This window comes from Sciurus carolinensis, chromosome 11 (assembly GCF_902686445.1).
Source record: "Sciurus carolinensis chromosome 11, mSciCar1.2, whole genome shotgun sequence".
NCBI lineage: Eukaryota > Metazoa > Chordata > Mammalia > Rodentia > Sciuridae > Sciurus > Sciurus carolinensis.
In genome coordinates, this window is record NC_062223.1 from 38831193 (window position 1) to 38975371 (window position 144179).

Below are 144179 nucleotides of genomic sequence, written 5' to 3' on the forward strand. Positions count from 1 at the left end.
ATACCACCTTAAGTAATTAACCCACCACAGACAATTCTTTTCTTTATTACATTTTTTTTTATTTTTACAGACTGCATTTTGATTCATTGCAGACAATTCTTACAAAAAGATTTGTCCAGTTGGTTTCACATGAAGAATTGTGGTGAAAACAGCTATTTGGCATTAGTGTATGTTGAATTAAAGAACTATTTTCAGTGATAATCCAAGGCTGAGAAAGATCTATAGTTAAGGATAAGCTAAAGCATTGAGAAGACATAATCTCCAATGATGCCTAAAAGTATGTATTTCCTTATGTTTTTGATCTGTATCAGATATGCAAAGAATATTTATGTCTCATAAGATTAGCTTTGCACTAACAACAGTCTTCCAAAGTTGTTGTTGTTTCACATACATAATGCTACTAAATATAATGCATAGAAAATTACTAAAGTAGCTACAAGGAATAAATTTTTATTAAATGAAAATGAAAGAAACAAATGGCTTCACTTAGCATACCTGTCCTGTAGCCCCTGGTTTCATTCTCCAGACCACAAAAATAAAGAAGGTAAGATGCTGCTGGGCTCCTATGGGGAGGAAGTGGTTGACTCCTGGTGTATTTCTAATACTTGTCTGTGTTGATACTTCTTATTTATCATTAACTTCCATTATGTTACATATATATCATATTACTTTTTGAGCTTGAGTATTTTTGTTAGTGAGTAAAATGAAGAAATAATTTAGAAAATAATATAGCTAAAAAAAGGAAAACAGTGAATCATAAGTAGGTGAAAGTTTTGGCACAAAGAAAGATCAAGTTTGCAATATTAAAATACTTTAGTCAATGAAAGGAAGAATTTGGGGTTCATTTATGACTGAGCTCTTGTTATAAATACTGCTCCTTAAAAAAATATATCAAACTGTACCCTTATAATTGTGTACTTTTCAGAACGTATTGCATGTTCTAAAAGTTCACTTAGAAGTATAAACAAGAAAATGTCTACATTTAGTGCAGAAAAGTGAAAATCAATTTACAAATGTGGTAGTCAGCATTATGAAACAATGCAATCCTATTTTTTTCATATTTGGAAGAATATTAAAGAAAACATTTCATTTCTTACTTAACCAAATATATATTCTCTCTTTTTTTGCACTTATACTTGGGTGCATGATAATACATGCATCATCCTACAAATGAGTTTATGTATCACTTCATTTTTATTTTTATATTCTGAGCAAATTTTTAAGTTTAATGGTCTGAAGTGTCAAGAGTTCACTTCAACATCATCTTGCAATTAAGTAGGGAATAGAACAAACTTTTTTTATTTATTATTTTTATTTTTGATGTACATAATTGTACCAATTTATTAGGTACAATGTTTTACTTTGATAATGTGTATGTTGGATAATAGTCAAATAAAAGTAATCAGCATATGTAGCACCTTAAATTTATCATTTCTTTATGGTGAGTACATTGGAAATCCTCTCTTAGAGCAAACATGATATATAATGCATTCTTGCTAACTCTAGTCACTTTATTGTGCCAAAACAAAAACATCAGAATTTCCTCTTCCTAATTGTATGATTGTGCCCTTTAACCAACTTCTCTCACACTTACTATCCCTACTGTCCCGAATTTCTGGTACCTCCTACTCTTCTCACAACTTCTGTGAGATCACCTTTTTCAGATTCCACATGAGTGAGGTCATGTTATGTTTGTCTTCCTATACCTGACTCATCTCACTTAATGTGATGTCTTCCAGATCCATCCACATTTTTGCACATGACAGGATTTCTTCCCTTTTATGACTGTGTAGTATTCAAATGTGTGTGTGCTATGGTAGGGTGTGTTTGGGTGTGTATGTAATCTTTTCTGTCTCCATTCACCATTAATGGACATTTGGGTTGATTCCATATGCTGGCTATTTGGAATGCTGCTACAGTTAACATGGAAAGACAGATATCTCTTTATCATGGGGACTTGCTTTCTTTTGTGAATAACGGGGTTGCTAGGTTTCCTTTTGTTTTTTTAGGAAGCTGCATATTTTTTTCCATAATATCTATGCTAATTTACATTTCCCACAAACAGTTCTTCTTTGCAAGTTCTTCTTTCTTCACATCTGTAACAGCATTGTTTTTTGTCTTTTTGGTAATAGCCACTCTAACTGGGGTGAGGAGGCACCCTGTTGTTGTTGTGATATTCATTTCTTGATTATTATTGATGGTGAGCATTTTTTCATGTTTGTAACCTGTGTCTTCTTTTGGGTTGTGTCTATTAATGTCTTTAGCACATTTTAAAATCAGATTGTTTTCTTAATACTGAGTTGTTTGAGTTTCTTATTAATTTTGATTATCAATTCCTTGTCAGACTTAGAGTTTGTAAATATTTACTCCCATTTTCTAGATTGTCTCTTAGCTCTCCTGATTATTTTGCTGTGAAGAGTATTTTTTTTTAGTTTGATATCATCCTATTTGTCAGTTTTTGCTTTTGTTTCCTGTGTTTCTGGAATATATCAAAAATTATTCATTCAGGTCAATATCTTGAATTATTTAACCTGTTTTCTTCTAGTAGTTTCAAATTTCCAGGCCTTTCACTTGTATCTGTAACCCATTTTGACATAGTATTTATAACTATTGAATGATAGGAGTCTAGTTTTATTCTCCACATATGGACATTCCATTTTCTCAACACCACTTATTAAAAACACTAGTCTTTCTACATTTTGGGTTTTTGGTTTCTTTGTCGAAAATTAGTTGACTGGGCAGGTAAGGTGGAACACACCTGTAATTCCAGCAACGTGGAAGACTGTCAGGAGGATTGCAAGTTCAAAGTGAGGATCAAAATTTCAAGGCAAGTCTCAGCAACTCAGCAAGGCCCTAAGAAACTTAGGGAGACCCTGTCACAAATTAAAAAATACAAGTGACTGAGAATGTGACTCAGAGGTTTAATTCCCAGTACCAAATAAATAAATAAATAAGCTGGCTGTGGATGTGTGAAATTATCAGTTCTTTGTTCTGTTCCTTGGGTTTATGTATCTATTTTATGCCAATACCATGCCATTTAAATGCCAATAGATTTGCGGTATACTTTAAAGTCATATAGTGTGATAGTTCCAGCTTACTCCTTTTTTACAAGATTGTGTTGGCCATTCAGGATCATTAGTGGTACCATATGAATTTCAAGGGTCCTTTTTTTTTTTCATTTCTGTGAAGACTGACATTGGTATTTACTCTTCCTACATAGAAACTTTGGGAAAACAAGGAGTTCCATGTTTTTATTCCTGATGTTAATAACTTTAAGCAAAATCAGGGTCTTTAATTTAAAAAATGAATTGAAAGCCTAGTGTAGAATTTGGTTTACATAGAAAAGGCTAAGAAATTTTATTAGTGTTGGTTTAAACTTGTGTTTACATTTTCCACTTGCTTTTGTCTATGAAAACAATTCAGTCATGTCTCTAAATATAGAGTTTGAATGTTTTGAATATATATTCATGTATATTCTATATGCACACACCTTGAGAAAATAAATTTCATATGGAAATTTATGTGGTAGAAGTTCCTAATCCTGCAGGGAATCAAGACACATGCATTCAAAGTGTAGTGCATTCTTCAAATTCCTTTTTTTTAGAACGAAAATTCAGGATCACAACAGAAATGTTGGTGTTTGTTGTCAGACACTTCTACGAGGTGAAAAATATAAATGTCCAGTGTGGGAAATGATGAGGGTAGTGAGGATTGATTACTTATCTTGGTCCAAAACAGAATGGATTAAATGTAAGAGTGAGTGCAAATTTCTATTAAGACTAATGGATAAATGTATTTCCATGAACAAGTTAATAGGGTAATAATCACTGAAGGAAGAAGTGGCAGGTTGTAAATGAGAAGAATACATAAAATAAGGACATCTGCCTTCATGCAGAAGTTGTTGGCCATTTAATTAAAGGAACTATAGACTTGAGATCATCCCTCAGGGAAAATTTGTGTTGATACTCAACTGTGTATTCTCATAGGAGATTATAACAAAGCACTAAGACATTTATCAGAAGCTTCAGAACTCTGTAGACATACTCAGATTTCCTCATGTTTAAGAGTTGTAGAATTTATGTGAGAATATGATGGAAATTATCTTAACAACTCTCAAACTTACTTATCATTTGGTCCTTTATTCAATAAGAAAATATATTATGTGTCAAGATTATTTCAGATTCTAAGACAGTGAATAAATGGTCTCAAGGCACATAATGAAAAACTTCAACAGGATGAGACCGTGTATGGAGGTATCACTCTTGAGCACAGTCTTGTAGAATAATATGTTCACAAGGAAAACTATGAGTGAGTCTTGGAGGAAGGTGAAAAACATTGTATGAAGAAAAGGAACACATGGAAAGATAAGCCTAAGTGCTTTAGCATGGCACCTTTGAGAAATTGAAAAAAAAAAATCTACTGGTTTTGGAAGGAAAAATCAAGCAGCCACACTCTAGGACGTTAAGCAAGAATCAGAAAGTTGTGTCTTTTAAAAAAATTCCTTAATCTAAATACAATAAAAAGTCATTGGGCTATTTGAAAGGGAGATGACATAATATTTTTGTTTTGAAATTTCACTTTCTGCAATCAAGAAACATAGATTGGAATGTGACTCATACAAAGCTATTAAAGTAACCCAGATGAAATATGATGGCACTTTGTTCTGCAGTGAGGACAATTGGATGGATAAAAATAAGCAAATTGTGGAGGAACTTACTAAAGTTTTCCCATTGTATTATATACATTGAGTGAGAATGAGACTGAAAAATTCCTAATTTTCTGGTTTTTTTTTTTTTTTTTTAATATCTGCCTGACCCATTCAAGAGATGGCAACACTGACATAGTGACAGATTAGATGAACAAGTTCATGAGTTAAGTCTGGGAATGATGATGTCAATGTGCCTTGACACATTCAAGAAGAAATGAGAAATGAATAGAAGAGAGGCTAGTATGTTCACCATATAACAGCACATGAACGCAATTTAAAGCCAACAATGAATGATTGATTAAAGAAAGAGTAGGGTGTGAGAACAGAAGAGAATCTAGGCTTGAAACATGAGAAATTTTAACCAGAAAAGTAATAGAGGAGCAGTATTGCTATGGAATGCAAAACATGAATCTTTGTAAAAGCAAAGGGTTAGCAGCAATACCAAATGCTGTTAAAAACTCAACAAGTTGAGGATTAAATAAAAATGCTAAATGAATTTAGAAAGAAATCTTTCTAAAGAAAACGTGAGTTCAGGGAGTGTGATCTGCTACCTGAGAAGAAGATGAGATAATAAATACATTGCAGATAGTGTCATGAGCTTTAGCTGTGAATGAAGAAAGAAGTAAGGCAATGATTGAGGCGAATGTGGGGTGAAAGGGATAAAACTGAGAGAGGTGGCATATATAAGAAAGCCTGAACAACCAGTCCTGTAAAGGTCATGAGTACAGAGAGAATGGAATTCAAGATACTTACATAGCTACTTACAAGATACTTACATCTACTGGCATAAACCAGGCAATTGCAGAAGTCAGGAGTTTTTTAAAAGTTGTAAAAGTCTGAAATGGTTGTGAATTGTGATATAGCAAATAGACCTGAGAAATACAGAAGAATTGCTTGGCCTCTTTGAGATTGCATTTGTGCTTGGCAATCACAAACTTGAAGTGGAACCAATCTGCACTTTTGTATGACTTCTTCTGATGGAGCAGAGTTATTTTGGTTCTGAATGCAATAGATGGGGAATAAAATAGATAGACTTATCTGGTTTGAGAGTCTTGCTACATATGAAAACCAAAAGGAGAAACAGATGTGGTAAGCTATGCTACTGACAAGTGTAAAATTGAAATGATGGACTGTGGATTTTCTTATGAATAAGGAAGAAAATGATGTTGTTTCAAATAAGTGCAATGGTTTCTACCTGCATGCATGAAAAGTTTGTGAAGATTTGGAGATTTTGTTCAAATAAGTACAAAACTCCAGAATAAAAGAGAGTAAAGTAAATTGAAGCAGTGTCCACTATTTGGTGCACCTGTCGACTCTCTAGGAAGCTATTCCAAGGTTGCAATGGTTAAGTGTGCTTACTTTTTCTTTTATCCTACTAATCTACTCTGTATTCATGTTTTGAAGTGGCTATTTGTCAGAGTGCACAGAGTCCTCTGGTTGTCTGGGCTATTTCTGTGAGATACTTGTAGCATCATCTTACAAGCATTAAACTTAAATATGGAAAACTATGGAAATGATTTGTTTCAATGCTCTCATTTTGCAGATGATGTACTGAAATCCAAAGCAGTGGAATAATAAATGAGACCATAGCATAGTTAAGAGAACTGTAAATGAGCTTATGTGTTTGGAACCTCAGTCTGGGGTACAGGCCACAGAATAAATTGTCAATAGCAAAAGTTTTGCATATTAGTACATGGGTAACACAGAAGATAATCCAGTCAAAGCACCTTCAAAGAAATTAGTTTGTAATATTACTTCAGGTACTGACATGCCTCTTGACATAGGGACATACGTATTTGGTGAAATTACAGTTTCCTAAATATCCTTCAGGTTATCCTATCAGAAAATTTCTAAATGATAAAATGCTTTATGCAAATTTAGGAAACATTTGTGAAGTATTTAAAAATCTTATAAAAGCATTTACTAAGAGTGATATCTAATCATAGGGCAAATGCAACAGATAAAAAAAATGTGACCTCAGGTATAATTCAAACTTAGGAGAAAGTTGTCCTTGTACATTTAGATCACACACTTGGTATCATTTGAAGAAGCAGAACTAGGAAAGGAAATAAACCCTCAAATATTATAAACATTACATGTAATGTTGAATTGTGCTTGAGAGGTAATTGGATAAATCATAGTATTTCTAGTAAATTAATAAGAAATCAAATAGAAAAAATAAATAAATTTTGAGGTGAGAATTTGTGGATAGCTGATCAGGATTTTGTTCAAACACATGACTTTTATAAAGTACACAATAGTAATGTATCTACACTATATAAATATAACAAGTAAGGAAAATGGACTCAGATTTAGGGAAGGGAAACACTTGATTGCAAAATGCTTAAATTCATAACAACAGAATTTACACTTTTCTTACATTTCTGTAAGTACAATAAAAGATCATGGAAAAGGGAAATTGGTAGGTATAAAGATAAACCTGAGAGCTGCTACTTTCCACCAGCAAGTTGTAAGTGTTAATTCATGAGACAGATAAGCACTTGTTGACCACACTGATAGAAATAGCAAGTGAGACAATAACAAGGTTTAAAGACCAAACAAAACACAGAATATCAAGTTTATAGATGAGAAGAAAATACACATGCCGCACTTATACAGAGCATTTTGGAACTTTATGCACATAATTTTCTGCTTTCTTATTTTCCATAATTTATAATTTTGTTTAATTTTGATCTGACTTCTACCCAAACTTAAGGGTTCTTCTCATTATAAAGAAAATATTTCTAAAAGAATTATGCATGTTATTAATGAGAGTTTACCAAATAGTGGAAGAAATGTGTAAAGAAGTTTATTTTATTTAAAAGAAGATTTACTTTAGATTGCAGAAAATTTCTGGTCTAATTAATATTTATTTTACTCAGACCAATTTGGTATAATATTAAAATAAAAGGAAGAATTTATTTAATATTATCATGACTGACAATCTCAGATGACTTTTAGTTAAAGTTTGAAATTAATTATCTCATCAGAAAAGTCAGCTGCTGTATGGATTAAGGGAATGCGTGAGGTCCACAAGATTACCTACATAAAATGTGAATCCTGATAGAATTAGGAATACTCATATACCAATGATCTTGTGTAATATTCTCATATAAATAAAATCACTCATGAATCTACAGTCCTTCAGAATAGTATAGTCTCTCTCACAAAACTTTCCATTTTAGGAACTGAGGGCCTTGTTCATAAAGTTAATTTCATTGACACCAAAAGCTCATCATTTACAAGTGTTTTATTGTCAACATTGAAAAGGCTTGAATGTTGGCATCCAAATATTTGTGTCATTCAGGATGAATTCCTCTTGACTTGACTCTAGTCATGATTAATGTCATTTTAATAGTTGACTGAGATAATGTGCAATGCTGAAATAGCAAAGATACATCAACAATCCTCCTTAAAACAGCATAACTCTAATTATAGAGTTACACAGTTCAGACACCGCCTACTAATCTCTACATATGGGTAGAGAATTTTCTTATAGTTACAAAGATTCATCTTATCATTTTCCTGAAAGAGGAAGTTTTGCTCTTCTGGTTTCTGATATGAGGGAAGCAACATCCCTGAACTTAACATTTTGGACTAAGATGTTCACTGAGCTTGTGTGACTCACTATTAATTTTGTTAATTATAGTTTCTCTAGTGTCTGGGCCTTATACTAGTGTCTCTAGTGCCTTATACTTTGTAGATGTTCAATAAATTTTAGTTGAATAAATAAGTGAGATACAAGCCAGTGTTGAGCTATCGCCATAGTGGAGACTGACTCACAATGATGGAAAGTTTGAACATTGAACATCACTCAGAAAAGGAAAACACAAAACATAAAGTAATTCTACGTTGTCTCAATTTCTTCTTCCTTGTTATCAGCATTACAGTCACTGGAGAATCTCTTCATTATGTTTTTAAGGTATTTGAACATATAAATAAATGTTTTGCCAAAAAATATTGCATTTATGTGCATTAACTCAAAGATAAATGTTTGAAGCAAAGACATATGACAACTCTACTTATTGGAAGTAGATTTCACTGCAGTTTGCTAGTTTGTTCACCTATTTCCTACAGGGACATGCTTTCTATGTCATTATGGACTCACTTCAATAGACTTGAGATTACAATTGTCCCCAGAATTTAAAGGCAAACAAAATCATGATAAACAAATGAAATGCCTCAACCAATAAGCTGCTTAAAGTGGTCATTTGTTGTTATTCAAATTTACAAAATTCCAAACTACACAGAGCTATACTTGTTAGAACAACATTGAAGCAGAAACATCTCCTAGAGATTGGTAGCAACTTGAGAATAGTAAATTGTGATGCCAGAGGCAAACATCAATTTTAGATATTAAAATTCTATAACACATTTTTAGCAAGAGATGCATAGTAATAGAGAACTGAGTTCTCTAAAAATCTAGCAAAGAAAATGAAAATACATATAGCACAGATTCAAGCTTTGATGGGATATTCAAATAGTCAGGTCATATGATCACAATATATTAAAGGTGGGTACCCTATCAAGAATAGCAACCAGAGGAGGATTATAAGTTAGTGCTCTGACACAGTACAATAAACTTAGAACTTGGCATAAATATCAGCATTGAGAGCTGTTTCACAATAATCTGGTTACACCATCAAACTGAATTCATGAGTGCTTAACTTTTGGTTTTATATTCAAATCTGCTTGAAGATATTCCAAAGTCAGTACCACTCTCTTTTGCATTATATTTCTGTTCCAAAGAAAAACTTTAAAAAGATGCAGATCCTCTAGTCATTCGGAATTTCTGTACAGTTCACTGCCTACCTTATTTTTCACTGATGAAACAAGTGATCATTTCTGTTTGGTTGATTATTGCTGCAATGACAACTTATTCTCATTCTTGTCTTGGTTTTCTAGCTATACCATAGAAATCGTCATTGCCCTCAACAGTACACTTCCACTTTATTGGTCAAATGTGTCACATATGAGTCCACAGATATTTTTAAATATTACTATAAACCTTCCATTGTAGTAGGTCTGAGGATAAATACCCATCTTTAAGGGGCTGTTAGCTTAGAAGGCAAACAAAAATAAACAATGAATAAAATAAAAAACATATTTAAAAATATGTAAGAAAATGAACATTGCTAGGGTGAAAATACTATGATAAGGGATAAAGAAAGAAAACGAAAAAGGCATGCTGGGAAATAAGTATAAATCAAAGCGAAATCAAAACCTTAATGTCAAAAGATGAATTATTAGACAAAAAGTAAGTAAGAAAAAGGACACTTGATGAGAATAAAGGACATAATGAATATATCAGTTGAGTACATAAATTACTTTATAAACTTTAGAATCAAAGAGAGTACATATTGCAAGATATTGAAGAAAAAAGAACATTTCATTATGCAAGAGCAAATTTTAATTTACTCATTTCAGAAGAAACTAAGTGGAGAAAATTATTTTACAACATGGATGATATAAGTAACTTAATGAATCAAGTAGGTAAAATTAGTAAGCATAAAATCATAGATCGTGAAATCATATTATCCTTTATTTTAAGGTACCTACAAAATATTAACAATAATTATAAAATCACTATGTGCCAAAGCAAAAATAACATGATAAATTACAAACAGGGGAATGTATCAGATGTCATTACCTAATCATGATTTTGGAAAAATAGATATTTATTTTAATGTAAATAATACTTTTGGAAATTAAACAAACCAATGCACCTTTTAGAGCATGGTGCCTAGAAACCAAAACAACATACAATGTTATAAAATGAACTTATAAGAAGCAAGTAAATTGTTGCTCAAATAAATGTTCAAATCTTCTTATACTTGTATTACTAAAAGAAGAAAAGATAAAATAAATAAGATACTCATTACATATCAATGACCTAAGAAAAAAGAAGAAGTATGAGGGAAAGGATAGGTTTTTGAGCAGAATTAACTAAATTAACAGATAATTATAGAACCATAAAATATTTCAAAGTAAATTTTTTAAAGTACAAATAAATTGAATGAATTTTTGATCAGTACATATAAATTACTAATGGAAAGGAAATAACTTCAGATACAGTTAAGACTAAAAGAATTAAAGTAAGTGATTTCTCTAATGATTTGCAAAAAAATAAAAAAAGAAACACCGTTGAATATTTTTCTAGGATAACGATTACTCAAAATTATGTATAAAGATACTTCTAGTACCTCTATTGTTCAAGGTAATTATCATATAAATATGTCTCAAAAGTAATACAAACAGAAAAACAAGATATTAAAGGGAAGAAAATTCTCATTATTTATAGACAATTTGGCAATTTAAATAGGAAACCTTAGAAAATCCAAATGAATTCATGACTTAGATCCTTGAGGGTTAAGAAAGATTCCCTAAAAAAGACCTACCAAAATCACAAAATATGAAGCAAGAAAATGCTAAATATGACTCCTTAAAATTAAGTATTTTTGTCATGTGAAGACTCTGAAACTAAAATGAATTTTTACAGGATTTTGTTTACCTTCAACATAGCTAAGTAAAAACATCTAGACTACTCCAAAAACTCTGATATATTAACAAGGAAGAAAGAAATCGAAACCAAAAAATAAAAACACAAATTCATAAGATTCAAAACATTTTTTTTTAATTTTAGAAACTAAATTGAAATAAAATTTGCAGTTTAAAATATTAAAAATAAAAAGAAAATTTCTAACATTATATTAGAATGATTTGCTACAAATCTTCCTTATATAAACGTGTGTCAACTGACTATAAAATGTCATCATTTTTTTAATTACAAGAAACTTCATAGCAAAATTAACACGGGGAACATAAATCAGCAATTTAAAGTAAAGGAAACTCATGTATCTAGTAAATATTTGACAAATACAATATTAAAGTTTTTATACCTATTCTTATTTAAGTGAACTAAAAAGTTATATAGTATCCAGTTGTACCCATTCTTATGCTACTGCAGAAATATTTATTGGTGAAGCCCCCTTTGAAACATAAGCAAATGACGTTTTACATTCAGTATGCATATGCTCTGTAATCTTGCAATTTTGAATACAAGGGGTATCTTTAAACAAATGTACAAAGAGATACGTAAGAAGTTCATAGAAATGTTATTTGTTGCAGCAATATTGGAAGCAATGTGGGGTGTTCATCACACAAGTAATATAAATTCAATCTAATAAAATACAATAATACATATTGGAACATAATTGTTGAAAACAAATTGGTGTTTCCCTTATCTACTCTTTTCTGAGACACAAACCTATTTCCTCCTTACTCCCTCAAATCTTTTCTTAAAATTCACATTTACAGTGAAGCATTCCTAACTACTGTATTTAAAATATCAAGTCCACAAGAGTCACAGAACCTTCTATCTTCTTCCGTAGTTCACACTTTGTTTCTCTCTAGAGCTAATATGTTCAAATTTTTATTTTCCATCTTTCTATATTGATAGCATAATGTTTTGCTCATTGTAAATTTTCAATAAGTGTTTGCTATTTAATTTCTTCCATAAACTACATTTGAATTGATATTAATATTGCTGTCACATTTCTCTTTTTTTTAAAAAAACTGATTCCTTGCCTAGTATAATTCAAAATTATTAATTTTTTAATCTGCAGTGTTATTTTTATGTATTTTCTATCTCAGGTATAAGATATCTTAGACTACATCTCAGATATTTTTTTCCTCAATCCAGTCAGATTTATGACATTTTAATCTAACATTTCTCTTTCCCACTATATGATGAGAAATCTAGATGTGTGAGGTAATCTGTAATATGTTCACTTGTGTCTAGGGTCAAGTATCATTTCTGCAAAATAACTGGAGCTTATTAATGTGTTTGATGAAAGAAGTTGATAAATGAAGACCTTTTACAAAATGTAGAACTTGGAATTAACTTGTATGAAGATAGTGTATGCTGTAAATTTAAAATAATATGAGCAGGATCTTTTCAAAGCAAAATTAAACAAAAACTTTAAAATTATCTCATGTGAATAAATATTTATAATTATGAAATATACTATATAGAGAGGGACTTGTCAATTAGAATGAAGATAATAATGAAACCATTATACTATCTTCAGGACTGAGGACATTATTATCTCTACTTTATTATTGCACAATTATTAATATGATATTACTCTAGCAGTGAATAATTGATTTTTACTAATTTGGAGGTTATAAAGGTGAAATTACTCATTTTTTATTTTATTTAACTTTTTGGTCTAATATAAATCTATCTCAATATATACATTAGCATATCACTTGTCATATAAGTAATTTTTCTTCAGAAACTGGTAGTTATTATGTAAAAGGATATTAGATGTTAGACAATAGATATTAGACATTCACTAAATCTTATGTTGAAAAATAGCATGCTCCTTTCCTTTTAAAATTAGATTTTTCTAACTTAAAAGCACAAATGGTTAAAGTCCTACTGAATAATTTTTTCACTTTTACCTGTTCTAGTTTAAATGATCTTTTTACCTGGGAAAAGGTTGCATGCATGGATCACGATTCACATTTTGACAAACAGAATTAGAGAGAGAAAGGACACTGGGAAATGTATTAGGGTTATTATAATACAAATCACCAAAAAGGCTGATAAAATATAAGCAGCTAAAATCATGAAAAAAAATCTCTGTCCTCATGAATCCTGTGGCTTTGCTTCTGCATTAGATAATCACCATGGTAAAAGCTTTGGAGACAGAATAAGGATAGAGTAAGTCTGGATAAAATCCCATTATTATGGATAATGCTATTCAGATTACCATGTCGAAGGGCTGAATAAATTAAAGAAGTTTCATCTTGCTGAGACTTAAAATAATGATTTACAAAACACTGGATGATACTGTTGAATTGTTGAATTTTTTTCAAAGAAAATTCCCATTTTAAAATCTGTACATGGTGCTATAGGGGTGACAACTATGATAACCATGCCCACGTAGTTGATTTTCTTTATAAAACTCTGTTCCTTGTGTCAGTAGCTTTAGTCTTAATTTTTTAGAAACCAAAATCACAAAGACTTAAGTAAGGTAGCTGAGTACTTTTCCAGAAATGGGAAAATCTTATTTAATTTATTTTTATTTTTATTTTTATTTTTTTTATTTTTTATTTTTTGGTCTCTCTTCATTTCTAGAATTCATAGCAGTTTTGATTTAGGTTAGGTGAACCTGAAATTAATTTCCAACTAAATGAGATAATGGACTGTGGTATGGTGGATAGTGGGTTCCTTTCCAGCTGAAGATCTACCTAGGATTACCATACCTTCTTCAATCAAGAAACGCATCGACTCTGCTAAGCACAATGTGCCTTCTGTTCAAGGAAAAGCTCAACTGTCACCAACTCTAGTCTTGGACAATATCATAAGGAATAGATTCCAGAAGGAAGTACTTTAAGGTACGAGTGGGGAGTCTTAAATTATTGACTTCTGTCCTGAGAATTGGACATTTCTGTGCTCCTGGAACATAAAGAATAGTATGCATGATTATTTCTGGAGAGAAGAAGACTTTAGGCCACAGTGTTGCTATACATTACACAGGTATATAAATACATAGGCAAGTGAGTGTATTTGCAATTTTTTCTTTCTCTTTTGTTTCTTCATCTTGACCTTCATTCTCTCTTCTATCCAATCACCTGCCTACCTCATCTTTACATGGCAAACAATGAAATTGCAGGAATTAAATGGTAGGAGATTTCCCCGGTGTCTTTCCAACTGATTTTCAAAACCCCACATACCCTCACCTTGGCATATAATACAGCCTCCTTCAGATATACCTCCTCTATACCTTTCTGGTTTAGGTATGAGGGGGAGACTCTGTTACCTGTAATTTATTTGATATTTTAGGAAGACAAACATGCTAATACTGTGAAATATGATGCAGCAGACAAAAACTTAAGGAGGAAATTAGAGCAAAATATAAACAGCATGAAATAATATATTAACATTCCCTCCCCCACATACCATATAAACATATTATACCCTTCCCCACACCACAGACACATTTTTCTTACTGGTACTGTTATTGTTAGATAATAGGTGTTCCCCAAGAGCACATGTGTGAGACAATGCAAGAACACTCAGAGGTGAAATGACTGGATTATGAGAGCCATAACCTGGTCAGTGAATGAATCCCTTGAAGGGATGAACTGAGTGGTAGCTGAAGGCAGGTAGGGTGCAACTGGAGGAGGTGGGTCATTGGGGATGTGCTTTTGGGGTGTACATTTTGTATCTGACCAGTGGAGTTTCTCTCTGCTTTCTGATCATCATGTGAGCTGTTTCCCTCCACCAAATTCTTCTGCCCAGATGTCTGGCCTCACCGCCAGCCCCAGGGAATGTAGCCTGCTGTCTATGAATTGAGGTCTCTGAAACCATGAGCTCCAAATAAACTTTTTCTCCTATCATATTGTTCTTGTCAGGTCTTTCGGTCACATCAGCAAAAAAGTTGATTGAAACAGGTGCATACATACACCAATGTAGATACTAGAAGAAGAACACTGATGAGATTCTGATACAAAAAGTCCAATGGGGGACAATAAGCATACCAAAAGAGAACTGTGATTCTTTCTGTAAAGCTTATTATTGATTTTCTTTTTAATGCAGAACATACTGGCTTTATATAATATTCAAAATAAATAGTAGAAAATGAGAAAGAGATGGTGGAAAGGAAGAAGAAAACAGAGACTGAGTCATGATAGGATGATTCAAATATTCAAAATAATATGTGACTATTTGATACTTAATAGATATTCAACAATTTTTTGCTGAATTAGTAAATATATTAACTTTAAAAGACATATGCCTTTAAATCTTATTGCAGTGTGGTTATTAGCAATTTAATGAAGCAGAATAACCTTAATAAGAAATTAGCTGCTTCACTTCTTTCCTATAGGCTTCTCATAAATAATAAAAATATATGTTGCTTCTATATTCAAAGAGGATATATAAAACTTCGAGTCCTTGAAGCCACCTTGGGACAAAACCTTTTGATTCCCAATACTCTCAGAGTTATGATACCCTTAAGAATATTTTTATGTATCTTCTGTTACTCTGAACAGAAATTCACAGACAATATAAAGCACCTAACATGTAATTAAAAGTCAATTCAAAATAATTAAAATAAATTGAGAAAATTAAATTTATTTATTATAAAGTTATATGCACTTTAATATGCATATATTTGCATCGCTTTATTAAAAGATGGGATGAATTAATCAATGGCTAAAACCACATATACAAATGCAGACTAATACAATTTTGTGGTTATTTCCACAAAAATAGGCCAGAAAATGCTGTCCTTGATGATATGAGACTTTCTAGACAATTTCTGAACAAAACAGACTCAGTGTTCCATTAACACACAACCTAAGTGAATATCTGTCAGGTTTGGAAGTCATGAAAAATGTAAGACATCCTTCACCATGTTCAGTACATTTGTAGAGTAACTAATATGGTCATAGTCCACTAGATATTTTTTATTGTTTGTTCTACTTAGATATACATGACAGCAGAATGCATTTTGATCCATTGTACACAAATGGAGTATAACTTTTCATTTCTCTGGCTCCACACAATGTAGCGTGACACCATTCATGTAATGATGCATGTACATAGGATGATGGTGTGTGTCTCATTCCACCATCTTTCCTTCCCTGCTCCCCCTCGCTTCCCCTCATTTCCTTCTACACAATCCATTCTTCCTCCATTCTTCCCTTACCCCCCATTATTCATCATTTTACATGTATCAGAGAAATCATTCTTACTGCATTTAGCATATTATTCTCCAACTCCACCCACTTACCTGCAAATGCCATAATTTTATTCTTCTTTCTTTCTTTTTTTTATTGTAAACAAATGGGGTACAACTTGTTTCTCTGGTTGTACATTAAGTAGAGGCATACCATTTGGTTTATTCTTCTTTATGACTAATATCCCTTTGTGTATGTACACCACAGTTTCTTTATCCATTCATCTATTGAAGGACATTTAAGTTGGTTCCACAATCTAGATATTGTGAATTGAGCTGCTATAAACATTGATGTGGCTACATCACTGTAGTACACTTACTAAATTCCTTTTGCTATAAACTGAAGAGTAGGATTGCTGGGTCAAATGGTGGGTCCATTCCAAGTTTTCTAAAGAATCTCCATGCTGCTTTCCAGAGTGACTGCACCAATTTGCAACTCCACCAGCAATGTATGAGTAGGCCTTTTCCCCCACATCCTTGCCAACACCTTCAATAAATGGTAGTGGGAAAACTGGTAATTCATATACAGCAAAATGAAATTAAACCCCTGTCTCTCACCCTGCACAAATCTCAACTCACAATGAATCAAGGATCTAGGAATTAGACCAGAGACAATGCACAACATAGAAGAAAAAATAGTCCCAAATCTTCATCATGTTGGCTTAGGATCAAACTTCCTTAACAATTCTCCCAAAATTCAAGAATTAAAAGCAAGAATCAATAAATGAGATGAGGGAGGGGGGTATGAAAAGTGGTGGAATGAGACAGACATCATTACCCTATGTACATGTATGATTACACAAATAGTATGAATCTGCATTGTATACAACCATAAAAATGAAATTATGTACCACATTTGTGTACAACGAATCAAAATGCAGTCTGTAAAAAATGAAAAACTAAATAAAAATAATAATAATAAAAAAATGAGATGGATTCAGACTAAAAATCTTTTTCTCAGCAAAGGAAACAACATGTGGAGAGTCTACAGAGTGGGAGAAAATCTTTACCACACACATTTCAGATAGAGCACTAATCTCCAGAATTCATAAAGAACTGAAAAAACTTAACACCAAAAATACAAATAACCCAATCAATAATGGGCTAAGAAACTGAGCAGACACTTCACAGAAGAAGATATACAATTGATCAACATATATATGAAAAAATGTTCAACATATCTAGTAATCAGAGAAATGCAAATCAAAACTATCCTAAGACTTCATCTCACTCAAATTAGAAGGGCTGTTATCAAGAATATAAACTGCAATAGGTGTTGGTGAGGATGTGGGGAGAAAGGTACAGCCACTAGATATTAATATAGCAATAAATAATGCATTAAAATATTCCCCATGTGTATCAACTTTATTAATAAATATTGGCTTACCTGCTTTGAGGTGATAAAATTAAATTGTCCTGGATAGAAAGTTGTCTGATAAGAGTACCATCTTAGAGATAGGAAAGAGAAAGAAAACTAAGATACATGGCTTTCGAGGAAGAGGACTGGAACAATAGTGATTTCATCAGTGGTAGAAATCTAGTCCAATGCAAATGTGGTACATGTTGGTAATAAAACCTTGGACTGAAGGTATCTGTATAGAAGTTTGGGAACTCCATGATTAAGTTGGACACTCACGCAATGAATGCTTACTGTAGTTCAATTAGTTTTTGAATGGAATTTGTAAGCCTGGGCAATAGATGCTCAGAGCAGTAGATAACACTTGCTACAGGCAGGAACAGAGCCTTTTCTGTGGTTATGTAAGTCCAAATTTTGTTTATATGCTAAGACAAAGAATTCACCCTATTAATTTTACTCACAAAATAAGAAATGTTGTGTTAGAATGTTAGATTGAAGAAATGCATTTATCTCTGCTGTCTGTTCGGAAATCCTACCATCCAAGAAAAGTAATTTAGCAACCCAAGAGTTTAATAAAAAATGAGTGGGTAAAAAGATACACTTTATTTTTTTTTTTTTTAAATATAAAGAAGAGGACATGTTTTAGCTAAGAAACAGAGTTCTAAGTTAGAAGATGGGAAGGAAAAAATATAAATGAAATCTAAGAATTCTCTGAAATCTCAGCATAAGGAGTTCCATTTTTTTTTTTTTTCTGGTCAAAAATAAGGAGTTTGGTTTAAATCTGAGTCTTATTATGTTTGAGCTGCCCAAAAAATATCATGAACTATGTAGTTTAAAAGCCAAAATTTATTTTCTCACCTTTAGGAGCATGGAAGTCCAAGATCAAGGTAACTGTAGAATTGTATCTAGCGAGGGCTCTTTCCTTGGGCTACAGATGACCACCTTCTTGCTGTATCCTCACATTTATATGACAGAGTGAAAATGATCTCTCTAGTGACTCTTATTATGACACTAGTCTTAGTAGATCAGGAACCCATCCTTTTGAATGAATTTAAACACAATCACATCCTAAAGCCTCTATCTCCAAATGTAGGCACATTGGAATAAGGGATGTAATATGTAGATTTGGTAAAGGGCATAGTTCGGACGATCGAGTTCTGAAACCAACAACCCACAGTTCATCTCGTTCCTCTATGTAAATGCATTCATCTCTTCCATTTTGCCAACCCCAAAGTCTCAATATCAGCGATTCAGTCAAAAGTCCAAAGTCTTGTGTAAATTTTTCTAAATCAGATATGAGTGACATGTAGAGTATAATTTATCTTGAAGGAAAATTCATTTGCAGTTGTGAACCTGTGAAACTAGATAATTTATGGGCTTCCAAAATACAATGATGGGACAGGCAGAGTATAGACATTTCCATTCCAAAAAGGAGAAATTAGAAAGAAGGCATGACAGATCTCAAGTAAATCCAAGACCTAACAAGACAAATGTCATTAAATATTAAGGCTAAAGAATAATCTTTGATTTAATGCCCTGCACTCCAGGTGAACTGGGTGATAGTTTCACCCTCACAATCTGTTCAGTTGCTCCACATCCACATGGCACTGGACTGTGGTGTTGGCCCTGGGACACTGAGTGATAGCACCAAGGCCCTCCAAGAAGAAGAGACCCCATCCTTTGAAATTGAGAGATGGACCCTCCCTTGTCATTGACTCTGCTGTCACCTTAAACTTGATTTCCTGTCCCCAGAACTGTGAGAAAGTTTTGTTTTTATAAACTAGGCTGTATATAGAATCTTGTTACTGAGATTGGAGGTGGGTGCTGCTATAACAAGATCTAAAATGCAGATGTGGCTTTGAAACTGGGTGATGTTGCAGAGCAAGGGCCTGCCACGGAGCTGAGGCAGCCACACTGGTCCTCTTTCATTAGCTCTTACTTTCATGCCAGAAAGATGATTCCCTTTCATTTCTGAGATCTCACGAGAATGACCTTTTAAGATTGATATTTCTACCAGTGTTCTGATCACCATTATTAATGTGTTTTTTCCAAGAATATAGAGACTTTGTCTCCAGCTTTTCTCTGTCTGAGACTTTGCCAGAATTTCCTTTAATGTTTATCTTTCTTCCAACACTCTCTCCATATCAATCCAGATCATTTGTAACATGCATTCCAGACTATACCCATTATCTAGTTTGAAAGTCACTTCCACATTTATAGGTATTTATTATACCAGTTTCCCTGTCTTGGTGCCAAACTCTGCCCTTGGTTTAGATTACCACAACAAAATACCATAGACTCCATGTCTAAACAACCAAAATGCATTTTTTTTTTTTTTTAACACTGCTGAGGACATGAAGTTCAAGATCAGGTTACCTGTAGGGTCAGTGTCTGGTAAGAGCTATTTCCTTGGGTTTCAGGTGGCTCTCTTTCCTCTGTGCTCTCACATGACAGAGAGACAGTGAAAATAACACTATCTAGTGTCTCTTCTCATCACTATAACCCCATTCAGCCTTAATTACCTCCTAAATAACCTGCCCCCCTTTACAGCCTCATGGCTTAGGATTCAACATGTAAACTTTGGAGGCCACAATTCAGTTCATAAAAATTTACTTAAAAAGTAGACTCTCTAAAATACCTCACCCATTTTAAAAATTGAAGAGGATGTCCTATTCTCTGGTAGAGTGATAAAGTTTGCTCTTGAGATATTTCTGAACTGAGAGACAAGAAGTATATCTAGGTGTGCAGGAAAATTTGGGGGTGGATATTTAGACTTTAGACTTAGATTCCCACTCAGTTACAAGACTTCTAGTTAGGTATTTGAGAAAGACAATCAAGGAAAAATATTTTATTCTGATATCAGAGGATCCTAACAAACTGTCACAGTCAGATTTACTTACAGAGTAGAGCACAATTATAATGTTTTATCTATATGTTCAGAGCTTCCAGACAGAATTTGATATCTTATTTTAAAATGTGAACAAAAATCAAAGAATTCCTAGCTATTTAGGGCCCTGCAAAACCATCTATTATGAGAAATAGAAACAAAAGACAAACAAGGAAAGAAAGAAACAACTTGGAGAAAGGTAAGTTTATAAAACAAGGATAAAACATCACAAAACAGTTATTAACAAACCAAAGAAGAAAAATAATTTACATGAACATAAATGAGATAATACTTTAAATTTTCAAGAAGTGAAAGAAAAATTATGATTACTAATCTGTAATATGATAGCAATAGTGAAAAACTCAATCAGTTCAAAATTAATATTGTATAAATTACCTAGAAACTAGAGTAAAAGGAAAATAAACAGTATAAAAATATTCCAAAAGAAAAAAAGATTGAGGAAAGAATGAGAAAATTAAATATCCAGATATGAGTCCAAGAGTCATCAGAGAGAAGAGATTATCAAAGAAATAAATCAAGAAACTGTTTCAGAACAAAAAATTGTGTGATCCTAGACTGAAAGGACCACACCTCTTGTATAGGCAAATATAGAGGAACATCACTGTAAACTTCAGAACCTTTGTGAGAACAAAGAGATAAAACTAAAAATTCCTGAAGAGGAAAAAGATTCACATAAAATATGAAAATTCACAGTACTGTCATATTTTTTAAAAGCAAAACTAGAAGACAATGGCAGTAAAATAATACATTTCTGTATTTTTTCCAAGCTTAGGGTTTTCTTCTCAAATTATCCATTAACTCTACGGTTAGAGTAAATGGTTTTAGGCATCTAGATGTCAGCAAACTGACCCCTCTCCTTTTCCAGAGCAACTAAAACATGTCCTCCATCACCTACTCTCCACTCCTCCCACTTATGATGGACAAAACAAAAGAAGAAAAAGAAGTGAAATCTGTGTATATGCACACTACATAAGACAGAGTCTAAGGAAATGCCAAAAGATTATGTTGATAGAGATTGCAAGATTGGCTTCATGGAATGTTTAGATAGCAGAAAGTTCAGAATAGGCAAGCCAGACCTTTGTTGGTAAATGGATGGAACTAGAGGCTATCATGCTAAGTGAAATAAACCAATCCCCAAAATCTAAAGGCGAATGTTCTCTCTGATATGTGGATGCTGACTCACAATAGGCAGGTTGGGGGTAGACAGGAGTAGAATTCACTGGATTGGACAGCGGGGAATGGCGGAAAGGAAGGAGGGATGGGAATGGGAAGTACAATAGAATGAATTGGACATAACTTTCCTACATTCATATATGAATACACAACCGGTGTAACTCCACATCAGGTACAACCACAAGAATGGAAGTTATACTCCATGTATGTATGATATGTCAAAATACATTCTACTTTCATGTAAAACTAAAAAGAACAACAACAAAAAAAAGATAGGCAAGCTAGAAAGAGCTATAAAAGTTTTAAAAGTACTTTTAAAATATTTTTAATCTTTGTATGTATTTAGATATGTTATTAATACATATATTGGAATCAGAATCATTTTCAAAAGGTATTTAAATCTATTAAATATTCATTCAACAAATATATACTGAATGCCCACTAGACTTTAATATACTTCAAGTGAAATAATTGTCAAAAGAGTGAATTTACATTTAATTCTTACAAATAATAGGATTGAAACTCTTCTAATTACTAGCTGTCTGAAATAGATCCGTTATTTAAACTCTGAACTTCTTTTGGTAGAAATTTATGAAATAGGAATAACCTTTTTTTATTAAACTATTGCTAGGATCAAAATGAGCAGCATATTAATTGCACACAAAAATGCCCAATAAATGGCTCACTTTTTCCTTCATGTGTTCTGTACCATTTAGGATATATCATTTCTTTTGAATTTACAAAGAATCTCTTCTGAACATTTTAGTCTTCACAAAAATAGATCATTTATTTTGCAATGTATGATTGTATTTTCATTGCATTTTCTGTTAAATAAATCATATATTCTATTTAAAGTTAATCAAATATGTTGTGAATGCTTATAGCTCCAAACATTAAAATTACTAGCATGTTGAATATTAATATACAAAATAAAATATTGAAATTAAGACATGAATACATTTTTAAAAAGGTAAACAATAAAATCTTTTTTGAATTTTATTTATTTATGTATATATTTATTTATTTATAGGTAACTGGGATTGAACCAAGGGGTGCTTTACACTGAACTAAATCCCTGTTTTTTATTTTTTATTTTGAGAAGGGTCTGATAAATTTACTTAGGGTCTCACTAAGTTGCTGAGGCTGGTTGGACTTGCAATTCTCCTGCCTTAGCCTGGATTACAGGCATTACAACCAAGCCAGGTTGTTTAGTTTTTTTCACAAATAATTTTATGCGTGTTTTGTTTTACATATTTTATAAAAGAATATATTCTTGAAATTTTATATTGAAATTGGAAATTCACATTGTTAATTTTTCACGAGATCTTTTTGAATTAAATAAAAAGTAAACTTTTAATGCAGAGAAATAATAGGTAGAGTAGCTTGTAAATGTTTTGTGGAAAATTATGGTCTGACATTGAAAAATATGGCCCTGGACAGTGATTTGAGATCATATTAAAACCAAGGTTATGAACATTTGCATTAATTAAACAACTCCCAGAAGTCTTTGGAGGAGTATTGACTTTAAGCTTTGTCAATCTGATTAGATCCCAGGACACAAAATGAATGCCACCTACTTGGATTTTACAGTCATGACTTTAATTTCTCATTTCATATATCATGTTTTTCTTAGTATTTCTTTGATGCTTCTATTCAGTTGTAATTAAAATTGTAAATAAGGCTTGTGTTATTCATGAACAATGAAAGAGAGAGAGAATATTTCTGTAATTTAACTAAGTTCCTGACACGATTATCAATTTTTAAGATGCACCTAAAATTAGTTTAAATAAAATATTGAAAGACTAGAAAACATGCCCAACAAGTATCTTCTTCTTGCATCCCAAGAATTATTTAATAGCATTCAGAAAGACTAAAGACAGGCATGCTTTGTGCAGTACTGCATTTCTGACAACTTATATCCTGTTCTATTTTCTCACTGACTAAAAAATAAGTTATAAGAGGCTTTATCATCACATGTGATTTATTTTTAGAAGGTTGTAGTTCCTAAGACTTATTTTTGCATCCTTAAATATGAGGCAGAGGTCCAGGTCACAAATATCAAAACTCAATTCTAACTTAATTAAGCACAAAAAGAGTTTATTAAAAGAATATTGAGCAGTGCCAGGAAATGTGGAAGGTTGGAAAATCAGCCTTACAACTTGAGCAAGAACGAAGAAAACTAGGCAGTAGCTAGAACTATTCCACCAAGGATATCCTTCCCATGGCTTCTGATTCCTTAGAACTAGATGTTTCTGCTTTTATTGACAACTGCTCCCACTCTCTTTGTTTAATAATTTGTGATTCAGTTTTGGGTTCTTAAAGAGTAAGTCAAATGTACATTTTCCATGAACAAAAATAAATATAGGGAAAATATATCAGGTATTTAGGGGTCCTATAGTGGAAACCTGTTTTGCATCCTATCAAGATATTTATAATAGGATGGTGCCCAATGTAATTAGGAAGCTTAACTGTTGGCAACCATGGGATGGCAACTGTTCATAAGATCTTGTTACGAGTCCCTGAGTTCAGCGACAAATGAATTTTAACATTAACACATACTCTAAGAGGGCATAATAAACAGAAACCTTCAATTAATTGCTATTGAACACTTATTTCCATAATCTCATTTTCAATTCATTTTTTTCAAAATTTTTATCTCCATAATTATATGCATATTTATAACTTCTTGCATTTTAGCATCAATGCTACAAGAAAGGCATCTCTGTTTTAATCCTTTGTCAGTTGATCTGTCCAGGTAATTTACACACATATTGATTGTCCCATCTTCTACTTCTACACAGTCACGTGGTTCCAGGTTCTCCTCTGGTGTGCATGTTCTCCTCTCCACTCCCAATGATTTGATCCCAAAAACTGACCAAAGTTGGGCAAAGAGAACTAATTGTTTCATAAAATTTGTTTAGTAATGACACCGAAGAGGAAAGATACTTCATTAGAATATGCATTTCAGGTTTCATCAGTGATGACCCTGGATGCTGTCAAGGGGCCTGCAGTGAAGCAGAATACACGCCACCGTGAGACATGTTTGTCAGTGAAAGGCAGACAGACATAACAAATAAAGTCTTGGTGGTGTCCTAACCAATTTGTTCCTCTTCTTCTTGTTCTTTTGTTTTCAAACAGTTCTTCAGTTACAAGTGCTACCCCACCATTCTTCCAATAAATTACCCTTCTTGACAAAACAAGTTCTGTTGATTTTTCTCTCCCTTGCAACTCAAGTTGCTATGACTATGGCATTGTTACAATTCAAAGTACCTGCTTATCTGACAGTTTCTAGGTGGAAAATCATTTTTCTCCATATATTCCTTTTGCTATTTTGTACAGATCCTTCGGCTGTATTCCACATGTGGGGCTGGAGTAGGAATAAATTTTTTTTAGTCTCTTTCTTTTCTTTTATTTGAACTATCTAAGGAAAGGAAAAGTAATCTAGTAATGACATGAACATGACAACTTGAGCAAGAAATGTTACCTGCTATTGTGTTTATTGTTTCTAAGAGCATAAAAATGTCTCTCCTTTTCTTTTGGAACCAGTGTTTTGAATCTATAAAGAAATCAAAGTCACCCTCTATTCTTCCTGTATTGGTAGTACATAGCAGGCATAGAATGTCACAATGTCTTTCTCTAGTTTTGTTTTTCCAGGAATAAAACTTGCTAGTTTGGCCATTTTGTGGTTCATGGAATCTGCTTTGTGAACTTCATTCCTCTTACAGGTAGGTCATAGGTCAAAATTCAGTATGGTTAAAGAGAATTATCCAGTTTGTTTTACAATGCACAATTCTACCTATAAGAAAATCCTTTACTTGTGAGAACATTTAACCTCCAGTGATAAAGACTATTCTGATGCTAATTAGGCTCCCTGAATTTTATCTATAAAGGCTAGAACTTCTGACCTGGTAAATAAAGAATTGATAAGTTGGCATTTCTGGCAAAACAACAACATTAAAGGAAATCTTTATTATCAGTTTAATGTAGAACTACAAATGTTTGGCATTTCATTCTGTGTTTTTATGTACTCCTCTCTTCCATTAGGAATCACAAATTCCCCTAATTAAGAAGAGGAGAAAGAAAAACCTATTATTTTCTACATTTAAATGTAAGAGACATACATCATTATTTACTCAGGCAGTTGTCAGAGATTTAACAAATGTTTTCTGAAAATAACTGTAATGTCAGGTCCTCTGCTGTGGTACTAAGAAACATATGGGAGATAAAATAAATGTCCCTGTCAGTGTGTTTAGGGGAATAGATAGGTACCTTTGATTACAGACTTTTGTTTTTTAGCTGAGATTTTCTTTAGAATACTAGTTTTCTTCCCTAAATACCTATTAGACCATGCAAATATTACTTCCCCTTGAGTCCATTTCCCATATTGTTAAATTTATTTATGATCAAAACTTTATTATTTGCATTATAAGGTTAAAACCAAATGAGATAATGTTGCTATAAATATTTGAAGTATACAAATGACTATGAATTATCAGATGTTATTATTGACACTTTTCCCCAATTTAATCAGGAAGAAAATACAGTCTTGGAAGGTTAAAAAAAAAAAAAAATCACAGAGTCAATTCAAATTCCCTACTTATTTACAAAAGAGGTTATGATGCTAATCAGCTTGGGACTTGGTTCTTCTACTTGACAGATTCAGGTATACAACATTTTAAAAGATGTTTGCCTAATTTAAGAAAATACTGAAGGAAGTAATTTTCTTTTCCCACAACAACAGGCTTCTTTCTTCCCAGATCCTTTGCTCCATCCTCTGGTCCCCAAATCACACTTATTCATCTTGAGTTAGAATCACCCGATTGTCTGAATCTATCCCAGTATATTTAATTTACTTTACCTTTATCCTTTACAAAAAAAAAAAAAAAAAAAAAAAAAAAAGAAAGAACTGAAAGCTAATTTTAAGCTGGGCACTGTTCCAGGTACAGGGCATACCATGAGCAGGACAGACAAAGCTTCTACAATACAGTGCTGCCAGTGTCAATTTTTCCCTTCGGTTCTCCCAGAAAACAGCAGCGGTTAAAAATTCCCCCACACTTTTGTGTTTCCAGAAAAGATTATTGCAAGAGATAATTCTTTTCCATACTACTTACCTCAAATTCGTAGACATTCCATTTGTTTACCTCTAGGAAGGCTGGATTCAGATGCTCCAACTTCCAACCCTTTGCTTCATAAATATTAGCTGAACGGTGTGTACACATTGACCAGTCTGAATGAAATCCCTACTACCTTAAGTTGATGAAAATTCAACTTCTCTCCTTCCTCAGGCCTCTCAACAAAGATTCACCACCAGCTACAGCCAGACAACAAACCTCTTGGATTTTTCTCTCTTTTAAATACTTTCCTTAGTGCATTGTAGTAATTCATGACAGTGGGATTAATTGTGTCATAATCATGCATGCACAGAGTGTAATTTGCTCTCTTTGAGTCCCCAGTACTTCCATTTCTCCTCACTTCCTCCTACCTCTATTTCTCTTCCTCTACTCTACTAGTTTTCATTCTGTTTTTTTTTTAATTAATCATTGCTTTATACATACACATATATGTGGAATTCACTGTGGTATATTAATATATGTACAAATCATAATTCGGTCATCTCATTTTGTAATTCATCCCTTTTTCCATACCTCTTCCCACCCCCTCAATCCCCTTTCTCCACCTCTCTGAATTCCCTTCTATTTTCATGGGATTCCCCCTTTTTCTACTCAGTTTGCTCTAGCTTCCACATTTTAGGGAAAACATTCAATGCTCAACTTTCTGAGTCTGGCATATTTCGCTTAGCATGATTTTCTCATTCCACTGATTTAACAACAAATGCCATGATTTCATTCTTTTTTATAACTGAGTAAAATTCCATTGTGTATATATACCACAAACTCTTTATCCATTAATTCATTTATGGACACCTGGGCTGGTTCCACAACTGGGTAGTATAAATTGCAGTGCTATATACATTGATGTTCCTGTATCATTATGATATGATGATTTTAGTTTTTTGGACAAACAACCAGGAGTGGGATAGCTGAGTACATTCCTAGATCTTTGAAGAATGTCCATGCTGTTTTTACGAGTGGTTGTACTGATATGCAGTGTTATGGTTTAGATATTGGTTGTTTCCCAAAGCTCATATGTGAGAAAATACAAGAAGGTTCAGAGGGGAAATGATGGGGCTATAAGAGCCTTAACATAATTAGTGCATTAATTCACTGATAGGGATTAAATGCATCATAACCTTAGGTAGGATATGGCTGGATGTGGTGGGTCACTGGGAGCATAATTTTAGGGTTTATATTATATCCCTGATGAGGGCAGCTTTTTGTCATTGCTTCCTGGTGCCATGTTCTGTGCTGCTTTTCTCCAACATGATGTTCTGCCTCAGCTTGAGTCCAGAGGAATAAAACTGGTCATCTATAGACTGAGACCTCTGAAACCCATGCTCTCCCAAATAAAATTTTCCTCCTTTGATTGTTCTTGACAGGTCTTTTGATCGCAGTGGCATAAAAGCTTACTTAACCATTCAGTCCAATCAACAATGCATTGAGTGTACTTTTTCTCCCCACATTCTCGCCAGCAGTTATTATTATTTTCACTCATTCTATCTCTTACACACATACATACACACATGGACACACACACAATCATCCTTATTTATCTGAATGTTTAGTCTTTGTTTCTATGTTGCCTTTATTTTCCTATTGTTCACATATATAATAGATAAATTTGATTTCTTTCTCTTGGATCAGATAAATTCATGACTGTAAAAAAAAAAATCCTTTACCTTGTTGTTGTACAAAACATAACTTTCACTTCTAAGCAACTCATGCAGGAGATCACTTTCATTCTAATGAACCATTAGCAATTTGGTTTTCTTTTGACCTGAAATTTACAATTCCTCAAAAACCTTAAAGTGAAATCACATAATGAAAACAAGTGCCAATTTTAAATTTGAATATTATAAATTGGTAATTTGCATGTAAAATTCATGTTTGTGCTGGAACTCATAGGAGGGAAGAGAGGAAATTGGGATGAAAAATGTATACAAGGTTGACTTCAATATTTTTTCCTAATCAGAAAAAGTGCTAAAGTTGAGTCTGCCTCTTAGTTTTTTCTTTTACAGTTTCCCCCTGTCCCAATACTGGCAATTGAGTGCAGGACCATGCATGCTAGAAATGCTGTACCACTGAATTACATCTTCAGCCCCTCCTTTCAGAGTTTCTTTGAAGTTTTATTTTGTCCCCAAAGAAAATGAACTGTTCAAATATAAACAAGCATTTGCAAAGGAGACAATGTTTAATGTGCTTTCATCTCTATGTATACTAAAATAACCAAGATGCAACAAACTAATAAATACAGCCTGGACAAATGATCTGCGAAAACTACCTGGTGCACCATTCCTTATTCTTTAATGAAGATAAGGATTGATGCTTTAGTACTTTTCACTGAGTTCACATGTGTATCCTTGGACCTCTCTCTCACTCTGGATCTCACCTTCCTTCAACATGAAAAATGGAACGACAGCGATAAAACTTTTTTTTTTTTTTTTTTTTTTTGAGATTTACAAAACATCTGAGAATAGGAAACCATCTGCTACTATCATGTAAACAGGCCAAAAGGACTGGGCAGAGGAGAAATGTCTGGCATCATAGCCACATCAGCTGGCCCAGCTCTCTGCCAGGCTCCTGCCCCAGAGGTGTGGAGGACCGGGGGGACACCAATTCTGGCAAGTGTTCTGTGGGTATGTTGGTGTTCCACAGAACAACAAGGAACAGCTGCAGGGAGTAAGGGTGGTACAGCAGGTTGTGAAATGAGATATGGGCTTATGTCAGAGTCATTAAGCTTTTCTGATAAATGGGCTGCAAATTAATTGCCGGTTCCACTAATTAATTTATTTGAGTTGCTGAACTCCTCAGGCCTGGCTGCGTCTGTTTAGCAGAGCATAGTGATACTTCAATACAGAGTATTATTTTTTTTTCCCTCTAAATAAAGAATTAAGTTTCAGGCTTACTCACTGATGCAGCTTTTTGAAACACATCAGTAACAAATATTTTAAATGATTCAAAAATACCTTGATGCCAAGAAATATTTTTGTAATTTTTGGAATCAGAAGACTACTCAGACTGAAAATCCTCATAGATTGCTATTGGATAGCTTGGAGGATGTCTAACAGGCCATCAACAGACCCACTTGGAAATGTCATCACTGTTGTAAGTGGTTAAGTATTTATCTCCAGCCTAACGGGGAAACTGAGCCATACAAATATTAGAATTAGGAGAAAATACAGATAACTATGTGCATCTGCTTCATAAATAAATTCAGATGTGTACATACATACATGTAGATATGTACACACATGCACATACGCATAAATGTGTGTATATTTACATATACAGAAGATTTTTCTTATTAAAGAACTATTTTTCTCTTTTTATTGCATATGTAAATATTTTTATCCAATATGTGTCAGTATGTCTCATAGCATTGTTACTATATCAAGGAGAATAAAAACATATATAAGCATAAAAGTAGAATCCCCTATACATGTTTAAAATAAATGTTAACTTTAAGAATATAACTCAGAACATCTATTCTACATCATTTTTCCTGAATTTATAATTTGACTTGAAAAATACATTAAAAAATAATCAAGTGAAGAAATACAGTTAAATTTGAAAGTCCCTGACAACCAATATTTTTACAGAGAAAACCAAAAACTAACATGTTGTTTAAGCAAATATGAAATTGTAATTTACATGCTCTTTTTAAACAGATAATTATATTTGTGGAATATGTGCATTACATATGTATGTCTACATGTATTATATACTGTGTTTTTCTTTTTTGCTCCTTTTTCCATATTAGTTCATTTAGGTATCTTTTCCTTTATTAACTTTATAATGCTCCATTTTATAGATGACAATAATAATAAGTAGGCACTAGATAGTGTCCATCTTTTACTGGTATAGACAATTCTTCATTGATACCTGGAGGACCTAACAACTATCTATGTACACTGTTTCTGCTGAACATATTGCTAGAACTATAATGTTCTGCCAAAAGTACACAGATATTTAATTTGAAGATTGAATAGTGAACTGTGTTTAATTAAAAGAAAACAGCAGAAGTGGTAAAGCAAAAGCAGCTAAAAGAGGAGAAGATTATGATTTATAATGAGATCAATAGATCTCATCCAGCTTTTTATTAGATACTCTTAATTTATTAATTATGATTAGCTTCGATGAATGCTTTCTTCCCTGAAGGACATATGTTATGTCATTATCTGCTGAATACTCTGGAATGAATTAGGCACCATCATCTGAATGTGCTTGTGTATCATAGAATTCAAATGACTGAGTTCTAAATAAATATCTTCAATAATTACTAGATTAAAAATGGTGGAATTTGGGAAGCTACAGTATATTTCCAAAACCTGAATTATTGACAATATCTATATTAAGATTTAACTAGCAAGATATACATTATTTTCAACAAAAATGAATCTTGTTAATCACAACTCTAAAACATAGTGAAAAAAATATTTTATATTCACAAATTATTACAGATGCTTCCAAACTTATAAAGGGGTTACATCCTGGTAATCCTGTCATATTGTTGAAAATACTGTGTTAAAATATAACTTTATGACATCATAGTTGAGCAGCACAGTATCCTGTGGAGTATCAGTTGTGTAGCTTTTTGGTTACAGGGCTCCTGGGAGTTGTAGTTGACTGCTCCTTCCCTGAATCACAAGAGTATTGTACTATATATGGCTAGTTCAGGAAAAGATCAAAATTCAAAGTACCATGTATACTTAATGTGTATTGTTTTCCCACCATAATAAAACTAAAAATTTGTACTATTTATAATCAGATGCTAGCCTTGCAGGAGAACTAATAACTACATTGGAAGAAATAAATGGAAACAGAAGTATTCCTACTTCATGTCTTAACCATAATTTTCCATTCTATCATGCTCTTAATTTTGCATAAATGTGTACCACGCTGGCAACTTCGGACTATGTAAAAATGTTAAAAGTATTCAAAAATCATATCAATATAATGTAGGTTAGTGGAACTTGTAATTATGATCAAGATTGGTAGTACCAGAGACTTGTTCAAGGCTATATGTTTGACAAAAAGTCCATCTTTCTTTCTGGTTTATTTATGGTCATTGTCCTTCTTTTGTTCTCCATTACTCATTATTGGATATCAACCATCAAAACCCAAATTGACTAATTATTCACAAGTCAGGAAGCATGAATGCATTTTGGATGGTTTGCAAGTTGACTGCTCTATTCTCTAATCAAAGGCAGCTGGATGAAATTTTCCCAGGGGATTTTAACTCCTAAATTTTCCAAGGTAGCACCTGGAGACTTAACCAATTAGCCTCCATATTTTTTAAGCAGTGAATTGTTTTGAATCTCATCTGTAATTTAAATGAGCTAAAATATTATGACCTTGTGGTGAAAGTTGATAAATGTGAAAGAGCCTCATAAAGAATATTTTGATCACTAGTCTCTGGCTCCAAGCAAAGGACCTTCTCCTCTTCCTAGTAACTCTGGTTATACCACTGAAAGATTTAGTTACCTGTTTTTACATTATATGCTCAAATATCACTTCATATCATAAAATGTAGTTCCATGTAGTAACTTTGAAATCTTACATTTTCTAGTTGAAGCTCTGTAAATTATTGGTTATGGATATTTGGACAAGTTATTCTACCCTCTTTGTGCTTTCATTTTAACATATGAAGCACTGTGCTCAAGTCTTTCAGATAAACTGAAGAAAATGTCATTTTTTCATTTTCTTATATGAGTACTAACCTTAGTTTGTAAATTGAACTTAAAGAAGAAATTTGAAGTAATTTATACATTTCTATCAAGAAGAAATATTGTTTCATCTGAAACTTCATTTATTTAAAGAGTATATAATATGTTTTCAGAAAAATGATTTGGATTAAACATCACATCAAATTCTTCAGTTTTAGTACATTAGAAGTATCCAAATGTGACAACTAGCTTATTTAACACATCATCTTTCTGTATTAAACTTTTACATTTGTACAGTTAGTATTCACAATGTATAGAGCTTAATGAAATACCATTGTGTATAATAATAAAATCTGTAACATTAGTTATTCAATTTTATAAGCAGACATTTTGTATGTTTCATGTTTATCGACAGTGCAAAGTTAACTACCATTACATCTTGTTTCCCAAATATGAAAACTGAGGACAAAAAGATTTTGAAACTGACCCAAGTTTAAAGGTAGTATATGTTCAAGTCAGAATTTGTTTGCAGGTATATTTCTATCTCCCTAACATATACCTTTAATCATGTGTGCTATTGTCCACTATTTTTCACTGAATTTTAGGAAATCATATTTTTAGCAACTTGAAATATACATCATATGCTATTGGAATCACATTTTCACCTGCTCTTTAGGTTAAGAGTGGATTTCTGTGTGATCTATTTAACTGAAAAGTTAAACAACCATTTCCAATTGAGTTATCATAAGAAATTTTTTGTATGTATGTGTATAAATTATTTCTTCAAAGTTTATAGAGATAACTTTATAACTCATTTTTTATGGAGACAGGGTTTCTCGAAAATATATTCCATGAAACACTAACTCCACTAAAGTACCTAATTAGGGTTTCCAGGTCAAACAACTCTATTTCTGTCCCTTGATTGAAGATCATAATGCAAATGAAGGAATTCTCAAATTAAAAGCTTTAAGAAGTCGGCAGCAGAGAAATTTAATTCCACATTTTAAAAACTTGCTTTACCTAAAGAACTTTCATGAATTAGTATCCTGGTTCTCAGTGTTCTGCAGAAAAAAATTATGGAAAATATTAATCTAAGCAATTAATCTTGAGAGGGGGATTTGTATTCACCAACACATGGTTTGAGTTCTATTTAGATATTTTACATACTATAAACCTCTGAAGCATGTTCCATTCCCATTTTCTAGTTATTTCAGTAAATACATCCAAAAATAATCAGAAGTCCTTAAAATATTTATCCATAAGCTATTATTTGCTAACAATCGTGTCCTGTCAAAAATGCAAACAAACATGGTCCAATACAAGCAAAATAAGGGTCATCCAGATGACATTGGGGTATAGATCTAGGAAGTTTCACTAAATAAGATGACTAGGATTAAAAAAATAATTAAAACACAACTTTGATATTCAACATCTTTCAATAATGAATATAGTCATAGGCAAAATCGAACAGAAACTACCCACATCTATTGCCCTCAAAAAGTAAAAAAAAAAAAAAAAAAAAAGTCATTCAGTGTGGAGACAATGTTTCATAAAGACAGTAATCAGCCTATGACTTGTGCATATAAGAAATTCTACAAATGCTTAGTGAATGAAAGGAAGAATGAAGCCGTGAAGTTCAAATATAATGCTGCTTGAGCAGCTTCTAAGTATATAAGCAACAGAGCTATCTTTATATTTACTCAGTATGGAACAGCCCGTTAATTGTTTCAGTGCTACCTACCTGTGGAGTTTCAATCATTAGCGTTCATCATCACAGTACAGGAAACCCATTGGTGTATAAAGCCTTATAGACACACCTATACCTGGTATTGTTTTGTAAAATATTTGTATAAAAATCCTATATTTCTCAAGATATTTATCTCATTCAAAATGATTGTCCTGCTGTTTCACAGTGCTGATATTCTGCTTCTTGAAACCATCTCCTTGATTTCAGGGGTACTATTTTTTTCTACTTATTTTTTTTTTTTTTTTTTTTTTGTTTCTCTAGATCTTTTACTAGAGGAGAACAAATTTCCCTTCTTCCCAGTTTCCATTTCCTTCTACTCTTCCTATCACTCTATGTTGCTCTTTTTCATTGTCATAATTCCCAATTTTTCATTCAAAAAAGATGCCTTGCAAATGTGTGTCATATGCTCAGCGCGACTTTTATAAACTGTTGAGAGTATGACATGCTTTAACTTTTGCAGATATTTTTCAATATCCCACTGATAATGTGACTCACACTCAAAAGAGTTCATTTCCCATTCTACAACCCCCTACATTTTCACCTCTTCCTGGAGCTCTGCTGTCTCCTTCCAAAGAAGCATCTTCTCTTCCTCTAGAAGCTGTTACTGTTTTAAACAGTCAGTAACAGGAATTGGAATGTTTCAGTTTGCTCACCTGAGCTGTCATGTGCAAAAGTAAAGCCAACATAAGCTCCAGCTGACCTATTTTGAGAGGTTTGAGCATTATCTCTTGCCTACTTCTCTGAATTAGGAGGCTACTATTATTAACTCTTTAGAAATGTGTTTAGTCAAAGCGATAATGCCTCACAGTCCTGCTCTGCTTGATCACTAACTACAAGATTAGTGCCTGTAATCAGTAATACTTTAAAAATATGTGAATTGAAATTCTTTCTATTTAACTCAACCTTCCCTCCATCCTTTCTCCTACCTTTGCCTCTTGGAATTTCTGGAATCTTCTATATTACTTGAATCTACCTGGACTCAATAGAACATGAGGCTCCCTGATGAATGCACTTTTATTACATTCTCTTGAGAACTTTCTGATCATTCTCATACTCAGGGGCTTCAAGTGAGATCATAGAGCTCTCATGTGTACTTCACGTTCTCTTACTACTCCCATTATGTGACTAAAAAATGAAGAAAGGAATCCCCTTCTAAGGGTATATTTTTATACTTTGAGAAAATCTCAGAAGTTCTCTTCCCTGTCATCTACTGTTAAGTTGATAACCATTCCTTAATTTAGGAAGAGTTTGTGACCTATCTCCCTGTTCTTGTCCTATTTTGAGTCCTACCATCATATTTGGTGACATAAATGTTATAGTGAATGACCCATTCCAAAACTCAGTCTTTTATTTCTTTTTTGTTCTTGTTCTCCCCACCCCACCCCTGTCTCTTTGGTGCTGAGTATTGAACCCATGGACACGTTCCACTGAGCACCAACCCCTGTCCTTTTCATTCTGAAACAGGGTCTTCCTAAGTTGTTGCTGATACTGGCTTCAAACTCGTGATCCTCCTGCCTCAGCCTACAGAGTCTCTGGGATTTCAGGAGTGTGCCACAATTCCCAGCTCGTCTTTCATTGCTTAATGACTAAAATTCCAATAATTAAGTCATGCTTATTTTAATGGGGACAGTTTTTACAGTGAAAGGGTAAGCAATTCATGAGAAAGAAAACAGTAAACAATAATTATATGGAAATTTTGAAACCCACCCACAACACTATACATGGTTACTGTCTCAATAATGATTACTTTCTATCTGCTTCAGTCACATATTAGAAGGACAAGCACCTCGGACTTACTATCATTCAATATAAAATAAGTAAACCAATAAATAAAGAAGTTGAATATCTGACCACACCCTATTATCTTCTCATTCACCAAAACTTAGACTTACTTTAACCCAGATTACTGGTGTATTTCCAGGTTGGAAAGTCCAGACCTAAATATCATTTGCTTGATAATCAATTGTCATCATAACTTTGCAACATCTTTAATCTTCCATTTTCATTCATATGTCAACCTTATTTTGTTATTTCCCTCATTCTTTGAGTGAAAATTCACTCTTCTCTTCTAACGAATTCCCTATTGTTATTCTTACTTTCTTTTTGTATAGACAAGTCTTTCTGACACACCCACTTCAAAAAAAAAAAAAAATGTCAGTCTTCGATCAGTCTGCCTCTCTGTGGTTCCCCTCCATCCCATTCTTCTCCAATGGCATCATATTTGAGAACATTGAGATTCTTAAATATTAAAGTATTATTTTTTATCTCTCTCATGCCTCCATGCTTATTTGTCATAGGCATGCTTTTTATCTTAAAGTATTATAAGTATTATCAGATATAATGCAGAGGCGGTAGGGATATGCCTATAATGTTGAAGTTGCTTTATGATTGATTATTTACTCTTTGTTACTATTTGAAGACTGTGAGATTTCTCAAGGCAACAACTGTGTATTTATTCATGTTTATTCTCCTAATATCTGGAGGAGTTCTTGGAACACAGAAAGTACCTGATGAGCATTGCTGAGTGAATTAATATCCAATTTAATAAAAATGTCTTGGCAATAAAATCGACTTTTAAACATTGTTTCTCATCACAGTATTATATTGTTTTAATTCTCTTTTCTTGTTGATTATTTCCTTTTGAACTTCATCTTGAAGTACTCTAAAATATGTAAAATGTCTCTTTTGAGTCTGCAGTTCGACACAGTTTGGCTGATAGTCTATTGTTCTCTTCTTTTTGAATGAACTCCATGGGAGACTTGTCAAAACCATCATGTTCAAGTTTAATTGTAGTATTACTGCCTTTACTTGTACAGATTATCAGTAGGCTTTGTAACAAACAGTACAATGAAAAGCATAAGAAAAATATGTTAAGGTCCATGTGTCCTTAAGTGAAACCAGGTCTTCTTCATTTCAAATGCTCTACCTCTAGGACTAAAGAATAAAATTCAGACTTTGTTCTTTTCAATAATTATGGATATTATTCAGTTTTTCCTACAATTCTATCTCTTTACTTATATAGAAAGCCAAAACACTAACATTATATTCACAGTTCTTCAATGATTCGACTTTCTTCCCTATTTGAATAAAGCATACAATCCAAGCAAAAATGAATCTCTGAGTTCCTGGGGCTTTTCCATGACTTTGTTTGCACCTGCTCTTTCTTGTCCCTAGAATAGTACCTGCCATTATTCCTGGACCTTCTCAGTTACTTCTACTTGTCCTTCAAATATCAGCTGAGAAATTAATTTCGGAAAAATCTTTGTTCTTATTTCTTATTTATTTGTTTCTTATTTCTTAGTGTTTTTTAAATTTATTGTTAATTTTGTAACTAAGTTATTGTTTATAACTATTAGTAGATGAGTGCTTTATTCCTTGAACCTTCATGAATCTGCAAGATGCTAAAAGTTAGATGCTATGCTATTTAAGGTGGTATTCCACATAGGGGCACACAATTAGGAATATGTAGAGAAAGATGTCTTCAGTCTAAACACTCAGCCTCGTCATTGAACACTGAAACCTTATCAACCTGATTTTGCTATTATTTTCTTGGAGTCTTACATCTGGGTAAACGACTTAATTGTTCATTACAGAAACTTGCTAGAAAACTTGACTCTTCAATGGAAAGTTGATATAATCCTTTGCTTCAAAATTTTGCCCTTCTTGTTACCCTCCCCACAAAATGTTTCATGATACTTTTCCAAACATAAATGAGTTCTTAATAGAAAAACTCTCCTTTAGCCAAAATATTAATTCTCAATAAACTCTATCTTTTTTTCCTCCTCAGGAACACTGCCAAATTTCTGCTGAAGTGATGGTCTCACTTACTGGTGGTAATTAATAAGCTAAATTTGTCTTATCAAAATTATTGATTAATTGAATTGAAATAACCTGAGTATTGTATTTGTTGCATTAAAATGTGGATTAAGATTCCAGTGTCTTTATAGGACAGCATGTTAAAAAGTTAAATGATACAACTTTTGATGATCCTTCAAGACCATGCATTTGGATCATTTGCAAGCAAATTTCAGTCCTGGATTTTGCATACATGACTATTATTAGACAGCAGAATATTCAATCTGGTCAAGAATTAATAAGAGGAAAATGAGATTTATTAGACACCTATTGTTCTTCAGTTGGCTTTGTATTTTGCAGAAGCTACCTTCTCTGACTTAAATTTTAAAGATTTTAATTTATTTAAATCACATTGAAAATTATTTTAGACTCTTTCTCAATAGTACTTCCAATCGAGGTTAAATGGTTAATATGCATTTAAAATGTAATCAGGCTCAACACTGATTCATTATCTGGCTCAATGGTTCATTGGTTCACTCACACATTATACAGCCAAAAGCATCATTAGAGATCCAAGCTGCTTTTATCATCAGGAGCTAACTACTAAACAAAGGTTAAGTCCTTATCAGCCTTCTATCTCTAACCCCGATCATTCACTGACATATCAATCACCTGATATTAGGAATGAACCATGAAAATGTACCGTATGTATCTGCCACATGAACTCTCACCTGCCTCCTCTCTTTGTCACTATGTATCCTAATCTGGATATATGTTTTAATTATGAGTAGAAAACAAAATATAAGAGAAGGTTTGTGAAGGAGCTATTTCTTCTGAAAGAGAAAAATTCATGGATGTGGTGAGGATTGAATGGATCTGTGAAGAAATATGAAAATGTCCCAGTGACTTTCATGTGCTTCTGTTTGTATCTTCCTACTTTTGACTTTGCACTTGTCAGTTAAAGCTTGAAATTGAAGTCTCAGCTTTTTCTCTACAGAATGTGTTGTCCACTTTCATCAAAACCCAGAGACTCAAATTCTAGGTCTAGTATACCTGCTCATTTTAAATTTCCATTTTAGCCAGAAAAAGGAATAGCAAATCACACACTCGTGTAAACAATGAAATTGAGCAAATATAACAATGCTAAGAGGAGAGTATGGTGGCATTTTCTTCTAATTTTCCATTTCTAGTACTTATAGCAGACATCTTTTTATTCAAGACTTTGCCTTGTAGGATGGGAAAGATTAATGCAGGATTGGAAAGGACTTGACCTGAATCATGCTTCAGCTATATTGGTTTCCCACCAATACCTTTGACCTGGTACTGCCAAGAAACCCAAACACAATTGGGTCTAAGAATATGACACCTACAGAATATATCATACCAACAATGTAGCCCCATGGCTTGATGAGGGCTTTTCTCCCTCAAACTCTTCCTTATTTTATTCTTCTGCAAAAATGCACGGACGGTTTCTCACTGATTCCTTGTCGCAAGATTTTTATACCAGAGGCATCAGCTTCTATTACATGGGCACAGTCCTATTAAGTAATCAATGAAGGTAGATGGAGTCTTCACTCTTATAGTACCAAATATTGTATCTTGCTTAAGAAGAATATACACAATAAGAAGAAATATTAGCATAGTGTCAGTCATAACAAGCACTATAAAATTATCTTTAACTCACCTGTCCAGAGCAGTGCATGTAATATGCATTCAATATGCTTTCAGTTTTGTCTTTTCCATATATTATTTACTGAAATCACCATATTTCTCTTTCATTTTAGTCACATTTTACAAATAGAAATACAAATTCTAGGATAATGTATGACTTTTAAAAGTTCAAACAGAAAAACATAACAGGAATTTGATTCAGGTTTATAGACCCCCAGGTACTTTAGAGCCCTGGAGGCATTATTAAAATATGGAATATTTTAACTCAAATATCAACATCTGTATTCATGTCCTGTATTTCATTCAATATGCTTAAAAATGTAATGCCCAAAGTTCTCAAATAAAAGCACTTATGAATGCATTTGAAATTGCTAAGCATCTCACAAAACAAAATCTGAAAAGCATTAATATGCTGACTATATTCATTCTTTGCCTTTAAGGAATCTAGTCTATATTTATAGGCTGAATTATTTATTGCAGCTTTGCTGTTTGCAACCAGGAATTTTTCAAAATCAGTCTTATAAGCTGTTCTTAGTTAGTTGTGGAAATACTCAGGGATAAAAGAAACCTTTCACTATCATCCACTCCCTCATTGACAGATCAATGGACTTAGATAGCCTTGAACTCACAATAATTTTATTTAGCTAAACTTCAGCTGTTCAGTAAATGGTTTAAAAAAATGCACATGGATTTCTTGAGTAGCTTCCTGTAAGATAAATCAGGTAAATGACAAGTCTCTTTCCTGTGGGAACATAAAATGACTTATTTTTCTGAATTAAATGATGGTAAACAGCCTGAGACCAAACAAAATCTAAGTGGTTTTACCTAAATATGCCCCTGCCCTGCATTCCCCAAAATGAGTCACTGAATTTATATGCCCAATCTCAATACAATTTAAAGACTGCAACTATACTTTTTGAAGTGAGAAAGTATAGGAAAATAGTTACAAATATGCCCTCTAGGTGTCCTGAATATATCCAAGTTTATTTCTTGCTAACTCAAGTTCACTTGAGTGTAACTTCCTAGAGCACTGTCCATGTAGAAATGCATTGTTCCAGTCTAATAGAGTGACCACATAGTTTTCTAGCTGTGCCATGTGGAATTTGCTGTCTATAAGTGAACATGGAAAGGAGAGTGAACATTGGAAAGTTCTCATGTCTAGATTGAAATTCATAGATAGGGAAGTGTCCCTCTTCAATCACCTCAACTTATAACACAGGAAGACTAAGTAACATGACCTCACTACCGCCAAAAAGGGTGATACATTTTAATTATTTTGAGTCCTTGTAAGGAGAGAAGCTGATAATATCCTCCCAGCACCACGTGACCAAGGACTGTTTACACAACTGCAGAGTTTCAGTTTTCTCATCAAAAAAATGGGCACTATAGAAGTTACTCCATAATTTTTCTTGTCAGTTTGAAATGAATTAACATATACAAATACACAAGCAGTGGCCAAGCACATAACACAAATACAAAAAAATGATAATTTTATTCTTACTTTTCTAACCTTTAACAATCTATAGCAAATTTTAATGTACACACACACACACACACACACACACACACAATTTAAAAGATACTTCAACTCTGCTATCTCCATTATTTTTCTCTCACTTTTAAAATCATCTTCATTGCATTTTTCAAACGTGCTCTCAACTAAAACAATCGACTATTTTCCAAGGAAAACAAAACTAAAATTACTAAATAATTTAATGAGACATTGTAAATGATCGTTTTGGTGAGCCGTAGATTTTATTTCTGGATGACGAATATAAATAGTTTATCATCATAAAATTAAAGATCCACTTGGAGCTTCTGGTCATTATTTTTTGGTCTAGCTGAGTTTCTGTGTAAAATATTAAGGCAATGACATTTACTTTGTGCTCATTGTACCTTCCCGAAGCTAGTAAATCACCACCAGAAGACTTTTTCTTTTATTTCTCCCTTAATAAATAGTTATTTTTCTTCTGACACTTGGAAGATTCTACACTGTGCTTCAGGGTGGTAATGTTGCTGGGATCAAAGGCTTTGCTGCTCCTTGCTTAACCAAACCTCAGGGAGAGAGTACTGCTTTTAGAGGAAAACAGGTTTATTCAAAGTCAGCCATAAGAAAGATAGAGGAGAACTTTTCTGCCCAAAATCTCCATTTTGGGGAAACTCAAGGGTGTGAAAAATTCTTATAAGAGGAAAAGGAGGTAAAATGTGAGGAAAGACAGGACATCCAGGAAATCCAAAAGTTTGTCTTCTTCCAAAAGCATCTCCTGGTCTCTAAGTCTCTTTTTCTTTCATCACACCAAAGGAAACTTTGACTTCCTGGAACTGGCCTCAGCATTTCTTTTAAGATAGATATGTTATTTTTTGAGCAGAGAAGAAGAGGCATTATGGAAAACTGGCTGTAGAAATTAGATACCTTGTGAAAAATGGGTTGCTAAAGATCTGGGGAAAGGATCAGGGAAAATGTTGGAAAGGAAGGAGAAGGAAATAACTTTTAAAATAACATCTTCCCAAGGGAATTGAAAGAAACAATTTTGCTAAAAAAAAAAAAAAAAAAAAAAAAAAAAAAGTCTCCCTTAGAGCTGGATGCAAGAGCATACACATGCAATTCCAGCAACTTGGGAGGCTGGGACAGGCTGAGACAAAAGTTTAGAAGTTTAAGGCAAGACTGGGCAATATAGTGAGACACTGTCTCAAAAAGAAAATGAACTGAGGATGTAGTTCAGTGGTAAAGCATACATGGGTTTGTAACTGGAGTTTTGAGATAAAACTGGATTCCCTCCTTTACCAATTTCCTTCTGGATTCTTATCTTGAAAATCTGACGAATAAAATCCATGGAAAATAATTGAAGTGAAGAGTAAATGGAATAGGATTTATTTAAGTAAAAAGAAATAGAACTTCTAGGACACAGGAGGGGCTAGATAGCAGAAAACCCCATTTTGGTATGCTAACGTAGGGGCTTACATAGATTTGGAGTCTGAGTGTTGATGAAATCTATGTTAAATAGGCATTTAGCCAGATTCAGTGGTGTACACTTGTAATCCCAGTGGCTCAGGAAGTTGAGGCAGGAGTCAGTCTCTGCAAAAGCGAGTCACTAAGCAACTTAGTGAGATTCTGTCTCTAAAGAAAGCATAAAATAGGTCTGGGGATGTGATTCAGTGGCCAAGTGCCCGTGAGTTCAATCTCCAGTACCCCGCCCCCCAAAAAAAAAACCCAAAAAACAGGCATTGAAAAATATTGGTTGTTTCTTTTACCTTGAGTTTTAATCCTTCCTGTTACTCCCATCTGGGTTAATACCCACCTCCCATTTTCCTTCCTCTCTGGGACAAAGGAACTGGCCTGGTAGTGTCCCCATAGGAGACACTTATAGTTTTTTACATTGAAATATGCCTTAATGGTGCCCTTAATATTTCTACCACCTAGACTCCAGGTGTGGTAGCTGCCCTTGAATAAGATCTTAATTGGGGCCCATGGCTTAACCATTATCTATTTTTATTCCTGTTAAATCTCCAGTTTAAAAAAATAAATGCCTCTCCTAGAGAATTATTCTGTTACAGTTGAAGTGCATCCTCAAGGATTCTCAAAACCAGTCATAAATTTGACACACCTAAAGATAGAGTTTTAATACCTAAGAAGTGCTTTTCACTTATCAAAATATATTTATAATTTTATATGAGCTACATTATCAACCATCATATTATTCCCCTTTAAAATATAAGGAAATGAATATAAAAGGGATTTTAAATAGACTGTGTCATAGAGCTCATAAATGCAGGTAGGAGATTTGATTTCAGTATGAATTCTGCTCTTCCTTTGTCATACCAGAGTTTTGTTTGCTGTTCACTCAAAGTTTAAGTAAGTAATGTCTTATCTTTAAAGCACAAGGTAGTTTACAACTGGGAGAAAGTTAGACTCCCATCCTCCCACAACACTGGGACACAGTGGTCCTATCTTCCTTGAAGACTGCATTTCAGAGAACAGCCCAGAGCCTTGAGAAAGACATTCCTGGGTTGTAAAACTGAAAAGACCTCATTAAAATATTTGCATTTTGAGGGATAAAGAATTTACAATTACAAGTTGCCTTGAGTAAATGATCTGAGAAAGGGGAAGGCAGAGGCTTCCTGTGGTTAGGCTATCTGGATTCTGTAAAGGCCAGGATGACAGGGAGATCAGGGACCTAGAGGCTGAAGGAAGCCTGACTAAAGATCACAACTATGGGGGAAGTTTTAATAGAACTCTTTAACTTGAAGTAGAAAACATGAAAAACAAAAAAACAAAAAAAAAAAACAAAAAAAAAACCCTGAAAACAAGCCCTATTATTCCAAAGGAATATTTTCCTATCTGTATGCAGTATCTAAGACCTGAACTCCTGGAGCTAGTAATAGTGACCATTTGGGTCTTGAGTGGGCAGTAGAGAGTAATATAGTAGGAGCTAACTAATTAGGTAAATCTTTCCCTTGGAAGATCTTAGTGAAGTAAAGCACCAGTTAATATTTGGGATGTCAATTCATGTGAAGCAGGGGCCTATTGGACAGTCAACTGGGAACACTGGAGTCAAGATCTTAAGTCAAATAAAGCTAATTCCCATTCCTGCTTCAACTCTCTATAGCAACATTGCAACCATAGCAAACTTAATTTTACTAAACAATGACTGTTTCATTTTAATTAAGGATTTAGTATACCAAACTTGAAACAGGACAGAGCAAAATCAGTCTGAATCTACTCCGTGAGACGAAGACACATGCTGAGAAGACAATGGATCCATATCCAAAATGGTATCTTCCTACACCTGTTTGTACCTTAGCAAGATAGCAGGAAAGTTGCTATCAGCTGAAATCGTCACCCAGAATTCCTGTGACTTTTCCAGTGTAACAGCTGTTAGTTTATTGGACTGCTTATATTGCAACTCAATGTGCCTATGAATAAGATAGAAGCAGTATATCTCTTTATGCTCTTGATAGTTGTCAGGCAGACTTAAACCGTGGGAACATGAGGTTAAGGGGATAATTCTATAAATTGGGCCTACTGTGCTGTCTCCTACATGCTCTCTATTAAAAAGGCAATTTCCTTTGTCACTGCCTGGTTTAAGTCAATAGAATATGTTACATTCCTCAGCCTCAGCAAACAGCCTGTTACCTTCAGGGAGATGTGGATAAAAATGCTCCTTCTTGTATATAAAAACACAGGTTACCCAAAAGGTGGGCATTTTATGACCTTTACACCTACTAGATTCCAGAACTCAGGAACACATGATAATTAAATCAAAGGCCCCAAACCATAAAATCTGTAGGAATAAGCTTCAATTAGAACTGGTCAGTGTAGGACAAAGTGATCCAGAGTTGCTTCAAACATTTAGCATGTCATTAAAATAGCAAAGTCTCCCTTCCACGGGGTAAGATCATGTTCAATGGAGATTAATCAGTCTAATGCAATCCTGCTGTCAGTGAAAATCAAGAGGTGGATCTGAGTTGGACTCTCTGGAGACGTCTCTGGGACCACACAATAAGATTGAAGGGCAGCAGGTATGTATCATTACTCTCCTGAGAGGACCTACTCTCTCCCTTAAGTGTGTTCCCTTTTTCTGTATTCCTATACCTTGTAATATCTAATAAACTTATGCCTGCTGAGTGACTTGTCTGAAATCCTTCTGTCATGATCACAAGAAACAGTAACTAAGGACATCTACCATTGCTTTGACTCTGCAGATGACCTTGCTCGGTAACAATCTAGTCTCTTGTCTCTGTGGTCCCACAGTGACATTTTTATTACTCTTTAGGTTGACTCAAGGAGAATTACACCTGAAATGAAAGGAAAGGATATAGATTCTTACTTTCAAATGGAAGTATCTAAGGATGAATTTGCAGCCCTGTTTAAGTTATCACATTTTTTAAAGAGATGAAATTGATAGAATTTTGTTTCACTGAAAGATTGATGTACATTTGTTCACAAAGTGAAGTTCAGAATATTTGAGAATGTGATAAGGAAGACCATGGCCACTGTGGTGTTTCTTTGCTTCTCTGTTATGTCGAATAACTTCAGAGTATTTCAACTTTCAAGTTTAGGCCCTCAACCTCTATTTTTTATATGATAGTAATAATCATGGTACGGTTTGGAAGAGTTTTGGAAATGAAAGTTTTAATCTTGGCATTGGGTAAGCTATTTAACCTTTTTTCAGACTGTAGCTTTATCTTCTTAAAGAGAGCATTAATGGAATATTTCTGAAGTGTTGCTATAAATTTGAAATGATCTCTATATAAGATTTAACACTATGCTAGATACATAATACATCTTAAATAAAAGTGAATTCCCTTGATGAACATGTACTCAAGTTTTCTTTTGATTGTGGCAGCTGACTAAATGGACATAGGTTTGAAAATAACCACAGATAATGTTTTTCAAAGGAATGGGATGGTATAAATTTCCTTTGGAAGGATAGGGGCAATTACTTAATGATTTCCATGTCCAGTGGGGAATTAGAATTTCCTGGAAAACATGCAAAAAGTGTGTATTTGAATAAACTTCACCCTTTATCTACTAAATTTGAATCTTACAGCAAGATGATCATACTTCTGTATTTTAATTAGTTCCTCAGTTGATTCTAAGACAGTCAGACTCACTGGCAGCACTCTGAAAGTTACCACTTAATATATTACATTATGCTACAAAAACACTCCTCTGGGTTCCAGTCAAATGTATTTTTTTTCAAATACATTCATTGTGATCAATTACTAAGCAAAGATTAAGATGACCTTCATCAACTTAAGAAATACAGGTGATGAAAGTAATTATTACCTGATTTTGTTTTCAGTTAACAAGGAAATTAATTTCAAACAGCATTTATGTTTGATCAGCATCCTGAAAAGTTGCTTGCCTAAACTCAATGTTAAAATATTCATATACAAAAGGTTTTAAATTACTCCACAATATCTTTGCAGTTGAATAATTTTAGATGTCTTCACAAAAGTCATCCAGATGTGCTTTTAATGATACTGTTGTCTTAGAATTTGCCATTATTGTTTCATTTTTTTTCTGAAACTTGTCAATTCTCTAGCTAATTATTTCTTTGATTATATTGGCATTTCTCCAAAGTGCTTGAATTACAGAACATATATCCGATTTGGAGTTCTTTGCAAATTCTCAACAAAAACTGTTTATTTCTAATTTTACCTGCCAATAGTATGATAAAAATCATCCCTTATTTCTACAAAACAAACAAAAAAAAATGAAATATAATAGAGGCAAAAGAAAATATTGGATATCCAAAATTGAATTAAAAAGCAGCATATAGCTGCTCCTGTAAATAGGAAAGACTGTCAGCCATTTCTTTTCTCTAGACCACTTTTGCAGATTCTCAAGAGTGTAGTTTCATCAGAGTTGTTGTCAACAACAGTTGTATTTCAGAAGAAGGTGGGGAAGCTATCATATTAGAAGGTTTCCAATTAGTACAGATATGTGAGGCTTTCCCCATGTCATGCTAATCTTGATGTATTTCTCTTTAGAATTAAAAAGTATTACTATGAAATATGAAAGAAAATGATTTTAAAATTTTAGAATCTAATCATTTGTCAGCAATTTAAAGTAAGGTGAAAAAATATCAAAATACACCACAACCCAAGCAACCAATTAACCTCCAATTGGATTTTAAATACTTCTTTCTTCAATAGAAGATGTAATACAGTTTGTTTTTTGAAACTCCTAGGGGAATTTTCCTCCCAACCATGATGATGCAGTTAGTTTGCCAGAAGAGGAAAATAACTGGGCAACTTGATGAAATCTAAATTTAGATCACAGGTATTTCATAGGTATTTGTTCACAGAAAATAATTCAAATGTTGCCAGGTATTATACCACATGGCTGTAATTCCAGATAATCTGGTTGATGAGGCAGGATAATTTCAAGTTTGAAGTCAAACTGAAAAACATACGGAGATCCTGTCTCAAACAAAACAAAACAAAAAAAACTAATGAAAGATGAGAGTATAACTCAGAGATAGAACACCTGAGTTAAATCACCTCCATAATAATAATAAATTACCTCCATAATAATAATAATAATAATAATAATAAAATAATTTAGGACATTGTATACATAGTAGATATGTACTATATTCTGTATGTCTGTACCCCAGTGCCTGATCCCGATTATGTTGAAACATAATCCCTAACATGATGGAGTTAAGAGGCACAGCCTTTGGATAGTGATGTGGATATGATGGTAGAAATCACGTGATTGAACTTTGTATATTTGTAAAAGATACCCCAGAGAGATAACTCACCTCTTTACCATGTAAGGACACAAAGAAAAGATATCTATCTTCAGAACAGGATACAGGAAATACATCCAGCAGACACTAAGTCTGTCAGAACTTTGATCTTGACCATTCATTCCAGCCTCCAGAATTTTGAGAATTAAAAAAAAAAAAAAAATCATTGTTGATAAGCCTCCCAGTTTATGGTATTTTTGTTAGAGCAGCCAGAGTGGTTGAAAAATTGACTTTGCCATATCAATGTATATGAAATCTTCTGAGAATGGATAGTATTTTCCATACCTTGGGAAGAGAGACAATTTTAGAAACTTTTTTCCTGTGAACCTGAAAGGGAAAAAGAAAGATTACAGGATCTTTAATCCAAGTGTAGTACATACTGAAGATAATTATTCACAGGCATTTAAATATATTTTTCCAAACAAAAATTTATTGATTCATTGAGGTCTATATTTGGAGAATGACTTAGAGTTAAAATAGAGAAAAATTGTATAAGTTTTTAATTCAGGGCATTTACAACATTAAGAAAAAAACCCAGTAGTATACAAGTATTAGATAAACAGAAGAACAATCATGCATCAACTTAAAAAATCTATCACAGACATGTGCTTAAAGATGTAGACGTAAAGATTTTCATTGTCGTAGTATTTGTAAGAGAAAAGAACAGAAGTATACATGTCCATGAAGAAAACTGGTTAAGTAAGTTAAAAAGCTAGAGTCTATCTATATAATGGAATGCTATTGAAAAATTATTTCCATAAAAGGAGGAAAAGGTATGCCTACCTATGTCTAGGTAGGTTGCACTTGGGGTGGAAAACTAGGAAACTGTTTTTCGTTGTATATCCTTATATTTCATTGTACATCTTTTTAAACTTTTGTACCACTTACATGGAATATATATTCAGAAAAATTAAAATTTCAACTATCACAACAAAAAAAATCTAGACTACACAGCAGCTAATACCACACACCTATGTGAACAGGTAATTAACTGTTTGCAGTAAATATCTATTACTAAATATTACTCTGTTACTCTGCCATTCATTTATGTAAACATCTATACATATTACCAGGCTTGGTTTGGTGATAAAATCAATGTGTGAATCACACTCTTCAGTTTGTTTTATAAAAAAACAAAACAAAGCAAAAACCACCCCACAGTTGGATTGCCTCTCCATCTGTCCTGTATCTTTGGTGGTATTCTTATTTAACAATAGACACGCTTTTATCAAATGAGTCCTTACATAGAACACTAATCCGTTAAGCAGAACCAAAAGATTATTGTTGGTAAAAGTTATTTCATATTTAATTCAGTTTCAATTTTTAATTTGTCAATTTTGTTGTTCATTGCACAGAAATTCTTGATTTACACAGATAAGTAGTTGTAGCTGGTTTTTAGACATTCAGGTATTATCTTGCTGAATGTTCCAATCAAACTTTTGGGGAAGTTTGACAAACTGTGATTACTCTTTTTGAAATTAAATCACTTCATCAATATTTAACCAGCACTTGCTTCCCTTTAATTGGTGAATATGAATCTGTAAATCCTCCTTTATCAACTGAAATGTTCATTGTTCAAGGAAAACATTTTTCAAACATACCTTGTTATTTAGGAATCTTTCAAAATGTCATAAAATTGCCTACCTATTTTTTTTAAGTAAAAGTTCAATAATTCAACATAGTCACAATTATTTTTCCTTACAGTTGAAATTAAACCTTAAGCTTCATTTTGATATTAGTACTATTTGTACTTTGTGAAGTCAACTCATACAGGTTATTAACAGCAGCAAAATATGGAACATGTTTTTATAAATGTAGAGCTTAAGGTGAGCATGTTAAAGTATTACTTGAAATTCTCATATTTTAAAATTCCACAAGGACATATAATAGATTCAGCATAAATATAATTTTAATGTACTTTTGCTAGGATTACAAATAACTGAATAAAATGTACTTAAATTTTCTACCTTAAAACTTAAATAAAAATACAGTTAGTAATGATATTATCTTGCAATACTTTTATCAACAGTTTCCTTCACCAATGCTATTTCTCTGTGAAACATGCAGTGTTGGCATATAATTTAGAAAATCTCATGGGGTTTGGTTTTGTGTGTGTTTTTTTTTCCTTACATTATTTTCAATTTTCAATGCAGTTTTTGTTGCATTTTTTATACTTATATGATATATTACTTTAAAAATGCATACATTAAAAAGGCCTCTTTTTAAATAATCACTTTTTAATAATTTGTTAAAAATAATCACCTGAAAAATTATGAGAACAGAAATATCTGAAACCATATAACATGTGAAGAAGTCAAATATTCTCAACCTTCAAATTAATATATCTTTTCTATATTCTTATAGGAAAATGTTTTAATTGTATTTTTATAGATTTTTTTTTTTTTCCTTGTACGAGCAATTGAACCCAGGGGCATTTAACCATGAGTCACATCCTCAGCCCTTTCTTTTATTTAGAGACAGAGTCTCACTGAGTTGATTAGGGCTTCGCTAAGTTGATGAGGCTGACTTTGAGCTTGTTATCCTTCTGCCTCAGCCTCCCAAGCTCCTGGAATCACAGGAGTAGGTCACCACACCCAGTTAGTCTTTTAATACATTTGTTACAATGATAATAGCAGTGGATTAATAAAATATCCTCTCAGAGCCTGCATTTCTGTGTGTTAGATGGCAGCTTTCTTTCAACAATATTGTAAGTACAATTCTATAGTCAGATTTAAATATTGTTTGCCAAAAATCTTTGTTAACACTGAATTTATGTTGAAAGAGTTAAGAGGATTTTTTTTTTGTAGTGTGTGTGTGCGTGTGTGTGTGTGTGTGTGTGTGTGCTCAAAAGAAACACCACAAAAATATAAGCTACTGAATTTTTTATATATTGTCTCTGGCACAAGCAGCAGCCTACATCTTACTTGTTCTTGTTATAATATTGACTATTTTTCTATACTAAGAACTTATTCCAACAGAATCAACTGCATATGTCTTGGGACAAGTTAATCATAAAGACATTCAGATTTGAATGAAGGTCTCAAAAATGTATGCAATTTGTAAATACCAGGAGAATCAGAATTGTTTATTAATATGAGAAAAATATTCACAAAAGGATTTAGATGCAGACTTGAACATATTCTTCTGACCCTCAGCTTTTTGAAGGTTGAAGTATGTTGGACGGTCACACAGGTCCATCTGTAAGGGAAACTTAGGGAATGGTTACGTGTTAATGACCTAGGAACTAAGGGGAGCTGGGTTGTTGGGAACTCTGAATGTCTTCTTGGAGGAGTTTGATTTTTATTTAAATTTAAGATATTGACATTTGAGAGTCCTTGAAATATTTCACGGTACAGAAATGATAAGAATAAATGAATCCCTTCAAAACATCAGTTCAGTTTAGAGGAAATAATACATTTAGATAGCAATATGGTTTAAGAGGAAAGATGAGGCTGGAGGTAGAAGAGCTACCTAGGTTTATACAGGAGAAAAAGAAATAAGATAGTCATATTTTCTTAGTGTTGCCTTTTAAAAATTTTCAGCCTATTTTCATATGACATTTGGATATCCTTCAGACTTGAGAACATTTACTTTGTGCAAACAACAATAAGAACAAATACCACACAATTCAGCCAATGTAGCATAAGCAGTGATTTCATCAAGGTGGGCACATATACTGTGCTTACTATCCATGTGATCAACAAAGACATCAGGAAATTCTTGTCTCCAGTGTCTAGATCTCAGTTCACACTTCTATATGACGGGTTCAAAACCTACCTTCTTCCTTCCCCACCTGAAAGGAATTCCATTAAATCTTTGGGTCAAGAGGAAAAGATGAGCTATCAACTTACCACAGGCAACTTTTGACAGCTTTTCCATTTGTATATGCATTTCAATCAATTTTAAATCAGAGAGACAATAAAGCAAACCTCTTTCAGCTTTCAATTTGCCTCTGCAGTGATGGGTGCCCTGTCTGATGTTTACAGTTCACAGTCTCATAATAATGGATGATTTTAGCACCTTGCTTCTCTCCATATATTTTTCTAACACTTTCAGCAATTTCATTAAAGTTGTTTTTTAAGATGACAATTAGAATGAAATGAAAAGCTCAAGAAGCAGTTTGAAGCCTAAGAAAAAAGAGATGTAATCTACCTTTGAGGAAAAAAAAAATCATTGCTTATTCTGACATCTTCATCTATTTTCTAATTTAAAAAATGCCTGATAATTTTTGGCACCTGTAGGTTGACTGCAACCATTCTACAGAGTCATCCTTGTCTAGCACATTTCCCACGAATGATAACCTTCCCCCATGACCAGCACATATCTATTCATAGAACACTACCCTATTTTTTTTACACAAAATGGCCTTTACTTGGATTTATCTATTTCATTATTCAAATTCATCTGCTTGTCTACAAAATTAATTAAGAGTGCATCTGAGCTCTATTGCCTTGTTTTTGGTTTTTGTTTGTTTGTTTTTAATTTAGGTTGACATTAACAAGGATCTCCTTATAATGTTATTTTGTTTGTAAAGATTATGTTTAATGTACTTTCCAAAGAGTATGGTGTAGCAAGTTTGAATGATTTTTTTTGCAAAAGAAAAATAATTATTTATATTAAATGTGTCTTGATAAGCCAAGGGTCTTATCTATCATTCATCCATCACCTCGACATTGTCCTTCTATGAATGTAGATGGCATCACAGTGACCAAAAATGGAAAGAAGCAAATCATTATCAATTAATAAATAATAACAACATTTTAATACATAAAGCACAACCAAATGTTGAGGAAATTATATGGGAAAGTAAACATTTGTTTATAATTTTATCTAACCTAAACTATTTTTAGATCAGACCACACTTAGAATCAATGTGTTACTTTGGGTGCTGGAGTTGTTGAGTCATTTTTTAATTAAAGATGATAGGATGTTCACCAAATATAACTTGGAAAATATAGATATTTCTGTAATGTATAATGCTGCTCCCCCGCCCTTTCAGGTGCAGCCATTTTCCCCGCCTCCCAACCACTTGTCAGTCTGTGAACATCCTAGCTAGCTATTGGTTCATCAGTCAGCTTGCAAGTATCCTTCTCCGATATTGGTCCCCTGTTAGCCTGGCAGAATTCAACTGTTTACTGTAGCTTTCCCGCCATCTTTTCCCATCCTTCTGTCTGTCCTCCTCACTTTCTCTATCCTCCTGGCTTTCACACTCTCTCTAGAACGGGCCCTTTCTCTTTCCTTTCTCCTTTCCTCTCATTTTCTCTGTTACCCTGCAGGGAGACACTCTGTTTGCTTAATAAACTCTCTTATGTGATTTTCCGTGTCCGGCGTGGTTCCGTGGGATTTCCTTACAGTGGTGCTGTGACTTGGGATGGGATCTTCCACTGTCTCTTAAGTGAGTGGAACCCCATCTAAGCCCCAGTGCCCCCGGACACGGCCCCACCTTCCATTCTGCTTCCATTCTGCCAGGACGCTCTGCTCTGCATTCATCACCGGACTTCAGGTTGGTGAGTCCTCTAGGCCGGTTCCCCTAGGCTGATTTATAGTTACCGCAGGTCCCTATAGTCGGTCTTATCTGCCGGGTGGATTCCTGATTTTATGGTGGAGATTCTCTCAGGGTTGAGGCTCATCTCACACTCCCATTCTCACTCGAAAACCCTGATATCAGGTCCTCAAATCCTTCTCGGTTTTTGCCCGGCACACACATTGGTGCTTGTGTGACGACAATCAATGTGTTGCCCCTCATCTCCAGCCCAGTACTCTGGCCTCGGGTCGCCCTGGCCACAGACTTGGCTGTATCAGTCCCCATGGAATCTGGGTCCTGCAATCTGGCAGATTCCACCCTGGGAACCCTTCGCCCGACCCGGTACTCAAAGCCATCAAAATTTGTTTGTGTAATGGCACACAGTTTCAGTGAGTGAGCGGGCAGATGGAAAGGGATTCCTTATCTTCAAGTCTCTTCTTTATTGCTTCTTAGCTCTTTCTGCAGGCTCAAGCGCCTCCAGACCCTGCTTCTCCGTCTTCCCCTGCTTCCCCATGTAATATAAGCAGTCCCATTCCCCACAAGTAGTGGAAGAAAACTGTTTGACAATTTTCTGCGTTCAAACCTAATTTAATTACTAACCAGGAAAAAAGGCTAAAGGGACCTAAGCATCAAGTTTCTGCTAGAACATTTTAGCCCCTTTCAGATTCAGATCTTAGTCAAGGTTTACATTGAAATGTAAATGGAGGAAGGCTCAGTGGGAGACCAGTCTCAAACCCAAAGAAAAAAAAAAGGTGTCCATTTTAAATTTCTCCTGGGCTACAACTCAGAATACTTTTCTCCCTTTCACCTTTTCTCTCCTTCTCATTTTCTCATGCTATAATTAATGATCATTATCATTTTTCTTCTAGGACTTTTGTTTTTCTTAAATGCTATATTTTTGAGCTCACAATTTTGATCCTACATACCTAGGTTAATAATTTTTGATCAGTTCTTTTTATCCAACTCTAGAGTTATTTTTGAACATCTGTTACATTGCAATGGATATAAGCATTACGAGGCCTTTGCTTTTGTGTTAAATATAAGCATGCATAAATTTTAAAATTTTAAAAATGGATCCAAATATTTTTAATTCACGTGATTTAAAAAGGTTCAATTTAAATTGGGCAAACTAATAGAAGTAAAATGTCTTTAAAATTAACTCACAAGTCTCTAGTTGGTCACACTAATAAAATGTTGAAGTTTATAAAATGTCTAACATCAATTTTTCTAGGAATTTTCTTCAACAGGAAAGAGACAGCAAATACTGTTGGTACACTTGTCTGATATCTTGTTTTTTTTACAATAAGATGAGTGAATTAGAGTCGAATGTATGGGATTACTCAAATGTGTTTGTTAGAGACATTTAATTAATTGACAAAGTTATTCCATGAAGTAACATACTTAAAAACATTATTCTTTGTATATTAAATGTGTTCATTTTTTCCAGGTATGCAAGCCTTTAAAGCAGAAAATTTATCAAGCTGCTATTCTCCAAATTAAACTTGTCTGTAATGGTAAACCTATCATTTAATGTTCTATTATAGGACCTGTCATCAATAGGGTATATGTAAAATTTATTAAATGTATTTCTAAAAGTTATTGAAAGCCTGATTTATTTAAAGTTTAAGCATGAAAGCATTTTACCACTTTGCCACACAAAAGGAAACTTAAAGCTCTCTCAGACTTTCTTTAATTCATGTTTTAGATATAATGTTAAATTGTGTTAACTAAAGTTCATATAGACTCAGGAGTCAATATATGTAAACTTCTTAAAATAACATTTAAGAAAGAGTGTAATGCGCAGTAGCAAAAATGGGACAACAGTGACTGAAATTGGGGTCTCTGATGACCTCATGACTGTGGCATGCCTGGTGCCTGGGAGTGCTCCTGTGCAGGGGCACAAGATGCTGAACTGCTGTGGCAGTACATTGATCTCATGCACACAGCTCTTGGGCAGGAAGGAATTCTTTTGCTAGGTAACCAGTGTTTCCTCAGCTCCCTTCTCTGGTTCCTGCCCACCTTCCAGTAACTTTGGAACCTAACATTGCACATATATAAAGATTGCTGACATACTCTTTAGATCTGCATTTCCATCAGAGAACAGAGCTAAAAACCCTGCCTTACCTGAGATAAGGCTCTGCCTCACAACCCTGCTGCATACTAGAATGACTCCAAAGTAAGCCAGACTTTAACTCATCTAAAGTTGTGTTCAAAAGTTTGATGTTTGTTGTAACGATTACTGTGATCTCAAACAGGGAATATAATGAATAACTCAGCCAAAATTCAAGATAGCTATTGCACAAACTGAATGTTTTACTGTTGGTGACTCCATTTTGTATTTTCCTTGTAGACTCTAATTGTTGTCTGATCAATATTTTGCAGAAGTACTGCTCCAAGAGCGAACACCGTAAATTAACTTGGAATAGTAAGCCATCAGCTATAGGACAGATAATGTAAACCCCAATTAGATAAAAGGGGGTAAATAACTGTAAAGTCATAGACATTGAAGTTAAAGCCCAGTACTCTTGCTTTATGACTGGTGAGACTGACTTGCCTGATGGTTAAGATCAAACTAAGAGATTGAGATTAAATACAGAGGTCAAGAAAAGTCCATATTTGGGTCTTGCCCTCAGAGTCAGCCTGAACCCAGGGAACAAGAGGACTTCTCTAAAGAGGTTTGCAACTCTGGGTCACACAACCTCCTGACCAAGGAGATTGATGAGACCACTAGAGGAAAAGCCACTCAGTGCACCTGCTGCAGAGGAGGGTCAAGGGAAAAGGGAGACATCCCTGGTGCTTTCAAGGGGAGCCACCTCATCAAGAAGACCCTGCCTAACCAATGGCACTAATGGAGCTAAGAAGCTGCTCTTAAGTTCTCTATGAGTGACCCCTGTGGGAACTTAGCTGACTCTTTAATAGACAGGAACAGGTCACTTTGACCAACTTGATCTTAAACACCTAGAAAAACAGTTAAAAACAAAATATAGCCATTCTTGGGCATTTAAAAGAAATAATACTTAAATGTAACTTAAGATGTACACTTGTGTTAGCCCACTAGAACAAAGACTAAAAGCTATAAAAGAGATTCTTAGGCAAATGTGCCTGATAACTATCAAGAGAAACTGCCAGAGTCAGAAGTTTTAGTCAGTTTAAGGCCTACAGACACAGGTAGGCTTAATCTATGTTTGCTAGTAACAGAAGTATAGAGATCTCTACTAAATGTTGTGTTTACATTCCTGATAACTTGGACAATGTTAAAGTTCCCAAATAAAGGCCTTATCCTCTCCAAACTTTGCTAGGCCTTGTTATGGGAACAACTTCTCAGTTCTTCCACCTCCTGGAGAGGAATTATTGACTTCTGTCATCTTTATAATATTCATTGACTTGTTCCAGATTCTGCAACATTTATATTGTATCAATCTCATTTCAGTACTCATGTCTTTTTATTCTTCTCTCATAGAAGCACCCATCCCCAGATGCCTTTACAACCTGCTCTTCCCCAACCAGACGTCTACCATGGACCCCTCAATTGACCCAATTTCTAAAAAGGGAACTCCAAACTGCTTGCCCCACGCTGCCTCTTTCCAGCTTGAAGAAGCCAGATCAGTCATCACCCCCTTTCCCTACAGCAGTGAAGGAGTTCCTAGAATTAGAGCAGTAAATGAAGTCAGAATTGGGGACAGGCAGTTAGTGTAGAAATAGGGGATCAGTCAAATCGAGGAAATGAAGTCCATGAAAACCATCTGCCTTTAGAAGTCTGGAAGGAGAATGGACTTTTTACATCTCACCTGCAAAACCAGCCCCAGTCACTTAGGCAGGGAGGAGAGAGAAGGCTTCAGAAAGAACTGGAGAGCAAAAGATTTTCTAATAAAAGCAGAAATGGGGGAATGTAATGTATAAAGCTGCTGCCCTGCCCTTTCAGGTGCAGCCATTTTCCCTGCCTCCCAACCACTTGTCAATCTGTGAACATCCTAGCTAGCTATTGGTTCACCAGTCAGCTTGCAAGTATCCTTCTCTGATATTGGTCCCGTTAGCCTGGCAGAATTCAACTGTTTACTATAGCTTCCCCGTCATCTTTTCCCATCCTTCTGTCTGTCCTCCTCACTTTCTCTATCCTCCTGGCTTTCACACTCTCTCTAGCGCAGGCTCTTTCTCTTTCCTTTCTCTTTTCCTCTCATTTTCTCTCTTACCCTGCAGGGAGACACTCTGTTTGCTTAATAAACTCCCTTATGTGATTTCCCATGTCCGGTGTGGTTCCGTGGGATTTCCTTACAATTTCTTTATTCTTCTATGAGTTCAAGGGCTGAAATTGATTTAGATACAGTTCCATCTATGGAGTCAACAATGCCACCAAGTATCTTTCCCTCCATACCTCAACTATTAATTTCTATAGACCCTCATTCTTTACACTTCTTTTCATGTGACTGAAGAGTGGAGACATATATTAGTTTAGAGTAATAATTCCTCAATTAAATGTACTTCTTTATCACCAAACAAATATAATCATACCAAGGAACTTGGACTGCTATAGTTAGATGGATTACCATAGACAGAGAAGGGGATATTTTGGGGAGGGGACTTGAGTTTGTGTGATTCTGTGATAACTCTATGGAGCGTTGACCCCTCCAGAGACAGAAGATCAAGAAAGCATGATGGTCCAACTGAAAAATCCTATAACCCGCATGACTCTGAGAAATTAGTAATATTCATATGGATGCGTAGTTTGGTAAGAAAAGAGGACTGATAAGGCCACATAAAGAAACAACCTAGGGAAGGAAAGGTTTTATGCTATTATGGTTGCTGCCTACAAATATGCAAATCTTAAAAACATATTTATAGACTATTCATTTTAGAATCTTGGTTAGGTACAAGAATGTAATGCCACAAACAAAGAAAAAGAATAGTGACTTTCATTGAAGGACTAAGGAAAGGAGGGATCAATACAATTACTCCACCAAGTTCACAAGGTAGAATTAGAAAGCAGCAGGTATAAGAAATAGAGAGATACACTTTGTTTTGTTCTTGGGAAACATTCTAACAATTAAAAAAGGTCTCCTGATGGATACAACATATGTCATTTTTTTCAGTCCTCCTCCAAATTTTGACTCCAAATTAATGACTTGCTTATCATTCATTTTTGTTACTTCTCCCTGAGTTTGATTATGAATTCACTAGTAATCCTAGATGAATTTTTCTATTAATTGTATATCATCTCAAAGTTTAAAAATTACTAAATTTGTCTTGATTTCAGATTCCATTTTTTTCCCCAGGTACTGAAATCAAAGTGTTCAGAATTAAACTGTCTTCCTGTCTGCCTCCCTCTTGCACTTAACATCCGTCTTCCATTAATAGCACAAAGTTAACCAAGATTCAAGGGACTCATCTTCATCTTTCAATTGTTTATATTTTTGATTTCATGATTTCTTAATTAATACCGAAGTATCATTCATGTTTTCCAGTTATGATCCATATATTTACCAAAACCAGAACCAATGGAAACCCTCCTAAATACTGCCTTCCCTTTCTTATACTGAATTCTCAAATAAAGATATTATTTTAGCTTAAACAATAAATTTTATAATCATAAATTATAGTTACTTGAGCAAGTAATTATTTTTTCTAATAGTATAGCTCATGGAAGGAGGTTTTGAATAAACATTAATAGATTCATGATTCTAAATTTATAAAAATAACCCATATGTACAATCATTCTTGAACTACCATTTTTGGATTTTAGAGCTATCACTTTATCTTATTAGAGAAAAATGGTCAAATTCCTAAATCAACTCATGATAGAATACTATAGCATACCAGTTGCCTAATTTTGATGGGAAGTTTTCCTAAAATTCCTCATTTTCTATGTTGCATCCTGGCATATGATTTTCTCCCTAGTTGTTCTTGATTGTTACCACATCTTGAAGAATGCAGTGCACCATGTTCTGATTCCATCTACATGCAAATGTTGCCTTCCTTTGAAAGTCTTGGTTTCCTATAGTTTTAACAATGACTTTCATTTTCTCAGATATTTACTTGTTAATTTTGTTATCTCTAAATTTTCCAGTTATCAGAGCAGACTTGGTTGGTTTCCTTGAGCTTCCTCAGCAATTTTTCCTTTATTTATTTTAACATAGGTGTATGCACAGACATCTTTATTATAAGCATCTTTTCCATCCTTTATTAAAACACATGTAATATTTTTCTGAAATCAAATTTAAATTTAGATTCTTAAATTTGGTACCTCTAAGTGTTGCTGAGAAATCATTCTCATATAAATAGAAATGATTACAATTATAATACCAATGGTGATAATCCTCACTGAAGAGTTTGCATGTGTCAGACTATGCTTTATATGAATTTTATCATTTAATCCTCATAAGGATTCCAGGAGACAGGTGATCTAATTATACATAACAACAGTAAAAAGTGGAATCTGGATATGAATTTAAACAGCTCATCTCCAGATTTAATCCAGGTTCCACTATCTCTGTTTATGTACCAAGCATTCATACAGTATCTCAAAAACTTAGTAACTCTTAAAAGTATAAGTAGCATTATGATCTTAGGAAAAGAATTTTACCATCCTGTGTTGGCACAAATATTATGAGGAGGAGAAGGGATTCAAACTCAGGTATATCTGAATCTAAAGTCTGGGTATTTAATTTTTTAATTTTTTAATTTTTATTTTTTAGTACTGAGAGTTGAACTCAGGGATGCTTACCCACTCAGCCATATCCCCAGCTCTATTTTATATTTTATTTAGAGACAGTGTCTCAGTGAGTTGCTTAATGCCCTGCTTTTTTGAGATTGACTTTGAATTTGAGATCCTCCTGTCTCAGCCTCCATACCTGCTGGCATTAGAGGTGTGCACCAGCGTGCCCAACCTGGGTACTGAATTTTAAGAGTTCCTATAGTAATAATATTGTGGGAAATTGGGAGAAATACAATAATTGTGATATATGGAAGTCAAAATACAACTAAAACAATACAGCATTATGTAATTATAAAATTATTTTATAATTTTCCAAAACAAAAATGCTAATATTCATTTTTATTGTTTTCACCAACATTATCTTACACTAAACATTTTTTTTTATGCATTTGGTTAATGCATGATAAAAGTTCTTAATGATATGGAGTAGAAAGTCCTCCAAATAATGGCAAACGCTACGGTAATGAGAATCCGGTGGAGTTCACCAAAAGACCAATTCCCATTTGCTAAGATCTTCCTTTCATATACTTCTACAAAGAGCCTTCTCTTCGACATTCCTACTTATTATAAAATGTGTTTTATGTGAGGTGTAGTGGCACATGTCTGTCGTTCCAGTGACTCAGGGGGCTGTGGCAGAATGCCTAGTTCTGGGCCATCTTCATCAATGTAGAAAGACCCTCAGGAACTTAGCAAGACCCTGTCTCAAAACCAAAGGGAATGAAGATGTAGCACAGAGGTAAAGCACCCTCGAGTTCAATATCCAGTACAAAAAAAAAAAAAAAAAAAAAAGAAAGAAAGAAAGAAAAGGAAGAAAGCTAAAAGAAAAAAAAAACAAGGAAAAAAGATTAAATAAATAAGTAAAATGTTTTATACTAAGAAATTAAAACAACCCACTGTATATGAACTAATCCTGTTATTTTGTTTCTAAAGGATGCATGAATAGAGGTTAAAGTACATGAATGACACTGGAAGATTTCAAATGCTAATTCCTAAAATTTGTAAATCTTATCTGATTTTAATAATCTTTGTGAATATAAGCAAGATAAAGTTTCTGAGAAGAGGAGATTGCCCTCATATTTCTGGATGAAGGTGTACAGAAGATTCAGGCAGAAACTGGTGAGGTGGCCTCAAGCCAAAGAGTAACAGAAGACATCAGAAATTTGAAGAAGCAGAAAAGAATCTTCTTCCCTGAAATCTGTCAGGAGACTGGTCCTACTGATAACTTGGTTTTGGATTTCTAGCCTCCAGAAATGGGAGGAAAAATAAATGTTTGTTATTTAAAGAGAAAGGGGAAGCTCACTTGGATAAGTGTCTCTTTCCCAGTTGTAAAACTATCTCTTCCTAGAAGACTAGAGAAAGTTCACTTTTCCTTTGGTTAAGGTCAATTAGTAAACATAGATGACCTAAATCCATTCAGTGTTTAAAACTCTTTCAATTTTTGTTTCAGGAAAATTTAATACAAATTGAACTTTTTCTCTATTTTAATAGTTTTAAACAAAATCTTCATTCCTTTTTTCACATTGGTGCAGTTTTTGCTTTGACACAATATAGAAAGACACCTAGATTTCATTTTTTAATGATTAGGAAAGAAAATTACAACTGAAGACCCTTTTTATAATTTTCAAGTTTTACTGAGCATAGGTATTGTCAATGTTTCTTAGAAGTTTCATTTAGGGTCTGCTTATATATTGTCTTTTAAAAGACAGTTTACTATTTAGTCACTTTTTTGGCAGAAGAATAATTTTTATTTCACTGATTGTCCATTTTTTTATTTTATATACTAGACTCACAGTGGTCACTTTGAAATTTTGACTAGCCATTTAACATAGACCACACTTTTTACTTCTTGGGCAATTCTGCTTACTAAGAAACAATCTAGATTTGAAAACAGTTGGAAATAATTTGACCATCTTAAAAAACAGAAGATATTGATACTTATAGAGATTAATAATTCACATAATAGAATATAGGAATTTTTAAAATTCTATCATGGCACTACTTGTATGTATAGATCTCTGTTATGTTTTCGTATTATTTTTCAAAAGATTGATTCAAAATATATAGGGAAGCAATAAGAGAGCTCCGCATATTGACTAAAGAACTCTGGAATGGACATGATCAGAGGTAATGTAGTCTCAGTACCTTCCAGAGAGTTGAGCTTCTCAACGTTTCTATGATCTTCCCATGATCACAAGGCTAATAGAGTCCTGAAGTCATCTGCCTGGATCCTATTACATTTTAATTCTGCCTCTCATTCCATTTCATTTCAATTTTAATCTTTCTTTGAATATCAACTTGCTAACTCATCATTTCACTAGTTTTTAATCTTCTTTGGGTAGTCTTGAATATATTTACCCTGTTTTGACATTTATTCCTCTACAACAGAGAACGCCAGGCTTTGTGAAATAGACCATTTTTCAGTGTCCTACACGATTGAAGGGGATGTTGCCTTGCGATCAAACAGTTGCCATGTTTCAGCCCAGAGGCAGTTAAACTTCTGCAATGACTAAGATGATCCCCCTTTACGTGACTTGTAATCAATTTGTAATTTTGGTTGAGTACAATGAGACATTTGCATGAAAGCCCCAGATAGGGCGCTGCTGGGTCTGGAGGCTGGGATTTGCAGACAGCCCTCTGCAAGCTTTGCCTGCAGGAAATACAAATGAGGGTATTTCCCTTTAGCAGCAGAAATTAAACTGCAGGAAATCTTGTTGATGTAGTTTTATTTTAAGGCGAGAGAACTCTAAATGTCAGTCATGATTAATCATTATTATGATGACTGTCATTTTCAATCTCTGGTTCTGTTTTCACTACTCTGAGAAATAATTGTAAAGAAGACAGAATACATATTTAATTCTGAAAAAAGTATGTTGCATGTCCTCAGGTCTACAAGCAAAAGAAGACCAAGAAGACCAAATGCTGAAGATTATTATTTTGTACGTGCAAATTATAACTTCACATATGGTCACATTATATTCATTTATACACACACACACACATATACTCATTATATATACACGCACACACACATACATATATATGTATATGGTCTGTGCCTCCATTTTCTGAGATAATACAGAAGATCTCTAAATCAATGTATTTGTGTCAGGAAAATAACAAAGATAACTGAAAAATATAAACTGTGGAAGCAGTACAGATAGGAGTACTGGGGATATGAATCTCTGTAATGGCTAGATTATGATGGTCTTATAAAAGAAAATTGTAATTAGTCTTTAAGGTGGGAAGTATTGACACAAGCTTCACAATGTATAGATTATAATTCAGTTCCAAAAAAATTTTTTAATATAATCAGTGAAGTTCTTTTTTACTTTGAAGATCTACTTTAGTATGTGTTGAATGGCTTAGATGTGTTGCTAGACTATAGTCTATCAGATTCTAGTAAATTCTCCAGAAACGTTAATATGTATCTGTAATAGATAAGAATGTATGTTGTGTATCTTAAAACGGAGATGGTAAGCGTACCATTAATCTATTTAAATCTTAACGGTTTAAAGATTTAAGTTTTAACTGTTCATCTAATATTTAGATTATCTTTCCAATCAGTGTAAAACATCTCAATATTCATTGGCAGCAGTCACTGGTCATTTACTATAAATTAGATGTTATTTTAACAAATTATATTCTGATCTCTACTTGAATATTTCCAGTGACCAAATCTCATTAATCCCAGAGTAGTGTTATTACTACTATTTATTTATTTACAATTTGTATTATAAGAAAAATAAGAGGAAGCCTTTATTTCTTCAATGCATATCGACCCTGATGCCTGTTTTATAATGGTTGAATGAATCCACTATAGATTCAATAAAATGTTTGCAAAATGAAAGATTCATTTAGACCTAAATGAGGATATTTGGACAGATATACAAATCTGAATGAGTCACAACTAGAAAACTATATTAAATATATATATTTTTTCCTTCTTCCTTCTCCTCCTCTTCTTCTTCTTCTTTTTTTGTACTAGGGCTTAAACACAAGGACACTTTACCACTGAGCTACATCCCTTCCCCAGGGTGTGCACCACCGTACCTGGGTATTTTTTCCTTTTGAAACTGACAGAAACTATAACTCAACATTTTAGATCTTGGTACACAAAGATGCCTTAGGCCACCAATTTCCCCCAAACACTCGATTTACTCACCACAGCATCCTGCATTACTTCCTCTGTCAGCCAACTCACTAAAGGTCATAACCAATTCACAGGGACTCATAGAAACGGAAAGCTGGCAAAACAACGTGTCACCTATGCCTTGATTGGTAGTGACTGTTCATAAATGAGTTAAAAGGGCTAATAGGAAATCACTAAAGTAATCTTAAATTATTACCTTATCCAGATTGAAAATGAAATGTTTTCTTTCTCACACTTTAGAAGTCATTTTACAATACTAAAATCCAGTATTCTGTAATTGGTCTGTGAGCAGATAAAATGAAATTCTGCTGTGGAAGATACAGGATATGAGATGGTTTGAGTGCACTACAATGAAAATGTTTAACCTCTCTTCTAACCTGGAGAACAAGGTTTTCTTTCTATTGCGTGACAGTGAACTTGACTGAGGCTGGGAAATTGCTTTCTTATACTTAGCAGTATAGTTTTCTTTTGTGTTCCTTAGTCTTAACCTTTCCTATCAGACATTTGCATAAGTTTTTTGGAGGACAGTATCAAGTGTTCCTTGTTCACCTTGTGTAAATCAAGAATTAGGAATGCTCCAGATGTGAATCCACTTTTCTTCAAAGGAGTGGATAGACTGAGTACATTTTTATTGAATACTTATATTGTCTTGTATCAAGACTATGTTGGATACTGTTAGGGATAATTTTTTAAATTCCAATAAAATCAAAAGGGCTTAACCATGATCTCTTCTCATTGCCAAACCAGAAACCACAAAATAAACAATAAAGTTTGTGTTCTGCAAAGAAAATTTATTCATGAGGCGAGAAGAGAGAGAATTAATTGCAGATGTTCCTAAGCTCTCTTTCTCCAGGAGGGTAGTTCAACAGGATCATCCTAAGAAGCACCACAGAAAAAAATTGGGGCCTTAACTTTCTAGTTAAAGTAAGTAAATATAAAATTAATAATCATAAACTTAAAATTCCACAAGCAGCTATGATTACCCCTTAATATTTTTCTCTTCTTAAAAGAAATTTCAAAGTGAAGTCAAACAACAGTTTGTTTATTCACTATTCTTTTGATAATTTAAGAATGCCCATTGTTGAATTTGCAGTTTCTATTCTCTTAATAATAGAATAATAAATGACTATGTATATAATTCTTGTTGAAGCCATAATGTTTCAGAAAAAACAGTTACTAAGAATATTGAATATTTTCTAAAAATATGGAGTCCATAAAAGTAAAGACAGAGACATGTAGAAACCTTGAATATGCATCTAGTATCATTTTTCTGGATCCCGATATGCCACAGTTTTCTTTAGTTGTAATTATTCTTTGTGTTCCCCACATTTAACACAATGATTCCATCCTGATTTTTCATGAACAATAGTGTTTTATCCTTGTTTCTCCTGGTTGATTGCTCAACAGTGTTACATTTTAGAAGATAAATAATATGGTCATCCTACCAAATTTGGTGAATAGTGGATTGAGCAACAAAATGACAGTTGAGCGTATTAATAAACACATGTCAAGTAAAGGTTAGGATCTATGTTGATAATCCTCAGTTGAATCATCTTATTACTGAAGTTAGAAATAGTCCTCTAAGTTGGGCTCACACTAGTCTCCTGAATAACCTATTCTGTGTAAGCTTGAAGATAGCTTGATATTAAATTAAAATGACTCCCTAATTAATTAATAAGTATGTTTTATGAGAAATACACAAATACAATTAGAAATATACCAATACAAGGGTTATAGCAATTTTTTAATAGGTTGGGCAAATTAAAGACAAGAGTCCATGGATGTGTACAATGAATAAGAAGGCATTGGAGAAAATTCTTGTCAGTGCTAAGCAAAAAAGAAAAAAATTGGAAAGTATTTATCATTTTGGCTTCTAGACTGAGACTCCCTGGGGCTTTCTGATCATAAGAAATAAAAAATAATTTCATCAGCTTGGCAAGCTTATGTTTTTAGAAGATTAGATTCTAGAAGATGTAGATTCATTTTTCTGAGGCTCATGATAACTGATTTATTCCAATCTTCGAGCACCCCTTACCCAGATATTTTATCTATCCTTTGACTTTCATTTTGTGTTTCTCATCATGCTCTCATTTCAAGGAACACAGGATTGTCTTACCAGCTGACATCATATTTTGGTCCAATTGGCTGATTTCCAAGTGAAAATTAATCAGTTGCAGTTATAGTTGAAACCAGTCTTCTGAGAGATTAGTTAATGCAAATAATTTTGCCAGAGTTTAATCCTACTCAAATAGAACAAAATTCGACAAACTGTTAAAACCCAGTCTTTAACAATTTGATATACCAAAATGTAGATCTCTAGGCATTAGAACTAAAACTGATTGTAGACACCATCACCATTGCTATAGTTTGGATGTGTGGTGTCCACCAAAAGCTCATGTGTGAGACAATGCAAGATGGTAAAGAAAAGAAATAATTGGGTTGTGTGAGTCTTTGCCCACATTAGTGAATAAATCCCCTGATAGGGTTTAACTGAGTGGTAACCAAAGTGATAGTGTGTGGCTGGAGGAGGTCAGAATTGGGGGTGTGGCTTAGAGGTATATATTTGCATATGGCAAATGAAGTCTCTCTCTGCCCTCTGATCATTATGTGAGTTACTTTCCTATGCCACAATCTTTCACCTTGATGTCCTGCCATATCTTGAGCCCAGAGGAGAAATGGAGCCTGCTGTCTATGGACTGAGACCTCTGAAACTGTGAGCCTCCAAATAAACTTTTCCTTCTCTATAATTGTGCTGGTGTCATCTTTAAGTCATAATGGCAAAAAAGCTGACTGAAACAATCATGTCCAAAATGAGAGTGAAGAGAAAAAGGAAAAGCACAGAAACCATCAACACTGCGTAATTGAAGGTAGCTCTAAATAGTCCTGGTGACCTGAAATAAAGCACAATGCTCTCAAACCAGCAATAGTCAACCTCTGTAGTGCAGTTGTGCCTTCGTCAATTAGTGCATGAAATTTATTTGTATAGACTCACTTTGTATGCCTCTGTAGTCTTTTCATTGTAGGTTTAAGTGATATTATTCTTAATTTACTATCTTACTAATATAAATCAACAAAATTACAACTTCAAACTAAAGCTTTTTTTTTCTTCCTATTTCAACATCAAAAAATATTTATGACTTCTATGGAATCCTTAGTTCTTCTGACACCTACTGACAAATATGTTCATATTTAGGTATTGCTTATCACAATGGTTGAAAAACTAGGACATGAAGTAAGTGAGAGTTCTACTTTCTTCCTGAATATAATCTTATCAGTAAACTTGTGCTGAAACTAGAATTCAAAAAAATTATGTTCAAAATCTTGTTTAAATATTGAGGATAAATATATTTTTTATGAAATCCATTTTTTAACAACAATAACATATCTGAGAACATCTTTTGCTGAGGTAGTATAAAAAAGTTTTTGGGTTCTGGGCCCAGGGCCAGGTTGGGTGTTGTTAGCAAGAAAGCCATGGGCAGGGAACCTTTGTACCCTCATTCTAGGCTGGATGTGTGGGTATTAATTATATAACAGCTATCAGTTCTCTGGAGAGAACCAACTCTCCTCTTCCCGGTAAAGGAACGATGTTGGGTAAAGAATATAATGCTCTTCCTTATTCCCTGGTGTCACTGACTTTGTCTTCCAGGAAAACACTGTGTTGACTCTAGCCTACAGGACTTTGCAGTTATTATCAACTCTCCCTGGAATGTTCTGCCTCCATAACATTGTAAGTTGGTAATAACTCAGTATTTAATTATCACCTCAAATGTACTTGCTCTGTGTTTGATTTTCTTTACATACTAACCTTCCTGAAAAATTATCTTACTGAATCATTGATCATTATAAAAATATATGTTCAGTGACCACTATGCAATAGGTAATGTTTCATGATTCCAAAATACTGGGATTAAAAAATAGTGTTCCAGCCATTAGGGAACTCAAATTGTATAAATATAGTAAATAGATAATTTAAGGGTTAAGTGTATGAATTGGAACCCTAAGAGGATGTCATATTGGGAAATATTCATTCAAGTAAGTGGGGCTCAATTCTTGAGTATTTAAACTTGAATTTGAGTTGGTGAAGATCTTGCAAATGAGCACTTCTAGAAAAGACAGGGTTGGCATAAAGAGAAAAACAATGAAAGCCAGGCAATAAGGAGAAAAAGGTAATTCTGACAGAGGATAGAGGGTAGGAACCCTACAGGACATAGCAGGTATTTGAATTTTATCCAAATTTAATGAAGAAATAATATTTTCAATAAGTGTATAACAGGATGCTATTTGTATTTCTGAACGTTTCCTCTGGCAGTATCTATGGAGGATCAAAGACAGGGTGTTACATTAAGATAATTAACCTGGGATTTGTTTCAGTAATATATGCACTCTACAATTTCAGTGGCTTCAAAAAATCAAAGTTCATTTTTCATCCAATCAAAAAGACAAGTGGGGAGATGTCTTGATTTGATGAATCATCAAAGTTAAGAGATTACTGCCATCTCATCACATTGCTGCAAGTTTGCCACAGCAGAGGAACAGGAACTCAGTAATGTGTCAGACAGAAAGTAGTGTATAGTATCTACTCACAGACCTATTTGCTAAAATCCAATCACATAATTAACCTAACTTCAATGGTACTAGGAAACACAACGCAACAATTGATAGTCTTTGAGCTCATACTGAACATGCCTGAGACAGAGAAAACAAACAGCAAGACATGTCAGGAACAAGTTCTGGAATTAAAATAAGTGAGCTGAAAGAAAAGACGATTATAATACCAGAACTATGTTTGAAATGGAGGATATTTTTAAGTGAAATATAACTATGGGAATGGATTTCTGAAAAGGATAATTCTTACTAAGGAGATTTTTTTAAATATGAGAAATTGCCTATGAACATGTATGATTACACAAATGATATGACTCTACATCATGTACAACCATAGAAACCAAATGATGTACCCCATTTGTGTACAACGAATCAAAATGCAGCCTGTGAAAAATTAAAAAAAATGAATAAATAGAGAAATTATAAATGTGAGTGTTAAAATTTCTTCTGATCATGAAAAGTAATATATATTTCTTCCTACATATTCATTTGCTCTATTTTTATTTGTGCTTGAAGATGAACTTTTGAAAATTGATAAGACATTTCCTGTACATTTTGATACAGTATTGTTTTGTGAGAACACTCTTTTCTCCTAACATCTCTGTTGAATTTCCAGTGTTCTCTATGATGTTAATGACTCTCCGTCTTTTTCCCATGTATTCTGGGAAACTAATTATCTTCCTTCCTTTCCCTTTCCTTCTTTTGTTCCTCCTTTCTTCTCTCCCTCCTTCTCCTTCCTCTCTACATTTGTTTATTCATTGTCAAACATGAGCCTGTTGCAGTGTCAGAACTCTGGACTGGTTTACAGGAAGTCTCCATTCTTATTTTAAGTCTGCATCTCATTCTCTATGTTCAGTCATTCATCAATATTCAAGACATAGTAACTATGCACTCTGTGCCAGTTTCTCAGAATAGAGTTTAGGAGAAGAGGGTAATAAGAAAGAAGTATTTGTATTCTCCCTAAAACAATACCGTTGACCCTCCTTGGTTCATTTGTTGAAATGTGAGGTGGTTAAGAGACACACATTGAATATTTGTGGAGTATAAAGCCATTTGTAAATATAAAGTTATTATATGTTGCTGTTCTTCAACTTTTATTGACTGTTGTTTTGTTGTTTCTTTGTATCCTTTTGATTTTTGAGGATTATTTTAAGCAATAGAAGAAGGCAGACTTGGCTAGTGGTTTCTTTTTTCAGAGGTCACTAAGCCATTATTGAACTGTATACTACTTCCTGTGACAATGGGAAGCCCTCCCTTTTGATAGGTCAAAGACAACACTGACCCAATGCACACCACAGCTTAATATTATGCATTTTTAACCTTTCTGCATTTGAAATTCTGGTACAGAACTGAGATGACTTGCTAGTTGGTCATCTCTTGTGTAAATCTGGTGTTCAGAATTTCTGAGACCTGAGGGAAAGACACAGTAATTATTAATAATGTGTGAGTGTTCACCATTACATCGCTGAGAAATGACAGGAGCAAAAGAGTTAAATAGTCTTTAATTAAAGCTTATTATTTTATCATGTTTCTAAAAATGGGAGCTTGAAAGTGGAAAATCTGTTTATATTTATACTGTTCTTCTCTACTTATAATTTTTGTTGACTCTTTTGGTGTCTTTAGTTTTCTACATATACATTCCAATATATGAGAGTAAACATCAAAATTGTTTCAATATAGATTAGCAAAGAATTAAAACATGAATTCTTAGAAAAAATATACTGTTTTTTCTGTGAGAAGCAAGTGTTTCTAGTCTCCTTGCCTAACTCCAGGTAAACTTTCTTACCCCATTAAAGAATTTTATACTGAGTCACAGAGTAAAACGAAGATCAGATAAGAACAGAATTGCTATGCTCGGCTCACCGAGAGTTCAACATGACTTGCATTTAATACTAGAACTAGTCCTCCTGTTACAACTGGTTTATATAAACAGAAAAGACCAAATTCCATGTTTGACTTTGCTTTGATTTTGTTCCCTAAGACCCTGAACAGATTCAGGTCTTTAATTTCCTTTTCTCATTTATTAAAAGGTTCCTGCAAGAAGCTTAAAACCAATATAGTTCAAATAAGTGTTTTGCTGTTTCCATTATTACTATTTGTTAATAGTTTATTTATTTATTTATTTTTCATTTAAACAAATTTAATAAGTTGTTATTGTAACACATTAATTATACAGGTTAATGGAATTCACTCTGATATTTACATACATACATACAGCATGCATTGATCATATCTATCTCCCCTTCTTCTCTCCTCCCCTCCCCCACACCCAGCACCCTTCCAGTCCCTAATAATCACTATTCTATTTTCAGGTTGCTTTTTTCTCTTCATTTCCACCTATGAGAGAGAACATGTGATACTTGTCTTTCTGTTGTCTAGTTTATTTTATGTAACATGATGTCTCCCCACCACCATTTGCTGCAAATGACAGGACTTTATTCCCTATTGCTGAATAATACTCCATTGTGCATAAAATACCATATTTTATTTATCCTTTTATTTTTGGTGAGCACCTAGCTGATTCCATATATTAGTTATTATGAATACAGTCAAAATAAGCATAGCTTTGCAGGTATCTCCTTTGTATTCTGATTTCATTTCCTTTGGATATATACCCAGAAGTGGTATAGCTGGATCATATGGTAGCTTTACTTCTAGTTTCTTGAGGAAACTCCATAGTGCTTTCTATAGTGGCTGTGCTAGTTTACATTTACACCAACAGTGTATTAGAGCTCCTTTTTCTCCACATCCTTGCCAGCATTTGTTATTTTTTTATGATAGCCATTGTAATTGTGGTGAGATGATATCTGTTAATAGTTTATTTATGAAGATGGCAGACTAGAGGGCGGCTGCATTTCATGTTGCTCCAAGACACAGGATTCAAAAGAGGAGATAGTGAGAGACTTGGGACCAACTCAAAGCCGCCAGGTGAGTCTCTCCCATTGGGGAGGCATCCCGGATGGGGCGGTAGCCCCGGAACACAGGGAACTTTGTGAAGTAGAGTTGCTCGGCGAGACGCCCCTCCACGCACTGGAGCGGTAAACAAGGACAACTGGGATCATCGCAGAGGAGGTGGCTCAGCACAGCGCTTGGACTCTGAGCAACCACTGGGGCTCCAGGCAGCTGCCTGAGGAGGAGCTGCATGGCGAGCTGTTTAAACTCAGAGCGATCGCTTCTGAACACCAGGGGTGCTGCCCGGAGGAAGAGGAGGAAGGTGGCAGGTCGCTTGGTCTAAGAGTGACTGCATCAGAGCCACAGGCGTTTGCCAGAGAAGGAGGCGAGTGGTGAGTTGTTTGGACTCAAAGCGACCACTCCTGAACACTCGGGGGGCTACCCCGAGGAGGAGGAACAGGGTGGGTCACTTGGACTCGGAGTGACTGCCTAGGGCTACGGGTGGTTGGCGGGAGGAGGAGACGCGAAGTGAGTTGCTTGAACTCCTACTGACTGCCTCGGAAACCAGGTGACTGTCCGGAGGAGGAGGTGTGTGGTGGGTCTCTGGGTCTCGGAGCTATTGTACGGGGCTCCAGGTGGCAGCTCAGAGGAGGGGCCGCATAGCCAGGAGATTAGGTGCAGAGCACGGTCCCAGGACCAGCTTCTTACTGGAAGAGCTGCAAAGAGACACGCCTGGGGCGGAGCAAAGTTTCCAGGATTGCAGGCAGATTCTCTGAGGAGAGGCAGCCTAAGGAGATTCGTCTGCGAAGGGTGAGGCTCCCAGGCCCAGGAGGACCCACTGATTCCTGAACAATATGAGAAAACAAGGGAAGAAAATGCCCCAAACAAATATAGATGTTACATCAATAAAATCCAACGACAGCAAGGCAGAAGAAATGACAGAAAGGGAGTTCAGAATGTACATAATTAAAATGATCAGAGAAGCAAATGATGAGATGAAAGAGCAAATGCAGGCATTGAATGATGAGATGAAAGAGCAAATGCAGGCATTGAATGATTGCACCAATCAACACTTAAAAGAGCAAATACAGGAAGCAAAAGATCATTTCAATAAAGAGTTAGAGATATTGAAAAAAAAAAACAAATAGAAATCCTTGAAATGAAGGAAACAATAAACCAAATTAAGAACTCCATAGAAAGCACAACCAATAGGATAGAACACCTGGAAGACAGAACCTCAGATACTGAAGACAAAATATTTAACCTTGAAAACAAAGTTGAACAAACAGAGAAGATGGTAAGAAATCATGAACAGAATCTCCAAGAACTATGGGATATCATGAAAAGGCCAAATTTGAGAATTATTGGGATTGAGGAAGGCTTAGAGAAACAAACCAAAGGAATGAACAATCTATTCAATGAAATAATATCAGAAAATTTCCCAAATCTGAAGAATGAAATGGAAAATCAAGTCCAAGAGGCTTATAGGACTCCAAATACACAAAATTACAACAGACCCACACCAAGGCACATTATAATGAAAATACTGAACATACAAAATAAAGACAGAATTTTAAAGGCAGTGAGAGAAAAGAACCAAATTACATTCAGGGGGAAACCAATACGGATATTAGCAGATTTTTCAATCCAGACCCTAAAAGCTGGAAGGGCCTGGAACAACATTTTTCGAGCTCTGAAAGAAAATGGATGCCAACCAAGAATCTTATACCCAGCAAAACTTACCTTCAAATTTGACGATGAAATAAAATCATTCCATGATAAACAAAAGCTAAAAGAATTTACAAAACGAAAGCCAGCATTACAGAACATTATCGCCAAAATATTCCATGAGGAAGCGATAAAACACAAGGAAGCAAATCAGCAAAGGGAAGAATTATCCTAAAGGAACTGTCAAATAAAGGAGGAATCAAGTTGTGTCAAAAAAATAAATAAATAAATAAAATTTTAAAAATGAACCAAATGATCGGGAATACAAATCATATCTCAATAATAACCCTGAATGTTAATGGCCTGAATTCATCAATCAAAAGACATAGACTGGCAGATTGGATTAAAAAGAAAGATCCAACAATATGTTGCCTGCAAGAGACTCACCTCATAGAAAGAGATACCCATAGACTAAAGGTGAAAGGATGGGGAAAAACATACCATGCACATGTACTCAGCAAAAAAGCTGGAGTATCCATCCTCATTTCAGATAATGTGGACTTCAAGCCAAAAGTTAGTCAGAAGGGATAAAGAAGGACATTTCATACTGCTTAAGGGAAGCATAAATCAGCAAGATATAACAATCATAAACATCTATGCCCCAAACAGTGGCTCATCCATGTATGTCAAACAAATCCTTCTCAATTTAAGAAACCAAATAGACCATAACACAATAAAACTAGGTGATTTTAACACGCCTCTCTCACCACTGGACAGATCTTCCAAACAAAAATTGAACAAAGAATCCATAGATCTCAATAACACAATCAATAATTTAGACTTAACAGACATTTATAGAATATACCATCCAACCAAGAGCGAATACACTTTCTTCTCAGCAGCACATGGATCCTTCTCTAAAATAGACCATATATTATGCCACAAAGTTAATGTCAGCAAATACAAGAAGATAGAGACACTACCTTGTATTCTATCAGATCATAATGGATTGAAGTTAGAAATAAATGAAAGAGTAAAAAACAGAAACTACTCCAACACCTGGATATTAAACAATATGCTATTATATGATGAATGGATAACAGAAGATATTAGGAAGGAAATTAAAAAATTCTTAGAGATAAACGAGAACAAAGAAACATCATATCAAAATCTCTGGGACACTATGAAAGCAGTACTTAGAGGAAGATTTATTTCATGGAGCACATTTAATAAAAGAAGTAAAACTCAAAAAATAAATGACCTAACACTACAGCTCAAAGCCCTAGAAAAAGAAGAACAGACCAACACCAAAAGTAGTAGAAGACAGGAAATAGTTAAACTCAGAAATTGAAACAAAAGAAACAATACAAAAAATTGACAAAATAAATAGTTGGTTCTTCGAAAAAATAAACAAAATTGATAAACCTTTAGCCACACTAACAAAGAGAAGACGAGAGAAAACCCAAATCACTAAAATTCAGAATGAACAAGGAAATATCACAACAGACACGACTGAAATACAAAACATAATTAGAAGGTATTTTGAAAATCTATACTCCAACAAAATAGAAAATTTCGAAGATATCAACAGGTTTCTAGAGACATATGAATTGCCTAAACTGAACGAGGAGGACATACACAATTTAAATAGACCAATTTCAAGTAATGAAATAGAAGAAGTCATCAAAAGCCTTCCAACAAAAAAAGTCCAGGACCAGATGGGTTTTCAGCCGAGTTGTACAAAACCTTTAAAGAAGAGCTCATTCCAATACTTCTCAAAGTATTCCATAAAATAGAAGAGGAGGGAACCCTACCAAACTCGTTCTATGAAGCCAATATCACCCTGATACCTAAACCAGACAGAGACACATCGAGGAAAGAAAATTTCAGACCAATATCCTTAATGAACATTGACGCAAATATTCTCAACAAAATTTTAGCAAATCGCATACAAAAACATATTAAAAAGATAGTGCACCATGATCAAGTGGGTTTCATCCCAGGGATGCAAGGTTGGTTCAACATCAGAAAATCAATAAATGTCATTCACCATATCAATAGACTTAAAGTCAAGAATCACATGATTGATAGATGCAGAAAAAGCATTTGATAAAATACAGCACCCCTTCATGTTCAAAACACTAGAAAAAATAGGGAGAGTGGGAACATTCCTTAACATTGTAAAGGCCATCTATGCAAAGCCCATGGCTAATATCATTCTAAATGGTGACAAACTGAAAGCATTCCCCCTTAAATCTGGAACAAGGCAGGGATGCCCTCTTTCAACACTTCTTTTCAATATCGTCCTTGAAACTCTAGCCAGAGCAATTAGACAGACCAAAGAAATTAAAGGGATACGAATAGGAAAAGAAGAACTCAAACTATCCCTGTTTGCTGATGATATGATTATATACATAGAGGAACCAGGAAATTCCACCAGAAAACTTTTAGATCTCATAAGTGAATTCAGTAAAGTAGCGGGATATAAGATCAATGCACATAAATCTAAGGCATTTTTATACATAAGTGATGAATCTTCAGAAAGAGAAGTTAGGAAAACTACCCCATTCACAATAGCATCGAAAAAAATAAAGTACTTGGGAATCAATCTCACAAAAGAGGTGAAAGACCTCTATAGTGAGAACTACAGAACACTAAAGAAAGAAATTAAAGAAAACCTCAGAAGAATGAAAGATCTCCCATGTTTCTGAATAGGAAGAATTAATATTGTCAAAATGGCCATACTACCTAAAGTTCTATACAGATTCAATGCAATTCCAATTAAAATCCCAATGATGTACCTTGCAGAAATAGAGCAAGCAATTATGAAATTCATTTGTAAGAATAAAAAACCTAGAATAGCTAAAGCAATCCTAAGTAGCAAGAACGAAGCAGGGGGTATTGCAATACCAGATCTTCAACTCTACTACAAAGCAATAGTAACAAAAACGGCATGGTATTGGTACCAAAATAGAAAGGTGGATCAATGGTACAGAATAGAGGACATGGACACAAACCCAAATAAATACAATTTTCTCATACTAGACAAAGGGGCCAAAAAATATGCAATGGAGAAAAGATAGCCTCTTCAACAAATGGTGCTGGGACAATTGGAAATCCATATGCAACAGAATGAAACTAAACCCATATCTCTCACCATGCACGAAACTAAATTCAAAATGGATTAAGGACCTCAGAATCAGACCAGAGACCGTGAATCTTATAGAAGAAAAAGTAGGTCCAGAGCTTGAACATGTCGGCTTAGGACCAGACTTCCTCAACAGGACTCCCATAGCACAAGAAATAAAAGCAAGAATCAATAAGTGGGATAGATTCAAACTAAAAAGTTTTCTCTCAGCAAAGAAAACTATCAGCAATGTGAAGAAAGAGCCTACAGAGTGGGAGAAAATCTTTGCCAATCATACTTCAGATAGAGCACTAATCTCCAGAATCTATAAAGAGCTCAAAAAACTCTACACCAAGAATGCAAATAATCCAATCGATAAATGGGCTAAGGAAATGAATAGACACTTCACAGAAGAAGATCTACAAGCAATCAACAAACATATGGAAAAATGTTCAACATCTCTAGTAATAAGAGAAATGCAAATCAAAACCACCCTAAGATTCCATCTCACCCCAATTAGAATGGTGATTATCAAGAATACAAGCAACAACAGGTGTTGGCAAGGATGTGGGGAGAAAGGTACACTCATACATTCTGGTGGGGCTGCAAATTAGTGCAGCCACTCTGGAAAGCAGTGTGGAGACTCCTTAGAAAACTTGGAATGGAACCACCATTTGACCCAGCTATCCCACTCCTTGGCCTATACCCAAAGGACTTAAAATCAGCATATTACAGAGATACAGTCACATCAATATTCATAGCTGCTCAGTTCACAATAGCCAGATTGTGGAACCAACCTAGATGTCCTTCAATTGATGAATGGATAAAGAAAATGTGGTATATATATATACAATGGAATATTACTCAGCCATAAAGAATGATAAAATTATGGCATTTGCAGGCAAATGGATGAAATTGGAAAATATCATGCTAAGTGAGATAAGCCAATCTCAAAAAAACAAAGGACGAATGATATCGCTAATAAGTGGATGATGACACATAATGGGGGGTGGAAAGGGTTAGTGTTAGTGTTAGAGTTAGAGTTAGGGAGGGGGGCAAGAATGGAGGAAGGAAGGACTATATAGAGGGAAAAGAGGGGTGGAAGGGGTGGGAGGGCAGGGAAAAAAATATCAAAATGAATCAAACAGCATTACCCTATGTAAATTTATGATTACACAAATGGTATGCCTTTACGCCATGTACAAACAGAGAAACAACATGCATTCCATTTGTTTATAATAAAATAATTAAAAAAATTAAAAAATAAAAAATAAAAAAATAGTTTATTTATACTGACATACCTTCTATTATCATAATTATATTGCATATGCCATTAATATCCTTACATAGACTATATAAATCCTAATGTGTACTAAAAATACTTAAGCATACATATTTTAATTGATTATTTTTTGACTCTTTTATTTGAAGTTCTTGTTTTGCACTTTTCCTGTTTAATCTTTGGTGTTACTACAAGTTGCACAAGAAACTCTCAGTTAGTTCTAACTCAGGGAAGTGGAGGTGGGATCATTTCTATCTTTCCCCTTTGGGATCAGGAGACATGTCTCCAAAGAGAAAGCCATTTCATTGCTTGACTTAGAGGAATAAGATAAAGAGGGTCAATCTGAGTTCTTGGAAAGAGTATTTAACATAGGAAATATTTAACTTATAAGTTCATGGCAATGCAAATTCTGTTCAGATTTTCAGCTTGGTAAATGTATTAGAACCATGATAGGACCATCTGGAGGCAAAAGACAGCTGGAAGTGCATGTCTTGGACCACTTTGTAGAGAAATGCTTCCTTCTAACATTGCTTAAGTATACAAATTACTTATGAAGTGTGCAGACCCTTTTCTATGTGCTGTGAGTTCTTAAATGTTCTCATTTTCACATACGATATATAATAAGTTGTTGTATAATGCATTTACCTATTGTGCTATGAACAATAGACAGATTTAATCTTCCTACCTCACTTTTGTACCTGTTTTCCAAACTTTCTCTATCCTCTCTCCTCCTCCATCACCTAACCTCTAGTGAACTCGATTCTACCTTCAGTGGTGGTAAATGCTGTTCACGTTTCATGAAAATTTAAGAATGAGCTCCAGGAAACATAAATGTAAACAGGATATCAATATGAAAGGTGGATCAAATAAATTGATATTAATTTAGTTACACTAAACAGATATCATAGTAGTCTAGAACTGAAGGTAGAAATTTGTCTATGACTTTTTTTTTTTTTTTTTATAAAATTGTAAACAAATGGGATACATGTTGTTTCTCTGTCTGTACATGGCGTAAAGGCATACCATTTGTGTAATCATAAATCTACATAGGGTAATGTTGTTTGATTCATTCTGCCATTTTTTCCCTTCCCCCCCTCCCCTCCCACCCTTCCCCTCCATCTATACAGTCCTTCCTTCCTCCATTCCTGCCCCCCTCCCTAAACCCAACTCCAACCCCAACACTAACCCTTCCCACCCCCCATTATGTGTCATCATCCACTTATTAGCGATATCATTCTTCCTTTGTTTTTTTGAGATTGGCTTATCTCACTTAGCATGATATTCTCCAGTTTCATCCATTTGCCTGCAAATGCCATAATTTTATCGTTCTTTATGGCTGAGTAATATTCCATTGTATATATATACCACATTTTCTTTATCCATTCATCAATTGAAGGACATCTAGGTTGGTTCCACAATCTGGCTATTGTGAACTGAGCAGCTATGAACATTGATGTGGCTGTATCTCTGTAATATGCTGATTTTAAGTCCTTTGGGTAGAGGCCAAGGAGTGGGATAGCTGGGTCAAATGGTGTTTCCATTCCAAGTTTTCTAAGGAATCTCCACACTGCTTTCCAGAGTGGCTGCACTAATTTGCAGCCCCACCAGCAATGTAAGAGTGTACCTTTCTCCCCACATCCTCGCCAACACCTGTTGTTGCTTGTATTCTTGATAATTGCCATTCTAATTGGGGTGAGATGGAATCTTAGGGTGGTTTTGATTTGCATTTCTCTTATTACTAGAGATGTTGAACATTTTTCCATATGTTTGTTGATTGCTTGTAGATCTTCTTCTGTGAAGTGTCTATTCATTTCCTTAGCCCATTTGTCGATTGGATTATTTACATTCTTGGTGTAGAGTTTTTTGAGTTCTTTATAGATTCTGGAGATTAGCACTCTATCTGAAGTATGATTGGCAAAGATTTTCTCCCACTCTGTAGGCTCTTTCTTTGCATTGCTGATAGTTTCCTTTGCTGAGAGAAAGCTTTTTAGTTTTTAAAGAGCCATTTCAGCATTTTGAATGTAGATTTGATTAATGTAAAAGATTCAGCCAAGTAACTAAATAATTAAGATTACTAACATGAGTGAGGTAATAAAAATAAATATTACTTTCCTTTGAATTCAAACTCAGTATTGAGATTTTGGATTATATGGTAGTTCTATTTTCAGTTTTTATGGAGGGGCTTCCCCCATACTGTCTTTCATAATGGACTTTACTATGTTATATTCCCATCAGCAGTGTAGGAGCTGCCTTCAGCCCAGACCCCCACTAGCCAAAGGAAATAAATTATATCACAGAGCTAGTTGGACTTCTGAGTTTGTTGCAGCAGTATTAACAATAGCTAAGCCATGAAACCTGCCAAGATGTCAACTATTGAATGAATGGATACAGAAAATGTGGTATATGTACACAATGAAATAGTAAGACATACAAAGAATGAAAGCCTGTCAATGTGGCTATATGGATGGAATTAGAGGACATTGTGTAAGTAAAATAATCCAGGCACAGAAAGACAAATACTGCAAGTTCTCACTCATTTGTGGCAGCCAAACAAATTGATTTTGTAGAAGTAGAAAACAGAACATCGGTCACTAGATGAGCAGGATGGTGGAATAGAGAGGTTGCTTCCCTGGCAGCTCTGTGACAGGAAACCAAGAAAAGTAGACAACCAGTTTTTCAGCAAGGTGGGTGAAGGAACAAGAATTAGGGGGAACTGAACTGAAATTTAATACTGGATACTCAAAATATATCAGGTACTCAGGAGATGGAATAAAATAAAATAAGGGAAAAAAATCCCCAGTCCCAGAGCCACTGCAGCAGCTGAGTTAGAGGCACAAGCCAGAAGGGTCCCTCCATGAACACAGTAAAGCAATAAGGGACTTAAAGAACTCCCATTCTTGGAGGAGTTGAGACTTGTTAGGATACAGAGAGTTTAGAGATCAGAGTCACTGCCCAAATAGTAAGCTGCAGTGCACAATATCCTTGTATGGGAAAGAAACCACCATCTCTCCACTCTCATGTGGAAGGAACCATTGTGTAGACACAGTGTAGGGGCAGCAGCTGGAGGAGTCAGTTGCTGGCATACCTGAGTCTGGCTCAAAAGACAAGCTGGGCAGACATGCTGTGTGACAGAGAGTGTGCCTAAGTAGCAAGGAGAAAATTAAGTGTGGAGAGAGGTTTACATAGGGTAATACTGGTCATGGAAACCCACCTGGCCTTCTCCTCCCCTTCTAATCCAGCTGCTTACAGGACTAGACTGAAATGAGAACCTGAGCAGGAATTCTGAAGCGTGGAGACAGAAGAGATTGAGTTGGGAGACTGTATCAGAGATCAGGAATGTGGAATCCACAGGCAACATAGTGGATTAAGAACAGGCTCCTATACCACCTGAGTGGAACCCAAAGGAGTTTCCTGGGGTACAATCTTCTGCATGGAGAGCAATTACTGGTCCCTGGAGGTGCGCTGATTTATAATTTCTCAACCAACTGGCATTTAGTGAAGAGACTGGAGCATACCTATGCCTTCTTCTGGACTCCAGGAGTTTTGCATCCAGAATTAATTTGCTAACACTGGCAACTCCGCTCACCCTGAAGGTGAAGCAAGCATCAAACTCCAGACAATCCCACCTAATTGCTGAGAAGGGAAGCTGAGAAACTATTGAACTCCAGCAAAACAGTTGTTCAATTTTTCATCAAGATCATTTTTTTCTCTTTCTTTTTTCTCTCACATTTCTATCATTTGTGAAACCAATTATTTTTCATGTGTCAGTTTATTGAAGAATGAGATGTCCAAATAGTATATTTCAGTTTGTTTGGTGTTCTTTCATTTTTACTATTTTATTTCTATTTTTTAAAATATTTTTATTATTTTTTTGTTTTTGTAATTAATTTTTTGGTACTTATCAATCAAAAGACATGGATAGGCAGATTGGATTAAAAAACAAGATCCTAAAATACTATGAGTCCAAGAGACTTACCTCATCAGCAAAGACATTAACAGCCTGAAGGTGAAAGAATGGGAAAAAAAAAAAAAAAATCACTCGCATGGTTTGTGTAAACAAGGAGGGATTTCTAACCTCACTTGAGATAAAGTGAACTTCAAGTTAAAGTTAATCAGAAGGGAAAAAGAAGAACATTTCACACTGCTTAAAGGAATTATACATCACCAATCATGAATTTTTATGCTCCAAACAATGGAGCATCTACATATATCAAACAATTCTCAAGTTGAAGAATCAAATAGATCACAACACAATAACACTGGATGACTTTAACACACTTCTCTCACCACTAGATAGATCCCCTCCAAGGGAAAGAGAAATAAATTAACAAAAGAAGTATAGAACTAAATAATATAATCTATAATTTTGACTTAACACACATATACAGAGTAAGTCTTCATCAGTGATCAAATGCACTTTCTTCTCAGCAACACATGGAAACTTCTCAAAATATACTATATCTTACTCCACAAAGCAACTCTTAGCAAATGCAAAAAATAAAGATAATACCTTGCATTCTATCAGATCATAATGGAATGAAATTAGAGATCAATTATACTGTAAAATAATAGAAGCTACTCTAACACTTGGAGACTAAATAATATGCTATTGAATGAACAATGCATAGCAGAAGAAATCAGGGATGAAACAAAAAATAACAAAACTTAGAGGTAAATGAGAATAGTGACACAACATATCAAAATCTCTGGGACACGATGAAGGGAGTTCTAAGAGGAAAGTTCACTGCATTGAGTTCATTAATTAAAAAAATAGAAAATACTGAATAAATAACATAACATGACACTTCAAAGCCCTAGAACAAGAAGAAAAAATCAACACCAAAACCAGTAGAAGATAGGAAACAATTAAATACAGAGCTGAAATCAATGACATTGTAACTAAAGAACAATTTAAAAAGCTGACAAAAAAGTGGATTCTTTGAAAAAATAAATAAAATCAATAAACTCATCACCATGCTAACAAAGAGAAAGGGGAAATCTAAATTACTAAATTTCATGATGTAAAAGGATATATCATGATGAACACTACTGAAATATAAATAATAATCAGAAAATATTTTGAAAATTTATACTGCAATAAAACAAAATCTTGATAATGTCAACAACTTTCTAGAGACAGGTGATCTACCCAAACTGAATCTGGAGGATATCCACAAATTAAACAGATCAAATTCAAACAATGAAATAGAAGACATCAGCAAAAGCCTACCAAATAAGAAAGGCCCAGGACCAGATGGATTCATCCTAGTTCTGTAAGACCTTCAAAGAAAAATTAACAGCAGAACTCCTTCAATTATTCCATGAAATAGAAGAGGAGGGAATCCTTCCAAACTCATTCTATGAAGCTAGTATCACTCTAATAACAAAAGCAGAAAAATACACATCAAGGAAAGAAAACTTCAGGGCAACATCCCTGATTAACATTGATGAAAAATTCTCAGTAATATTATCGCATACAAAATTATATTAAACATAGTGCACCATGATCAAGTGGGTTCATTCGAGGGATACAAGGTTGGCTCAATATACAGAAATCAATGAATATAATTAATCAGATAAATAGACTTAAAGACAAGAATTATATGATTATCTCAGTATATGCAGAAAAAGCTTTTGACAAAACATAGCACACCTTCATGTCTAAAACATTAGAAATATTAGGGATAGTAGGAACATACCTCAACATTGTAAAAGTTAAATATATATATATATATACAAAACCAAGGCCAACATAATTCTAAATGGAAAACAAATTGAAAGAATTCCTCCTAAAAACTAACAAGACAGGATGACCTCTTTCACCACTTTTATTCAACATCATCATTGAAATTTAGCCAGAGCAATTAGAAAAAAGAGAGAAAAAAAAAAGAATACAAGTATGAAAAGAAGAACTGTCCTTATTTGCCCACAACATGTTTCTAAATTTAGAGGACCCAAACAATTCCACCAGGAAACTTTGAGAACTCATTAATGAATTGAGCAAAGTAGCAGGATATAAAATTAACACCCACAAATCAAATATGGTCCTATAACTCAGTGATTAATCTACTGATAGAGAAATTAGAAAAACTATCCCATTCACAATAACCTCAAAAAAATAAAATATTTGGACAATCCAAAGTTTCTTAATTCTTCTCTACCACTCCTGTGGAGCAGGGGGGATGGAAAGGATAGTATAATGAGACAGACATTATTCCCAATATGTATGATTACACTACTTGTGTGACTCAGCACCACATATAGCCAGGGGAATGAAAAGTTATGCTGTAATTGTGTATGATGTGTCAAAATGCATTTTACTGTCATGTATAACCAATTAAAATAAATAAAAAATTAAATATTTGAGAATCAATTTAATGAAGGAGGGGAAGATATCTACAATGAAAACTACAGAACACTAAAGAAAAGAAATTGAAGAAGACCTTAGAAGGTTGAAGGATCTTCCATATTCTTGGATAGGCAGAACTAACACTTACAAAATGGCCATACTACTAAAAAGGTTATACACATTTAATGCAATTCCTATTATAATCCCAATGGCATTCTTCATAGAAATAGGAAAAGGAGTAAAAAAAAAATTCATTTTGAAAAATAAGAGACCCAGAATACCCAAAGCAAATGGTACAGAATAGAAGATACAAAGATAAACCCATATAAATACAGTTATCTCATATTAGACAAAGGTACCAAAAATATACATTGTAGAAAAGATGACCTCTTCAACAAATGGTGCTGGGAAAACTGGAAATCCATCTGTAGTAAAATGAAATTAAACACCTATCTCTCACCCTGCATAAACTCAATTCAAAGTAGATCAATGACTCAGGTATTAGAACAGAGACCCTGGATCTAACAGAAGAAAAAGTAGGCCCAAATCTACATCATGTAAACTTAGAACCTGACTTCCGTAACAACCTCTAAAGCCCAAGAAGTAAAATAAAAAATCAATAAATGCAATGAAATTACACTAAAAAACTTCATCACAGCAAAGCGAACAAACAAAAGAATGATCAAGAACATGAAGAGACAGCCTACAGAATGGGAGAAAATCTTTACCACATGCACCTCAGAGAGAACATTAATCTCCAGGAAAAGAAAAAAAGAAACTTAACAACAAAACGCCCAAATAACCCAATTAATAAATGGCCTGAAGAATTGAACAATTGAACAGGCACTTTACAGAAGAAGAAATCCAATTGGCTTTTGAAAAATGTATGAAAAAAATTTCAGTATCTCTAGCAATTAGAGAAATGCATATTGAAACTACACTGAGATTTCATCTCCCTTTAGTCAGAATGACAATTATCAAGAATACAAGCAAAAATAAATATTAGCAAGGATGTGGGGAAAAAGGTACACTCATACATTACTGGTGGGACTACAAATTGGTCCAACCACTCTGGAAAGCACTTTGGAGATTCCTTGGAAAACTTGGAAAGGAACCACCATTTGACCCAGTTATCCTATTCCTCAGTTTATATCCCAAGGACTTAAAATCAGCATACTACCTTGATGCAGCCACATCAATGTTTATAGCATCTCAGTTCACAATAGCTAAACTATGGAACCAGCCTAGGTTCATCAGATGAATGGATGAAGAAATGTGGTGTATATACCGCATTACTCAATGCCAATTCCAAAAAATCAAATGCCTAATGTTTTCTCTGATATGTGGATGCTGATTCACAATAAGGGAGGGGTGTTAGGGAAGAATAGAAGTACTTTGGATTAGACAAAAGGAAATGAAGGGAAGGGAGGGGAAATGTGAATAGAAAGGAGAGTAGAATAAATTGGACTGTAGTAGCCTATGAGCATATATGATTACAGTGTAATTCCATACCATGTACAACCCAAAGAATGGGAGCTATACTCCATATATGTACAGAATGTCAAAATACATTCTTCGATCATGTTTAACAAATTAGGAAAGATTAAAAAAAAAAGAAAAAGAAAAACATATTGATCACTAGAGACCAAGTAGGATAGAAGGGAGAGAAAAATAGAAGTTATATAAAAGTAAGTCTCATGTTCTATAGAAAAATTGGGTAGCTATAGTATGCAAAAATTTATTTCACATTATACATAAAAATAATGAAGAATTCAGGATTCTCAGCATATAGAAATGATAAATATTAAGAAAAGAGAATACTAATTACCCTTATTTGATCACTACACATTGTATACATATATGAAATTACCAGAAAATTTTTCACAAATATGTACAAATATTATGTGCCACATAAAATATTTCTTTTGTAATTTCTTTCAAAGTAAGGTAAGTAATGAAAATCCTTTGTGCCAGGAATGTTATTTCATTAGCCTTCAGAACAAAGCTTTTAAGCAGTTATAATTAGTCCTGTATTTTGGAAGCATAAATTAAACAAAGCCAGGTGAATTACCTTGCCAAAGGTCATGAAGAAATGAGAAAATTTAATACTAAAACTTGTTCAGTCCAAAATGCATACTGTCGCTACTATATAATAGTACATTTAAACTTTGTAAATGTAATTATAAGAGTTATTTGACTTTCTCAAATAACTACTTTAGCAATTCTCACCATTTAGGTTTTATATGTGGGAAAAGACTTAATATTGCAGCTTTACATTGTATTATTAAAGGAATATTAAATGAAATATCTTCATTTAGAAAACCAATTTTTAAATATGAATTTTATTTTATTTCTAATTACAAGTGTTGCTCTTATTATACTCATGAAATTCATGAGAAGAAAAGACAATATTTTCCAATAATTTTAGCACTTAGTAATAATTACTGTAAAGCCCTTAATACATGTAATTTTAGTATTTACCAATTTTAATGTAACAAAATGTCACAATGCATGCTGTATTTTAATTAACCATGCATTATTTGCTTTTTATTTTGTGCTGAAATAATTAATACCATATTATGAAAATGTAATTTAATTAATACATTATATTAAAATTTATAATAATATTTTCACTATTCTTTTGCAAAAACAATTAGAATGTAAACTCCTCGAGGCATAGGAATCTTATTCAATCATTTTTTTAACATTAGCAGAGATTATATTATAAGCATATTCAATATTAATCCCCTCGGGGGGGTTACAATGAAATACATGATGCATTTATCATATCATGTATTACATATGATTCTATTTTTTTTCTGAAAAAATAACCTTAGGTTTCTGTTTTGGAGTTACTAGTGTTAGCATATAGAAAAGTGGTACATAACAATTTAAATAATAACTGACATTCTTTGATCTCTCCTCATTAGCCAATTGTTGTTTGGAAGTTAGCATAAAATAATCCATAAAATCCTGGAATAGCTGTATGAAGTTCATGAATTCTTTAATATCTGGATAATAACATCCTATCTGAGGAGCAGGTGGCAAAACTTTTCTGCTATTCTGTAGGCTCTATCTTCACACTCTTAATTGTTTCTGTTGCTGTGTAGATGTGTTTTAATTTAATGTCACCCCAATTCCTGACTTTTGGTTTTATCTCTTGTGCTTTAGGAGTCTTTTTAAGGAAGTTGGTATCTGTGCCAATGTGTTGAGCCCACACATTTTGGCAGTTTTATAGTTTGTCATCTAATTCCTAGGTCTTTGATTCACTTTAATTGATTTGTGCAAAGTGGAGATAGAGGTCAAGTTTTATTCTACTACATATGGATGTCCAGTTTCCCCACCATCATTTGTTGAAAAGTCTATCTTTTCTCCAAATAATATTTTTGGAACCTTTGTCTACTATCACATAATTATAGGCATATGGTTTTTAGTTCTGTGTCTTCTTTTCTCAACCACTGAGCCACATTCTCAGCCTTATTTTGTATTTTTTAGAGACAGATCTCAGTGAGTTGCTTAATGATTTACTTTCTCTTTTGCTGAGGCTGGCTTTGAACTGAAAAACCTTCTGCCTCAGCTATCTAAGCCAGTACACACAACATTGCTCCTAGCTAGTATGACCCCTTTTATAATATTAGTGCTGCCTATCCAAGAACATGGGAGGTCTTTCCGTCTTCTAAGGTCTTCTTCAATTTCTTTCTTCAGTGTTCTATATTTTTTATTGAAGAGGTCCTTAACATCCTTTGTAAGTTTTATTTCCAAGTATTTTATTTTATTTTACTAGGTTATTGTGAATGGAATACTTTTCCAAATACTTTTATCAGCAGTATTTCCTAATACTTTTATCCTGTACTGTTTATAGGAGTACAGGAAAGTGATTGATTTACATATGATTATTTGCATCCATCTACTTTACAAAATTTATGTGTCAGCTCTATAAGTCTTCTGGTAGAGTATTTTGGTCTTCTAAATATAGAATTATGTCATTAGCAAACAGAGATATAAGTTGAGCTTTTCTTTTCTTATTTGTTTTCCTTTAATTTCTGTCTCTTGTCTGATTGCTTTGGCTAGAGTTTCAAGGACTATGGTGAATAAGAGTGAGCATTTGTGTTTTATTCTTGTATTCAGAGGAAATACTTTTCAGTTTTTTCCATTCAGAATGATGTTGGGGCTGGGGAGATAGCTCAGTCCGTAGAGTGCTTGCCTTTCAAGCACAAGGCCCTGGGTTCTATCCCCAGCACTGAAAAAAAAAAAAAAAAAGAATGATGTTTACCTTGGGTTTGTCATATATAGTTTTGCAATATTGAGGTAAGTTTCTTCTTTCCCTAGTTTCTCTAGTGTTTTAAACATGAATGTGTGTTGCACTTTGCCAAATGCATCTATTGAGAAAGTCATGTGATTCTTGTCCTGAAATCAATTAATGTGGTCAGTTTCACTTATTGATTTGGGTTGTGTTGAACAAACCTTGAATCCCTGGAATGAAGCTCCAGTTGATCATGGTGCTCACATCTTCTTAATGTGTTTTCTAATGTCATTTGCTATTAATTTATTAAGTATTTTTGCATCTATGTTCATCAAGGATATTGGTGTGAATTTTTCTTTCCTCCATGTGTCTTCATCTGGTTTTGATATCAGGGGAGATTCTGTTTCATAAAGTGAATTTGGAGTGATCCCTCCTTTTATATTTTATGGATTAATTTGAGGAAGACCGGTATTAGTTCTTCTTTAAATGTCTGGCAGAACTCAACTGAGAATTCATCTAGTCCTGGGCTTCTCCTTTGTGGAAGGCTTTTGATAGCTGCTTTGTTATTGATATGTTTATGTTCTCTACATCCTCCTGGTTCAATTTATGTAGGCCACATATCTCTAGGAATTTGTCAGTATCTTCAGTATTTCCTACTTTATTGGACTATAAATTTTCAAAATATTTTCTGATAATCCTCTGTATTTCAGAGGTGTCTGTGGTGACATATCCTTTTTCATTTCTGATATTACTTATCAGAGTCTTCTCACTTTTTATTTTGGTTAATTTTGCCTAGTGGTTTGTCAATTTTGCTTATCCTTTCAAGAAACCATCTCCTTGATTCATCGATCCTTTGTATTTTTTTAATTCTCTATTTCATTGATTTTAATTATTTCTTGTGTTCTAATAACTCTGGTGTTAGTTTTTTCTCCTTTTTCTTGGATCTTGATGTGTAATATTGGATTATTTTTGGTATCTTTCTTTTATTTTCATGTATGAATTCAGTCCTATAAATTTTTCTCTATCCCAGAGATTTTAATATGTTATATCACTATTCTCATTTGTTTGTAAAATTTTTTTTTTAAATTGCTCTCCTGATTTCTTGTGCTATCCATTCATCTTTCACAAGTGTCTTATTTAGTCTCCAGGCATTATTATGGTGTTCTGTTTGTTATCTTGCCATTAATTTTTTTTTCTCTCCATTATAATCTTATGGAATGCAATGGATTATCTCTATTTTTTGTTTATGTTTGCTAAGATTTCCTTTGTGACCTAAATTATGATCTACTTTAGAAAATTTTCCATGTGCTGCTAAGAAGGTGATTCAGGCATTGACTGATGAAATAATCTGTAGATGTCTGTTAGGTCCATTTGGTTAACAGTTTTTTAAATCTAAAGAATATTTACTTAATATATGTCTGAATGATACATCTAATGGTGAGAGATGTGTGTGGAAGTCACCTAGTATTATTGTATTATGCTCTGTTTGATTCATATCAAGAAGGTTTGTTTTATGTATGTAGATGCACCATTATTCAGGAAATAAATATTTGCGATTATTATCACTTGCTGTTGGATGTTTCCCTTAATTGGTATGAAGTGATCTTCTTTGTCTCTCCTGATTAATTTTGACTTGTCCACTTTGTCTGATATGAGAATGGCCACCTCTGCTTGTTTACAGGTACAGTTTGCATGATATATCTTTTCCCATCCTTTCACCTTCAATATGTGGATGTCTTTGCCTGTGTGGTGAGTCTCTTACAAACAAAATACTGTTGGGTCTTGTTGTTTTAAATTCAAACTGCCAATCTCTGTCTTTTGATTAATAAGATTTAAGCATTTGCATTCCACATTATTGCAGAGAAATGATTTTTTTTATTTCTGCCATTTTGATTTATTTCTGAAGTTTAATTCAGACTTAATTCTCCATTAATTGAATATTCTTTTATTATAATGAATACCTGTGCTGGTTTACATTTTTATATTTTATTTATTTTTTCATGAAATGTTTATTGAGTACATTTTGCAATGCAGGCTTTGTGAATATGAATTCTTTGAGTTTCTGTTTATTATGGAAAATTTTTATTTCATTTTCAATTATGAAGTTTAATTTTGCTGGTTAAGGTAGTAGTCTTTTTTGGCACTAATTATCTTTACACTTGGTACATATTATTTCAAGTCCTCTTAGCTTGTAGGGTCAGAGTTGAGTAGTCAGTTAGAAACAGAATTGGTTTACTTGTAAGAGTGACCAGCCATTTTTCTCTTGTGGCTTTTAGAATTCTTATCCTTATTCTTTTTATTTTTATTATGCTGTGTCTTGCAAATCTATTATGATTTTTGTATATTTGGAGTCCTATATGCCTCTTGTATTTGAATTTCTATCTCATTCCTAAGATTTGGAAATTTTTCTAATATTTCGTTGAAAAAATTGTGCATCCTTTTTGTTTTTCAGTGCCTTCATCTACCCCAATAATTCTTAAATTTGGTGTATTGACATTATTCCAGATTTCTTGAATATTCAGTTCATGGTCTCTTCACATTTCTTCTTCATGTTGAACTTTAAAGATTTATACTTTGTCTTCAATCCTGAAAACATATATTCAAAGTGTCTATTCTGTTGGTTAAGCTTCCCATTGAATTTTTCATTTGGTTTATTGAGAATTTCATTTCCAGACTCTCTGTTTAGTCCTTTTCAGAATCTTTATCTCATTGTTGCTATGAATTTTCACTTCCTGTATCTTTTCTCTAATTTAAATCCTTATATCTTCTTTTATGTCATTGGACATTTTAACTCTGAATTTTCTGAATTCTTTCTCTCACATTTCCTTCACTATGGTGTCAATGGAATCCATTTTTGTTGAAGTGTTATGGACTACTTGATGTGTTGGTTCACGTTCTTTTTTACATTGCTTGCATGTCTTCTCATCTATTGGGATGATTATTGCTTCTTCCTTTAAGTAACAGACTATGTTATGAGCTTCTTTCTCCTATGAGCTCAGGTATTCAGGTAATTTAACTCAGTCTGTGACTTCTGTTGATACCAATATCAGGTCCCCCTGCAAGATGCTGCTGAGTCCTAATTACTGTGCTCACTTCAGAGCTAAGCCACATATTCTTCACCCTTATGGAAACTGGATACTCGTTGATACTATTCTTCACTATTCTCCAGTCTAGGTAAAAAATTGTACTAATGTTCTCTCAGATCTGTTGTTTCTTCTTTGTCTTCTTTCTATTTTATGAGAGCATTAGGGATCACTGCCTAGCTCTTTTTCATCATCTTCCAAGAAGAATTTTTTATTCTCTTATTTATTGTAGTATTCTCAGGATCTGGTAACTGACGTATAATGCTCCATAATCATTCTTAAAAGAATGATTGAAAAAAGAAAAGAATGAATTAATTTTAATATACTATCTGATGAATTCTTTAGGATAAATAACTAGAAGTGAAATTGCTGAATCAAATCATACACTAATTTTTTTCATATTCAACATTTACTTTACAGAAAGTTTATGCTAACTTTTTCTCAAACTTGAAAGATACAGAGAACTTATTTTCTTTGATAATTCATGATATTGAGTGCTATTATCTCAACATTGTAAATATTATCTGAACAACAAAATCATTATTTTAATAACTGATTTCTGGGATTGAAAGCATTTCTATTTACAGACATACATCTGTATTCCTTTTTCCATTAGGTTGCTTAATCTTGCCTAATTTATTTTGTTTTAATTTCAAAATTGCATATAAATGCCTATGACATTCATTAAACAAACCAGACATGAGATTTTATTTTTAAAACATCTTTGTGTGTTTCCTGTGAGATATTAAAATAAAACATTTTTTAGCAAATATAATAAATTAATAAGGAAATCACAATATCACCTAATAGTGTTCAATTTTTATTGAAGATTTCCTAGAAATATCAAAAGGGGTCCAGTAGATTTATTTTGTTTTGTTTTTGCAGTATTATGTACAATTTTGCCTCATTCTAGAACAAATTGGTAGATTATAATGTTCACTTACTTGCTGTGGTAAATAACTGTGTATACAACATCTTTCAGAGAGTCCATGAAACTTCTTAATGAATTATCAAAACTAAGAGTGTTCTGGGACTCCTCTAACTTCATAATTTATGCCAAATGAGATTAGTGTGTGGGCCTGCATGCTCTGACTTCTCAGAATCTCTGTAAATTCTCCCCTGGTCACTTACTAATGCCATCGATGGGTCATTAACCCTTAGAATTCCTCTATACTTGGCAAAGAATTTTGTAAAAAAAAATGCTTTGGTTATAGCCCTGTAAAATTGTTTTATGTTTTAGATACATTTATTTTCTGTTGTGACCCTAATAACTGCAACATCTTTCAATCATTTTTTTTCAATTCAATACCTATAATTAAAGATTAATTTTGGTGTTCTATGTGTAGTAGGAATGTTATTCATTAGATATTTTGAAATTTAAGCATAATTATTTTCAATACTAAAAGAAACTCTAGGTTTATCTTGTAACATCCCCTTTGTTAATATTATACAAAACCACACACCTATCTGAGGGTGCATGAACGTATGTGCACGCGGGTGTGTGTGTTCAAACATCAATTGATGTTCTAGACATGCTTGTACTTTCATCAGGGCTTTATTACTTTGTACATTATAATTTTATTTATACTTTTAAATACTTATAATTCAATATTTTCTTTATAATATTAATTTGAAAATCTCTTGCAAATTCATTCATTCACCTTGATGACTTAAATATATTATATATTTATATATATACATATATATATATATATACACATGTAGTAAGATAAATAAAATTTTAAATCTAAATACTTGTTTTTTAAAACTAAAATTTTGGGAGAACTGACAATTTATGCTATTTAAACTTTCCATCAGCAAAATATAAATTATAATTTTCTTCAAACTTACTTATAATTTTCAATGGTGTTAAACATAATTTATCAGAGAGGACTCAATATTTGCTATTAAATGAATTTAGACACATTTATAATTTGACAGTTTTTGTGGATATTTATTTGAAAAATCTGGAAAATAGAAAAATCTTTCATTTTTGCGTATTTTTGCCAAATATCTTATTGAACTTCCATATTGCTATAAATAGTTAAGAAAAAAGTATTTTTTATTACTACACAGACTACATTTTCTTTTCCTCTTTGAATTTCACTGATATAGCTCTCAGACCAGTAAGCGATACATGGTAATGGTGTTGTTGATTGTCATCTTGATCTTATTCTCATTTTAAAAGAAATGCTTCACTTTAAATTATGTTTACATTGATATAAAATAGATATTTAGAAGTGTTAAGAAATTATCTAAGTTTTTATGAAAGAATGTTTGAATTTATGAATTTTTAAAAATATCTCCTGAGATAATCCTTTGAATATCCTCCTTTGGTTTATTTATGATACAGTATATTTAGAGATGGTAATAACATTAATGACAGCTTGAAATTTGTTGAGTGCTTAATATAAGCTAGACATTGGGTTAAGTGCCAATTCACTGATGTTAAATTTCCTTGGCACTTCTGGAACAATATTACTTGTGTTAAATTTTAATATCTGTCCGTTACATACTTTCTTTGTTTAGAATTATTTCCATCTTTACATTGAGTATCAAGTTAGGTAATGGATTTTTTTTCTCAAAATAATTAAAGACCTAGACAAATATTTGATTATATAAGGACTTTAAAATGTTTTTTCACATGTTGACTATAGACCTAATATTCTGTCTTTCCTGGTGATAGCTATTATTGGTAACATACAGTTTGTGTTTTGAGATACAACCTAAATTTTATTTAACTGGGGAAATGTCTTACGTCTGAGAATCCATTGTGGCAAACATGCCTGGAGTTGAGAACATGGAGTCCTCATCTTCTTCTGGAGGAGAATTCTTAAGTTGGGGCACATCAGTAAAAGTTAATTATCTGCCTACAGGTTCCCCTATGCACATACACTAATGGTCTAGGTTATTAATATTGTGAAGATTTAGAAACCTTCATAAAATGTTGACTTTTTTCCCCCTAAGCATTTTTCTGACTTCCTGGTGTAACTACCACAGTTTCCTTACAACAGTGTTTGTGGCATCAGGGATATCGCCATCAAAAGTGGTGATAGCACATTAAAAACAAAGAGTGGAAGTTCAGGCCACTGTGTCAGTGTTGACCACAGAGGTGGCAGACATCCACACTGTCCTCATGAGACCTCATAACTGTGGTCCCTGCCCTGAACTCAATGCCTTGTTTGACATTGGTCGTGCCTTGGCAAACAGTGAAACAATCAGAAGCATAAATAACCTCAAAAAGCAACCAAAATAATGGGTCTGCATGGAAGTATGAAAGAATATTTAAATACGTGGCACACTAAAACATTTGAAAGTTTATAAAGATATGAAGTTTATAAAGATATGCTCTTGTGTGGCTATGATTGGCTTATCATTTCTTGGCTTCTGTGTTCAGAGAAAAGAAGGTTAAAGGTTAAAACTTCTGGACCTTTCCTTGAATTCGTACCTCATCAATGAAATGGAAAATATTCAATGGCACAAGGAGTGTATTTAATGAAAAGTGATTTGGGTTACATAATTGAGAACATTTGAATTTATCTTTAAAGAACAGACTAGGTGTTGGGGATACAGTTTAGTGGTTAGCATGCACAAAGACCTATTCGATCTCCAGCACTAAATAAATGAATAAATAAAACCGTAAATTATGGACTAAAATACCATACATACAAGCATGTGTGTGCATATTCACATGCACAGAGACTAGAATCTTAAAAAATTTATTTAGAACTAAGGAGAAATAACGGTACAAAATAACCTGTTAGAAGCCCACTGAAAGCTTAAGTTCCCCTGATTGCTTGATGTTTAGACGTAAATATTCACAGTAAGGAAAAAAAATTTAAAGAAGATTGAATGTAATGAATACTGATTTCCCTCAGGCATTGTTACATAATCCCAGTTGTAGAAAAGGGATATAAATAACACTGACAACTTTAGGTTTTTCTCTCTGAATTTTAAAAACTAAAAAGTCTTCTTAGTGTCTCATTTGGATAACATGAGCGAGCTGCAATTCTAAAATTATCTGATTCAATGATTGGAAAAGATCTAAGAATGAGTTAGAATATGGTGGGAATGGCAATTCTTGAACAAAACAGATGACAGAGGGGGAGGGGAGAGGAGGGAGAGAAGGAAAGAAGGTAGGAAGCAAGGAGGAAAAGGAAGAGAGGCAGTAAAGGAAGGAAAGATACAGCCAAGAAAGTCAAGCTATATTTGGTTGGCATAGTTTTAAGTGCACCATGAGAATCCGAAATGCTAGAAATGATAAACAGACAATAGCAACTGTATGAATCTTACTAAATACACAGTGTAGAAGCCAGAGCTTGAACAGAAACTCTGACCATCCGTATAAGAGCTTGAGATTTGTAGTCAGGAGATTTAGAACCTCATTCCTTTTCTGTTAATTATGAGGAGTAGAGGATCTTGGCTCTGTTTTCTCATGTGTGTGCTATTGCAGACTGTGAGACTTTGGGCAGATGAATTAGCATCCCAAATCTTAGTTGACCAGTCTGATCAATGGATATAATAACCTCAAGATTTTTTGAGAATTAGTTTAGATAATGTTAGAAAAACCCTGAAAGGAAAACCTGGGACATAATAAGCACTCAACAAAGAAGAATTAATGAAGCAAACACACATACTGAACAATGACAGGCGTCCTTTCTTTAACTCTCTCCACCTATAACCTTCATTTTAACAAATTAAGGCTCTTAGAATACTAATTTAAATTCCTTTTACAACAAAACACTGATTCGTTTATTTTTTTAAGTTTTTGATCAAAAGTTTACAGTGTACTTATGTATGTATGCCTGCCTGTGTGTCTTTCAAATGATCCAGGAGGGTAATAATGGGAACCTAGATTTTAGAAAGAAATATGCATGAAAATACTGAGCAAATATCGTTTACTCTATCGATTCACAATGTACTATTGCTTGTAATGATGGTAAGGCTCATTTTTATTCTGCTTTTGTAAGCAAAAAATTTATAAATGGAAGTTGAGCCAGAAAGAAAATAAGTATTAATGATGTCTGTGGCATAAAGATTTTATTGTTTTGCTTTTGTTTACAAATGAACCAAGATGATATATCATGTATAATCTTTGAATTGGAAAGGAACCAAACAACTTTCTTCAAGCCAAGTGTCTATCCTTTGCTTTTCTGTTTAATGTGTCTTTGCAAATATTCCTTTCTCTGTAATGGTCAGGTATTAAAAAGTGATGAATGTGCTAAATGGCAGTAGGCTTAAGTCGATTACACAAGAAAGAACAGCATTGTCTATAAGCTAAATAGGGATGAAATTTTTCAAAAGAAGGCTTTATTGCAAGAATGAGGATTGTTAAAATCCATGGTTTGGGAAATGTATAGTTTTGTCATTTTTAAAATAGTTAGAAGCTTTATCTTGGGATTTCTGAAAAATGGTACATATTACACATAAGCTGGGATTTTCAATATCCAATTAACTTTGAATACAAGTTGTCCCATTATAAACAGAGCCTATTAGCCCAGCTTTAAATATATCCTATTTTTTTTACAATAGAATTAAAGAATTCTCTTTTTTCATACTCGAAGATGAAACTCACTTGACAATGTTAGTATCTGTACATAATATGGCTATTAACACTGAATAATCTCAAACTTTTAACTGATTTTCTGTAGAATATTCACTACAACTTTTCTATTAGGATATCTGAAAAATGCAAAGAAATAAATTCCTTTCCTTATGGCTTGCCTGGTGCTCAAGTATTAAAAGAACCATTTGTTTTTGATACAATCCAATTCTGTTCAATTCTACTTGATTCTATTTAACTGGACTTGATTTATTCAACAAGATTTCTATGGAGGTGAAAGGAACAGAAAGTCTCTTGGCTCTCAAGTGTTCCCATTAAATATCACCAGGTCTCAGAGAAGGGGTTTAATTCCAGTCTAATACAATTTGGAAAGCCGCTTTAGAATAGCTGGCAGTTAAAATAAGGCTTCGAGAAAGGACAGTGATGACAAAGGCACAGGTGGGAGACAGACAATTTTTTACAGATAATCGATTAAAATCTGGTTTTGATTCTAAGAGAGCTGGAAAGTTTAAAAGTGGAGCTGAGTCATGTTGAGTTGAGAAAAAAGGAATGCACTTGAGAGGGGAAGTTCATGAGATCCTAATTTTAGTGGTTACACTTAGTGCTAAAGACCATCAGGTACAGGAAAGTGACACGAAGTGGTTGTGCTAAAAGAACACAATGCTAGAGATAAGGGAAAGACTAATTATGAAAAGTCGGCCGCAGAGGAAGTACATGGGAAACAGTGGCATGGATCTGCCTGGGAGATTAAAAGTCTGTGATTGATCCTGAACAGCCTGTGGCATGTTAGATTTCCAAACTGTATTTGCTTTATTTACCACTTGTTTCTAATCTTAGGAATACCCTGAACATGACTTTTTGGATTTCTAATAAAAACAAACTAGGTTTTGTTAGACCTAATATTTTATATTTGACTCTCTGTTTCTCTTATAAGCCTTGCAAAGCACCTGTTTTTTTCTAATTTAGATAAAATGTCTAAATTAAAGGACAATGGTGATTTAAATATTGTCTTTCAAAGATGAGTGTTTTGAATGCCTTATTTCAATTCCTGGAGCAACTTTTCAGTTTTTGGTATATATTACTCCAAGTATTCATTCATGTTCCTCTTCCATTCTGCCAAACAGGTTTTCAAATCCCTTCTCTTGCTTGCTTACACCAGTCATCACTACCTTGCATGGCACATAGTTACATATTAGGTGCTCAAGAACTAGTTATGATTAGATAATAAAAAATTTTTCCTTCTCAAAATGTCTTAGCATCCAGAGCCCATGCTGCTTAGTTTCCAGTGTATTTATATAGCTGTCTTTGAACTTGTTTTCATATTTCAGAATGTTATATTAATTTAAGGTGGTATTATGGACTACATTGTGTTCCCACCATATTTTATGGATTTGAAACCCTAATCCACAATATGATAGTATCTGAAGATGGAGCCTTTGAAAGGTGATTTAGTTTAAATGTGTCCATGAGGGCTGGGTCCTCATGATGAGATTAGTGTTCTTGTAAGAAAATACCAGAGTATGCCTTTTCTGTATCTCTGTGTGGGTCCACAATATATGAGGCTAGAGCAAGAAGGCAACCTTCTGTAAGTCAGAGGTTCTCACAGGAGCCCAACACACTAGCACCATGACTTCAGATTTTCTATCCTTCAGAACCATAAGTCATAAATATCTGTTGTTTAAACTTTGCAGTCTCTGGTATGTAATAAAACAGTCTGAGCTATGTCTCCTATCTCGGTCGAAATACTGCTCTTTCTTGTGAACAGGTATCTTACTCTATGATTGGGCAATTAGTTCATAGACAAAGCTATACCCCACTGCATAATATTCTTCAGAGATTAATTTGAATTGATAGAGGAATAGAGCCACAAGAAAGCAAATTTTGAAGAATGAAAAATCAAAGCAGATTAACTATAACCTCACTGCTGGGGTATTGCTGGAAATAGTTATTTTATTGACTGATGCAAAATAGTAATTCATGACATGTATATGTAATAGAATTGATTCATTTAATTATTGATGAATCTCCCACTTTTTAAAAGGTATTTTTTGTGATTAACAATGCTGCTATAATGGAACTTAAGCATTTCTACTGCAGAAAATATGTGAGGTTTTCCTTAAGGTATTTAGGAATGTATATGTGTGTGAAAAATAGCAAAATAAGTCAAAATAAGATTATATATATATATATATATATATATATATATATTTGTATGTAGGAATGTATGTATATAGAAACACACACACTTGTAGATATATATTTAAGGTTTTTGGGTTATTGTATGGATCTTTTACATTAACTAGATAGTATTAAGTTTTCATGATATCTTGGTTTTGTCAATTTTTGTTTCCCAATACGGTGCATAAAATCTCTAGGTGTTCTGATCAGGATTTGTATTGTTTGATTGTTTTTGGCAAGTCAGTAAGTATAAGATAGTATCTTGTTTTGATTTATTTTGCTATTTTTTTACAGATGAGGCAGACAGTATTTTATATGTGCATTGTTACATAGGTGTTCTCCTATGTGACTTGTTTCCTCAAGTGTTTTTCCAATGTTTTAAGATTGGTATTTGTATTTTTCTTCATACTTCAGAGGAATTCTTTTTATATTTCTAGTACTATTTCTTTTTCAAAGACGAGTGTTCTGAATACCTTATTTCAAATCTTGGAGCAATCTTTCAGTTTTTGGTATGTATTACTATTCAAAGAATTTTTGTCATAAGTGATAGAATTTGTTTTAGTTTGTAGTACATTTTTTTTTTTATTTTTTAACACCAACATTCTAAGATCCTGAAGATACTCCCTTTCCTTCTTATCCAAAAGTGGTAGATAGTGTACAGTTTATTAGATTGATATTAACTTGGCATCATTGTCTCTTACTGTCTTCTCTTAAACAAAAATTGGTTTCTGAGAATTCCCTTTCAAATATGGATGCAGGAACCTTGGAGCAGAATATGAAGTTTAGAAAGAGGGTTCAGTGGTTGAGAGCTCTGTGTTAATAGTTAATAGGAATTTTCACAGATTCCTGAGTGATGCAGCTATTTCAAGGGTTATTTTTAGAGGCGGGTGTTTGAAACTAGGGACTGTGGTGCTTTAGAATTACATTTTCAGGTTCCCTTTTCCAGATCTGCTAATTATTACTTCTTTTACCTCACCTGACTCATTCCAACATTTTCATGATTCTTTTCTAACATGCCTGCAAGGCATAATTAAGTTATTACCTTAATACAGCACCTCTTTGATGAATCTAGATGCAGAATCCTAATTTATGTACTCTGCTTAGAATTCAGTGAGTTTCCTAAAACTGGGTATTCCTGCTTACTGTCTCCTGGAAAATCTTCAACCATTATGTTCCCCAAATATTAACTTTGTGCCTTTTGCTCTCTGCCTTGCAAAATTGTAATTGGTTTTCATTCGAATCTCTTTTATTTATTTATTTTTCAGTAAATGTTCCCTTTTCTCTTTACCATGAATAATTTAATTAGAGCCACCTTTCAGTTTATTGACTGTCTTCAATTTTGTCTTATTGCCTATTAACCTATTCCCCCCACCAAAAAAGAAAAAAATAGCTAAAGAGAAGAAAACATCTTGGAGTATAAAACACATACAAAAATTATGTATTCTCAACTTGGTAAACCTTAAAACCTATTTTTTTTTAAATCAGACTATCATAAATATGATAGTACACTAGAACCCTTTCCCCAGGAATCCCTCTCTGAAGGTAACAACTCTCTAATCTTTAAAAGAATTATAATGGTCAACGGTTATGTCAGTTTCTGAACTGTATACATAAATTACATTACACCATCTGGCTTCTTTTGTTTAAAAGTGTTTTTCTTTTTATGTAAAATAACAAAATATGTTTTTTTCTATGATTTATGATAATTGGGGCTGTTTCTAGTTTGGGATTATTTCAAAAAATACTATTTGGAATATTCTTGAGAATGTCTTTGGAAAACAATGTATAGATACAACTTGCAGTTTTTAACTTTTTTGTTTATTTTATTTATGATAATAGTTCCATCAAAAATATACTTATATTATTTGTCCAGATTTAAGATATTAGTTATCTAGATCATTTACATGGGGGGAATCAGTTAAGAATGTGATTTACAATACACTTAGAAATAGAAGTTTCCCAGGAAATCTTTCCAAAAGGAATACCTTAGCATTCTTTTGACCATGAGAATGTTGTCTCAGATGACAATGATGTACATTTTCCCTTGAAAAATGCACAGTCACCCACCCACACTTACTTGGTTTCCCACCAATACCTAAGAATGCATTCTACACACAATTTCAGGAAATTTATAGACAATCTGAAGTTTGGTCTTTGACTGAAGAGGCATTCTTCAGCTAGTTAAGAACCCCAGCTTCAAGTGATTTATTCCTCCCATCTTTCTTGTTCTTATCTATAGTAAAGAGTTTTCTTTTCAATTGATCTAAAAAGCACCAACTTCACTTCAAATACATTAAACATTACCTCTGCTTAGTATATAATACACTTGTGAACTATTTTACATATTATATACTGCTCTCATGTATAAATGTCAAATATGCTATATATTAAATATATGTTACAACTGACGGAGCTAAAGACTACTGAGGTTTAATGATGTTAGTAGACTATTACACTTATCTAACAATTATGATAGTACCTTTTTCTTTCCAGCTTTATACCTACAAATTAAAATGTAGAAATCCGCCATCACTTTCACAATCTGATTGAGGAGTTTCTTGAAAGAAATAACAATAATTCTTGTGTATGATAAATCCTGAGTAAATAATATCAGATTCATTATATATCCTGATATAGATCTTTGGAAGAAGCTACTTCTATCATAGTGGGTTGTATTCCCTCATGAGAGAGAGAGAGAGAGAGACAGACAGACAGAGACAAAGAAGGAGTCACAGAAGAACAACTCTTCCAAGACATGCAACCAGTGACCCACCTCCTTCAGTCACAAACCACCTGCCTATGGTTATCACCCAGTCTGTTCATTCAAACTAGGACAGACTAATTAGGTTATGTTTCTCACAATGTGTTCATTCTACCTCTGAATATTCCTACACTAACAGGAATCACATAACAAACCATAATAATTGTGAACAAAAACAGCTTCCCTATAGTGATGTAAATAATGACAGCAATATTTTATCATTCCTTGGCACTTATCTATGTGTAATGTGAATTTGTAGCTCTTTGAATAAAATAGTAAAATCTATTCTTCATCCTTTAAATTTGAGCCTGCCTTATTTCATTAAATATAATTGGGAGGAAGTGAGAAAGTGACAGTTTTGGCCTAGACTTCACAAGACCTTACAGCATCTGCACATGTTTCCTTAAAAGCAACTGAATCCATGTGAATGTATTTTGGTTAGTCCAAAATATGAAGACAGACACACATGGAAGTAAGCCCTTTCAGCCTGGTCAATGGTGTTCCAACTACTAGATAAGTGAGAGAGTTCTTGCAGACATCCAAACACAGGTAGGTTTGTACACATCCTACCACATGCCCCCAAATGCATGAAGAACTCAGTATAGATTAGCTAAGTTAAATTAATCCAAATTTAAAAATCAAAAAACAAAACCTTATCTGTAGCCAATCAACAGAATTATGAGTTATATAAATTATTGCTTTAAGTCACTCAGTTTTGGAGTAGTTTCTCTTCAGTAGAGGTTAATTGAAAATCTAACAAACTAATAAATTGTTATATGATAAGCTGGCCTTAGTCCTGTACCATAAACCTTAAATAGTCTTTTTTTTAAGAAAAGTTCTATTCCATATATAGATATTTCAAGTACTATAAATAAAACCCAAAGCAAGACCATTCACAAATACTAGCCTTGCTTGCTCATGAAGTAAAGAAGATGAAATCAGCACTTTTAGTTTCTCCATCCTACACTCCAGGAATTTCTATCCCAAGGCAATTTACTAATGCTGACACCTGCCAAAATATGTTAATATCTTCTAGCGTGTTAGAAGCCTGAACATTAACCATCCTCTGATTAATTTCCCTTTTCAAATCAACTAATTTTTATTTACAAGCACCTGTAGTTTTGAGAGCCTAAGAAGAATATACCCAAGGGTGTTTCCATGGTTACTCGGATTTGAACCTTTACCACAGTGGTCCCAAGTAGGATAGTGCATTGTAATCAAATTGAATTTTTTTAAAAATATTTATTCTTGGTTCCATCTCCAGACATTTCTATTTAAATGACATGAAGTTCAATGTTAGCAATGGAATCCTTAAAAGCACCTTATCTAATATGTAGCAATGGTTGGAATGTTTAGCTCCATCTGGACCTCTACAACCCAGCAGTATCACCCGCCATTACCCAAGGGAGATAACTTTCCTCAGTAAGTGGTAACTCTGTGTGTGTGTGTGTGTGTGTGTGTGTGTGTGTGTATGTGTGTTTTACTCTTTATGTAAATTAGCCCATGTATTTTCAAAATTCACTACTTGACTTGTAAACTCCTGGATATTGAGATTACAATAGGTAGCAGAGTAGTCATCTATACCATATCATGCTCTCTTATGTAACACAATTAAAGACCACCTTCCTCACCTACATTTTTGCTTATATAGAAAGACTGGTTATATCTCTTAGCCACCAGAACTCAATACAGCTCTTACAATTAGATTCACCAACAAAACTGAAGGAAATACGTTCTTCTGCTTAAGAAAGAGCTCCGACCTCTGTATCCACCTCTTGTGCAAATACTTTTCAGTCCAAAGCCATATCTAGCAATGAACCTCCAACTGACATCTAGTATCTCAAAAATAATTACAACCTGTTTTTCGAGGCATTTCAATTCACAGAGATTCATTAGTTAAAAGTTAAATAAAGATCTTTTAATATGACTAGTTTTAGTTCTGAAAGCTATTTTTGGTCCTCTTTCCTTTGGTGGATTTTTTTTTTTTTCTGAAACATCTATTTCACCACATCAAAAAGTTAAATAATATCGAGAAACTTAGGTTCAATATCTATGTGCACTAATACCAGCCCCTAACACTATTTGTACACCACACCTTTCTACCTATCCATAAACTGAGGGATACCTTCCTTTTCAATATGTCACTCAATTCAAAATAATGAAGTAACAGAAGTGAATTACATGTGTGTGTTCTTCTTTCCAATAGAATTGATTACAGAACAAATTTTTTTACTTCTCTAGTTATTCTAAACTTCAATTGAGTTGCACTGTTAATCAGAGGTCCTCCCAAGGAGCAAATCAGATTTAACTTGTACCAGGAGGTGACCAAATTTTACATAAGTGCATTTAATTTATTGTAAAAGCTAAAGAAGTTTCTAAGGATGTGGTGTTATTTACTTATTCAGAAACCTTTACAAATTAATAAGAAAATTCCTTACTTTTCTCCTCCCAGTTTCTGATTGCAAAGCTGTAATATGTGGAGTTGATAAGAAAAATGGTAGCAAAATTATATGATTTGTAGACATACGATTAACTTATTTTCTTGAGATCCATCTCACTCCAATAAGAATGACTATTACCAAACAATAAATAAATATATAAAGCTGGGTGTCGTGACACATGTCTGTAATCCTAACAACTCAGGAAAATGAGACAGAGAAGGATTGCAAGTTCAAAACCAGCCTCAGCCACTTTGCTAGGCCCTAAACAACTGAGTGAAACTCTGTCTCAAGAATAAAAATATAAAGGGTTATAGATGTGACTCAATGGTAAAGCACACCTAGGTACCAATAAGTAAATAAATAAAACCCAAAATGTAAGATAAAAACAAAAAGCAAATGCTGGCAAGTATCTGGAGAAAAGAAAGCCTTATATACTGTTGGTGGGACTGTAATTTAGTACAGCCACTATGGAAAACATCATGGAAATTACCATATAATCAAGCTGTCTCACTCCTGGGTCTTTATTTGAAGAAAGTGCAGTCATCACATAAAAGAAATATCATCATACCCTTTTATATTGTGGCATTATCACAATATATAAGATATGGACTCATCCTACAAGCCCCTCTACAGAAATATGGTTAAAAAAATACAATATAATATTCATAATAGAGTATTATTTAGCCATAGAAAGAAGGAAATTAATTTTCCACAGAGAATCTCCAGATAGGAGCACAAGATAGGTAAAACTCTGACTTTCTCCTCAAAATACCCTAATGAGAGTACCCAGTAGAGCCCATCTGAATATCTTACATATAGAATTGTTAGAAAATAAAAGTATGCTGTTTTAACCTGCTGAGATTGTTTTTTTTTTTTTTCACTTTTCTCCATATTTTATTGGTGCATTATAGTTGTACATAATGATGGGATTTGTCGTTACATTGTCATAATGCACAAAATACAACAATGTAATTTGGTCAATATTCCCCAGTATTTCTCCTTTCTCCCCTCCCTCCCCCTGGTTCCCTTCTCCTACTCTACTGATCTCCCTTAGATTTTCACAAGACCCACTCCCAATAATTCTTTTCCATTTTCCTCTCTAACTTTTGCATGTGAGCGAAAACATACCGCTTTTGACTTTCTGAGTTTGGCTTATTTCACTTTACATAATGGTCTCAAGTTCCACCCATTTTCCTGCAGATGACATAATTCCATTCTTTTTTATAACTAAATGAAACTCCATTGAGTATATATATCACATCTGCATTATCTATTCATCTGTTCATAGATACCTAGGCTGGTTCCATAGATTGGCTATCGTGAACTGTGCTGCTATAAACATGGATTTGCACATATCACTCTAGTATGATGACCTTCATTCTTTAGGAAAAATACTGAAGAGTGGTATAGCAAGGTCATATGATGGTTCCATGCCTAGTCTTTTGAGGGAATTCCATACTGATTTCCACAGTGGTTGTACTAATTTGCAATCTCATCAACAGTATAAAAAAGTGTTCCTTTTCCTCCACATCCTCTCCAGCAATTGTTTGTATTTTTTAAAAACTTGTATTTGTTCTAATTAGTTATACATTTTTTGATGACTGACATTCTGACTGGTATGAGATGAAATCTCAGTTAAACATTTTTTCATATGTTTTTGCACACTTTTACATTGCTGATAGAGTTGCAAATTGGTGCAGCCACTCTGGAAAGAAGTGTGGAGAATCCTCAGGAAACTTGGAATGGACCCACTTTTCGACCCAGTTATCCCACTACTTGGTTTATACCCAAAGGACTTAAAATTAGCATACTACAGTAACACAGTTGCATCAAAGTTTATAGCAGCTCAAGTCACAATAGCTAGATTGTGGAACCAACCTAGATGCCCTTCAACAGACGAATGGATAAGAAAACTGTCATATGTATACACAATGGAATATTATTCAATCATAAAGAATAATATTGTGGCATTTGCACATAAGTGGATGGAATTGGAGAATATCATGCTAAGTGAAATAAGCCAATCCCAAAAAAACCAAAGGCTAAATTTTTTCCCTGATAAGTGGAATATGATATATAATGGGGTTGGGGGAGTTGGGGTGAGAGAAGAATGGAGGAACTTTAGATTATGTAGAGGGAAATGAGAGGGAGGAGGGGGCAAGAGTATGAAAAATGGTGGAATGAGACAGACATCATTACCCTGCGCACATGTATGATTACACAAATGCTGTGAATCTACATTGTGTACAACCATAGAAATTAAATGATGTACCCCATTTGTGTACCATGAATCAAAATGAAGTCTGTAAAAATGAATAAAATAAAATTAAATTAAAAAAAGAAATTTAGCACACAAAAAAAGAACCAATTACTACATGGGCAAATGAACTAAACAGACATTTCTTAAAAGAATAAATACAAATGGCAAAAAAAAAAAAACATATTGTGTGTATATATATATATATATATATATATATATATATATATATATTTGAGTATAAAATACCATGCAGTGTTATGTGAATTCTGGTAGGTTAACATTTTCTCACTATGCCAGAGTACCAAAGGAAAACAACTCAAGGGATGAAATATTTATTTTGGCTCCTGGTTCCAGAGGTTTCAGTACATGGTCAATTGGTTCTATTGTTTTGGGACTGAGGCAATATAGGACATTAAGTCTGAAGGGTAGGGCAGTGGACATCTGCTTACCTCATGGCAGCCAGATAGCAGAGAGAAGGGGAGAGAGAAAGTGAAGCCAAGGATGATAGACTTTTCCAGAGAACATTCTTCAGGAATTCAGAGGTCTTTGAAAGACTGTTTCAAACTACATATTTTTGTGGACAGTGACCCATTTCCTCCACCGAGGTCCCACCTCCTAAAGTTTCTACTATCTCTCATTAATGCCATCAGCTATGAACCCATCAATGAACCAATCCATTGAAGAGATCAGAGCTCTCGTGAGCCAATCACTTCCCATGAGCCACACCTTTGAACACTGCTGCATTGAGGAGCAAGCCGTGAACCTTTGGAAGGCATTTCAGATCCAAACCATAATATCCAGGAAATCATCCATCTTAAACTATAGTGTTGGAATAATTAACTACTTTTCTTCTATACACAGTGCCAGTTCCAGGTTACCATGAACGCTTTCTTATAGGATTCTTCTATTGTCCTCCAACAGTAATGCTCCATGTCTACTTTCTGAATGAGACAGAACCAATTCTTGCATTCAAATTCTGAATCAGAATCTTTTCTTCTTTTATGATGAAGAGAAGCTTCCAGGTGGCACTTATGTGAAACAGAAAAGGGAAGTGATATGGTACTGGGACGTTGAAAATAGATCAAGACCAATGTAGCAGAAGAAACCCAAGTTCTGGGTCATATTTTGAGCTGATGAACTTACTCACACTGACATCTAGACTTTTGGAAGATATTTACTCCAAATATGCCTCCCTAAGAAAATTTGCGTTAGTTTTCCTGTCACATACAACATAAGGATTAAACTGATGAACATATATGACTAAAGGTTGTTTTTAAGTGGTAATAACTAAATTGAAAACACCAAATGCTAAACCATCCTTACACCAAGTATCACTTTAGTAACGGAATCACGTGTAACTAGATTACAAATTAATTGGGGAGAACTTACTTAAGATATGCAAACTACCGTATTTAAAATAGAGTTAATTTTCACTTGAATTCGCAGGCTAGATAAAGATTTAGTCTAAAGATGATTGAAAGATACACTTAAATAATTCAAGTTATACAGAAAATCTAGTAATTTAGATTCCCCTAATATGACTATGTGTATTTTTAAAACTTGTTATTTTCATAAAAATAAATTCTGTAAATAATTGCTTGCAGGAAACTAAGTTTGAAGACCAAAATATACAACCTGACTTTATATACTGCTGCCAAGTGCCTCTTAAGCCTCCACTCTAACTGTTGCTTCACTGTACAGGATTGAGCATATCTTATAGATGCTGTTAGAGTGGAATGGAAAATATACATCAATTTCTACTTACTGAAATCCCCGCAGTCACACTATGATTTAACATATGGTTGTATTGATTCTGCAAGAGGTTTCCAGGGAACATTTTGGATACTTGCAACAAAATGTTTAAACTAATCAGAGTAAAACAACAAGGAGTGTATTGTAGAGTTTTAGGTGTTCCATCCCTACAAGAAAATGAATGGATGACTAAAGGTCCAGGTGATGATGTATTGATTTTTTTGGAATAGAATACATAACTATATTAGTTACTATGTCAAGTAACGGTCAGCTCCTTTTCTAAGAATTCTTGTTTTAACATACAGTAAAATATATTGTATAACATTTTAAGAAATCAAATGTTTTGATAAAAATGAACAACTCATTTCTTTCAAATAAAATTAATTTTTGACTGATATGTAAAACAAAAATTATACATATAAATAGAGTATCATGTAATATATGGATACTTGTATACATTGTGCAATATTTTAAGCAGGTTAAGCATATTTTTAGGGTGAAAAATTTGAACATCCTTTCTTCAGGCTTATTGAAATGTGTTGTGATCTACAGTCACCAAGCTATGCAATGCCACATCAAAATTTCTTACGCCTATCTAATTAAAGATTGATCGACGTCACCCAGTCCACCTACCCATATAAATCTCATTTTCTGGTGACCATCATTCTACTCCCAACTTCTATGATATCAACCTTTTAAAATTCCATATGCATGAGATGACACAGTACTTGGCTTATTCTACTTAATATAATGATCTCTGATTCTATCCATTTTGTCACAAATGATAGGATTTCATTTTCATATTACTGGATAGTATTGCACTGTCTTTATGCACCCTGTTTTCTTTATCCGTTCATCAGTTGGTGGACAATTAGGTTGTTTACATTTGTTGACCACTGGAAACAATGTTGCAATGATTATGGAATGTATATGTATCTTTGATAAACTGATTTCATGTTCTTTGTATATATAACCAGCAGTGAGATTTCTGGATCACTTAGTAGTTCTGTTTTTAATTGTGTGTGGAACCTCCAGACTTCTTTCCATAATGACTGTACTAATTTACATTCCCACCAAGAATGTGAAAGTGTTCCTTTTTCCCCCACATCCTTGACAACATTTGTCATCTTTTGTCATTTTGATAATAGTCATTCTTAGTGGGATTTCATCGTGGTTTGATTTGCATTTCCCTGGTGCCTAACGATTTTGAGCACTTTTTTCATGTACCTGTTAGTCATTTGTATGTCTCCTTCTGATAAATGTCTCTCAAGTTCGACCTCCCATTTTTAATTGGTTGCTAATGAGTTTTTGGAGTTCTTTATTCTTCACATTGACTCATCAGATGTATAGTTTTAAAAATTATTTTCTCCCAATGTGTAGATTATCTTTTTCTCGGCAGACAGCTTCATTTTCTCTGCAGAAGGATTTTAGTTTTATACAATCTTATTAGTCTGCTTTTGGTTGTTGTTTCCTGTTCTTTTGTTGGATTCTCATCTAAGAAAATCCTTGCACATTCTCAAGTCCTGAAGCATTTCCCTTACATTATTTTTCTAGTAGTCTCATAGTTTCAAGACTTATATAAAATAATCAATCAGTTTTGAGTAAAATATTTGTAACCAGTGAGAAATAGAAACTTATCATTTTTCTGCCTGTACCCATTCAATTTTTTCACTACCATTTATTGAAAAGTCTGTTCTTTGTTCAAGTAAAATTCTTAACATCATTGTCAAAAATCAGCTGCAGATTCACTTCTAAGTTCTCTGTTCTAAACATGGGTCCATTTGTCTGTCTTTCTGGCAATACTGTGCTGTTTTGATTACTATAACTTTGTAGTATATTTAAAAATCAGGTGGTATAATGCCTTCTAATTTGTTCTGTTCGTTAAAAATGGTTTTGGCAAAATTTTTTTTTTCTGGTTCCATATAACTTTAAGGTTTTTTTTTTTTTTTCTAATTCTTTGAAGAATGTTTTGATAGAATTTTCATTGACTCTATAGATTACTTTGTCTAATACAGGTATTTTGTCAATATTGATTTACAATCCATGGGACATCTTCAATTTCAATGTGTCCTTTTCAACTTCATTCATAAGAATTTTATGATTTACATTATGGAAATTTACCACTTCTTTAGATGTGTTTATTCTTAGGTACTCTTTTGTACAGATTGTAAAAGGAATCTCTTTCCTGATATCTGTCTGATAATTTGTGATTGGCCTATAGCAATGTTATTTATTCTCGTATGCTTATTCTAATCTTGTAACTTTGTTGAATTAATGTATTAGTTTTAAGAATTTTTGTCTTCCTTTGAGAATATATTGTTGTGTCATCTATAAACAGGGATAATTTGACCTCCCCTTTCCTAATTTGATGGCCTTTATTTCTTTCTTTTTCCTGGTTTCCCTGGCTAGAACTGACACTACTATGTTGAGTAAAAGTGACAAAAGTGAACATCCTTATTTGTGGTAGATTAGAGAAAGAAATATTTTAGGTTTCCCCCATTCATAAAATGTTTGGTCTTAGTTTATAGCTTATAATACATTATCCTTATTATATTGAGATATATTCCTTCTATCCCAACTTGTTAGGTATTTTTATCATGAAAGAATGTAGAATTTTATCAAATGAATTTTCCATATCTACTGACATAATCATATGGATTTTTTCCTTCATTCTCTTAGTGTGCTGTATCACATTTATTGATTTTTCTATGTTGAACTATCTTTGTATCCTTAGGATAAATCTCATATGATCATGATGAATAATCTTTTTGTTGTTGGGTTAAATGTGCTAGTATTTACTGGAGGATTCTTAAAATTGTATTCATCAAGGAATTTGGTCTTCAATTGTGTGTGTGTGTGTGTGTGTATGTGTGTGGTGTTTAACTGACACATATCAAGGTAATGCTGGCTTCATAGAATGTACTTGGAATAAATCCTTACTTTTTTCTTTATTGTTTTCATTTTTATTTTTGTGTTCCTTCTTTCTTTTTTCTTTTCTCTCTTCGTTTTCATTTTTGCAGTAACTTAAAGAAAATAGGTGTTAGTTTTTCCTTAAATTTTGGGGAGAACTGAGAAGTGAGGTTGTCTGATCCTGGACTTTCCTTTGATGGGAAAAGCTATTACTTATTTACTTATTTATTTATTTATTTTTGCAGTACTAGAGATCAAACCAAGGGACTTGTGAATTCTAGGCAAGCACTGTTGCCATCCACTATACATCCAGCTGTGATAGGCGGCTTTCTATTACTTATTCAATTTTGTTACTTATTATTGATCTATGCAGATTTTACATTTCTTTGTGATTCAGTCTTGGCAAGGTATGTTTATCTGAGAATTTATTTATTTCTTCTAGATTATCAAATTTCTTGGGGAATTATTGTTTACAATAATCTCTTATGTTCCTTTGTATTTCTTTGATGTCAGCTCTAATGTTTTCTTTTAAATCTCTGATTTATTGGTTTGAATATTTTTTCTCTTTTTCATAGTTAGTCTAGCTGAAGATTGTCTCTTTCTTTAGTCTTTTCAAAGAAGTGCCTCTTCATTTCATTGATTTGTATGCGAGTGTATGTGCTTAGTATATATTTCACTTATTTCAGATCTGATATTTGTTATTCTCTTTTATTAGTTATGCGTTGGTTTCTCCTAATCGAGTAGAAGGAGAATGGGGTTTCTTTTTCCTTTTTTTTGTTTTTGTTTTTGAGAGTGGTCAGCATCAATTGATATAGATTTCCATTTTAGTACTATTTTGCTATTTGCTATATTCTATAAATTTTGATGTTTTTGTCTCCAGTGTCATTTGTTTCTAGAATTCAAAATTTTTTCTTCTTGATTTCTTCTTTATCCATTGGAAGGAATTTATCTAATTTGCATACATTTGTATAGTTTACACAGTTTTTCTTATAACTTTTTTCTAGTTTCATCAAATTGTTGTTGGAAATGATGCTCAATATGATTTCAATTTAAAAAAAATTTATTGAGATGTACTTTTCCCCTATCATCTGATTTATTCTGGAGAATGTTCCATGTGTTGATGAGGACAATTTATATTCTGGTCATTTGATGGAATGCTCTGTAGATGTCCATTATGTTGATAATTTAACTCTACTCTTTCTAGGTTGATTTTCAGTATGAATAATGTGTCCATTGCTAAAAGCAGGATGGTAAAGTCCCTTACTACTAGTATATTGTGTCTATTTTTCTCTTTAAAAATATTAACATGAGAGGGAGGGGCTGTGTGAAAAATGGTGGAATGAGACAGACATTATTACCCTATGTACATGTATGATTACATGAATGGTATGAATCTACATCATGCACAACCATAGAAACAAATGATGTACCCCATTTGTGTACAATGAATCAAAATGCAATCTGTTAAAAATTAAAGAATAAATAATTTTAAAAAAGAATATTAACATATTCTTTATATACTTGAATGCTCCTATGTGTGGTATATATGTCTTTAGAATTGTTACTTCTTGCTAAATGAATCCCTTTGCCATTTTACAATGATTTCTCTTAATCTCTTCTGCTTTGAGTTTAAAATCAGTTTTAATGCATATCCCCATCTCCTTTTGGGTTCTATTTGCATGGAATATTTCATTTTATCACTTCACTTTTAAATTTCTGTTTTCTTAGAAGTGAAGTGAGTTTCTTTTAAGCAACATTTATTTGGGACTTTTTTTTTTCTAATCCATTCATTCACTCTGTGTCTTTTTTTGGAGAATTTAGTCCACTTACATTGAGGATAATTATTGATAGTTATAATTATAGTTCTTTTTAAGGTCATTTGCTAGTTTTATTATAATTTCTTTCTCTCTCAATATCTTGCAGTCTTTCTTCGTGGTTATTTACTCTAGCAGTTTGCCTTAAGTTTTATTATTTTTGGTCTGTCTGTTATAGATTTTTGCTTTTTGACTACAAGAGGTTTCCAAAAAATATTTTGATTATAATAAGCTATTAGAAATAATAGAAATTCAACAAGATCACACAGAAAAGAACAAGGCAAAAGAAGAGAGAAAATATGTTAATAAGATATTGCACTTGTTTGATTCCTCCCCAAATTTTGAATTTTGTTATATTCCACTTTGTATCAATATCACCTATTAACATTTTAATGTAGTTATTTTCATTTTTAGTCTTCCAACATGAATGGCTTACTCATAAAATTTACAACATAAAGCATTCCTATTTTTTATTCATAGTCACTATTACCAGTGAACTTTATGCCTTCTTGTGTTTTCTTCTTAATAATGTCTCTGTCTTACATTTGGAAGAATTACCTTTAGAAGTTTCTATAGGTCAAGGCTGGTTGAAACATAATTTCTCGCCTTTTTCTTACATTCTTTTTTCTAGGAATCTCTTTATCTCTTCTACATTTGTAAAGGATCACCTTGTTGGGTATGGCATTCTCAGGTGGCAAATTTTCGTTTTTTGTTTTATTATTTTTCTGCCTTTGGTACTGTGTCAATCTCATGTTATTCTCTCATAGTCAGGTTTTCTGATAAGAAGTCTGTTTTCAGGAGAATTAGGTCACCCGTATATTTTGCTTGTTTTTTTTTTTTTTTTTTTTAATTTTCTCTTGCTTTCTTGGAATCTTCTATTGATTTTTCACCTTTCAGAGATTGGCTACCTTGGGGTAGATTTGATTTTGTTAAACCAGCTTTGTGACCTTTAATCTTTCTGTATCTGCACATATTTATCCTTCTGTATGTTTAGAAGTTTTCTCTTTTTTCTTTCTTTTGAATTATATTTTCTAATCCTTTGGCATTCTCAAGCTCCTTTTGAGTCACAATAACCCAACAATTAGGTCTTTTAATATGGTACCAAAGTTCCTATAAACTTTCTTCATTAGTGTTCATTAATTTTTATTTTCCTAATTGTCTTTGCTCAAATAGCCTTTGAACTTATTAATTCTTCTGTTTGAACAATTCTGCTATTGATGTCTTTGATTAAATTTTAGATTTTGTTTTTTGTATTTTTCAGATTAAAATTTTCTGTTAGGATTTTTGAAAATGTTTTCATTTCTGTATTAAATTCCTTTGTTACTGTTTTAAATCATTTTTCTGTATTTCCATAAAACTCACTGAATTTCCTTAAAATAGATGATTTATTTTTACTTTACTTTTACTTTTATTAGACATAATAGCAGGATTTATTGTGATATGTCAATATCTGCACACAATATAATTCGGTCAGTTTTATTCCATTTCCCTGTACTTCCTCTTTACCTTCCATCCTCCCTCCCCTGGCCCTCTTTCTCCTCTTTTTATCTGTTTGAGTTCCTTTTCCAGCTTTTTACTCTCTAACTTCCACATATGAGACTAAACATATGACCCTTGACTTTGTGAGACTGAGTCATTTCACTCAGTATGATGTTCTTCAGTTATCCATTTTCCTGCAAATGATATAATTCATTCCTCTTTATGGTTGAGTAAAAACTCCATTGTATATATGTACCTCGTTTATCACATTTGTTGATGAACACTTGATGTCATGCCATTACTTGGACATTGTGAATTGCTCAGATATAAACAGGAATATGCATGTATCACACAGCAAGTTGACTTTACATGTTTTAGATAAATACTAAAGTGTGCTAGAATAGGGTCATGAGGTGTTTCTATTCCTTGTTTTTTGAGGAACCTCCATAATGATTTCTTTTTTTTTCTTTTTATTGATCATTGATTGATTTTTATTTTAAAGGTTGCATTTTGATTCATTATACACAAATGGAGTATATATTTTCATTTCTAAGGTTGTGCATGATGTAGATTCATACCATTTGTGTAATCATACATGTACATAGAGTAATGATGTCTGTCTCATTCCACCATTTTTCATACCCGGCCTCCCTCTCATTTCCCTCTACGTAATTTAAAGTTCCTCCATTCTTCTCTCACACCCAACCCCCCCACCCCCATTATATATCATCATCCACTTATCAGAGAATACATTTGGCCTTTGACTTTTTGGGATTGGCTTATTTCATTTAGCATGATATTCTCCAATTCCATCCATTTATCTGCAAATGCCATAATATTATTATTCTTTATGGCTGAATAATATACCATTGTGTATATATACCACAGTTTCTTTATTCATCCATCTGTTGAAGGATATCTAGTTTGGTTCCACAATCTAACTATTGTGAATTGAGCTGCTATAAACATTGATGTGGTTGCGTTATTGTAGTATGCTAATTTTAAGACCTTTGGGTATAAAACGAGGAATGGGATAACTGGGTCAAAAGGTGAGTCCATTCCAAGTTTTCTGAGGAATCTCCACACTTCTTTCCAGAGTGACTGCACCAATTTGCAACTACACCATCAATCTAACAAAAGAGGTAAAGACTACAATGAAAACTACAGAACACTAAAGAAAGAAATTGAAGAAAACTTGGAAGATGGAGAAATCTCCCATGTTCTTGGATAGGCAGAATTAACATTGTCAAAATGGCTCTTCTACCAAAAGCACTGTATAGATTCAATGCAATTCCAATTAAAATTCCAATGACATTCCTCATAGAAATTGAAAAAGCCATCATAATGATTTCCATAGTAATTGCACTAATTTAAAATCTTGCCAACATTTATTAATATTTGTATCATTGATAATTGCCATTTTAACTGGAGTGAGTTAAAATCTCAAAATAGTTTTGATTTGTATTTCCCTGATTGTTAAATATACTGAACATTTTTTTACATAATTGTTGGCCATTTGTATTTCTTCTTTTCAGAAATATTCATTCAGTTCATTTGCCCATTTATGAATTAGGTTATTTATTTCATTATTTTGGTGTCAACATTTTGAATTTTCAATACTTCCTGAATTATTAATCCTGTGTCAGAAGAGTAGCTGACAAAGATTTTCTCCCATTCAGTAGACTCTCTTCACACTCTTCTTTCCTTTGTTTGACAGTAGCTTTTAATATGCCATTCCAAATGAATTCTTGCTTTTTTTCCTTGAGCCTTAGGAGTTCTACTGAGGAAATTATTGCATGCATCAATATATTGGAGTGTTGAAAATATGTTTTCTTTTTAGAATTTTCAAAGTTTCTGGTCTAATTCCTAGGTCTTTGATTCACTTTGAGTTGATCATTTTGTAAGGTAAGACACAGGGATCTAGTTTCATTCTTCTACATATGATTATCTTTTTTCTCTAAATTATGCTATTGGTAACTTTGTCATGGATTTTTAACCCTCATCTATGCTTGTTTGCCTCTGTGTCTTTTATTCTAGTCCATTGATCTACACGTCTGAAACAACGGTTTTAAATTTTCCACCTGTGATTTTTCCCACGTGGCTTACTATCTGATGGTCAGTTCCTATCATATTATCTTTACTCTTCAGGTAATTCACACTTTCCCAAAAATTGTCGATGGTTGTTCGGGTGCAACATCACCTGGGTATTGAAGGATTTGGTTTCTATTCCGCTTTTAGTAATATAGCATTGTGTGTGCCTGACTTTCAAGAAATTGTGAGCAAGCTATCATGTTCTCTGAGCTCTTAGTCACTTTCTCTTAGGTCAGCAATGGATGGTACCCAAGTCCTGGTTTTCCATGTTGACTGTTGGTGTTTTGTCACAGCTTCATCACTAGAGGGCAATCTAAGTACAAGTTTGTGCCAAACAAGTTGTTCATGTGTTCCTTAGAATGGCCCAGGGGAGTACCTGGAAAGAACATATAACATGAAGTCTTTCCTGGGGTGGGTTAGCCAACATGCCTTGTCCACAGTCACTAATCTGTGGGTTGGTATTGCAGGATTCTGGATATGGTCAGAGTCATCATGGAACTCAACTTCTTATGCCATGCCTATCGTAACCCGATCCACAAAGCTGTCACACTCCAAGCCCACAGCTCACCAATACTAGCATAGTACTGGGTAAGAACCAAGGCTGGCCATGTTATTGGCTCCCTATTGATGTAGACTCATGGTCTCCAGTTATGGTGGCTACAAGTCCAACAGATGGGCTACATGTCTTTCCTGGTACTAATGCTGTTCCAGAGGCTCTATTAACAGGCAGGCAGGTGGGTGGAAGCTATATATATCTTCCCAGTGGTAAGTTTCACCAGTCTGGAACTATGTTCCAAGGCAGTGTCATATATTATTACCCTGTACTGCCCCCAGTGAAAAAGGTCATGTTCTACAAAATGATGCTCAAGCTTGGGGAAATATTGATAAAGACAGTCCCTTGGCCATCTGAGCTGTAACTAAGCTGTGCTTACCTGAATCTCACAGATGCAGAAAACTGTTCAGCCTTAAGGGTGTACCAAAGCCCACACCACAGTTCACAATGATACAGGTTGTAAAACAAGTCATCCCAGTGTGGCATAATTGTCTGTCTTATGCTGGGGCAGTTCTAGATCTCTCTCTGTGAGCTTGGTGTGAGGATAGGTGTGTTGCCTGAGGTTGGGGAATAGGTGATGAGAAAGTCCTACCATGGCGGTTGACATTAAAATGATTCATAATTGAGTTTATATTCACAGGAACCTACACAGTTTTAGAGCTGAGTATGTCCCAGGTCCACTATATAGATGGCAATGAAGTAGACCAAAATTTGAGTCTGCACAACCAGCACAAATATGATGCTGGAGCACATCAAGAGGCTTTATCTGTGAGCTCTGGTCTGTGTATGGTGCCCCTGGTTCCTTGTGCTACATCTTACTGAGGGTCCAACTTGTGTTGGATCTGGCACTGAGTTTCAAAGACAAAGGTCTCTGCTAACTTTTGTACTCTGCTCCCCAGCAGGTGAGGTCTCATGGTAGTGTTCCTTTGACATCTAAAAATTCCAGGATGCATGCCATGGGTATTGGCTTGGCAAAAGGGGCCATGGGGTTCCAACGGGCGCTGGGCTCCACCATGGAAGACTAAGCATTAGGTTTCCAGTTTTAGGCCTAGACTTAATTCCCTTTCATGGCCCTAAATGGGAAGGGTTTCTCCCCATAATACAGTGTTTGAAATTGGGGGAGGGTGAAATGGGTAACTCTTTCTTTCATTCCCTTTTCAATTATCTTTCTTTTACTATTTTAAAAGCAGGCACTACGGTCTCTCATCTGGTTTCTTTAGATCTTGTGAAGAGAGTTTGATAAGTGTATACTGTTCAAATAGGTGTTCTTTAAGAGATGATTATTAAGGGATCTTACTCAACCATCATCTTTCTCTGCCTCTGAATCTAGAGTTTTAAAAGTCGATTTATTTTTCCAACACTATTTTGTATATTTCATATGTGGAAATAAGCTATTATTTGCAAGTGTGATTTTTTTCTAGGCATAGTTCTTTTCTTTTCTGACTTCTAATAGGCTTACAGTGGTAGTTTTTCAACAAAAAATCACAGCTTATGACTGCACTCGTGGCTATCAAAGATAGAAGTATGAAACTAATCAAATTGCATTAACCATGTTTTTACATATATGACTATATTCTATTCTTTGAAGCAATTGATGCTGTTGAATATATTGACAATGACATCTAACATCTTTGAACTGTGGAGCTAGAAGATATTCTAAAAGTTGACTTGTCTCCTCTTGCTTTTTTAGGTAAAATTCTAAGCCGCCACGAAGGAGTCTATTCTCCTTAAAAGTATTTTAAAGATATATATTGTATATATTTAAGTAGTTTTGATAAGTAGTCCTCCATCTCCTTTTTCATGAATCCCACCAAAATCTCTTTCATACTTTTTTCCCCTTAATTTACTGAAAATACAAACAAATAAACCATAGCAAGAATTTGCTTCACAACTTACGGTAAAATCCCATTTATTTATTTTTAATTTTTCCAGAATTAAGAGCACTTTTTAAAATAATTACAGTCTTTAAAATGATTTTTTAAAATTCTTTTCATTTTTAATTTGTTCTTTTTAGATATACATTACAGTACAGTGTATTTTGACAGTATACATACATGAAGTATAACTTATTCTATTTACAATCTTATTATTATAGTATGTGGAATTTCATTGGTAGTGTATTCATATATGACCATAGGAAAGTTATGTCCAGTTCATTCTACTGTCTTTTCTATTCTTATGTCCCCTTCCTTTCTTTCATTCCCCTTTGTCTAATCCACTGAACTTCTGTTCTTTCCCTCCCCCTCTTGTGTGTTAGTACCCACATAACAGAGAGAACATCTGGACCTTTGTTTTGGGAGGATTGACTTATTTCACTTAGCGTGATAATCTCCATATATATTCATTTACTAGCAAAAGTAATAAAATCTTTCATACTGGTTTAAAGATTAAAAATCATTTTTAAATGATTTACAACCTTTCATATTGGTTTAATGGCATTTCAACATAGAAGTGTAAGCAGCAAAACCAATTTATTGAGGTGGATTTTCTGTCTACAAGGCATTTTATTATAAGTGGAAAAAGTTAAACAGACATTTATCAAAATAAGAAATGTAAATGACCAACAAATATATGAAAAATGTGAAACATACCTAACAATTAGGGAAATGCAAATCAAAACTACGGGGAAATTTCATTGCACTTCAATCAGAATGACAATTACGAAGAACATAAATAAATAATTAAACAAATACTAGTGAGGATGTGGGGGGAAAGGTACACTTGTACGTTGTTGGTGGGACTGCAAATTTGTACAACCACTCTGGAAATCAGTATAAGGAGTCCTCAATGCTTCCCCCCAAAAAACTAAAATTACATAAAAGTGATACAGCCCATCAATGTGTAAAGCATCAAATTTCATAATCACCAAAATTATAGAATCACCTCAGATGCCCATAAGTAGATGATTGGATTAAGAAAGTCAACTATGTATATACCACAGAGTTTTACTCAGCCATAAAGAAGATGAAATCATGGCATTTGCTGATAAATGAATGGAAATGGAGAGCATCATGTTAAATGAAATAAGCCAGGCTCAGAAAATCAAAGGTGGAATGTTTTTTCCCATACGTGAAAACTAGTGCAAAACAAGGAACAAAAGGGGAAACAAATATCATAAAGTTATAGAGAAAATCAGTGGAGGAGAAGAAGGAGATCCAGAGAGAGGGAGGAGAGAGGGATGGGAACAAAGAGGAAAGGCAGAATAAATTAAACCAAATCATTGTATATACATATATAAATATACCACAGGAAATTTCACCTATAGATGTATAGGGTGGATAAGTGGAAAGCAAGGGGAGGATCGGTGGGGTGGAGGGGGAACTACAGGGTAGAATCCAGACTAAAAAGAAGTAAGTTCAGATTCTACACGTTTGATTTTGTTGGGATGAATTCAGCAACTATGTGTAAAGGTGATGCTCTAACAAAAGTTTAAAAATAAAATAAGCATTTTTATATTATAAATAAATAAAAATTATTTTATTTTAATGCTTTAAATGTAAAAAGGAGAGCGGGGGTATAGCTCAGCTGGTAGAGTGCTTGCCTCGCATGCACAAAGCCCTGGGCTCAAACTCCAGTACCACCAAAAAAAGAAAAAATGTAAATGTAAAAAGGAATTTCTATTCTATTTTTTTCCACATAGATCTCTCACACTAATTCAAACACACATATGTTTTTACTTGCATTTTATTTTATTTTTCACTAGGAAAAGATAGTGTTTCATTTTTTGTGATCCTGTGACCAAAATACTGAACAAGAACAACTTAGAAGAGGGAAAGTTTATTTGGAGCTCATGGTTTCAGAGTTGTTAGTCTATGGATGGCTAAGGATGGCTGACTACATTGCTCTGGACCCAAGGTGAGGTAGCATATCATGGGGAAGGGTCCAGTAGAAGGACACTCAGCTCAGTTCAGGATTAGGTAAAGAAACATGGAGAGTGAGGATGAAAGAGAGAGAGAGAGAGAGAGAGAGAGAGAGAGAGAGAGAGAGAGAGAGAGAGAGAGAGAGAGAGAGAGAGAGAAAGAGAAAAAAAAGGGGAAAGTGGGCCAACAGAAAGATGCACCCTTCCAGGGCATGTCCTCAGTGACTGGCCTCCTCAGTTCTGCTCCGCCTGCCTACAGTTACCATCCAATTCATTCAAACTAGGATGGACTGACGAGGTTACAGCTCTTAGAATCAGTCATTTCACCTCTGAATATTCCTGCAGTAATAGGAGCTTTTGAAGAACACCTCTTATTCAAACCATAAAAGACAGGAAAATAAAATAGAGGAAGCAATAGTTGAATTAAGAAAGGTTTTAGCACATTTAGAGTTAAATTAAGATTTTGTGTCATCCATCCTTGCACTCAAGGACTCAGTCCTAAAGAAGGAAATTGAGTATTTATTTTATTCTTATGAAGAAAATAGTTGTGGCTCTGTGATAAGAGTTCTTGCCTCACATGCACAAAGCTGTGGTTCCAGCACACCGCGCGCACACACACACACACACACACACACACGTTTTATGAAAAAGGAAATGACTCTGAACGGTTTTCTTGCGCCACTTTAGTTTAAACCACTTGAAAGTGTGAGAGCTGTTTCCTATTAATGACTGTAGTTGACTCAGTAAGTCTATTTGGGGAGATCTTTGTTTCCCTTTTGTCTCCTGCATTTGCCTCTTTACAGAACTATGAACACGTGAAAGAAGATGATTCTACAAAGAAAACAAGATCCTTATAACACATTAGACTGATTTATGAAAGTGTACAAATTTAACATTTTCTGAATAATGTTTGATACAATATACAACAGGGAGCTCTCTTCTATTGTATAGTATAAACTATCTCTCTGTATTTGCTTGTATGCCTTAACAATGATGCCATTTGATTGATTTATTTTGAAGAAAATCTGACTTTTTCCCTTATACTTTCTCTCAGTTGTCACTACTGGCAAGCTCATTTTATTCCCTTGAAAAAAAAATTAATTCAAAAAAGGTAATGCATTCAATTTGTGTGTTTTAATATCAATCTCTTTTATTTTCTAATTTTTCTAGATTATCTTGAACTGGGTCATGTGTCATAATAGATCAAGAAGTAAACATTAGGAGCATAATGAAGCACTGGGAAGATAGAAATTTACCCTAGTTGAACATTCATAAGCATACTTTCGTAAGATAGAGATTTAGTATTAAATTATTATTATCATTGTTATTAGTATTGTGATTATTTTGTTCATTATTTTCAAGGACTTAATCACTTATATAATATCACTCATTGAATTTTTGCAACCCAGATAGTCAAAGGAATGACATCACAATTAGTCAAGGGAAGGACAGCATAATTATCCTCCTGTACATAGGAAAACATAGCTCAGAGAGTCTTAAATATGACAACTCAATAAGTGAGAGTTATGTAAATATAATGAGTCAGCTCAAGAAAATATGGAAAAGGCAGGTACATAGGAAGAAATCTGGAGACAGTCAGCATCTTCCAAGGCATGTTGTCAAGAATGAACTTTAATAATTACTCAGGAAGAGATAAGCTCTTGAATCACGAGGATAGCATACTGACCCTGGGAGCAAAATAATCAGGTGGACTTGTATATCTAGGACACAGGCCAATTTCAGAATTCAGTCTGGTACTGAGTTAGGCATAGAATTTGTAAAATATAAATCTATTTAAGGAATTTAATTAAATAGCCCAGCTCTATGTGGTATAAGGGAAGATAATAGATAAGGAACTGGAATTGATCCTATGTACTAGAAAGCATAGTTATCTACCTAATTTCTTAATCTACCTAATTTTTGTGGAGTCATGACCTTCTTTTCCTATACTGCTGATATGACTGTAATTTGAAAAAGTACCAAAGACTTTCATGAGATTGAGATAGATTCTAATCCTCATTCTTTTTTGCCTGTTTGTTTGTTTCTTTATCTCCTATGATGTCAATATACACTACTTCACTTCAGCTGAGTCAACAGAAGGCAGTCAAACTTTAGTATGCATAGAAATCCCTGGGAGGGTTTGTAAGGACATATTTGCTATACTCCACCTCGAGTTCCTCATTTAGCAGGTGGAGACTGAAAATGTGCATTTCTAAGTTCCTGAGCTACACCATGCTGCTGATCTGAGGCTAAACTCTGAGATCCATTGCACTAAGACACTTCCATCAAGTCTGCTGAACTGATGTTAAATGAAGAATGAAAGCAGTGGCATTTGTATTCATTATGTTAACACTGAATAGTGTAGTATGCAAGGCAAGTGGGACATTTTTGTATTTTCTGCTGAAACCCGTTTTACTAAAAGGGGACTTCCAGCTAGTCACTGAAGTTATTCATTTGGAAATATATGACAAAAGATTAAGCTCTAACAAATGAAAAACTACATTTTCCAAGTATTTCATGGCTCATCTGTTGACAACTTATTTGCTAACGCTTAATAATTCAATCTAATATATTCATGAGATCCATACTTTTCCAAAGAGAAATGGTGATTAGTATTCAGAAACATCATTGCAATGAATAATATCCTGTAGAAGCCAATTATGTAATAAGTCAAAGAATGTTGGCCATTTATATTAGGGCATAGATTTCATGTCTTTTAAGCTATCTTACATAATTATCATTTTCCTCAGCTGAGCATTTGATAAGAACCGAGGAGTGGATAATTGGAGATTAAGTTTTTGTCAAGGATCTGAAGAACTGATTTTCTATACTACTGATTAAAGGTGAAATATTCTATTTATAAAAAGAGTGATGTGGTTAGTAGCCTCTTGCTTAACCTAAAAATTATATCTACTGACATACTAACAAAATTTGTAGATATAAATTTATAAATCTACCTGTATTCTGTTATACTTTAAAGATGGAAGAAATGAATAAAAATAATTGTCTGTAAACAGGTAGCCACCTGCATCTATACTTCTATAGATGACTATAATTAGCAGAGATATTTTTAATTACCTATTTACATGCTTACTCTGAACAAGATTTAGAAGAAATGGGATTTCTATTTTTGTGCTATTTCTTCTGGTACCTTGCTTCTTGTAGATATTTGGTACATATTTGTTGAACAGCTGATCAGAAAACTTCACTCAAACTATCCAAATGAATCTTTGAAGATGAGTTTTTAATTTTCATATTTATCAGTTCATTCCTTCTCTGGGTATGTGCTGAGACCATAAAACAAACGATGCATTACCACAAGGCATTCATATTGCTTTGTAGTCTACCCACGTTGACTTCTCAGTCTGACTTTCCAGCTGTGATTTTGCATACAGCTTTACGATGGAAATACATTGGTTAAATACAGACTTTAAGCCACACAAGCTGTATGATGTCAGGTCATATGACAGATTTAGAAAGCATTAATTATTCTTTTCTAATTGTCGAAGATTAATATCTAGGTAGCTGAGTTCAGACACAGCGTGCTGACGGAGAGGCAGCCTCCTGAAATAAGACAGTGTGGCTCTCAGTGGGGACTGCCTGACACGTCTCACAACAACCACATCATCAGCCATAATCACATCACCCAGATCATTTTAATGATGCCAAACTTTAAGTCAGGGAGAAGGAGCAGCACACAGCATGCCTCTGGAAATTGCTGTCTTTTTAATCAAAAGAAATTATAACTCCATAGAGACTTTTATCTCTGGAATTAAATGCACTGCTGAAGTTTTATGTCTCTGTAGTACTGCAAAGAAATATTCTTTCCATCTTATTGGCACAATGGCACAAGCTAAGTCAGATTCCCAAGTTAGCTTTCATTAACACCCAGAATATGATTGACCTCAAATATGTGTGTCCTCTTTAAGTCATATCCCTTAAACCTAAATAGTCCTACTCCTCATGGAAGGCTAGAATAACATAATTAGACATCTGCTTATCCCCTCAGTCAAATTTTCTGTTAATTCTTCCCTTAATTGTGCTTCTGAAAGTACACTGGCCTCTTTTATTTACATGCTATGTACAATTTTTCCTGAGTATGTTGGTGCTTGTTATACCTTCTTCCTGGACAGCTTCCACATCCCTGCGTGGCTGACATATTCTTGCCATTCACTTCTCAGTTAAATATCATCCCGTCTCTGATTTATGCACCTAACATCCAAATTCTCCCCCCCCCTCTTTCACTGTTTTCAGATATATCATCTTGATCAGTTATCCACATGAGTATAATGGACCATCCTAAAATTCAGATTATGAAAAGAAATTCTTCATTATTGCCTATAAGTCCATGGGCCTTAAAGCATCTGTACTGGTCTGAGCTAGGCAAGTTTAGCTGATCTTGATTAGGTTCTTTCCAGAGTCAGCCAATGAGTTGGCTGGAGAGTTGGCTAGTTTAGCCTTGGAGGGCTTAACTCACATATCTGGTAGTTAGCTGGCTGTTGCATGGAATGATGCTGGTGTCTCAGCCATATGTTTCTCATTATCCAGCAAGTTAGCTGAGGCTAGTTCCAAAAGAGCTACTGGAAACCAATGAAAGCTTTCAACATGCAGTCACAGAACTGGCACATTGTCATTTCTGCCACATTCTTGGAACAAAACAAATCCCAAAGCCGATCCAAAATCAAAAGGTCAGAAAATAAGCCATACCTAAGGATGCAAGGAACTGTGAAGGCATATTGCAAAGAACTTTGATGCAGGAGGAGCTGGAGATTTGGACAATTTTTGCAAAATATCCTCCACATCACTTTATCTTATTTTCCTCTCATCTCTTCCACTCCCTGGAGTTATAGCTTTTGTTTTTGTAATTTGTTAGCTTTCTATTTTCTTTCACTTGAATTTAATCTCCTTGAAGAGAGGGGTTCCGTCTAAGTTTTCATGACCTCTGTATTCATAGAGTCTAAATTTTTTTTTACCAGATACTTATTAAAATCTGTAATGACAAGACAGATGAATGAACTCACTGTCACCATATATTTCTAATTCTATTTCAATATCTTCTCAACATCTATTTATTATCTTTTGGTCAATTGATTAAAGGTACTCACCGCTGCCTCAAGAAAAAAAAAAAAAAAAAAAGAAAAAAAGGAATTCCCTGCACACTAGAGTTTTCTCACAACTGATAAAATATACTATAAAAGGAAATGCAAATCTGTGTAAGTTTGTCATTACTTTCTGAAGTGTACTGTTTGGTCATATTCCCAGATTTTCATTAAGTCCCTTAGTAAAATTTCTTTTCATTTCTTGCACAGCTGCCATTGCACAGAAATCTGGAAAAGTCAGAAGAAATCTACCAGTGAATAAAGAAGTCCTTAGACCATGAAAAGCCGTTTAAGATCTAGACTTGGGAACCAGAAAAGAACTGAAGCTTTTAAACCTTTTCTTTGCCAAGGAGGTAGCAGTTCAGGGTAAGTCAGCAATACAAACACCTTAGATATTTTATTTCTTGTTCTAAATCACTGTGAGAGGAAAAAAAGAGAGAGAGAGTGGGCAGGACCTGTTTTATTTGAGAGCCAACTGTGTGCAGTGTTTTTCTGGGTGCTTTACAGACTCCATTTTCTCCTTGCAACAAAATATATTGTTATGCCAATTCTGAAGATTGGCACTAAGAGAAGTTAAGTGACTTGCCAAGGACTATTTAGCTTGAAAACATAACGGGAACTGAGTCCCAAGGCCTTTTCTTCCACTATGTTCCAGGAACTAGAAAACTAAAAATAACAATAGTAAACTATACAAAATGTGAACATATTTCTTGTTATATTTCAGTGGGATTTACTGAAATGTTAGACAGATAAATAGCTTGTACCAAGGTACACAAATGAAACATGTTGGAAGACAAAAGTTATCTAGATCAATAAGTTTGGGATGATGCATAGAATTAGTAATGGAATTGACTCAGATATCCAGTACTCTTCACAGAAGGTCTTTGTAATATAAAACCTCACTTTTTAAGGTAAGGTGACAAAAAAAATACTGTTTGTTATGGTAATGATTAAAGTGGAACAAACAAATAATGAGAGAATCACTGAGGACTTCAGTATCACCTGCTAAAGAAATCCCACCAAGATAATATAATACGATATTGTTAAAAATGTGAAGTAATGAAATAGAAAGGCAATAATTAAAGCAATGGTGACAACCTATGGTAGAGTAGTTGCCACATGCTCCAAAAAAGTACTTCTTGCAATTAAATTCATACAAAAATTACCTGTGAATTCTGTTAAAATACATTCACATTCAGTACACTTGGGTTAGACTCCAATACACTACATTTCTAGAATGTTGATGTGAAGCCAGTGGTCCAAGAACCACACTTTGAGCACCAATAATCTACTTGTCAGTAAAAGCATATTGATATAATTACAGGTACTTAATAAAACTGTCAATCTGACCACATACGGACTCATACAAACACAGACTTATGCACATACTCACACTCACACACATTCATTCTCATATACATGTATTTACACACCATTCAGTCAAAATAGATGATAAAGATATGCAACTGGATCAGAAGAATCAAATTTCTGTTGATTTTGGGATAGTATCCAGCGAATTGAAATCGGTCACTTAAACCAGAGTGAGAACTGAGGTTTTTGAAAATGTGCAAATTAATTGCATTAATTTTTATCATTGGATGATGGCATATACATGATTATAATGAAGTTAAATTATATATCAATGAAAGTACTTAGTATAATGCCTGCAATACAGATCTATGTAAGTTATCATTATTGCAATTCAACATATTCTCCTATATCCACCTTCCATATTAAAAAATAAACTTTAAAAGGATGAACAATAATAATAAAAGAGACAGCAGTAAAACATAAAGTAGTAACTGATAAAATTCATACACTGGGTAAAAAAGATGTGGGAGTGTCGTTAAATGCCAAATGATTTCTTGTGTTTGGGTTATTAGTGATATGGAAGTTTTTCAAAATAGAGACCTAAAGAGAGAAAGATTTTGAGATGCAGTGAGGAAGAGTTCATTAACACACAAAGAAACGTGAATGATTCATTTAAGAAGGGTGGAAAAAATTTCTGTGCTCATGTAACAAGGATCACTTGATTATACAGCAAAGGCCAGTCCTTGGGTTCATTTTGGTAGCCCAGAGTCCTGGATAAAAATAACATTTATTGACTATTTGAACATTGATAATTTATAAAATCAGTTGTCATAACCATAAAGTGGGAATAATAAAATTATAAAACTATTCTGTTTTCCATACATTATATATATAACATATATTACATTATGTAATTGCATATTACATTAATCTATAAATTACACATTATATATGCATATACATATAATTTAATATGTAATTATAATATATTATGATTGTAATTAAAATTTCTCATTTAAACCAGAATGAGAACTGAGATTCCTAGGAAATGTGCAAATTGTGTTAAATTATTGTAATTATATTATTACACAAATATTATAATCAATATCTAGCAAAGAATAGCATTCAGTACACCTTAATCAATTCTCCCTGCTCTGCTGGTCCCTGAGAAAGGGGGAAATAGAACTTGTTAAGAATGCTCCCTGTCAATTCACGACAACCTTGGGCAACTAGTTCATATCATAAATATCTGACCATCTCTGGGTCAGAGGAATTATTAACATTTTGTGACTCGACTAGATGCTTCTCTGTCTTAGCCAGATTGCATACACTCAAAAAGAGTACACGTGATCTAACCAGTTGGAAAACTATTTCCCCCTGTAGTAAAGTACATTGTCTGCCTTGTTTGCTGGATGTCTTGCTTAATGACAGCTTTCAGTGATAATTTTTACTCTCTTAAGTGTCAGAAAAATCACAAAAGAAATAATAAAAAAAAGCCTGCAGAAAATCTAAAAAGTTAAAGAAGGAAATTTGCTCAAAGAGAACTGTTCCAAATTGAAAGATCAAAAAGGGTAATTATAAGGATAGAGAATATACTGGGGCATAAACTCTGTAAATTTAGCACTACTTTCTCTGAGGTTTTCAGAAATGCAAATTACCATCCTGGGTTTATTGCCTGATGAAGGATGATAACTAGTGCATTTTTTCTTGATTGAAGGTTTAAAACTTCTCTTATGTGGAGATTTTGAAAAGAATATGTTTTGGACCAAAAAATAAAAATTAAAGAATCATGAAATTTCAAAGACCTTTAAGCAAAATTGTAAATATAAGATTTATAAGTACTTTATCTTTCCAAATTGCTTATTAAATGATCCTTTGTTTTTTCCCACGTGATCATCAGTAAAGCCTCTAAAATGCTAAATAAATATATTAGAACAAATACATCCTAATGCTTATTTTACAGACAGCAGGAAATAAGGAGTAAACAATCCATCCTGATATTTGAGATAATAAAATGTGGGAAAAACGTTAAAATTAGTGATGTAGAGTAAATGCAAATCACTAGATTCCCTATTTGGTGCTTAGCATATTCTGTATGCCTTGATAAAACTGAATTACAATCCATAAACTGTCAAGAAAAATCAGAAGCCTATGGTTGCAACTTTCATTGAAGGGGAAAAACAGATGAATGCAGTCTTAGTTACTAGCATCAGCATCAATGAACGAGATCCTGTCTTGACTTTAGAAGCATCTCAAGAGCTCGGTTAAGAAAGAGTAACTTGAGTTACAGAAACACTTCTGAAGGAGAAATACAACACACACGCACTTGAAGGGAAGGCCTACTGTATTTCCATGGATTTCATGGAAACTCAATAAGCATCATTGTTTGAGAGCTAAGGATCACTTTCAAGGGTACAGTTGGGCCATGAGTACTTGGGGATTGGTAAAAATTTTAGCAGACTGTGCACAGTTTTGAACTGAGATCTTGGAGGCCTGCATGACTTTACTTGGCTTCATTTTTCTTTCATAGGGTAGGTAGGAATGGAAACTGCTCTGAGAAATGCAAGGAGTGAAGACCTGAGGATAGTTGCTGTAGATAGTATGTAGGAATATTCCTTAAAATTGAGATGTATGCAAAAAGAGTATTGGAGATTCATTATGTGCCTTGTGCAGAAATTGAGTTTATATTCCAAGTGTGGCTTAGCAGTTGCTGTGGGCCTTCTTCTTGTATTTGTGATGACAATATGCATATGGTTTGCATATTAAAGATATGGACTTTTTTTTTATCTAGAGAAACTAATAAATATGTTGGCAGGTTCAGATATCCGTCCTCATATAGCACTATTAATTTTGGTTGCTATGCATGAGAAAGTATACATGACCAAAACCACATATTTGAAGACACTTATATATGAGTAACTAGAAAAATATAGAAATATACACTATGCTATCTGGTGAAAATAACATATATTGACAAAAAGAGGACAATTAATTTTTCCTCACAAGAGATCTGATAACCAGAAAATTATCGCTGAATTACAGAAAATGTTTACACTGAAACTTAGAAATTCCAGGGAATTCTGGAATCCTATTATTAAGTCTTCTGCAGAGCAGTTTTAGATTCACAGCAATATTAACAGGAAGGTACAAAGATTTTCCATGTACTACCTACACTCACACATGAAGCCTTCATTACCTGAGACATTCTTCAACACTGTTTACCTCAAGAGGTATTCTTGACATTCTACTTGGTATGGAACTGGGCAAACGTATAATGATGTGTTTTCATTATCACAAAACAGTAAGGGTATTTTCACTACCCCCAGAACCCTCTGTGCTTAGCCTCACCGGACCTCCAACCCCTGGCTGATCTTTCACTCTCTGTGGAATTTTTCCTTTTGTATAATGTTATGTAGTTGGATTTACATGAATTCAACCTTTGCAGATGGAATTCTTTCACTTAGTAATGTCTATTTAATGTTCCTCCATGTTTTCACATGACTCGAATGCTCATTTGTTTTCAGTGCTTTTTACCCATTCATCCGTTGACGAATGTCTTGGTTGATTATAAGTTTTGTGAAATATAAATGAAGCTTCTATAAACAACTATGTACAGGTTTTGTGTGGAAATAAAATTCCAACTTCATTGACTAAATTCAAGAAAGTACTATTGTTGGATGATAGAGTAAGACAATGTTAATTTTCATTAGAAATTATTTAACTCTCTCCCCAAATCTATGGATTATTTTGTAGTCTCGTAAATGATGAATAAACGTTGCAGTTGGTATACATCCTCACCAGTATCTATGCAGTGGTGTTACTGTTTTAGAGATTTGCCATTATAATAGGAGTGCAGTGGTATTTTATTGTTATTTTAATTTGCCTATGGAGCATCTTTTCATATTATGCTTATTTCTCGCCTACAACTATTCTTTGGTGTGTTGCAAGTTTAGGTCTTTGACCCACTTTTTACTCTTCTTGCATCTATTCTTATTATTAAGATTAAAATTTTTTTTTATACTTTTGGATGATATTCCACTAATAGATAAATATTTTGCAAACATTTTTCCCCATTACATGACTCATCTTCTCTTTACATTGTTTTTCACAGGTCAGAAGTTATTTTGATGAATTCTCACTTTCCAATTAATTCTTGCATGGATCTTGCTTTGGGTGCAAAAATTTATCACCATACTCAAGGTCACATAGATTTTCTTTCATCTTACCTTGTAGGATGTTTATGTTTTCGTGCTTTATGTTTTGATATGTGACCCAGTTTGAGTTCTATTTTTATGAAGAGCGTAAGGTCTGTGTCTGGATTCTTTTGTTTTTCCTTTTGCATGTGGATATTCAGTTGTTCCAGCACCATCTGTTGAAGTCTATTTTGCTTCATTGCATTGTCCTTGTTGCTTTGTCAAAGATCAGTTAACCATGGGTATGTACGTCTATTTCTGGGCTTCCTATTATGATCCTTTGGTCTGTTTGTTCTTTCACAGACACCATGTTGTCTTGTTTATTATACAATGAGTCCTATGATCAGGGAGTTTCAGTCCTTTATTTTGTTCTTCTTCAATATTGAGTTGTCTTTGTCATATCTATTGTTTCTCCACTTTAGAATTACTTTGTCAATATCCACAAGTTTGATTGGGATTGCATTGAATTTATAGATCCATCTGGGAAGGCTCAATACTTTGACACTTTTCATGTTCATGCCTAGGAATGAACACAGAATATCTCTTCACTTACTTGTTTCTTTCTTTCATTCATCAGGTTTTGTAGTTCTTCTCATACTTTTGTATATTTTGTAACATGTATAAACATTGATTATACATCTTAGATATGCTTATTATATAGTGTATATATATATATAAAACAAAATCTCAGAGCTATACATGAATATCAAAATATCTTTCAACTCAGTGGTCCTAATATAATTAGTCTTTTTAATTTCCAATGTCACTTATTTATTGCTGGTATATGGAAAACTGACTTCTGTATGGCATTTGTATTAACCTTCTATATTGAGATCCACTACTACTCTGCAGCCATCGCTTATTAGTTCCTCAAGTTTTTGTTGGATCTTCTTTATTTTCTACACAAAGTACTTAAAAGGTACTTTTTTCTTTTCTTTGAAATCAGTGTGTTTTTCTTTTCTTTCTTTTCTCCTCCTCCTCCTCCTCTTCTTCTTTTTCTTTTGTCTTATTGCATTTGTTAGAACTTCCAGTGCAACACTGAAAAGGAGTGGAGCGATGAAAGGACATAGCTGCTCATAAAGACTTGAGTTTTTCAGCACTAAGTGTGAATCAGTTGTGGGATTTTGTAGACATTCTTTATTAATTTGAGAAAGTTCCTCTCTATTCCTAGCTTAGGGAGAAGTTTTTATCATAAAAGGGTGCTTAATTTGTGAAATTCTTTTTCTGCATCTATTGAAAAACACATTTTCTTTTTCTTTTCAAGCTTTATGATATGGTAGATTACATTAATTGACTTATTGGTGGAGAAGGAGTACTGCGAATTGAACCCAAGGTGCTTCCTCACTAAGCCATGTTCCCAGCCCTTTTTTAAAATTTTTTTTAATTTTTTTTTTATTTTGAGACATGGTTTTGCTAAGTTGCTTAGGGCCTTGCTAAATTGCTGAAGCTGGCCTCAGGCTCTTGAGTTGCTGGTTTTACAGGCATGTGCCACTGTGCTTGGCTCTTCTATTCTAATATATGCATTCAGTGCCATGAAGTTCTTTATAAAATTGCTTTCACTGCATCAGACAAATTGTGATAAGTAGTGTTTTCATTTATCCCCAAATATTTTTAATTTCTCTTGATATTTTTCTCTTTGTCTTGGGTGTTACTAAAAAGAGGGTCATTTAAATTCCACTTTGGGGAATTTTCCCTCCATCTTTATGCTACTGATTTCTAACTTAATTTCATTATGCTCAGAGAGCAGATATGTTTTCTTTCCTGCACATTTGTAAGTTGTGTTTTATGCCAGAATGAGCTCAACCTTGGTGGATATGCTACATAAATTTGGGAAGAATGTTCATTCTACTGTTGTTAGATAAGTTGTCTATAGATATCAATAATACCCATTTGATTGGTGTTGTTTTTGAGTCTGAATACATACTTATTGATTTTCTGCCTGATAAATCTGTCTCTTTCTGATATGGGAAATTGATGTCTCCAATGATTATAGTGAATTTGTCTTATTCTTGAAGTTAGATCAGTTGTTTCATTACAAGGTATCTTGATCTGCTATCACACACACACACACACAAACACACACAATTATGCCTTCTTAGAGTACTGACCTTCTTTTGAAATATAATTCTCTTTTGATCCCTGAAAAACTTTTGTTACTTTGAAGACTTCTTTATTCTAAATTGATGTAGTTATTTCTGCCTTATATTGATTAGTAGTAGCATAGTGTATTTTTCCCCATCCATTTACTTTAATCTATATGTGTGTGTTAGTAAGATTTTCATTGCTGTGATGGAAATACCTGACAAAAACAACTTAAAACGTGTAAAGTTTATTTTTGCTCACGGTTTCAAAGATGTCAGTCTATGGTCAGTTGACTTCATTGCTCTGGATCTAAGGTGAGTCAGAACATCAGAGCAGAAGGGCATAGGAAAGGGTTTAGGAAAGCTGCTCAGCATTTGGCAACAAGGAGAGAAGAGAGAGGAAGCATGAAGAGCCAGGGAGAAGATGCAGTCCCCAAGGTCATGTGTCTAGTGACCTACTTTCTGCAGCCACACCCCAGCTGCCTATAGTTACCATCCACTAGCCACTCGGATATGATTGGATTAATATATGTATATGCTTGATTAGATTAATCTAACATATAGATTAATCCACTGATAAGCTCAGAGCTCTAATCATTACCTACAATCCACACCTCTGAACCTTGATATTTTTGGAGTCATCTTTTCATAACATGAGCTTTTCAGGGAATATTCTAGATTTAAACCATAATATGCCACCCCTATCCCCCCAAAGCTTATGCCCATATCACAATGAAAATGCATTCAGTCCATCACCAATAGTCCTTATAGTCTTAACAGTTCTAGCACTGCTCAAAAGTATTAGTCCAAAATATCCTCCAAGACACAAGGAAAACTGTTGGCTATGAGCCTGTATGAAAATTAAAAGCAAGTTACATACATCCAATAAATAGTGGCACAGTATAATTGTAATATAAAGCTGCTACCCTGCCCCTTCCGCTGTAGTCATTTCCCTGCCTCCCAACTACTTGTCAGTCTGTGAACATCCTAGCTAGCTATTGGTTCATCAGTTATCTTGCAAGTATCCTTCTCTGTTATTGGTCCCCTGTTAACCTGGTGGAATTCAACTGCTTAAGGATAGCTTCCCCACCATTTTTCTCATGCTTTCTCTCTCCTACTCACTTTCTTTCTCTCTCCTCCTTGCTTTTCACACTCTCTCTTGCGCACACCCTTTCTCTTTTCCTCTCATTTTCTCTCTTACCCTGCAGGGAGACACTCTGTGTGCTTAATAAACTCCATCATGTGATTTCTCGTGTCCAGCATGGTTTTCTGGGTTCTTACACACAGAGTAGACATTTCCATCCAAAAGGGAGAAATAGGGGCATATAAAGAAGGGATAGAACCAGAACAAGACAAAAGCCAGGTAAATATTAAGACCCGTAGTTTCACACCCAGGGTCTTCATTATGTGGTGGTGAGATGTTGGCCCCAAAGGGCTTGAACAACTGCTCCCCCTTCACCCCACCATTCTTTGTTGCAGGCCATGTGGCCTCTCTTAGGTTGGCTCTGTTCACAAACTTCAACTTTTCTCAGCAGACATTCCATGTTTCTGAGACCACCATTGTAGCTTGGCTTTGTTAGGAAGAGCGTGAAGCAGGCAACACTATTTTGAAACATTTCCTCCATTTTATTTTATTTATTTTTTATTTTTTTTATTTTTTTTGTTTATTTATTTATTTTTAACGTTTACATAGGGTAATGATGTTTATTTATTTTTTCCCTTCCCCCCCACCCCTCCCACTCCTCTTTTCCCTCTATACAGTCCTTCTTTCCTTCATTCTTGCCGCTCTCCTTAGCCTAACTCTAAACCTAACCCTAAACCTAATGCTAACCCCTCCCAACCCCCATTATATGTCCTCCTCCGCTTATCAGCAAGATCATTCGTCCTTTAGTTTTTTGAGATTGGCTTATCTCACTTAGCATGATATTCTCCAATTTTGACCATTTGCCTACAAATGCCATAATTTTATCATTCTTCATTGCGGAGTAATATTCCATTGTATAAATATGCCACAGTTTCTTTATCCATTCATCAACTGAAGGGCATCTAGGTTGGTTCCAAAATCTGGCTATGGTGAATTGAGCAGCAATGAACATTGATGTGGCTGTATCTCTGTAGTATGCTGATTTTAAGTCCTTTGGGTATAGGCCAAGGAGTGGGATAGCTGGGTCAAATGGTGTTTCCATTCCAAGCTTTCTGAGGAATCTCCACACTGCTTTCCAGAGTGGCTGCACTAATTTGCAACCCCACCAGCAATGTATGAGTGTTCCTTTTTCACCACATCCTCGCCAACACCTATTGTTGCTTGTGTTCTTGATAATCGCCATTCTGATTGGGGTGAGATGAAATCGTAGGGTAGTTTTGATTTGCATTTCCCTTATTACTAGGGATGTTGAAGATTTTTTCATATATCTGTTGATTACTTGTACATCTTCTTCTGTGAAGTGTCTTTTCATTTCCTTAGCCCATTTGTTCATTGGATTATTTGTATTCTTGGTGTAGAGATTTTTGAGTTCTTTACAGATTCTGGAAATTAGCGCTCTATCTGAGGTATGGTTGGCAAAAATATTCTCCCACTCTGTAGGCTCTCTCTTCACATTTCTGATAGTTTCCTTTGCTGAGAGAAAGCTTTTTAGTTTGAATCTATCCCAGTTGTTGATTCTTGCTTTTATTTCTTGTGCTATGGGAGTCCTGTTAAGGAAGTCTGATCCTAAGCCAACAAGTTGAAGATTTGGACCTACTTTTTCTTCTATAAGATGCAGGGTCTCTGGTCTGATTCCGAGGTCCTTGATCCATTGTGAGTTGAGTTTTGTGTAGGGTGAGAGATAGGGGTTTAATTTCATTCTATTGCATATGGTTTTCCAGTTTTCCCAGCACCATTTGTTGAAGAGGCTATCTTTTCTCCATTGCATATTGTTGGAACCTTTGTCTAGTATGAGAAAATTGTATTTATTTGGGTTTGTGTCCATGTCCTCTATTCTGTACCATTGATCTACCTGTCTATTTTGGTACCAATACCATGCCGTTTTTGTTACTATTGCTTTGTAGTAGAGTTGAAGATCTGGTATTGCAATACCCCCTGCTTCGTTCTTGCTACTGAGGATTGCTTTAGCTATTCTAGGTTTTTTATTCTTCCAGATGAATTTCATAATTGCTTGCTCTATTTCTGCAAGGTACATCATTGGGATTTTAATTGGAATTGCATTGAATCTGTATAGCACTTTAGGTAGTATAGCCATTTTGACGATATTAATTCTGCCTATCCAGGAACATGGGAGATCTTTCCATCTTCTAAGGTTTTCTTGAATTTCTTTCTTTAGTGTTCTGTAGTTCTCATTGTAGAGGTCTTTCACCTCTTTTGTGAGATTGATTCCCAAGTATTTTATTTTTTTCGATGCTATTGTGAATGGGGTAGTTTTCCTAATTTCTCTTTCTGAAGATTCATCACTTATGTATAAAAATGCATTGGATTTATGAGCATTGATCTTGTAACCTGCTACTTTACTGAATTCACTTATGAGTTCTAAAAGTTTTCTGGTGGAATTTCCAGGTTCCTCTAAATATATAATCATGTCATCAGCGAACAGGGATAGTTTGAGTTCTTCTTTTCCTATTCGTATCCCTTTAATTTCTTTGGTTTGTCTGATTGCTCTGGCTAGAGTCTCAAGGACGATGTTGAATACAAGCGGTGAAAGAGGGCATCCCTTCCTTGTTCCAGTGTTTAGGGGGAACGCTTTCAGTTTTTCACCATTTAGAATGATATTAGCCATGGGCTTAGCATAGATTGCCTTTATAATGTTAAGGAATGTTCCCACTACCCCAATTTTTTCTAGTGTTTTGAGCATGAAGGGGTGCTGTATTTTATCAAATGCTTTTTCTGCCTCTATTGAAATAATCATGTGATTCTTAACTTTAAGTCTGTTGATATGGTGAATGACATTTATTGATTTCCTGATGTTGACCCAACCTTGCATCCCTGGGATAAAACCCACTTGATCATGGTGCACTATCTTTTTAATATATATTTGTATGCGATTTGCTAAAATTTTGTTGAGAATTTTTGCATCGATATTCATTAAGGATATTGGTCTGAAATTTTCTTTCCTCGATGTGTCTCTGTCTGGTTTAGGTATCAGGGTAATATTGGCTTCATAGAACGAGTTTGGGAGGGTTCCCTCCTCTTCTATTTCATGGAATAGTTTGAGGAGTATTGGAATGAGCTCTTCTTTAAAGGTTTTGTAGAAATCGGCTGAGAACCCATCTGGTCCTGGACTTTTCTTTGTTGGTAGGCTTTTGATGACCTCTTCTATTTCATTGCTTGAAATTGGTTTATTTAAATTGTGTATGTCCTCCTCGTTCAGTTTAGGTAATTCATATGTCTCTAGAAATTTGTTGGTGTCTTCGAAATTTTCTTTTTTGTTGGAGTATAGATTTTCGAAATAGCTTCTAATTATGTTTTGTATTTCAGTCGTGTCTGTTGTGATATTTCCTTGTTCATTCCAAATTTTAGTAATTTGAGTTTTCTCCCTCTTTCTCTTTGTTAGTGTGGCTAAGGGTTTATCAATTTTATTTATTTTTTCAAAGAACCAACTATTTATTTTGTTAATTTTTCCAATTGTTTCTTTTGTTTCGATTTCGTTGATTTCGGCTCTGATTTTAACTATTTCTTGTCTTCTACTACTTTTGGTATTGGTCTGCTCTTCTTTTTCTAGCGCTTTGAGCTGTAGTGTTAAGTCGTTTATTTGTTGATTTCTACTTCTTTTTTTGAATGCACTCCATGAAATAAATCTTCCTTTAAGTACTGCTTTCATAGTGTCCCAGAGATTTTGATATGATGTGTCTTTGTTCTCGTTTACTTCTAAGAATTTTTTTATTTCCCTCCTGATGTCTTCTGTTATCCATTCATCATATAATAGTGTATTATTTAGTCTCCAGGTATTGGAGAAGTTTCTGTTTTTTATTCTGTCATTTATTTCTAATTTCAATCCATTATGATCTGATAGAGTACAAGGTAGTATCTCTATCTTCTTGTATTTGCTAACAGTAGCTTTGTGGCATAAAATATGGTCTATTTTAGAGAAGGATCCATGTGCTGCTGAGAAGAAAGTGTATTCGTTCTTTGTTGGATGGTATATTCTATATAGGTCTGTTAAGTCTAAATTGCTGATTGTGTTGTTGAGATCTATAGTTTCTTTATTCAATTTTTGTTTGGATGATCTATCCAGTGGTGAGAGAGGTGTGTTAAAATCGCCTAGTATTATTGTGTTGTGGTCTATTTGATTTCTGGAATTGAGAAGGATTTGTTTGACGTACGTGGATGAGCCAATGTTCGGGGCATAGATATTTATGATTGTTATGTCTTGCTGATTTATGCTTCCCTTAAGCAGCATGTAATGTCCTTCTCTATCCCTTCTGACTAGTTTTGGTTTGAAGTCCACATTATCTGAGATGAGGATGGATACTCCAGCTTTTTTGCTGTGTCCGTGTGCATGGTATGTTTTTCCCCATCCTTTCACCTTTAGTCTATGGGTGTCTCTTTCTATGAGATGAGTCTCTTGCAGGCAGCATATTGTTGGATTTTTCTTTTTAATCCAATCTGCCAGTCTGTGTCTTTTGATTGATGAATTCAGGCCATTAACATTCAGGGTTATTATTGTGATATGATTTGTATTCCCAGTCAATTGACTCATATTTGTTTTTGACATGATTTGGTTTCTCCTTTGTTTGGCTATTCCTTTAGGCTAGCGCCTCCTGTTGCTGATTTGCATTGTTGTTTTTCATCTCTTCCTCATGGAATATTTTGCTGAGAATGTTCTGTAATGCTGGCTTTCTTTTTGTAAATTCCTTTAGCTTTTGTTTATCATGGAAGGATCTTATTTCATCGTCAAATTTGAAGGTAAGTTTTGCTGGGTATAAGATTCTTGGTTGGCATCCGTTTTCTTTCAGGGCTTGGTATATGTTGTTCCAGGCCCTTCTGGCTTTTAGGGTCTGGATTGAAAAATCTGCTGATATTCTTATTGGTTTCCCTCTGAATGTAATTTGATTCTTTTCTCTCACGGCCTTTAAAATTCTGTCTTTATTTTGTATGTTAGGTATTTTCATAATAATGTGCCTTGGTTTGGGTCTGTTGTAATTTTGTATGTTTGGAGTTCTATAAGCCTTTTGTACTTGGTTTTCCATTTCATTCTTCAGATTAGGGAAATTTTCTGTTATTATTTCATTGAATAGATTGTTCATTCCTTTGGTTTGTTTCTCTAAGCCTTCCTCAATCCCAATAATTCTTAAATTTGGCCTTTTCATGATATCCCATAATTCTTGTAGATTCTGTTCATGATTTCTTACCATCTTTTCTGTTTGGCCAACTTTGCTTTCAAGATTAAATAATTTGTCTTCAATGTCTGAGGTTCTGTCTTCCAGGTGTTCTATCCTATTGTTTATGCTTTCTATGGAGTTTTTAACTTGGTTTATTGTTTCCTTCATTTCAAGTATTTCAGTTTGTTTTTTTTTCAGTATCTCTAACTCTTTTTGAAATGATCTCTTGCGTCCCGTATTTGGTCTTTTAACTGTTGATTGGTGCGATCATGTAATGCCTGCATTTGCTCTTTCATCTCCTCCTTTAATGCCTGCATTTGCTCTTTCATCTCCTCATTAGCTTCCCTGATCATTTTAATTACGTACATTCTGAACTCCCTTTCTGACATTTCTTCTGCTGTGCTGTCATTGGGTTTTATTGATGTAGTATCTAGGTTGTTTGGGACATTTTCTTCCCTTGTTTTCTCATATTGGTCAGTTGTCAGTGGGACCCTGAGATATTGCAGTTTTCCGCTATTGGCTTATAGTGTCCGGTAGATTTCCAGTGTATCACCTCCCAGCCTTCAGTAGCCTGATGTCTTGGAGGAATCTGATAAAGCAGCGCATCCGAAGAAAACTGTCCCTAACCCCCTACTGGATCCACGATTTGGAACTGGCTCTGTGCTGAAATGCTCTCACTGTGGGCCTGCACCATGCAGCTGGCCGTGTGGGAGGAGCCCACTGCCGGAGTGTGGAAGGCTACCTTGGGAAGACTCTAGCTGCCCTGCCCGGCTCCAATAAGCCACCTCTATCTGGGCCTGCCCCCCGGGCCGAGCTTTACCCAGTGGGCAGACTCACCCGTGGCTCTATTTCAGTCCGAGTCTCTCAATACCTCCCCTTCTTAACTCCTGGGTTCTGGAGCAACTGGGGGTGTAGTCTCCCTCTAGGCCGCCATCTTGGATCGCCCCGTGAAGAGAGCCTGCAGCCAGAGTGGGCAGAGCCGCCTGAAGAGGTCTCTGGCTGCCCTGCCCTGATCCCAGAGGCTGCTTGCGGATCGAGGCTCTCCGTTGGTTCGGGGGCTTGTGGCTGATTCTATGTAGAAAGTCTTTCACTGGGCGGTCAGCTCCGAGAAACTAGCCTTGAACGGCACCTCCCACCGCAGGGGTCCAGACTACTTGAGGAAGTCTCTGGCTGCCCTATCTGGTCCCTGAATCTGCTTGCGTGCCGGAGTACACTGCGATGCGCTGGCTCCGGGACTCGGAGCTTGTTCTGGTCAGAAAGGCTCTCAGTAGCGGGCCAGTTCCGTTCCGAGAACCTGGAGAAGCTGGCTGTGTGGGTGGGGCCCACCGCCAGAGTGCGCAGGGCTGCCTGTGGATGACTCTAGCTGCCCTGCCCGGCTCCGATAAGCCACCTCTATCTGGGCCTGCCTCCCGGGCCGAGCTTTACCCAGTGGGCAGACTCACCCGTGGCTCTATTTCAGTCCGAGTCTCTCAATACCTCCCCTTCTTAACTCCTGGGTTCTGGAGCAACAGGGGGTGCAGTCTCCCTCTAGGCCACCATCTTGGATCGCCCATTTCCTCCATTTTAGAGCAAGGTCACTCTGACTCAGCTTGACCTAAATCCCATCAATACTCCATTGTCAAGCAAACACTTCATCTTCACAAGAAAGAAAATTATTGTCTGGCATTGAAATCTAAACCACCTAAAAGGACTCTTCTCAAATAACAACCCCCTAGCAATTTCTTCATCACAAAAATCCCTCTTCCTTCACTCCCCCATCCCCACAGGTTTGTCCTGCGTAAGAAACTGTTGAGTCACCTTTCCTCTCTCTTTATTTCCTTCATTCAGTTCCTTCCTTGCAGGTTTCATTCTCACAGCTTCATGCATCACTCTCTCAGGAGCTCCCCACAGCTGTTACACTTTGCCTGGCCTCCCAGGCCTTCCTTTGAAATCTTAGTGGAAGCCTCTGTGATGTTCTAACTCCAGCATCCTACATTTCTGCAAAACCAGCACCATGTGGAGACCACCAACATCTGCTGCCAGCTTGACAAGTAGGCAGATCCATTTGGAGCTCCAAGGGCCTATGAGTGCCTAGATGACTGAGCACAGTAAAACAAAACCTGGGGAAACAAAATTCCTATGTACTCCTGTACAAGCAGAGTGTCCTTTAGTTTCTTATCAAATGAGGTTTCACTTATATAGCTTTGAGCCTGAGGTGGAGGTGGTCTTGCTAATTTCTGAGATGATCTCAAGGTATCTTTCCTGTGTCTTTGTTCAAATTTTTTAGTATATCTTTAGTGGTGGTAATCTCCTCAGCACTCATACCTTCCTTGATTCCAATTTTACATATGCCTCTTTTTTTGGCCAAACTGCAAGTTTTTCAAATATTTCCTCTCTGATTGCTGTTCGTAATTATCTCAGTAAACCTGGATAAAAGCTGCCAGCAATACCCATGCAACTGCCTAAATGCTATACTGAATTGAAATTTTCTCCACCAGATTAATTTATTTTTCACCTTTAAATGCAACTGCATGGAAAGTCTCCAAACATTGGAAATATACAGAAAAGTTATTTACCAGAACATATCACATGTTTCCTCCCAATAGACTCATCATTTCTATGCAAAACTTCATGAGCACAATCTTTACTCTCCACATTCTTATTCTAATCAGTATCTTAGTCTTCGGAGTTTCCACCAGAGTCATCAAGTTCTGCTTACAACATTGTCAGTTGTCTTCAATCTGTATCTTTTAACTTTTCCACACTATTTCTGCAAACCAGTTCCAGAAGGTTCTGCATCACAAGGCCTGGTATTGTTTTATTGATGACCTCACTTCTTACTACCAATTTCTGTCTTAGATTTCCATTGCTGCGACCAAAATACTTGGCAAGAACAACTAAGAGGAAGAAAACTTTATTTTGGCTTTCAGTTTCACAGTTCTCAGTACATAGTTAGTTCAACTCCATTGCCCTGGACTCAAGGTGAGGCAGAACATTTTGCTTTTTTCTTAGAATTTCCATCCATCTGCTTACATTGTTCATCTATTTACATGTTGTTTACTTTACCCATCAGGAAGTTGTTTTAAATTCCTCATCTGACAATTTCATTATTTCTGCTATATCTGTTTATTATGCTTGTTTTAACTCTTTATTTTATTTTTTTGCCTTTTGGCATGCCTTTTTATTTTTGATAACTAGACATAAAGTACTATGTACTAGTACTTTATTAATAAGATGCTAATTTGTGATGGTAATGTAAGCATTATATTGTTATGATCATGTCCCCTTTTGGGGGTTGGTACCAGGGATTGAACTCAGGGTTACTCAACCCCCAAACCACATCCCCAGTCCTATTTTGTATTTTATTTAGAGACAGGTTCTCACTGCGTTGCTTAGTGCCTTGCTTTTACTGAGGTTAGCTTTGAACTCATGATTCTACTGCCTCAGCTTCCTAAGCCACTGAGATTACAGGCATGCGCTATTGCACCCAGCTCTTGTCCCATTTTTTAATGAATGGATACTTGGTTTATTTCTTCTTCATTAGTAGGGGAGGATGGGTAGAGTAGAGCTGAGCATTTCCTTTCTCTCATGTAGAAGGTTGAAGCTTACTAGAGTTTGGCATTCTCCTTCCCTTGAGTCATTTGGGCTCAGTTGATATTGCAGGAGGTTAGGCTGTGATTAACCAGCTTCTTTATGGAACCTGCCTTGTTAAGAACAACAGAGTGCTCTGATATATTTCACAGCGATTCCTTTTC